Here is a 144,179-nt window from a genome sequence, read left to right as displayed (position 1 = left end):
ATCATTTCTAGCCCTTCACAATTCAGAAAGTCATTGCTCACCGCCCCCGAATCAGACCACACAGGTTTACAGAAGAGATGCCATGCGGGACACTCTTGCCCCGCCCTGTCGCCCAGATTCCATTCTCTCGTTCTGTGCCCCTCAGGCCATCCCTGAAACTCAGGAGGCAGGCGGGGGCTCCAGCTGCCAGCTCTGACTCGGAGAGCTAGAGTTGGCTCAGGCCTGACTGGGAGCCCAGAAACCCAGCTTCCCCAGCCAAGCAGGGCCTGACTTCTTTGCTGAGAGCTTCTGCGGCACAGCCAAAGCCACTGAACAGGTTCTGGATGGTTGTCTCCATAACTTGTGTCTCCATAACAGTCTCCATAACTGTCAGACGGCTGAGCTGGGAACCCCTCCCAGAGGACCAAAAGCATATTCCACCCGGCTTCTATGCTTCTTTCTGCGTTTATTTTAGCATTCAAAAAACCAGGAATTCCTAAGCATGTCTTATTTGCTTATGTATAGCCCTAATGCAGAGTCTGCAATACAATAAGCACTCACACAATGTTTATTTGAATGAATGAATGAATGAATGAATGGTAGAAGCAATCAAAAAAGCACACATAATTATGTAAAAATACATTTAATTTAAAAATAGCTTTTCTTCAACCTGCCATCACTGTCCAGCTGCCAAGGAATGATGCCCAGTGCTTCCCAAACTTCAATCTACCTAAGAATCACCTAGAGATCTTATTATAATACAGGTTTGATTCACTAGGTCTGTGACCGTGCCTGAGTTTCTGCGTGCCTAAAAAATATCCCAAGTGATTCTCTTGGCTTAGATCACATTTTGAGTAGCAATATACTAATCAGCATCAACTGATTGATTATACCATTATTAAAATATTATTGAATGTCTCAGGTAAGACTTACTTAACCTATGATTAATAAAATAACCTATGTGTCTGGGTACACAATAGCAATCAATAAAAAAAAATTAAATCATAATTTCATCAGGGGGCGCCTGGGTGGCTCGGTTGGTTGAGCATCCGACCTCAGCTCAGATCACGATCTCATGGTTCACGGGTTCGAGCCCCACATCGGGCTCTGTGCAGACAGACAGCTCAGAGCCTGGAGCCTGCTTCGGATTCTGTGTCTCCCTCTCTCTGCCCCTTCCCCAGTGCTCTCTCTCTCTCTCTCTCAAAAATAAATAAGCATTTAAAAAAATCCTTTAAGGGGCGCCTGGGTGGCGCAGTCGGTTAAGCGTCCGACTTCAGCCAGGTCACGATCTCGCGGTCTGCGAGTTCGAGCCCCGCGTCGGGCTCTGGGCTGATGGCTCGGAGCCTGGAGCCTGTTTCCGATTCTGTGTCTCCCTCTCTCTCTGCCCCTCCCCCGTTCATGCTCTGTCTCTCTCTGTCCCAAAAATAAATAAATAAACGTTCAAAAAAAATTTTTTTTTTAAATCCTTTAAAAAATAATAATAATAATTTCATCAGGAAGAGAGTAAATTTAGTTTATAAATGGGACAAGGAAATGGACCCAGTAATTCAAGAAGAGAGTTTACATGGAAAGTCTTCTCATTACTATGATACCTGTCAAATCTTCACTTTTAAAATGTCTTCAGACTAAGGTATAATTCTTTCAAACTTCTTTGCAAACTTCAGTTTTAGGAAAATGGAAAAAATAGTGAAAACCTGATCTTTATCCCAGAAGAGTTTTTAAATGTTAACATTTGTCATTGATAAAGACAATATATTCCCATCAATAATTTAAAAGCGTGACTCTGGAGGAAGATACCCATTTGTTTACAGTGGCCTTAGAACACTCTAGAACATAGTATGGTACATACTTGCTTCTAGAAATTAAATAATCACAGGAAAGCCTCTGCTTAAACTTTATATCCTGGCAACAAATATGTAAAATCACGGCCATGTACCTGATTAAGAGCTAGCATGTAAGTGAGAACTTTCATATGACTTAGCTAATAAACATATCATCTAAAACACAGATAACGGAGTTGGTGGTATTCCCAAGTTCCTAACACAACCATCATCAACCATCCATGCAAGGCCTTCATCTTGTTTTACTTTATTTTTCCTTATTCTCAATCTCCACTCCCAATCCACCCCTCCATCTGTAGGAAAGCACTATAATGTGTTTAACATTTTTCTTGGATGACTTAGGTATATTTGAAATACAGTGCTGTTTTGTTGTGTGTTTGTTTTAAATTTGCCTAAGTAAACTATGTTATAGGTCCTGTTACCTCACATTTTCCTCTCAACACCATGTTTGAAAGATTTCTTTCTCTGGAAAGAGTTCCTAATACTATTTCTGATTTGTTACCTCTGTCAGTATCCACAACATTTCAGCCATTTATTTCCCTAAAGATAGACACCTAGGTTGTCAGCCACACACTGCATTACAAATAATGCTTTCTCGAACATTCTTATACATGCCTCAGGGACCAGAACACAAGTTCCACATGAGTGGAATGAATGTATCATGAGACCTACACGTACTAAGTTAAACTAAGCATCTCCAGATCGTTCACCAGATTAGCTCTTTGAGCCTATTGTCTCTGCTTTATCCATTGTTCTGGGTTTCCTCTTTCCCGTAACAGTTTTAAAATTATAGATATTGTTCCTTGCCGGTTTTTGACTTCTCAGATAATGTTTCCTAGCCAATTCCCTATAAACTGACTTTATTGATGGTGCCCTTCATGAAATAGAAACTTACGATTTTTAACGTAGTACAAATTTATCATTTTTTAAAAATCTTATATGCTTTGTAATTTTTGAGGTTTAACGAATAATTCTTCCACCACTCAGAATTACGGAGATAGTTTCTGATATACTCTTTATTCACTTTATAGTTTTACCTTTTATTCTTAAGCCTATAATTAATCTAAACTGTATTTTTGAGAACTAATTCTATTTTGCTCTAATAGTGCTCTGTTTGCTCACTTTCATCTAATAAAGAAACCACCCTTTTCTATTAGGTTCCCCTCCTACACACATCGGATTCTAAAGCAAACATGGACTTTTTTGGAGCACTTATTCTAGTCCACAGATCTATTTACATGTTTCTGCACCATCCCGTGTCATTTCTACGGCTTTGTAGTCATCTTACCTTTCAAGATTTACTTACATTTTTCTGAAATAAACTCAACCACATTATGACATTTTTTAGTCACTAGATTCAATTTACTAGCACTTGGTAAGAATTTTTGCACCTCTTTTCATATGTGAGAGCCACGGAAAATTATTCTTCCTTGAACTATTCATAGCGGATATGACTCCCCTCTTTTCCCTGGCTAACAAAAGAGAGACTATAACCGAGATAGAGCCCTCGATGTCCAGGGAAAATAAGTATCTCTCTGACCCTAGAAGTTGAATTACAATTGATTTCATCCAGTCAAAGGAATTCAGCCCACCGCCACCAGTGATGTCTCTGGGTATCAGTGTAGGACCCGTTTCTGGTGAAGAGACATAAAAGGACATGTGCGTGGGACCTTCCCTTCTTCTTGGACAAGTAGCTACGCGTGGGGAAAGCCTCACCCTGCCTCTTCCTTTCCTCGTGAAGTGTGAGGTTGTGAGGCTCCAAGATACAGTATGAAGTAACAACCATGAAGATAAAAAGGCAATAATGAAGATAGTAGAGAAGGCAGCAAGAAAGAAACCAGGCATCGACGGCATCAGCAAGTAAGTGAATCCATTCTGTCAACCATAAGCACTATCGTTTTTGTTACATAAGAAAAATAAACCACTATTTATTTAAGGATGGCTATCTTTTGTGACTTGAAACTGAATCCTAAATGATACACTTTGTCTTATTGTAGGTTTTCCCAGAGGCAGACCCTAAGATAAGGATTCAAGATGTAAAAACCCTATATAAAATATGTATTAACAAAGTACAAAGGTATACAAAAAGGACAATATATCAAGATGAAATCTGGTTTATTCTAGTAAGATGGGCTGCTGATTGAACATTTGAAAATCAATGTAATTCACGACATCAAAAGATTGAATTAGAAGATCACATGATCATCTCAGTAGATGCAGGAAAATGATTTTATTAAATCAAACATCTATTCATGACTTTAGAAATGCTACTATACTAGAAATGGACAGGGAGAGCTTACTGTATAAAAAAAATCTGTGAATCCTACTGCAAAATTATACTGAATGGCAAAATTCTGGAAGCTTTACCTCTGAGAATGAAGACAAGATATGAATGTCTACTGCCATTCTTTTTTTTTCATATAGATTTTTTTCAGTTTATTTATTTATTTTGAGAGAGAGGGAGAGAGGGTGCACATGAGTGGGGAAGGGGCAGAGAGAGAGGGAGGGAGAGAATCCCAAGCAGCCTCCACACTGTCAGCACAGAGCTCAGTGTGGGCTCAAACCTACAAACCGTGAGATTATGAATTGAGTCGAAACCAAGAATCAGACACTTAACCGATTGAGCCGCCCAGGCACCCCTTCTGCCACCACTTAATCTCCACTGTCCTAGCTACAACCATAGGGCACAGCAAGAAAAACATGATAAAAAAGACTGGAAGAAGAAAACCAAAACATAATAAGTACATTAAAAAATCAAGGGGCGCCTGGGTGGCGCAGTCGGTTAAGCATCCAACTTCAGCCAGGTCACGATCTCGCAGTCTGTGAGTTCGAGCCCCGCGTCAGGCTCTGGGCTGATGGCTCGGAGCCTGGAGCCTGTTTCCGATTCTGTGTCTCCCTCTCTCTCTCTGCCCCTCCTCCGTTCATGATCTGTCTCTCTCTGTCCCAAAAATAAAAAAATAAAAAAAGTTCAAAAAAGACTCTGCAGGTAAACTTCTAGAATGAATACAAGAATACAAGAAGTCAGAGCAATCACCATATTCAAAATCTGTTTCAGGTCTAAAAACTAGTAACAAACAGAATTTAAATTCTTAAAACTGAAAGGACATTTATAGTAAGATGTTTGAGTCACCCAACGGCTTGGAGTAAATCTAATGAGAACGACGCAAAATCCTACAAAATACTACTGAGTGAAATTAAAGAAGACTTAACTAAGTAAGTAGTAAGATGTGGTATGTTCATGGCTGGTGAACGAATGCTGGAAAGCTAGCCATTTCCCTGGCTGGCCTATAGATTCAATGAAATTCCAAACAAAATCCCAACAGGGGTGTGTGTGGAAACGGGCTAGCTTAAATGTTATATGGAAACTAAAAAAAAAAAAAAAAAAAAAGATTAATAATAGCCAGGACTTCTTGAAACAAACAAACTGGATAACTTCTATGACTGGATATAAAGCTGTTTTAATGAAAACAGCTATGTATTCGTGCAAAAGTAGACAAAGAAACCAGTGTAAGAACAGAGAGTACCAGAGTAAGGCAGCAAAGCAGGAAGCCCCAGACCGTTTTCCCCCACAGAAATGGCTCAACAACAGTACATGCACCGATTGTCTTTTGTGAGAAACCTAGAAACCAATTAAGAAAACACTGTACCCCACAAAAGCACAAAACCAGCCACCCTGGAGCCAGTAGGAAAATTCATGACACTCGCTCACCTCGATTCTTCCCCCTACTCAACATGGCACCATCAGGAGAAAACTCCCAGCTCCCAGCTTCCTTCTGGGGAGTAAAAGAGAAGACCAACACATATTAGTGTCTAACATTCGACTTTTGGAGGAGTTGCCTGAGGGACCGGTTTCCACAATTTGAGCACTGACAGGAAAGAGCACCAAATCTGGGACCAAGGGAAAAAGCGTTCACGGCACTCACTTACCATATTCCCTTCCCCAGCGCAGTGTGGAATGCGGGAGAAAATCACCCAATTCCCAGCTTCTCCTGGGAAGTGAAAGAGTAAAACATAGGTCCAACATACTGTCCTTTCTGGGGGCTTCCAGCAGGACCTGTATTGGTCTCCTGTGTCAGAGAGCTGATAGGACAAAACGTACTCTAGATACCCGGGCGATGCTGAATGACAAAAAGAGCTGGCCAGCCCAACGATGTTCCTGAGGACCTGTGGTAGAGTTGTCAAGATGATCCAGCTCCATGGCCACTCCCTGAGGAAACAGAAGAGCAGAGCATGTGTCCCAAATTCTGACTCAAGGCTGAAAGGAAAAAAAAAAAAAAACGACCAACCAAAAATACCATATCTAGCAAAACTTCACTTCAGAAATGAAGGAAAATAAAGGTGAGGGAGTTCATCATCACTAAACTTGCCTTAGAAGAAATGCAGTTTGGGGGCACCTGGGTGGCTCAGTGGGTTAAGTATCTGACTGCAGCTCAGGTCATGATCTCGTGGTTGGTGAGTTCGAGCCCCACATCAGGCTCTCTGCTATAAGTATGGAGCCCACTTCAGATCCTCTGTCTTCCTCTCTCTCTGCCCTTCCCCCACTCATTCTCTCTACCCCCTTTCTCTCTCTCTCTCAAAAATACATAAACAGTAACAAAATTTGTTCTAAAGAAATGCAATTTCATCTTCATTGATTCACCCAAGAAAAATGTGTACCTATGCGCACCAAAAGTCACAGAAAAAAAATAATTTTTGTGGCAACATTATTTAGAATGGTTGACATCTGTGGGAAAAAAATCAAACGTCTATAAAGAGTAAAATGAATAAACTATAGTTTATATAACAGGATAATACACAGCAATAAAAATGGACAAATTATTGCTACACACAGCATCACAGATGAACCTCGTAAATGTTAACATTAGGTTTCAATAGCCAGACACAAAAGAGTAATTTATGATTCCATTTTCATAAAATTTGAAAACAGCTGAAACTATGCTATGGTACTTAAACTCAGTGGTTACATTTGTAAGTAAGGGTGACAGGAAGAAATTATAACACAAGGAGAATTTCTGGAGTTTGGTTATATCCTAGTTCTCAGTCTGAGTGGTAGTTACAGGGGTGGGTCAATTTTGTCATAAGTCATCAAGATACAAACTTAGGATTTGTGCATTTTCTTCTAAGTGTGTTAAGAAAGAGGCATGTACTAAAAAGTATCTCTGTTTCTACTGAGAGGAGTCAGTCTGCTTGGTGATCATATCTGCCGTCTGACCCAGGATAACCACTTTTTTCTTTTTATTGGACCCACTCTGTGTTTTGATGCTTTATGCTTTTTAATTAAGTTTTTTTTATTTTGATATACAGTTGACACTTGCATAACATGGGAATTAGGGTGCTGCTCCAAAGTAGTCAAAATTCCACATATAACTTTCAACGTTTATTTATTTTTGGGACAGAGAGAGACAGAGCATGAACGGGGGAGGGGCAGAGAGAGAGGGAGACACAGAATCAGACACAGGCTCCGAGCCATCAGCCCAGAGCCCGACGTGGGGCTCGAACTCACAGACCGCGAGATCGTGACCTGGCCGAAGTCGGACACTTAACCGACTGCGCCACCCAGGCGCCCCCACATATAACTTTCGACTCCCTCAAAACTTAACTACTAATAGCCTACTGTTAGCCAGAAGCCTTACCAATAAACAGTTGATTCACGTGTATTTTGTATTTTACGTGTCTTAAATACTGTATTTTTTTATAATAAAGTAAGCTAGAGAATAGGAAATGTTATTTAGAGAATTGGAAGAGAAAATATATTTACAGCACTGCACTTACAAAAACAAAAACAAAACATGTGGAAGTGGGCCAGTGTAGTTAAAACCCATGTTGCTCAAGCATCAGCTGTAATTTTGATTAGCATGCAGTTATAAGAAATAATATAGCAACGTCTCATGATCCCTTTACCTACCTTCCTCCAACGGTAATATTTCGCAAAACTATAGTACAACATCACAACCAGGAGCGTGATGGTAATATCACCAAGATAAAGAACACTCCATCACCACAAGGATCTCTCCCATTGACTTTTATAAATACATCTCCTTCCCTCCCATCTCAACCTCTAGCGCCACCAACCTCTTCTTCATTTCTATAGTTTTGTCATTTCAATAACGTTAGATAAATGGAATCATACATTATGGAACCTGTTGGGATTAGCTTTATTCACTCAGCGTAAGTCTCTGGAGATTCATCCGGGTCATTGTCTACCAATAGTTCTTTCCCTTTTACTGTAGCGGAGCATTCCACAGTGTGGATATCCCACAGTTTATGAACCATGTACCTGTTGTTTCCAGGTTGGGACTGTTATAGAGAAAATTGCAATACACATGTGTACACAGGTGAACATAAGTCTTCATTTATCTGGTTCCAAGGGACAAGAGTGCAATGGCTGTGTCATACGCTAGGTGCATGAGTAGTTTTCTAAAGAAACTGCCAAACTATTTCCCAGAGTGGTTGGAACACGTCACGTTACCATCAGCAATGTACAAGTAACCCAGTTTCTCCCGCCTCTCATCAGGCTATGATGTTGTCACTAGTTTTTATCTGAGCCATTCCGATAGGTGTGTAGTGATATTATCCTAGTGGTTCTGGTTTGAATTCCCCTGTTGTCTACTGATGTTGAATATCTTTTCATGTGCTTCATTTGCCATCTGTGTATCTTCAGTGAAACGTCTAGACCTTTTGCCCGTGTGATAATTGGACTGCTTGCTTTTATACCGTTGAGTTTGGAGACGCCTTTATAGACCCTGGGAACCAACCTTTTGTCTGATGTGCGGTTCACCGGTCCTTTGTCACATACATGGGTTTTCTTCCCCTCGGTACCTTCTTTTAATCTTTCTAACAGTCTTTTACAGGGCAAACATTTCAATTTTCATAAAGACCGATTTATCAGTTTTTCCTTTTATAGACTGTGTCTTAGAGTCAAATCTAAAACCGTTGGCCCGGCCCTGGATCTTGAAATCTTTCTCTTATATTTTCTCCTAAAACTTGTTTCAGTTTTCTGGTTTACGTCTAAGTCTGTAATTCATTTTAACTTTTTCTTCAAGTGTAAGGTCTAGGTTCAAGGTTTATTTTTTTTTTAACTTAACGGATGTGCAATTGATCCAGCACAATTTGGTGAAAATTCTGTTTTAGGTCTATGAACTTGCTCTGGCATGTTTGTAAAGACTCGGTCAGGCATATTTGTGTGCATGTCTGGGTACTCTATGCTGTTCCAGTGATCTGTATGCCTATCCTACCCCTAACACACATAATAATGATTATCATAGCTACACAGTAACACTTGAGATTGGGGCGATGGATTCCTGCCACTCTCTTCTTTTTCAAAAGCATTCTAGATACTCTAGTTCCTTTTTCTTTCCATAAAAGTGTTATAGACTCTTGGCCCAACCTACAAAAATATATATATATCATTGGCATTTAGACAGGATTTCTATTAAAGCTGCTTATCAATCTGGGGAGACCTTACATCATCATTTGGTTGAGCCTTCCAATACCGAAACACAGATTTTTTTCTCCGCTTTGGTAGATCTGTAACTTCTTTCACCAGTATTGTGCACTTTTCAGCACACCAATCCTGTACAAGTTTTGTTTGATCTCCGCTAAAGCATTTGATCCTGGTGAGCAATTGTAGATGGTATTTTAATTTCAGTGTCTCTATGTGTTCTTTGCTAGTATATAGACATATAATTGATTTCATATGTTTATCTTGTATCCTGCCACGATGCTGAACTTAGCTTTTAGGTCTTCTATTTTACTTATTTATTCCCATTCTTTTTCTCACTTTTTGAATGCTGAAGTCCTTAAGAATATAAAATGTGCTGCTTTTGTAATATAAGTATCATAAAAAACTATCTGTGAACTTCTTGGAAGTCTAATTTCACTGGCCACTGACTGATTATTTCCAGGTATGTTTTATTTTGTGGAGGATGGGATCTCCACTTTAATGACACATTACCGGCAGAAACTCAGTGTAACCTGATTTATGCTGTTTGCATGATTTTACATTTTCTCCTAAAGCACTCCAGGGGTAGTACTGTCTTAGGACTGATTTTTATGTCAATTAAGAATGTACAGGTACATTATAGTGTACTCATAATTAAGCATTCTTTGAGAAGTATTTTTCTTCTATGAAAAGAATTTTTTTCCTTCTATGCTGGTGAGTTAACAAAAGACTAGAAAAATGCCATAAGTTTTCTAGTCCATTTTGCACTCAGGGTATAGATCCCTGAAGGCGTAAACTTTAAGCACCTCCGAATTCAAAATTCCTACTTCATTTGACATGTTTGGCTTCATCATTTACACCAAGTCCTTTGGTTAATAAGACTAGTATCCCATCTCTAAGGTAACTACAACATCAACTCATATTTGTTTCTCTGGTTTTCAGCATCACCACCTACCTCCGTTTTGGATTCCTAATGATTACCTTTACTTTCTTAGAGCTCAGTTACATATTTAGAATGATTTGTTATACTCTTCCGGACGATTCAGCATTTTTTTTTGTAATATGAACATCTTAATTCTATTAAGATAGATGGAAAGTGAAATATTATTGTTTTGATTACACTATTAAATTCTTGTAATTAACATTTTACTTAGAATTTATCATCTAGGCTCCTAACTGAAATAGGCTTATAATTTTATTTGGCTTTGTAACCAAGATTACAGGAGCTTCTAAATGAGTTGGATGGCTTAACTTTTTCTATTTTCTGGAACAATCTGCATAATATGGAGACTCTACCGCTCAATTTCTTGGTAAAAGTCTCTTACTAAGTATTTTGGATATGAAACTTTAATAGCAGGAGGTCTTAAATCTCCAATGCAGTCGGTGTTTTTTAATGATTATCAGTCTATTCATATTCTCCTTCCTCATATCAGCTTTGCCATTTTCAAAAATCATTCATTTCCCCTTTTTGAACAGTATGCATATGTTTCTTCATAATATTCTCAATTATTTTAATTCTGTGCTCTCTGTAATTATGTGAGTTTCTCCTGTACTTCGTCTTCTCTCTCTTCTCATCTAGTTTAGATCACTCTTGATGGAGGTTTGTCTCTTATAGATCTTTTCCAACCAGCTCTTGATTTTGCTCTTTACTAAAGAACTTTAGACACAGAATCATAAAGTTAATATCTTCCAGACATTTTTGTTATAAAAATGTTTTGCACAGCTATAAATTCAAAATATCAAGCAAGTCAAGAACTTATTTAAATCTAGGTAGCGCTTGAGATCAATGGGGTCTCTTCGCTATTAAGGCCAGTATTTTCACTGGGCTAGCCCTCTCTCATGCCTACTAATCACCTCAATCATGCCATATGTCTTACCCATTGTTATGATAAAGAAACCACTAGAACACTCCGAGCATGTGAATTGTTCATACAACAGCTTTATTCCAGCAGTTACCACATCATGATGAATAGCATTTTCCATAATATAAATCATGTTCCCTCAAAAAACAAAAAACATCATTTCTCTTCCCATTGATAAAAATGAAGGCTGGGCGAGACCTCCCTGTACTTACTTTCCAAGAAAAGAAGAAAGAAAGAAAGAAAGAAAGAAAGAAAGAAAGAAAGAAAGAAAGAAAGAAAGAAAGAAGAAAGAGAGAAGAAAGAAAGGGAGAAAGAGGGAGAGAGAGGGAGGGAGGGAGAAAGAAAGAAAGAAAGAAAGAAAGAAAGAAAGAAAGAAAGAAAGGAAGGGAGGAAGGAAGGGAGGAAGGGAGGGAAGAAGGGAGGGAGGAAGGAAGAAAAGGCTGGAAGAGACCTCCCTGTACTTACTTTCCAAAAAAGAAAGAAAGAAAGAAAGAAAGAAAGAAAGCAAGCGAGCAAAGTGAACCCTTTGATAGGGAAAGGAAACTCAGACCCACAGGATTTTTAAATTAAAAGTAGCCAAAGACATCAAATAGCTCAGTACCCTCATTGTGCAGTCGAAGAAGTGTTGGCCGGGACAGTGGCCGTGCACCAGATGATATCCGCGAACCAGAACTCACTAGATCACTGATTACAGACAGATACGGAACTGAATTGGTTTTTTTCCTTACTGGAACATGCTAGAAAAAGAACACAATTCCTAGACACTATGGACTTGGAAGTGTGAAAGAAAGAATGGAGAACGGGGAGTGCAAGAGGGGAAATAGAACCTAGGAAGATTTCTACAGAGCACTTTAACAGCGACGCGGAGTCTGAGAACACTACTTAAATTACCATATGATAATAAATGAGCACCGACCTTTCTCTTCCTGTCACTTCCATAAATCAGAGCCAAAGGTCCCATTTGTTTTTTACGACTCAAGTTGGTATTACTGCTCTCATTGCTCAAACAATGATATCTTTACCTGCAAGTTATCTTTGCGATTGTGGAGGGTGGGACGCGAGAAAGAAGGCAAACAGAAAAGAGGCATCCCATTTCTTTCACTAGAAAATGCTAATGAGTGCCAGTGTTTCCCATCTGTCACATTTGCAATCGAGGAGGGAAAGGAAAATATGTAATGCAACGTAATTTAAACTCAGAGCCTAATCATGGGTGACCTTTCAACTCTGAAATCAGTGCTGCTGCCCACACGGTAAATGCAATTATGAGATTTGATTTCCTATATGTTGCAGGCACTGAAACTCTTTTAATTGACACTGATAGATATTTGTAATAACTTCTGTATAAATTAAAAATCAATGCCAATTTCAACTCTCTGGGTAATTTCTTACCGAACAGACACACATTTCACAGGTGCTGAACAATCTGCAAATGCCAACACAACAAAACAAAACAAAACAGAAAGCTGACACAGACCTCAGTTGTTCTAAACCGAGAAAAGAGCTTTCGGCCACGGGGCGGTCGAAACCCACTGAGCAACCGCGTCAGAGGGAAGCCAGCTTCAGCCTTTAGGGAGATTTCCCGAATGTTACGACAGGCGGGCGCCCCTGCATCACTCCTCCCCTCAGACTAAACCACCAGCACGGTTTCGGCCTCATTCTCTTGCCCGAGACCCTTTTGTTCTGCTTCAGCTGAGACACAGCTGAGCACAGTGGAGCAGGCCTCACTCTAGCCCGACCTGGTTCCCGGGTTCAGAGACGGCACACGGTTTGCGGTGGTGACCCCGTCAACAGTGACTCGGGTGCCAGCAGCCAGGCTTTGGGGGAACCACGCTAACGGGAAAACTCAGCATACGTGCGGAGGTACCCACACACCCCTAGGAACTTGGTGACAGGCTTGGGGTGGTGGTTCTGACTCCCACCGGGGATCTATGGGCACGTAGCTCACAACACCTGTCCTCGCCACGCAGGGACACAGGACTGTGCGGGGGGCACTCGGGATTCCAGAGCAGAGGCAAGCTGAAAAGCAGCCTCGGCGGAAGAAACTACCACCGGCTCTCCAGTGCGTCCACGTAAGCTTGCCCTTCCCTTCTAAACTGCCGGCTAGAAATTTACACGCTTTCCATACAGCAAAGGCCGCAGATCCCGGAAGCTGTCGGGGCTATTATTTCCTTTTTCTTTTCCACATTGACTTCATCTGAGACTGAACCTATCAGCAGTTATGCCTGTCAGATCCAGACTTACACTTCCCATACACTTCTGAAAGTATCCCCTGTTGACATCAGGCCATCTGGAGTTGCGTCTTCTTTATGAATCCCCACGTGTACACGAGCAGACCTGGTGGTTGACGACAGCCGAACCAGTTAAGAGCTCCTTGTCCACGGGTGCAAGCCAGGTGACGTGTCTCATAATGACAAATACGAAAACAGGAATTTGCGTGCTCGTGTGAAAAAGGAAAGAATTCAAAGGTAAACCAGGTAGCCGTAGAAGTTGTATTCAGCTGGGCTGTGAACACTCTTACAAAGCTACTGGCTGATCCGATTTTCATGCTGTTTCTGTATGTATTATATATATGTCATTAGAAGACCACGAAACTCAAAAGCAGGGTAAGAGATACGTTTTTGCGTACTTTTCACATGCCTCTATTTCCTAAGGTTTCTATAGCAATCTTGCACTGCTTTTGTTATAAAATAATAGGAAAAATTTTACACTAACGTGAGATGGGCTACAGGAAGAGTGGGCAAGGAACGGAAGTCTCCTTACTGACCCAGAATGGCCAAGTGTATATAAACAGAAGGAAATGTGCAATTGTATGCAAATAAACACACACAGAGCTCAGGAAAATCGAGCTGAGCTTGTGAAAATAGCAGAACTGGAATCACCCCCAGAATAGTTTTATGTACACCCACGACAATATTTATATAAGCTCATCATCCGAGACTTCTCATGTTACTGTCTTGCCACTTACACAGCCTCGACACTCCAGCAGAACCTTCTTTACAACACTCTATTGAGCAGTGCTCGCTTCGGCAGCACATATACAACACTCTATTGAGCACCTTAACCTTACCCTGGCATCTAAATTCAAATGGCAGTAAATTATAATACGGGGAGTCTTCTCTGGTAACAGCTAAAAAAAAACAAAACAAAACCCTCACCAAACGTTTTCAAATGCCATGATGTGTTTTTTGTTTGTTTGTTTGTTTGCTTGTTTCAGAGAAATAAGGGATCAAGGGAAAAGAGGAGATTGCTTCAAACAAAAATAAACAAAAATACTATTCCCTTCTTTCCAGCCAATAACCCTAAATCGTAACTGCCTTGTAAATCTCTACCAATTTGTGCTCCATGTAAATCTCAAACAGGAGTTCTCTTAGCAAACCCTCCCCTGGAAAGTGCTTGCCAGGATGTTTATATAGAATCATTACTGGTAGGTTTTTCTCTGCAAGAGAAAAAAAGTCATGGCTGCAACTCCATTCTTTAGGGGGTGCGAAAATGTATTTCAGGAGTCAGCATGCCTTTTCATAAAAAAAAAAAAAAAAAGACTTTAGTTCCAACCATAATTATAGTCTCACAAAGAAATTGAGAAATGGGATTTTCTTTTTTTGGTAGATCAATGGCTTTATCCAAGCAACAGCTCATGAATAAATCTCTTTTTAAAGATCTAAAAATGTGACACAAGCTCATTATTAGAAAATATTCAAATAACTAAGTATATAGCTTTAAGGGGGAAAAATTGTGGTACAGCGTTCTGAACAGCAGCTGCATTCTCAATGATGTATCCTTTTTTTTTTTTAATTATTGGGAAAGTACGTTTTTGGTTAGATTAAAGTGTATCTTCTCTGAGATCACTTTTCCTACATATTTCAACTGTAACAAAATAATGCAACACTAATCTCTAAGACTTTTTTCGGTAATAGATGTTTTTCCTCAGTAAATCAATGCAAAGGCTAATTGGGGTGGAAGGTGACTATCTCTTGTGGTTATAAATACATTTGCATTGCTATCAATCTTTTCCACTACCAATGTTAAACGAGGCTGAACAACCAGAGGAAGAAAAAAAAAAAACAAAAACAGCCTTCCATGTTAGCACATAGTAAATGCTGCCATCAAGTGGCCAAATAGAGAGTTGCCCTAACAAAAAAATAAAGTTGTCAACTAAATTACTAACACAATGTTTAAAACCTGGAATCAATCTGGCTCAGCCTTTGACGAGCATTTTTATCATAAACAGGGGCTTTAAAACTAGGATCTTTGTGGAAAATGTGTCCCCTGGCCTGTTTCTGAACGGCCCTCAAGCTAAAAACGTGGTCCACAAAGCCAAAACAAAAAAACCCTACAATCGTGCTCTACAAGTGAATATTCTTTACCATTGTAGTAGCTTATTAGTAAATCATATGCCAAAACCTCAAAACCAGTCTGTGGCAGTGTTGTATGTTGGTGGCACTGAACTTAACCTATTTCATGTTAAATGGCATTGAATTCTGTTTTCTGATGTCAATAAAGAAATTGTTTCAAAAATCTTAGTACCTAATATGGACACACTGTTTTAATAACTTTCATTGTCCATTGCTTATAATTAACTTGGAAGCAGAGAGGATATCTGACTGATGAGAACCAGCTTCCCAGAGACTCAGCCTGATATGTTCCCATAGTAGGCAGCGGGAAGTACAGATTTTTAACTTACTAAAGACCGGCTCCCATATCTCTATGATTAATTGTAACGTTAACTTACTTTCATTTTGCATGGCAGGGAAGAAAACTGTGAAAGAGAAGTGAGAATGGCAAAACCGTGCTTTTTTTTTTTTTTAATCGACAGATTTTAATGATGTTCGTGAGACACTAATTTTTCTTTTGTTTACATAATGCTATGTGTGAAAGCAGTGAGCCCCACTGGGGATGTTTATTCTCACAGACCTTCTAAATGATGTAGGCAATTACATAGCTCATCACTGCTTAGTGAACAAATACATTTTAAACTTACATCTCATAATTAACAGAATGTTGGAAGCAAGAGCTGGTCCTGGGGTTTTCAAAGTTCTATAAAACCTATGGCGTAAAGCATTTCTCAAGATGTGGTCAACAGACCACCTGCAAAAGAATCATATAAAATGCTTATTCACAATGGGATTCTTAGACCTTATCTGGAACGTACTGAGTCAGAATTCCAAGGGAGAAAAGGGTGGAATTTGAATTTTTAACAAACTCCGTAGGTTACTTTCATGTTCTTGAGGTTTCAGAAGTAAACCTTCAGAAGTAAAACCTTCATTTTACTATATGAGGGACAAAAATGAACTGATTTCCTTAAGATCACAAAGGTAGGATTCGAATCAGAAAGAAAAAACCAGCCTTCCTGCCCTCCAGTGTAAAATTCATCATCCTATACTATCAAAACTGGGAAATACTTTCCTCCCATCTCAGGTCTCGGAATCTCCGCACTATGATTGGGAGCTATTAGCTGCTTCTGTAAGTGCATACAGAAGAGACACTTCTTGGGACACCTGGGTGGCTCAGTCGGTGGAGCCACCGGCTCAGGATTTCGGCTCAGGTCATGATCTCGTGGTTCATGGGATTGAGCCCCGCATCGGGCTCTGTGCTGAAAACTCAGAGCCTGCTTAGGATTCTCTCTCTCTCTCTCTCTCCCTCTCTCTCTGCCCCTCTCTGCTCGCTTGCTCTCTCTCTCAATAAATAAATAAATAAACATTAAATAAAGAGAGACGCTTCTTAAGCTATACCTTATGGTCTTTCATAAGTAAAAACTGAAAGATGCCACATTCTTAATAAGAAGGCCCAGCAGCTGTGAGTTTTCCTTTCTCATTATTCACCACCATTAAGACTATTAACAAGTGACTGTAAAGGGAACAGTGGAAAACGGTCCCTGCTCCTTTGGTTACTGTGAAACCAAACAAAAACAAGGTCGAGAAACGTAAATCGAAAAATGAGCCTCAGCATGTTAGACTGTTGGCCCAGGGAGAGAAACAATAATTCCGCCCACAACCTGAAGTCAGTCACAGCGGGACTTCGCCAGCCCTTGACACTGGGCTGGTCGTCTGACTTGCTTTGGCCGCTGTAATGCAACCGAAGTGTTGCTCTGAGACTTCCTAGGCTCAGCATGAGGCACCTTGAATCCTCAGCTCATCCTCTCGGAACACGCAGGTCACCCTGCTAGGAAGATAGCCAGAACGGAAACCGTGTGGAGAGGCCCAGACATCCCAGCTATCCAGGCCATCACAACCGAGTCCCCGGGTCACTGCAGCCACATGAATGAATGCAGGTGACAACAAGCAGTATCGCCGCGGCCACCAACAGAAATCAGGAGATGCCATCAGTTACGGTTGATTTAACTCACTAAGTCTTAGGGTAGTTATTACGTAACAAGAGATCATTAATAACACTAAGAAACAACCAGAGCCCTAAACCACAACCTATGAAGAAACCACAACTGTTGCCAAGTGCAGTGAAAATAGTACAAAAACGGGGGAGAGCTCCGTGAGAGCCACAAGCCACTGCGGGCCCTAAGGAGAGTGAGATGTTTGTCACGCTAGCTGGGTGGGCTGTACCAAGACAAAAAAGAATCACTCTTCATCGGAATGGCCCATGGGTTTATGAAGAAGTGGTGGGACCTCAGTAAACTTTACTTTATATGACAGGGTAGCAGATCTTATCATGTGGAAAAAGAGAGCACACAGACGTGCCGACTTTTCAAGAGCTAGGTTAAACAGGGTGATAGAGAAATTATCAGGGGCAAGTAGCCTTGCAGAGATGCAGGGAAAATTACTATGTAAAAAAGAAAGAGAGAGAGAGAACGAAAGGGAGGGAGGGAGGAAGGAAGGAAACAAGCAAGAAAGGGAGAGGGAGGGAGGGAAGGTAGGAAGGGAGGGAGGGAGGGGGAGGAAGGAAGAGAAAGGAAGGAAGGAAGGAAGGGAAGAAGGGAGGAAGGAAGGGAGGGAGGGAGGAGGAAAGAAGAGAAAGGAAGGAAGGAAGGAAGGAAGGAAGGAAGGAAGGAAGGAAGAAAGAAGAGAAAGGAAGGAAGGAAGGGAGGGAGGGAGGGAGGGAGGGAGGGAGGAGGAAAGAAGAGAAAGGAAGGAAGGAAGGGAGGGAGGAAGGAAGGAAGGAAGGAAGGAAGGAAGGAAGGAAGGAAAGAAGGAAGGAAGGAGGGAAGGAAGGAAGGAAGGAGAAGGGAAGAAAGAAAACATTTGTGGCTTCACTATGTGCCAAGAGACTTGTGGCTAACTCAGAGTTGATTTAAATACCTAGGGCAGAATATTAGTGAGAATATGTTCAAAAGCCATGGTCTATTTAAACTTCAAATGTCATGCCACACTCTACCTAAGCCTCCTCTATACTATCCATCATCAAATAGCAGATTCAGGTGTGCTGATGAATAGAAAAAAAAAAGTCAGATGAATTACAGATGAATAATAGAAAAAAAAATCAGCTGGAGCTTAAACAAAGGTACTACCAAAAGCCTGAGAAAAAGAATATGGCAAGCAGAAGGCAGATAAAAATTTGCAAGACAATAACACAAAAGGCCAAAAACGAAAAACATAGTACTCCTTAAATAACCTATTTTTAAAATCACGACCCTTCTGAAATAAGAATTCAGACAAGACAAGGGTGCTTGGAGGGCTCGGTCAATGGAGCATGTGACTCCTGATCTCAGGGTTGTGAGTTCAAGCACCATGTTGGGTGAAGTGATAACTTAAAAATACAATCTTAAAAACAAACAAACAAACAAAAATTCAGACAGGTATTGTAGAACTCAAGGAAAAAGATCATAAAATAAATGTGATGAAAAGTGATGTGTCAGAGTCAAAAAAAAAAGAAGAAGAGAAAAATGAAACAATTACCTACATGAAGGTCACAGTGAAGGCATCAAAAGGAAAAAAAAGCCATTTCTAAAAGCACAGAAACACAAAAGGGCATAGATTTTTAGAGAATTTGAAAGTAAATTAGTGTTCTGAAGCCAAAGGAGACCTGACATGTGTAAGTGACAATCCTAAATAAGAAACATAATGACAAATATTCAAAGCTATGATAAAAGAAAAATTTATGAAATAAAGGAAGAATCAAACATAAAGCTAGAACGCTGTGCACCAGAAAAACAGTAGCTATAGAATCATCAGCACATAACCAGAGAAACTTACTGGAGTTTAACGCTAGAGCATTCTGTAGGGGACAAGAAAGAATCCATTTTTTCTGTAAGAAAGAATGAAATTTGGCTGACCTCAGACTTAAAAAGGTCACTGTAGAAGGGAACAGAGCGGTATCTACCAAGTTCTCAGGGAAGGAAAATAGAGACCAAGAATGTTCAATCTCAACAAGTTATCAGTCAAGTACAAAGTCATTGACAGCTAACGGGAAACAGGCAAGGGATCGGGAACGTATCTCCTTTGAGCTCCTCTTTACAACCGCACCTGTAGTGTGATTTCCCATAAATTGAGAGATGAATAGAGAAATCGGTGTCAGGACTGTGAGAATTAAAAGTAGGATAGAACATAAAGGTAATAGACCATAGCAATTTAGAAATACAATCTACCTGTGGTGATGCAAGGGAAGGGGAAGTAGGAGGGAACGTTGGCATAAAGAGAAAGCACACTCAACTCTACATCTCTTAGGAGACTCTGAGCGAAGTCGGACGCTTAACCAACTAAGCCACCCAGGCGCCCCCCCACTAAATAATTTTTAAATGTTCCAAGGGGCCCGAAACCATGGGCAGTGTCTGATCAGCTCTGCTTCACAGAAAGCCAGATCTCTTAGCCCAGGTTTCTGACCCAATTAAACTTCCAAGGACTTGTTCAAGGCCAGGGTGGGGGGAAAGGCCTTCCCCTCATGACTGACGGTGGATACCTTGCCGGCCTTTGTAAGCAGGGGATCAGATTTAATTTGGCTTCAGAAAGATAAAGCAATATGACATGTGATTATCTTCTACTTAATATAATTTTCACAAAACTTTATACATTTTAGGATCTTGCACTTGAGTATTATGGAGGAAAAACAGCTCTGCCTCAATTGTTTGCTTTTCTCAGTCATACACAGTCAGCACAAACTCTCCCTCAGCAAAATTGTATCATGCTCAAACAATATCACTGCATTTATTTATTTGTTTGTTTGTTTATATATGTTTTTAGAAAAAGACAGCATGAGCAGGGAGGAGGGGCAGAAGGAGACAGAGAGAGAGAGACAGAGAGAGAGAGAGAGAGAGAGAGAGAGAGAGACTCCTAAGCAGGCTCCATGATGAGCATGGAGCCTGATGCAGGGCTCGATCCCATGACCCTGGGATCATGTCCTGAGCCAAAATCAAGAGTTGGACACTCAACCAACTGAGCCACCCACGTGCCCCTACATCGCTGCATTTAATTTAACTGTTACCCGACGGTTCTGGTGCCCCATCATTCTCTTCAGACACTTCCCCCCGACGTGGCTGTTGAACAAATTTAAATGTTGAGAAATACCGTGATCTAACGGCAGTGAAATGAGACGTATGTAGGAATGGGACAGAATTCTAAATTCAAGGAGAATCACCATGACTGCTATGGACTTGCTAAAATTGAGTATCAGTATGGTGGATGTTCACAGCTCAATGGCTCTGGTAGACACCTCCTATCTAGGTACAATGGCCCACACACATACGTTGGGGGCAGAGTTACAACGTGTCCGGGACAAAACACAGTAGCTCTCCAAGCAAGCATGGTCTCTTCTGATCTTTTTATCGTGTGGCAGGCTGAAGACAGCCCTCCAGAACCTGTCAATGCTATCTTGTGTCACAAAAGGGACTTGATGGATAATCATCGGTTATCCTGGCTTATCCAGGTGGGCCTTATGTAATCATAAATGTCCTAATGAAAGGGAGTTAGGAAGTCAATATGAAGAGACCTTACCGTGTCTACAGAAGCAAAGATTGGAGAGATGTGGCCACCAGCCAAGGGATACGGGGCAGCCTGGGGAAGCCAGAAAGAGTAAGGAACAGATTCTCTCCTGAAGCTTCCAGAAGAAGCCAACAACCTGATTTTACCAGTGAGATTGAGTCTAGAATTCTGTCCTCCAGAAAAACAAGGCAATAAATTTGTGTCATTTTCAGTCACCAAGTTTATAGTAATGTATTACAAGTGCAATAAGAAACTAACAGATAGCTCTTCTTTTCCACATTCAGAGTAATAAATCATGAGTTTACAGTGCCTGGTAATTTACATTGTGCTTTTCCATGGCTGGCCTAAGAGTGAAATTGCTCTAATGATGAGTTTAATTTTCCTTTGGGATTCAAGCGTTTCAGGACTAGAGAGAGACAGCAGAAATCCAGCCACAGTGCTCGTAACGGAAACACAGAGTTTCCACACACGCCAGGCTTTTTCACACAAACCGTCTTACGTCATGCTCACCAGACCCCTGAAAGATAGGTGCTAGCTTCTCAATATTTTGCAGAAGAGGAAACAGGTCAGAGATCGAGTAACGTCTACATCCCCCTCAAATCTCACCCCTGACAAGCTTTTCCTGAACGCCCTCTCCTCCCTCTGAGGATTGGGTGGAACCAGCTGGGCTCTGCACAACCCTCACCTGAGCCTTCCCTGGGCACTCTGCATTGTAACAGGTGTACCTGCTCGTTCACCACACCACCCCCAGCTCTCTACGCAGCCTTGAAGACAGTGACTGTGCTTTATTTATTTCTACATCCCTAGAAGAGTGGCTGGTATTTGGTCGGGGCTTAATAAATGCCTGACAAAATTAAGGATTAAATACGTAACTACAAAATTCCCCAAAGGATGACCACCTTTCAAGACTCATCCACCTTTCCAGATAAGACGTTAGAGATCTTCTCCTCCTCCTCCAAGTTCTTCTTGTTACTTAGGAACAAGTCTAGACAAGACACTTCAAACTCAAAAATCAGGCGGGAGATAAAAAGGCAAATCAGTAAAACAAGCACCTCTGTTCCTTATCTCCAGTTGTTTTCAACTAATAACTATGGCTAACGTCAACATTACCTAAACTGGTCCTCCTAAGTGATCCCCTAAAATCCCCCCGCGTTTATCTACGGGAAAATAGATCTTTATATATTTACAAAGGGCTTATGCTATTTTTTTGACAACCTACCTGGTTGGTAATATTTCTAGTCATTAATCTCAGATTTGGGAAGAGGGAATTCAGCCATTTTTCACAGCCCGCAGAAGTCATGCACATTTCTGCTGAATCAAGCACGAGATAATGCTACAAGATCCACTCGACTGAAACACATCACCTCATCCACCATACGCCGCTAACTATTAAAACAAAATGGGAATCGGTTTTTCACCCCATAGTTTACCTAAAAGTCTCTCTTAGGCAGGTTTGACCTTTACATTATGAATTTCATTCTGCTGTAAGCTCTTACATTTATATTACTGCTTAACAGGCACTCTTCATAGAAACCTGCCCTAACAATTCCTAACTGTATTTATTCACGCTGAGCAGTCTGCTTAACTACTTGCCTACAATGCAGTACAGCTAGCAGAAAAATAATATTTCCTGTTATTTCAGAACTGTGAAGGTCAGACCAGCTTCATGCAAAGGGAAATGAAATGTTTTGTGTCTTCAGGCTGTGCAGCACAATTTCAACTCTTTTCTTGCTGTTTACGGAAACACCCTAACCTGATCTTCATTTTACTCATTGTTCCCCCCTGCCCTCTCGCCCATGCCTGTTTAACTCAACAAGGTTGCTTCTAATGCCCTACCATCTACGGAAATGACGTAATGTGCTCAGCGTCAAAAATCTAAGTTGAGAACAGCCTTTGTTATCAGAAAGCAAGAACTGCATTCATGAAACGGTTGTGCAAAGTTCCTTAATCAAGTAATTAATCCCTTGGATAAAATAATTTCTTTCATTCTCAATTTTGAGGAGTCCACTGATCTCACAGATTGCCTCCTGTTGGTTTCCAATTAAACTTGCACACAGTGGAGGTGAAGCCCAACGCCCGTTTAAGTGGCTGCTCTCCAATGGAGCCTTACAGCAGAATGGCTAAATGCTGGGGTTCCGAAAGACCTGGATTCGAAACTTAGTTCTAGTCAGTTATTTGCTGGGTGAACCCAGGTGGGCTGCCTAACCTCCTAGATGCTGAATTCAACAAAAGGAATGCCCATTGTTTTATCATTATTACCCCCTTGCTTAGGGAACTGTGGCAAAATAAAACCTTGATACAATTGCAGAATTTGCAAATATTTTTGCAAATATGCACTTGGCAATGAAATCAGATCAGGACCCTCAGAATATGAGAAGTTCTACAGGACCAGGCAGTGTGTCACGTTTTGTGCTCACACACAGGACTGGCAACATAAAGTGCAAAAAGAACATAGCAAGCTTAGATGGGGTTGGGGCAAGGATCAATGTCAGGGGCCTCCGAGTTTGTATGTGAGGCACAGAAACATGTAAGATCCTGGCAATCTACAAAGACAAGTATTTAAGTGGCCTTAGAATCTTCCACTGGCTTCCAACCACCACTGTAACAATTCAGTTATATTGGAAATCCGAGTCCAAGAAGGAGGCGGGGTTACCGCTCACACAAGAATTCCACATACATCCAGCGTACAACTTTCCTATATATCATCTTATTACATATGTACATGAGAATGTTCCCCAATATGTGTTTTCCAAGCGCAGTGGGTTGAATAGTGGTCCCTAAAATACGTATCCGCCTAAACCTTGTGGATGTGACCTTATCTGAAATTAAGAGTCTTTGCAGATGTAGTTAAAGGTCTCAAGATGGAATCATGCTGATCAAACAGGTGGGCCCGAAATCCAGTGACAGTGGTGTTGTCACAGACAGAAAAGAAGACATAAACATGGTGTGGGAGGCCACGTAACAAGAGGCACAGTCACAGGGCCCCAGAAGATCAGTCGGGTTTGAAGCATGACTCAAGTCCTAGAAGGGAATCAAAGTGCTCCTTCATTCAGCAGCTATTTTATGGAGGGGCACATTTGATGGGCATGGTCCAATAATTTAAGATAAGCTGGGGAACAGAGAGGTGTTTCTGGGATTTGCCAACCACCTGAATACCTGGGACTTACCTTAATCTGTGGACAGCCCTCCTAACTCCAGGTCTTACCAACCAATTGATCTGGAACTGTTGACATCTCACCTTGTTCAGGACGGTGTCAGGAACCACAGAAGCACAGAGTCATTAGGAGAACACCAGGGTCTTTGACTGGGAGAGTCCAGGCCCGGAGCAACCAGGCAATACTTCTTCCCTCTTGAGTTTCTTCCCCTGTAGACAGGTGCCTCTCATGCTTCCCTGGCACTTTTCCATGGCCTACGACACGCAATAAAAATAAAGTCGGATTCTAGTGTTTCTGACTTAAAGGGTCATCATGTCATTAACTCAGTAGCTCCCTTCTAGAAGGTGACAAGGGCAGGGAGGGCCTGCCCTCTGTGACAGAGAAAGCTGGGAGCAGCCACAGGATTCTGCAGATCTCCAGCATTACAGAGAGGTCAACAGATGAGGAAGTGACATCAACAACTCCTTACTTGCAAAGGTGAGGTGTAGGGGCGTGACGGAACACGTGAGGATGCCTATAGCCCTCTGACCACCAACTGTGGTGAGGGAGATGGAGGTAAGTAAGGAAAACGTGACATACTGGACGAAAAATCTACCTGATGGAGGACCGTCACCAGTTCCTGGTGAGACGAGACGTACCCACGAAATCAGGACACAAGACATCCGTGGCACGGGAATTTTCAGTATGACCCCTAGAGAAGGTCTACCAGATAACGGCAGAATCCAACCCACAAGGGGTAACGATCTTTCATCTGTAAGATCTACAGTGACAATTAGTTAAGCCAGCTTACTCCAGGGGCCCTTCCACTACACTTTATCTTCAAAGAAATAGATGGCCCACTAAAAAAATGGAGTTCCCAGCCTTTTCTATTCATCACTGACTGTATTTTGCGGCTGTCTGCTCTATTCTTTGCAACGTCTAATGTTGTCTTGATTTCTCTTAGGGTTTTATTTTCCTCTCCCACTTCTTTTTGAGCTCTCCCAGCTCTTTCTGCCGTTTCATCATTTCGCCTTTAGGCTTTTTCATCACTTCTCAGTGCTCCTTTTTCAAAGGGCCATAGCTTCTTTTATTTTGCCAAGCCACTCAGTTTTCCCCTCTCTTTTTTTTTCAAAAGCCTTAATTCTAAGATAATTACTACACAGAAGCCAACATGAACTATGTAAAGAGATATGCCAAGAAAAAATGCTAAAATATATTTTAAAACATTTCAAGGAGAAAATTTAAAAGACAGCCAGGGGCTATACCAGAAACACTATATCGCAAAGCATATATACGCCATGATACCAAATATATCACACACACACACACACACACAAAACAAACAGTTGAAGGTGGTAGGGAGCTTTTATATATAATGAATGAAATAGGGGCCCCTGGGTGGCTCATTCAGTTGTGCACCCAACTCTTGAGTTTGGCTCAGGTCATGGGATCGAGCCCCACATTGGGCTGCATGTTGGGTGTGGAACATGCTTAAGACTCTCTCTCCCTCTCCCTCTGCCCCTTTCCCCCACTTGCATCTCTCTCTCTCTCTATTATAATATAATATAATATGATATAATATAATATAATATAATATAATATATAATATAAATTTTAAAAATTAATGCAATAAATAGGAAAATAAAACTAATTTAAATGTATGAAACACAAGAAGCATCAATAAAGAGCACTGACACTAATGAAAAGGCACGAACAAGACGAATCATGCTGATAACACTGAACGAAATCAAACGAGGGGCACCAGGGTGGCTCAGTCGTGACCTCACGGTTCGTGGGCTCGAGCCCCACGTTGGCCTCTGTGCTGCCAGCTCAGAGCCTGGAGCCTGCTTCGGACTCTGTGTCTCCCTCTCTCTCTGGCCCTCCCCTGCTTGCGCTCTGTCTCTCTCTGGCTCTTGAAGATAAATAGACATTAAAAAAATAAAAAAACTAAAAAAAAAGAAAGAAAAAGAAAAAGGAGAAGATAACAATAGGGGGTAAAAAACTTTCCTGAAATATAAAGTTTGAAAAGGTGTATTTTGTTCCTCCAAAGCTGATAAAAAAACAATCAACCCCAAGGTTTTAATTTTTTTTTAATGTTTATTTTTAAGAGAGAGAAAGAGACAGAGCATGAGTGGGGGAGGGGCAGGGAGAGAGGGAGACACAGAATCCAAAGCAGGCTCCAGGCTCTGAGCTGGCAGCATAGCGCCCAACGGAGGGCTTGAACTCTTGAACTATGAGATCATGACCTGAGCAGAAGTCAGGCGCCCAACCAAATGAGCCTCCCAGGTGCCCCTCAACCCCAAGATTTTAAAGAGGAACTCAAAAGATACCATGAGCACCAGGTTAAAAAAAAATCCCCCAAGTTATCTCAGAGAGAAGTGAGTTCACTTTCCATGGAGCTCCCACTGACAGAAGACAGTGAGGCAGGGCCATAAGGCCCAAGGGCAAAAGGCTGATGGAGAAATGGTCCTCCCCACCAAGCTATTTTGCACAAATAAAGGCAAATAACATAAATTTGGGACTTGAGAATAATCGGGAAAATGACAGCTGGAAGACTGGCTGTCTGCAGGTGGTTAAACATCTGATTCTCGGTTTTGGCTCAGGTCATGATCACACAGTTCCTGAGTTCAAGCCCCGCATCAGATCAGGCTCTGCACTGACAGTGTGGAGCCTGCTTGGGATTCTGTCTCCCTCTCTTTCTGCCCCTCCTGTGTGCTCGCTCTCTCTCTCACTCTCACTCTCTCTCTCTCTCCCTCTCAAAAAACAATAAATAAAAAATAATAATACAACCAAGTAAATTAATATAATATGCATACTCTGTTATTACATAAGACGACTCTTCATTGATTTTAAATCCCCATAAAGCAATCCATAGATTAAGTGTGAGTCCAAAAAAATACTTCATAAAGGAGTATTTTTTTACCCTAAAAAAAAAATGAATTTTAAGGTCAAAAGGTAAACACGCAAGGGTGAATAGCATGGCGATGAATGGTAATTAGACTTCTTGCATTAATCACATTGTAGTGTATACAAATATTGAATTATTTAAACATTTTTTAACACGTATTTATTTTTGAGAGAGAGAGAGACAGAGCGCAAGCAGGGGAGGGGCAGAGAGAGAGGGAGACACAGAACCCAAAACTGAGAACCCAAAACTGAGCTGTCAGCACAGAGCCCGATGTGGCACCCAAACTCACCAACCGCGAGATCAGGACCTGGGCCAAATTGAGACCCTGAACCAACTGAGCCACCCAGGTGACCCATACAAATATTGAATTATTATGTTGAACACCCAAAACTAGCACACTGTTATACACCTCAATAAATTTTACCTCAATAAAAACTACTCAGTCATTAAAAAAAATAAGCATGAAAATGTGGGTAACTTACCTAATTTGACATTAAAATATATTACAGGGGTGCCTGGGTGGCTCAGCTGGTTAAACGTTCAATTCTTGATTTCAGCTCAGGTCATGATCTCGAGGTTCGTAAGCTCAAGCCCCGTGTCAGGTTCTGTGCTGACAGCTCAGAGCCTGGAGCCTGCTTCGGATTCTGTGTCTCCCTCTCTCTCTGCCCCTCCCCAACTCATACGCTTGCTCTCTCACTCTCTCTCTCGCTCTCTCTCTCTCTCTCTCAAAAATAAGTACACGTTAAAAAAATTTTTAACGAGATTTTAATTTCCAAGGCACAATTTAAGATGGCTTAGAGTGTTATCTCATGAGATGCTGGGAGGAGCATATTTGACTTGTGAAAGCAAGTTTTAAACTGAACGAGGACAAAGGCCAAAAGAGCAGCTGAAAACCACGCAAGGGGCTGTTATGTACATTACCAGGCTCGAGATGGCCCAGTAATTCACTCAAGCGGAGCATTCAGCAGTAACTCTGACAACAGTAACCACAGACAGGAGCTACGAACAGAAAGACTCAGGTAGAAGCAGAACGCGATGAATATGACCGAGAGGTCACTGCCAGTGAGTGCAAGGCTTCCGAATGGAACACTCGCATAAGAAGGGAGATGGCTGGGGAAGGTTCTCGGATGATAGACACCGGCACTGAAGTTGAGGACACCCAAGATAAAAGGCACTGTGGAAAATATCCAGGCCAAGAAGAGAGGGAAAACAGGGATACGGTTAGGAACATTCATTGCAGAGTGCCAGGACAGAGAAAGGAAATCAGACAAGGTGCTAAGTGTGAAAAAAAAAAAAAAAAAAAAGATTGCATACATAAACTTTAATTAAAAGAACACGAAATAGGGAGGGGGGCCTGGGTGGCTCAGTCGGTTAAGCGTCTGACTCTCGGTCTCTGCTCAGATCACGATCTCGCAGTTGGTGAGTTCAAGTCCTGCATCCGGCTTCACAATGACAGCACACAGCCTGCTTGGGATTCTCTGACTCTCCCTGTCTCTCTGGCCCCCTCTCCCACTCACGCTGTCTCTGCCTCTCTCAAAAGTAAATAAATAAACTTTAAACAATAAAAGAACAGAGAATAGGGACACATAACCTTTAGCCGTGACAGAGATACCAAAAGTCCAAACAATTATCTTTTTTGTCCCCTAAAACCAGAGCATCTGACCACTTTCTTATATGCCGAAAACCTAATCTCCCAGCAAGGAGAGAGAGCAAAAATCGAAGCAACTACTCTAGGCCCCAAAAATGACCAGCAAGAAGGAACTGAATGATAAAGTAGAAGTGTCGAGCACCTGGAGAGAATGTGAGCATCTCAGGTTAAGATGTGTGATACCTCGTGAAGGGAGCTCAAGACTATGATTCCAGTTCTGCTATTAAAAATGGTCCTGATGGGGCACCTGGGTGGCGCAGTCGGTTAAGCGTCCGACTTCAGCCAGGTCACGATCTCGCGGTCCGGGAGTTCGAGCCCCCGCGTCGAGCTCTGGGCTGATGGCTCGGAGCCTGGAGCCTGTTTCCGATTCTGTGTCTCCCTCTCTCTCTGCCCCTCCCCCGTTCATGCTCTGTCTCTCTCTGTCCCAAAAATAAATAAACGTTGAAAAAAAAAATTAAAAAAAAAAATGGTCCTGATAAGGAAAGAAAAGGAATAAGCTCGCCAAAAAAAAAAAAAAAAAAAAAAAAGTGTCTCTTCTGACAAGCTCAGCCTTTAGAAGAATCCGTACCAGTGATGCAATAGCGTGCATAGCAAATGAATATGAGAAAAGGTAACGTCTCAGTTGGGGTTTTCGAAATTAGTTGAGGATTTGTAAAGAAACAAAAAATAAAGACTAAAGCCAACAACAAAAAGGGGTTTTGGAAACCGTGTGTCGAGCTGGATGAAGAAAAAAGACCACAGGAGGACGACAAAGAGAATGTAAGCCTCGCTTATTACATTTTTTTCTACAACCCTTACATTTGTTGTTGTTTTTAAGCGTCAAGAATAACCTTCAGCCAGGAAAGTTAAGGGGGCAGATATGGCAAGAAGGAAACGAAGGCCATCACAGGTACAGATGTTTAAAAAGGAGAACTAAGTCTTCAGACCTGGAGAGAGTTCATGTCGAGAGACCGTGCAGGTGGTAAACAGAGCAAGACAGAATAGAGACGGGAAATGAAATTTTTATTAAAAAAAAAAAAAAAGAAAAAGGTGCATTATACAGCTACAGACTGATAGTGTTGATCCTAAATAAGATTCAGAGTGTATTATTTAAAAAGGCAATTTATAATATTAGAAATAGAGGGGCGCTTGGGTGGCTCAGTCGGTTAAGCGTCTGACTTTGACTCAGGTCATGATCTCGTGTTTCGTGGGATGGAGCCCCACATCGGGCTCTGTGCTGACAGCTCAGAGCCCGGAGCCCGCTCCGGATTCTGGGTCTCCCTCCCTCTCTGCCCCTCTCCTGCTCACACTCTGTCTCTCTCTCTCAAAAATAAGCATTAAAAGAAATTATAACAGTAGAAACAGAAATGGTGATTGGCAGTACATGTGGATTGACCAGGACAAGTCCTAACAGAGTAAATGCAGTTCCTATTTTTTTTTTGATGGGACAAAAGAAATAAACTAAACTCTTCCCGTGGATTTTTGCAAAGCATGGGTAAGAAGCTGGTGGAGGAGTATCATACATTGGCATGCTGAGAGATTGTGTTATTGGTTCAGTGAACGGATACTGACCTTAAGCGATGATGACAGTCACGTGACACGGCTTTGTGTCCTGGCTCTCTGCAGCCTGACATTTTTATCAACAAAGGCACAGCGTAGACGGTTTTGAATTTATCAATGCCATTAAGCGAGGCAAGAGAGCCAACTGTGTGATGTGACAGGATGAGGTGGCAAGTCTTTTTAAGGAGATAGGAATGATGGCTTCCATCCAAGACAAAATTTGATAAACACCAGACCTTACTCCCGTCTCAAAGACCAGAAGCACATTCCCTGCATGAGAAATCAAGGTGTTGCTCAGTTTTAAACTGTTATAAGGGGGATGGTGAAAGGTACCTTGCGTTAAGAGCTATTATAAATATTACCGCTGAGCCTCAGAGCCGTGCGGGAAGAAGGCATTATCTCCAGTTGGAGGTGAGGACACCGAAGCAAAGAATTCAAATAACTCGCCACCGTTCTGAGGAGTTCAGTGAAGAAGTGAGAATCCTATTAAATGTGTCTGATCTCAAAATTCATGCTCCTTCCTGCTTCAACATCTAACTTCATATGGGAGCCAGATATGTCACTGGCATTGTTTCCAACTCCCATATGCACTGGGGTGCCTCTTAGCATCACCGTAATCCTTGAGGCTATTTCCAAATGGCCCTTCCTTTTAACAAGGGAAGATAGGTTCTCTTTTGGTAAGTAGGGGCATTCAATTAGGTAACAAGATAAGGGGCCAAATCTGTCCAACGTGGACTAGAACAGAGGTTGGCAAACTATGGTCTGCAAGTCAAATCCAGCCCACCTCCTACTTGGATTTGGTCCACGAGCTAACGGTGGTATTTAGTTTTACACGAGGTTGAAGAAAATCCAAAGAATATTTCGTGACACGTAAGAATTATATGAAATTCAAATTTCAGTGCCCACAAATAAAGTTTTATTGGAACACAGCCATGCTCATTCATTTACATATTGTCTATGGCTGCTTTCATGTTACAAAGGCAGAGGTGAACAGTCGTGACAGAGACCATATGTGGTATTCTCATGGTTTCACACTGCTGTTCAACACACTACAAATCTCAAAGATGCAGTTATTAATTCAACAGCAGTTCAAGTGCCACACATATTGTCACATAGACATTGTCCTATTTTTTATTACTAATGCATATTAATCATGTAAAAAAAAAAGTAGAGTGAACTTTTAAGTGTAGCACTTGTAAGGCACAGTGAAATGTGGATTACCTGTTATACAATTATATGGCAAAGCATCGTGTTTATTATGCAATGACACTTTAGCTGTGCAAAAGGAATACAATTTAGCGTGACATTATCAGACCGAGCACTCATCGCAATATCCCCCGGCTCACAGGAGAGCCACGGTCAGAAAAGTTAGAAGACTTAAAACAGAATAGCTCATCACAGTAGAATTCCTTCACAGACACAAAAAATGCGGACAAGGGGTGCAGCCAAGCGAAGTTACTTCCCAGGGGCTCACTGTTAGCCAAACAGAGCTGTTTATTGATGGTGGGCTAAACTTTGTTTGATTGCAGGAGCCGGAAAGTATGTCCAGAGAAAATAAATTTGTTCAACGCTAGCTTTCCAGCAAGAACAGGTGCTCAGAAGCCTCGAAGTCACCGACAGTCAACCAGAAACCAAGGCCAATGATTTCAAGCAGTTGTCCTTAGCTTTGATGAGTCAACAGACATTCTCAACACTGCCCAGTTTTTGTTTACTAGAGAAGTCAATGCTAAGCGTGCAGTGACTTAAGAACTAGCCTTTATGAACATCCTCTGTGAAGCAACTGTATCAACGAATATTTTTAAGGAACTTGAGAAAACACCCATTCGGTGCAAAATGAAACGGAATCTGCTAAGATGTGTGGCCGCAAACACTTGGCGGTAAAAACGTGTGGAGTGGAAAAGGTATCCTGCACACATTTACAAAGCTTGTAAAACTGTAAAATGTTTAAGGTCCATGTATATGTTTTATATTACTCGTGAGCAGGTGGTCTGTGGAAAATATGTGCGTTTGTCGTGTCATTGAACTAGTATAGACAAGAGTGAATTCAGCCCTGTGGTCTAAGCCATCATCACTTCCATTAAGTTCTGTCAGAAATACAAACGGAGTATCCTGACTTGCCCAGCGACGCAGCACTGTGATGGCCGTGGTCAAGTTTTACAGTGATGTTTTCCACTCAAGACCAGGACAAAATTTTCTGAGCGAGTGCCACCTTTGCCTATTAGACACGAACCCTGAATTTTGCTTGTGCTGCAGATGTGATCATGTTTCTCAATAAACTCAACTGAAAGTGACAAGGCAGAATAGCACTTCCATGACACGGACACCGCACGCAGCCAAGTCAATGTGGGGACGGCTAACGTGTAAATGACAAGTGGTCTCAACCTGCTTGACCCAACTTCCCACACGCTGTCACAAGTTCAAGTGGAGCCAAAGGTCCATTCCCACACAAATCTGCAGTGTATCTATTTTCCAAACTCAGCTACAGTTCCAGCCGGACTTTTGGGTCTCAGTGTGAGTTCAAAGGATATTCCCAGCTTCAAAAGCCATCTAATTGTAGCACTGAAGAACATTTACTTAGCCTTTAACAGGAGGCGATTATACGTGCAAAGGAATGATACACCAAAAGGTCAAAAGTGGAATCTCATGGAATTCTACAGATACCTTCCAAATGATAAACCCGCTCAATTAAAATCATACATGTGAGGACTGATAACATTACTTGGTGCTATCTACCTGCGTGAAGCCATTTTCAAAGAGGAAATAGGTAAAATCCCATTACGAATCGGTGTCACAGATGAACATTTGCCACGACTTCAAACCCCAATTAAGTGAACTATTATCCCCTCAAAATAACCCAGCTCTTATCATTAGTAAACTTGTCTTACAAAGAAAAAAAGTGTTCTCAGGTATTAATATATAGTTCGGATTTCATCAATAGAAAAATTCGTGGAAATTTGTTTTCTTTCCAGTTACAGGAGTATAGGAGATCCTTTTTTGTCTCTTGGCCCACAAAGCGTGAACTTGACAAAAATGTGCCAACCCTCAGTCTAGAGCAGTGCGGGGGGTGTTTTTACATTTAAATACAATTGTGATATGGTGAACATACCTGTGAACAACTGCTCTTTGTAGCAAAAGCAGTTTAATATCCCAGCAACACTCCTGGATAATACTTCTACATGTAACAAAGTATATATGTGGTTACCACCCATGTATTCTCACGAAGTAAATTTCCTAAGAAAGTAACAGGCGGCTCTGCCTGAGACGCAGGCAGAGAAGAAACTAGTTCTCCTGAATGTCCGCAGAACTTTATAATTCCCCTTATTTGTACTCTTCGTAGAAAAATCAGCTTTTTACTCTATGAATCCAGCTCTAGCACAAACCCTCAAACACGAGGCAAGAACAGAAACACCCCACTTAAAGTACTTATGACCTCCGTTTTTACCTGAGTCTAGAACGTTTTTCAAATGCACTCACTCACTATGTGTAATTTCTAGGAACACATTCAGAGTAATAAAAATGTTTTTCTAACTTAAAATCACGAGGGGTGCCTTCCGGCTGCAGTTTCCTTTTTCTCACCAAAACGGTGACGATCTGTGGGTTTCGCCTGCGCGGCTTCCGATCACCCTAAATTTCTGGCGACAATGCCCTCAATTCCCTTCGGGTAACACCTCCTTGGACCTCACTTCTCAGTCCGAAGTGTCCTCTGACGGTGGGAAAACAGCATTCCCTTGGCCATAGGACTTGGCTCAGGGGTGGGCCTGCGAACCAATCAAGCAATAAAGGTCAGTCTTAGGATCCTGTCGCAACCGCACAGAGAAGTTGCCCTTTGTGTTGGCTGAGGTTACCAAGAAAGCGCGAGTCCGAAGCTGCTGGGGGGTCGCTTTACTATCACTCATGGAGAGTCTCCCCGGCGATGAAAACAGCAGAGCAGAGAGCAAACCAAAGAGAGCCGGAGAGGGACCGATTTCTGACTCTCCGCCGGGATCAAGTACCTCTGAAGCCAGGGCTCGCACTGGTCTTTTCAGTTACGTGTGAGAACGTCCACCCCCCTGCGTAAGCCACGGGCAATTCACAGGTGCTGGCAGATTCAGCTCGCGGGATCGTTCAGACTGAACCCCCCATCTGAAACCGGGTTTTTCTACATAGCGCCTTCTGACCACTGGCTCTCTTCCCCAGCTCCTTCTACTGCCTCCGAATGCTGGTGCTTCGTGTGTGCTGCTCTGCCTTATCTTACCTGCAGCATCTTTCGGTCAGCCCGGCACCATGAATACCGTTCGGGGAGACTCCTTAAAGCACCAGGCACAAGACAAAACTGTGAGACACTGTCACAGGTCTGTGCTTTCCCTCTGCAGTGACAAAGTCATCCACTTAAAATTGGACGGATGATGTTTCATTTCTGTGAACACCCGAGTATGACTTCATTTTTAAAAGGGAATAAAACGATTCTGTGTCTTTTCCTTGGTTTATTAGCGGCATTAGTTTTAATTAAGTGCTCTATCAAGTGGCTCAGGGAAGTGCAGAAGGATTTTTCTTGAACTCTCATTAAACAAAGCTCAGATACTCCCCGGTATGTACTTCTTACGATGGGGCTCCAACAAGGCAAAATCCTAACAGAGACGCAAACCCCTAGAGCCCGTCCCTCCCTTCGGCTCTGCATCTCACACAGGCGAAACTAAGTGGAAATCGGGAGATTTTCAATCCCTACCTTACATTCGTAGGAGGAGCATCACTATACCCACGATTAGAGGAAGGGGGGAAAAAGCAAGTTTAAAAAAACTACCTTTATTTTTATTTCTTTTTCAGTTACATACTTTTAAACAGGGATGTGTTTCATTATTCAGACATTCAGGCAATGTTGACTTCATTAGTGTTGACAGAAAAGAAGCATAAAAATGCAAAACATTGTTGGCTTAACCTGAACATACCTGCATCACCTATTACCGACCAGTTTGTGTCACCAGAAGACTCTCTCCTTGGCGTTAAAATGGAGCACTTAAAAATATTGCTAGAAAGCAAATGTCTGCACACTGGTCTTTGCAGCAAATAAGGGTATTTATACTTTTAAAATATTTTAAGTCCATAATTGGATTAATATACACACCTTCTTATGTATAAGGAGTTCAGATCATATAAACACTGTACAGTCCAAAAACCCTACTGAGAATAAAACTAAATAGGCTTATGATAAGAAATACAGGTATCGCATGTATTTACAAATATCATAGACACACAAATTTGGTCAAATACTGTAAAGAAAGAAGTGGTTTCACATTATAACGGCCAAAACATCCATCTAGGTTGCTCAAGGCAAAAACGAAAAGAAAACCTCAGTATGGAACTCCTGTCGTTTGAGGCATCGTGACAGTATACAGACAGACAGAATGGAAAACTGTTGACCAAACTATACAGCAAATGCCTTCTAGGCTGAGCGTGGGCCTTTCAAATCAAGAACTTGAAACGATCGCAGGATTCAGAGCGACGATGATAAACAATGTCCCGATTTGCGGTATCTGTGTGGGCACCTAATTCAGCAAAAACGATACACGGACCTTGTGGCTACTAAGAAAAATAAATTACGGATACAATCAAATCCCTGTAAATGCAATAAGGAAGTCAAAAATGTAATTTATTTACTTTCATTACACATTTTAAGTGTTACCTTGCGACAAGAAAAATAAATAAGCACGCCTGAAGGCATGCTGCCCGAAGACAAAGGAAGGGCTGCGTGGGAAGAGTAAGTAACAATTTCATAAATGAAAGGTGAGTGTGCGATCTGAAAAACATGATTCTTTTTCTGGCCAGTCGTTTTGTTTTAACTCTGCTTGAAACTTCTGGCTGGCAGACTGTGACCAAATACACCTGTATCTTTATGGCTTCAAACAAAGCACACTTAAAAGAGCAGACTGGGCTTCCTGTTTGTGCAGAACGATTAACTTTGTTCATATGCAGGCACTTCAACAGACTGTGGAGGCAAAGCACCTGACCCATCCTTTCCAAAATAGTTCTCACTCATCAAAATTATACTAAAAGGTAGGAAAATTCCAGAGAACCGGCAAAGTTGAATACAAGAGGCTAATGTGCACAGAGAGCAAGAGAGTGACCCAGTCTTTATTGCTGGGGGTCCTTTTTTTTTTTTTTTTTTTTTTTAATCAAAGAGCAAATAATTAACAAACAGACATCACTGCATGGCACATCGAAGTTTTCTGCTTAAGGGAGAGTGTAATCATTCAGCAGGAGGCTTCAGTGGCATCTCCTCAGACTTCAACCTTACACATCGCGATGAGATTCACATTTATTTCTTCTCCTTAGTGTATTTAAAAAAACGAAAACAAAACCAAAACTCCAACATATTTCATTTCTCAAAGTATTCGCTTCTTGCTGTCTAACATACATTATTATCTGGAAGCATAAGGTTACATTATACAAATATTTTTTGCTTTTTTTTTTTTCTTTTAAAAAAAAAGCGCTTTTGCCACTTCCGCAACACTGAACTTCACAAAGTGGTGCAACAAAAGCAGAGCTCGTATTTACCACGCGACTCGTGATTCCATTTTACCACCTACCATCGGCCGCACCCCGAGAGCGTTTTTCCTCAGTACCTCTGGGCAGTGACTGTACCATGATTTCACAGAGAGAATGTTAATACGACTCACGCACAGCCGTACCGTCAGTAATACTGAAATCGATGCAGATGCCACACAAGAAAGGAACGTCCCGTAAAATAACTTCTTTTACATTTGGGGGCAACGGTGTCTTCTCTGTTGCACTATCCACCGGGCGGGGGGGGGGGGGGGGGGGGGGGGGGGGGGGGGGGGGGGGGAGGAGGGACATTCCTGTTTGATTATGCTCTTACAGAAGTTATCAAAAACCAGATCAGGTATATAACTGGCCGACACTGAAGATACTGTACTGCTTTTTCTACAACAGGGGGAGAGCTTCTGAAAAATGTCCTTAGAACGGTATTCATCGACACCACCTCATTGGTCCATTCCGTTCATCGACGGGCAAAGCACTCGTGTTTCGACAAAACTTTAAAGCTTCCGTAAAAGTTAAATTAGAAAAAAATATGAATGTAAGACAACCACAAAATGAAGTATGAAAGTATGTATGACATTTTTGTTTCTACGAGTGAGTCCTCGAAAATGTATGTGGTCACTACGGAGATGATTTTTAATCACAAGACAGCAGATGAACACGTAAGTAACTCCCCATGATCTGTCTGTGTCCAGAGTCATTTGTGGCGCTGTATGGTTTTCCTTTTCCTTCGTTTGAAAAAACAGCAGCACCTGTGGGCGGAGGGAAACACTTCTTTTATTATGAAAGTACTAAAAGGTCGCCAAGGAAAGGCAGAATTTAGCCTATTAATTTCAATGGTCATAGAAAGCAACACGCTAATGCAAGATACACGGTGAACATGCCAAGGAAGCAAACAGATTAGTGAGACTACGGCAGAGTGATCACTAGTTTGTCATCAACGTGCCTTTTAGGAACATAGCAAGACGTTCTATGCAACATCAAAAGGAGCCACTAAATTGAAAAGGCTTTGCACCAAGCCTGAGAAGCCACGGGACTGTGAATCCTCACTGATCCCGCCGCATTCTATTCTGAATACTCATTAACCTCTCGCAATGGCGTGCTTTTATAAAATTCACCTTATGCACTCTCTCCCTTTCTTCCTGATATTTATATCTGATTGTTAAGACCAGGAAGAAAGAGACGGAATGCATAAGGTGAGTCAGAACTAGAGTTAGAATTAGAAAAGGAATAAGGGGTTGCCAGGCATTGAGGAGGGCACTTGTGGGGACGAGCACTGGGGGTCATATGTGAGCGATGAATCACAGGAATCTACCCCCAAAACCAGGAGCACACGGTATGCACTGTAGCTAATCTGGCAATAAATTATATTAAATAAATAAATAAATAAATAAATAAATAAATAAATAATGAATAAACAGAAAAGGAAAAAAAAAAAAAAAAAAAAAAAAAACCAATAATGATCCTAAGAGTGAGGATTTTATTTCCAGCCAAGAATTAGTTTAGATTCCAAAAGGAAGAAGAGGAATCCCAAATACACTCTTCAACAAACATTTTCCACCACACTTACAAACTGGAAGTGAGAAAATAAAATATGTCAAGACTTGCCTCCTTTAATTCTGTAAGGGTTAAGGTCAAGCTCATCGTAAGTAAATTAAGGTAAAAATTACGCTGAACATTTAAAATAGCACAATTGAGGTGACTCAGTTTCGTAGACTACGAGGGAACAGCATGCTGATTTTTATTCCTAGGTAAAAAACAACTCTAGAGATGACCCCTCACAGGCCTAGTTTTTCCCACAGTAAGTTCTCCTCGTCATGAGAAGACAGCACATGTAACACGTGAAGAACAATGGTGAGGGTGGTACAAAGTCAAAGTTAAACGAGAAACACCGAGTAGCAACTAACAACAACAAAATACACGCATATGTGTACTCGAAAAGCCTGGCATTCCTTCAAATAAAGGTCTGGCTGTTTTCCTCTGCCACACGGAACACAAAGTCCACCTATCAGAATACCAAGGGGACAGGCAACGCATATAGAGGCTTCCACTTTTCCCCTGAAGTCCAATGTGTGTGCGTAGACAAATATGTCAGTCCTATTTTGTAATTAAAGAAATATTTATATGCGTGGTGATTCAATTAACACAATACTGCCAATTCAAAGCCGGAACACAACGTGACCTTATAAAGATGTTCCTGTAATCCTTAGCAGCCCGCCTGCATAAAAGGATATTCCATGAATGGCTTCAAGCTAAGCATAATGGAGACCATATAACTTCAAGTGTCCTATCCAGCAAAATATGGTGGAAGATGAAATAATTCCCGGATATCTTTTCTATCTTTCTGCGAAAGAAATGTAAACAGGAACCCATACTGTCTGGCTAAATTACATAATTGCTCCACCCACATTATCGTTGGTCAAAAATAATTTCAGACCATTTATCGTGATTTACAGCATGACTATGAAATCACTATGGGGCATTCAAAACCAAATTACACGATTGTGTTTTTTTAACCCCACTCAAACCGCACATAATGATTAGACCGTGGAGCGTGAATAATTCAAAACTGTATATATCAGTGGGTAAAGATCCAACTAGAAATATGTGCAGCTATCAATCTTTATGAATTTTACTCTGAGGTGACCACCAGAGAAACCAGAGATAAATTACCCCATCAAGGGTCTTGAAAAGAGCTACCTCTAGAAAAGAAGGCTCTAGGTACAATCGATTTTTCCTGGATTTATAAAAATGTCTTGTAACTATCAGCTACCTAAATACTTTCTCAAATGGGTGTTATACATATACATTTTCTCAAATAAAAAAGTGAAAAAAAAAGTTATTTAAGTCAAAGTGTTAGAGATGAAAACCATTAGTCAAAAAAAAAAAAAGATATTTTAATAAAGGACTCAGAAAAGAGTCACAAAATGTTCCTCTTGTAAAAAAAATTTTTTTTAATTGATAGTGAGAAATGACCAAAGACTTAGAATATTAAATTTAAGAACATGATCACATTTCAACAGACATTTATTTAGTATAAAGTTCTGATAATGTTCACTGTTCTCAAATACTGTCATTTGTCTTTTCAAATGCCAAACTACAATCTTTTAAAAGTTTTCTGCTGAAAAGGTGTTCTAAGAAGTGTTTAAAAAATGTTTTAAACGAGCCTTTTGGTGCAGGGAATTTAAAGCAATACATATTTTGGTCAACAAGTTTCATATTTCTCACACTTCTGTTATTAGCAATTCACCATGTCTGACTTGTTTTCCTAGTGACATTTAATCTTCTTTCTAATTCACCAGACAGCTAAGTTCTTCCTATTTCTTAGGTAATCTTTCCTTCAATTATGTATTATTTAACACAGAAAACCAGCCCAAGCATTCACTTGAGCCTAAATAAAATTTTCAAATGAATCATAACTGTAGAGACCTTTTAAATTAAAAAGCAATCTTAAAAAGACATCTATTTTTTAAAAATAAATCCCACCAGGAAAGAGTACACCGTTGAAACAAGACTTGCCAGGGAAGCTGGCATGCTATTTAACTCACTACCACCAGAGGGCAGCATTGCTGCATGCACTATGAATGCATCCACATAGACCAGATGATCTAGAAGTAGAATTACAGTGGTAGAAGTTGAGAAGAAAACTGATGTTTAACCTGTGGCTGGTTTCTTAAAGCTCATTACCAAAACGGATGATTTACAGTCTTAGCGATTAAGAAAGTGAGTCTCGTGTCAATTCCCTTCAATCTAAAACAGCGCTGCTCCCACGTGGCCACTCTGTCACGTGACCATTTTACGTTGTCCCCCTCCCCCGCCCTCAGGACTCATCTGAATTTATCTTATTTATTTTCTTATTATCTTACATTGAACGTAAGCTTCTTAAGGGGTTACTCACAGTTACGCCCCACAAATGGGCACAAAAATCCCACCAAAATCTTTGTAGAATAAAAAGTGGAGGACTTGCCTCAGAGACGCAACTCCTAGCCTAAGAACCGAGTCAAAATTCCAAAGCATGTTCTAAAGCGAGAGTTCTTACCTGGGGCCCACAAGCCCTAGTGAAATCTCACTGAATGCAGACTTTGGTGCCTGTGGAAGCTTTTCTGGGGAAAAGCGGTTTGCACCGGATTCTTCAAGGAGACTAATCCCAAGTGGCACCGCTCTGTCTACATGGTACCTGCCAGGTCCCCCCTCCAGCTCCTCCACCTCCAGTGAGTCCTTGGACCAGAATCTATGAGCTGAGGGCTGGAGACACTGAGTGGCCACCAAGGCATCAATTTATATGAGTGCAGGCAAATGTGTAAAAAGAGGCCATGTGATTTTAACCCTTGGTACAGCTGAAAGAGGAAAAAAGTTATTGCTAACAGTAACTGCAAACAACAGCCAACACGGCAGGAATGTGCACATACACAAGCTCTCACAGATGCGGGGAGCGAGCTCTTTTGGTCACTAAATTCAACTAGCTGGCCTTAGAAAATTAGCCACACCCTTACATTTTTTAAGCCCATTTTTTGTCCAGGCTGCTCAGGGGCTCTATTTTCTTATGTTATTAGTCTACACCTCATTTGCAGTCTCTTCAGATCTCCACTCTTGACAACCCTGGGGAAATGGATTAAGCTTACCAGACATTTAAATCATGTTCTTGTCAATGTTTCTTTTTTTCTTGGCTCTTTCTTGGCTATGCCTATGCGGTTCCAGCAAGCTAATATGCTCTCCCAGGTCAGGCTCATGCTTCTCACATGATTCCATAGCTAGCCTAAAAGCGTTGAAGCCACACCTCTACTCTTAAATTCTTTGGAAATAAATGGTAAATGCTGCTTCCGATGAACTTGAGGGCTGTCGCTGTAAATACTGTTTAGGTAGTAAACAGGAAATCATAACGGATCAAAGTCCTCAACTATGAGGAAAACACAAGGGACAAGGCATTGCTTGGGACATTATACCGCCAATTCCCCTTCATTCAGTGCCTCTTTGCTTCCTCTAGGATGTGACTGTCTTCCGAGATCCACATCATATCCTTTCTTCTCACATCTACCCAGAAAATGACCCATGTTGCTCTGTCTGGATCTGAAGTTCCTACCTGTCCCTTCAGCAGTAACTCACTGTCTCCACCTTCGGTTGTAAGACTGTGTTGTACCTGCTGGACCCGTCCCACTTAGGACTCTGGAGCCTAGGCTCTCCTTATCGGGGTCGATGAGTATACACGTATCTTTAATTCCTTGACAAAGGATTTTCTCCCTTCAGATCTATAAATGAAACGTACTTTCATATATCTGGATCCCTTATGGAAAACATGCGAACTGACCAGTTAAGCAAAAAGAGTTTAGACAGAAGCCCAAGTCCATCCACAAAACCACGCTAACTGGGAACCACAGATCTACCCTCAGTTTCAACTTCTTCCTCTCCATCCGCGGGCAATCGGTCCCTCAAGTCTGAAATGACTTTCAAAGTTGGGCCATCCTCTCGTGCCAGCTTACTCCAGGACCTGTGGCCTCCAACACTGCTAAGAGCCTCTTAACACACGTCCAGGCTAAGTCTCTTCTTCTCCCCAGTGTATCATCCAAACTTGTCTCCTAGAGATGCCCTTGCCCTTTGCCTTTAATATCTCACCCATGGTTCTCCACGGTCTAGATGTTAAGCCCACACGGCTCTTACAATGGAGTTCCAATCTATTTCCACTCCCCTCTTGGTCTCATCTTGCATCAAGCTTCCTGTCCAGGCAGCCCATATGACACAAGGGAGGGAAGGAGAGAGGGCGGACGGATTTTATAGAATGTAATGAGCCCCAGGAAATGACATAAGCCTCAAAAGTGCTGCCCAACTAAATGCCTCAAGGCTCGATCTGATGGTACCATTTCTTGGCTTAAAACCCACAGCTTGCTCTTCTGCTCTTCTGTCTTGAGAACCAATCACATCTATTTTTTTTTTTTTTTTTTTTTTTTTTACTTGCCTACAAAAGTCCCTTGCGATGAGGCACTTAGACGACTTCCCACTGTGATGCGTTCACACACTCTGTACGTGCCTGGGTTACTCCTCTCACCTGCCTCATTCTTTCCTCGCTCCCATGCTGCTCGGCCACTTCTCCCTGTCTCCTGCATCCAACTCCTTTGCCAAACCTACTCATCTTCGAGAACCGGGACCCATGTGCCCTTACCTAGGAAGAGGTCTCTGATCTCTCAGCTGGAAGCGCACACTCCAGTCTCTTCAATCCAGTAACACCATATCCTAGAGGCCAATCCTGGAATACCTGGTATTAGGCCAATGATTCTCAATCCTGGTTGCTCCTTAGAATCAGCTTCCAAGCATTTTAAAAGTACTGCCAGCCGGACCTCCACCACAGACCAATGAAATCGGAAACTGATAGCGCAGCCTGAGGGCTGGCCTATTCTGCAAACTCCCCAGACGCTTGTGATTCGAAGCCAGGACTGAGGACTACCACCTGACAGTTACTGGGTACTTGCTATCTTTTCTAAGGGAACAGCAGGGCCTTGACTTCTCCTCCTCATCGTGACATTACCAAATATGCAGTAACTGTTCGGCAAATGTTGCAAAAGGGAAAGACAGCAAAGGAGATGAAAAAAGACAATGGCATAATACTTAAAAAGTCAGTAACTAAACCAGAAGAAGCCTTGTGTTCCTAAATTCCTGGAGGGAAAGATAAGGGTGCTACCATTTGTATCACCGAACTTGAACAAGAAACAAAAAACTCTCTGATACAGTGAAGAAAGTGAAATCTCATCACTAACGAAGGAGCCATTTAATGTGCTGGACAACAGTGTAATTTCCATCATTGGGAAATCACGTATCGAACCTTGAGGCGCGAAAATGTCCAGAGGCACCGGGTGGCTCAGTCGGTTGAGTGTCCGACTCCTGATTTCGGCTCAGGTCATGATCTCACCGTTCGTGAGTTCGAGCCCCAAGTTGGCTTCCACACTAACAGTGCAGAGCCCGCTTGAGATTCTCTCTCTCTCTGCCCCTCCCCTGTTCTCTCTTTCTCTCTCTCTCTCTCAAAATAAATACTCAAAAATAAATAAAATGCCCAATGTAAAATAAATTATAATCAATAGGGTGGGGTGAGGGCGATCTCTGTCAGTCACAGAGAAGAAGAAAGAGGGGAAGCTGGAAACGCAGTGTGGAAGAGCATTCTTGACAGGTGATGCAATTTAGGAAAAAACACACTCTCGTGTCTTCACTACAGACTAAGAAGGTATGAGTGTAACAGTCACCCTGATTAAAGGGAAACCAATGCGAGGTGTTGAAAGAGCTTTCAGCCAGTGAAGAGGCAGGGAAGTTCAGAGGATTTCTGTAGCCCATCTGCAGGAAGGCTTTACTGAAATCATGGGTTGCTATCCATTTTTTTTTTTTAATAACTGCTTTATTAAGATACAACTCAAATCTCATACAGCTCACCCTTTTAAAGCGTACAATTCAGTGGTTTCTAATATATTCAAAGAGCCCTGCGTCCGTCACCACAATCAAACCTGAAAACATTTTCACTGCCCCCAAAAGAAACCACATAGCCTCACCTATCAGCAGTCACTCCCGCCCCCTCTCCCCTGCCCTGGGCAATGACTAGATTCCTCTCTTGATTGACCTATCTGGACATTTCACAAAAATGGAATCCTGGGGTATTTTTTGTGCCTGGCTTCTTTCACTTAGCATCACGTGCCTGATTTCGGTGTTGTACGTGGCCAGCAAACAATGGTCAGTCCATTGTATGGATACGCCACATTATGTAATTGCAATTATCTAGTAATAACTCATCATCCTGTTTTAGGCACTGGGGATCTGAAGATGAAAAAGGTCTTGCTTTCAAGAAATTCAAGAAGTTTCAAGAAGCTGGAGAGAGGTCAAGAGAACAATATACCGACAGCAGACTGAAAGAACCCACAGAATAGTGTTCAAAATGGAGAATGGGGCTGGCCAGGATAAGCAGAGGCCAGACTAGGAGGGGGATGAAGGGCCTGGGGCCAACCGTGCCAAGGAACCTGGACTCAAATCTCCAGGCAACGGAAGACCCTTCCTTCAGGAAGAACCTTCCCACCACACTTGCTTTTTTTCTCATCTTCTAACACCTACAGATAGAAACGCAAACCTACAACATATACACCCACACCCATCCCAGCGAAATAAATCACCATGCCATTCTTCCAAGCTACCTCCAGAAAGCGTGCTCTGATCACCCTGGCAGTAAGTAAGGCTTTTCTTTGTAAGCCCTTACAGGTTTTTTTATACCTTTTCATGGTAGTTATCATGTACAAATTACGTATGCATGCGGATACACTGCAATCCTCCCTGCCGGTGTGCAATCGACTTAAGGGCAAGGGCAGTTTCAGATATTCTAAAATCCAAGCAGTGTAACTGGTGATTAAATAAACTGGCAAAAGGTCACCGGTTTGGCTAAAAGCAGGTGTCTGGCACGACATGTGCACAGAATGGCCAGTCTCGGCGAAGAGGGTGGGTATGGAAGTGAAAATATGAGACACTGATGGAAGAAGCACACAGCTGAGAACACAGAGATGGGGAAGGTCACCGGCAGCCGGAAGCGGAGGAATAAATAGGGTGGGGATAGTTACGGAGCCCCCTCCACGCACCAGACAAACAAGCGGTGCTTTATCCCCATTCGTTTCCTCAACAGCCTAGGAAGGAGGTATTCATAGGCTCGTTCTGCAGAACGAGAAGTACGCTTCAAGAAGGTAACTGTAAGTGACATAAGCAGGGTTCTACAGCCTGTGCTTGCCTGCACAGGACACGTGCTCCCCACCGTGACACATTGCCACCCTACTTTTGTAAGTGAGCTTACGTCTGCACAAACATCAACTGCGGTTTTTATTCTTGATGTAAAAGTGCCCAAGTATGTAGCTAATTATACCCTCAAATCCACTAAAATAAGTCAGACTGTCAATAAGGGCCGTAGTCACAAGTGATAAAAATGGATACTTGATCACTACGGCTCTTGAAAAAGAAATATTCACAAAAGAAGTTTCCTGATCTTGCAGCCAGCAAATAAGCATTGTTCTAAAATTTATGTAAGGTTCCTCTCGGATATGAAAAGAATGTTCCAAAATTTACTAATCTAAGGAACTTTCTTTATGTACCCCCAGGTGGACTCAAAATTTGTCCTGAAAACTAAGAGGAACATATTTAAAAATTTCTTTTTAATGTTTAATATTTATGTGTGAGGAAGAGACAGCACGCACACACGTAAGCAATGGAGGGGCAGAAAGAGAGGGAGACAGAGAACCTGAAGCAGGCTCCAGGCTCCGAGCTGTCAGCACAGAGCCCAAGGCGAGGTTCAAACTCACAAAACTTGAGATCATGATCTGAGCCAAAGTCGGACACTTAACCGACTGAGCCACTCAGGTGCCCCAAGATCTTTTTTTTTTTTTTTTCAACTTATTTATCTATTTTGAGAGAGACAGACACGGCGTGAGTGGGGGGAGGGACAGAGAGAGGGGGAGAGAGAGAGAATCCCAAGCAGTCTCCCCGCTGCCAGCGCAGAGTCTGACATGGGGCTTGAACCCATAAAGCCATGATATCTTGACCTGGGCAGAAACCAAGAGTCAAAGAGTTAACCGAATAAGCCACCCAGGTGCCCTAAGAGGAGCATTCTATTTACTTTAAAAAAAATTTTTTTAATGCTTATTTATTTTTGAGAGAGGGAGAGAGGGAGAGAGAGTGAGTACAAGCAGGGGAGGGGCAGAGAGGGAGGGAGGCAGAGAATCCAAAGCAGGCTCCAGGCTCTGAGCTGTCAGCACAGAGCCCGACACGGGGCTCGAACCCATGAACCATGAGACTATGACCTGAGCCAAAACCAAGAGTCGGATGCTTAACGGACTGAGCCACACAGGTGCCCTGACTAAGAGGAACATTTTAAACATGGCATTAGGACTAGAAAAAAGAAAAAAGCAGACGATAGTTTAAATTCAACATTAATTCAACTAACAGAATTTTTTTTTCATAATATCTGCATGTAGCAGGAAGTATTTAGACGAGGACTTCCCTAACACTCTCTCTCTAGAGTTAATCATGAAATGTATCAGTGTATTCCATGTATATTCAATGGCAACACAATTAGTAAATGACATATGGTTTTAGTGACACTACAGGGGTGAGGGTGGGGGATCTGCTACGGGAATTAAAAATTACAAACAGGAAAAGAGAGAGCTTAAAACTCAAACTTCCTTCTGTTTAAACAGCAAATAAAGCCTCTGTGTTACAAAACAAATGCACAAGCACAAGCAGAGTGGGTGTTATCAACTACTCAATTAAAAAGTGCCCCCAAGTCTATGTCACTTAAAGCAAAAAAAGCAAAAAAAAAAAAAAAAAAAAAAAAAGTTGCAGCAGGCAAAAGAGCTCCTCAAACAATTATTTCTTGCTTTTCAGACCTCAAATAAATGACACCAAATGTTTTTGAACAACTTTTACCAATTATAATTTCTATGTTGAAAGGTATGTTTTTTTTAAAAAAGCAAAAATCTTTGACATGACAGTCAAGGGAGCTATTTCTGCCTGCCTACACTTGCAAACTCACCACATGTTCAACACTTTCTGGCAGCTATACACAAAAAAAAAAAAGAAAGAAAGAAAGAAAGAAAGAAAGAAAGAAAGAAAGAAAGAGAAAAAGAAAAAAAATACAAGGAAAAAAGAGAGAGAAAGGGAGGGAGAGGGAATGGGGGGGAGGGAGGGAGGGAGGGAGGGAGAGAGAGAGAGAGAGAGAGAGAGAAAGAGATCATCAGAAGTAGCCCACATTGAAAACATCACATTGTTTTTCATGCTTAATTTTTTTCCAAGCAGCTTTATCATTTACATTCATAGAAGAACTATTGTGAAACTAATATGAACACATGCAGCATACTATAAAATTAATATTCTTACGCTTACAGAAAAAAACGAGCATCTATCCTATGGAAATAATTTTCATGCATCAATGCGCCTAAAAATAAAATGCTAAAAACAGGCTGTTAATTCTAAGTAAGAAATTGAGCACAGTTCCTAAATAATTATTTTTGTATTGTAAAACTTATTTACTGAAATAGCACTAGTTTCAACTTAGTGGTTAAAATAACTATAAATATCACTTGTTTTGCATGCACCTATTCCCTTAAAAAAAGTCTCCAGGAATACTTGTAAATGACTATAATTCTCAAACATGCATAGTTTAAGAACAAAGAAGGAAAACAAATCCGTACTTGGTTTCATCCATCACTTCTACTTCCGTAGGGGCTGTGATGGGTGCATTTGAACGTCCTGCGGTGGGGTCATCTGTGTTTAACTCTCCATTTGTCGAACTTACAACCTGCCGAAAAGAAAAAAAAAAAAAAATTACATATACACAAAGTAACAGATTATACAATGATAAAAATTAAGATTAAAGTATGCAAATTAGAAAGTTAATACAAAGAACACAAAATAATTAGTATGTAGTTGAGTTGTTCATAACTGAATAAAGTAACAGGTCTAATATTGTATGAAAAATCAAGGCTATCCAATATTGGCTTTCCAACTAACTCCCTTTTCATCTTGAAATTTCTGTCTTGTCTCTTTGCCTCTATTTTTAAGGCTAATTCCTGTGCTCCAGTCCCATCAGTTCTCCCAGGTGTGCGCATCTCCCTAGGCACCTGGCTACGGCATTAACTGGTCCCTTTGTGAACATCCATACAGCTCCCTCCGACAGACCTTGTGCTTCTCTGTCTGCACCCCCCTGCTTGGGTCTCCCTCGCCTCCTGCCGACTCCTTCACCTGGCTGGTCAGGCCCCTGATCCAGGAGTCACTGTGATTTCACTCTCAGACTGAAACCCTACATTTCATCCATCAGCGAGGCCTGTTAAATCCTCCCCCAAAACATAGCCCCAGACGAATCAGTTCTGGCCACCTCTCTTACCACCAGGGCTGTGGTTCAGGCCACCTCAATGATCTCTTGTGGATATGAGAGCAACAACCTATTAACTAGTCCTGCTTTCACCTGTCCCTACCTTCCATTAACGGACGGGCCACATGACAACCGGAGCGCTCATTTTAAGATGGAAATCAGATCACGTATAATTATCTGCTTGAATCTTTTCAAGGGTCAACCTCCCGTTTCACTTAAAATAAAGATCCATATTCTTTACCCCAATTTACAAAGCACCACGTCTGAACCCTGCCTACCCCTTGACCTCCTATTACCTTTTCCTTTGTTCACGAGCCTCCATCCAGTATGTCAAACTTATTCCTGCCTTAAGGCTTTGGTATCATCTCAATGCCTGAACTCTCTTCCTGCTGAATGGCCATTTTCCTATCTTTCAGATTCTCAGAGAACATTTCTAAAGCAGGCCTTTTCTGTCACACAATCTAAGACTTCCATTCAGACACACTATGTCACGTTATACTCTACTGCTAACTCTTTGTATAGCATTTACTCAGAGGTGATCCTCTGATTATGTGGACTGACACCCACACCCACCTCCTCCTGCTCCATGACAGCAAGAATTTCGTACTGCTCCCTTCTATATCTACCCGCTATACCTGGCACAGAACAAGAAGTCAATACATATTTGTTGAAATAAATGAATGAATGAATGCATGCAAGGATGAGCGAAATCCTGAAACAAAATAAAAATCATGGCAAAACACCCACATTCTCCCCAATCCTCTTGGTCATACAAAGTCATCTTACTATCCTATTTCTTGCTTTCCCCTAAACTTCTTCAAAACAACAGTCTTAACACTTTCATCTGCCATTCGCTCATTCCTTAACTTCCTACAATCTGTACTCTGTCCCTACATCAGATTTCTATTAAGATTGCTCTTCAAAGGTTACCGATTCCTAGAAAATAGATTCAGTTGCTCTTTGCTCGGTCCGCATTTTCCTGTACATTTCTGTATCACTTAGCACCAGTTGGTACTTTAGAGTAAGATGGGTCTAGAAACAAAAGTTAGCTCTAACAGCTGTGCAACCCAGGAAAGATATGTCATCGTGCTGAACTTCAGTGTGCTCAACTATGAAATGGGAAACAGGAATATCTATTTAACAAGACTGATACGGGGATGAAACGGAATCGCTATGTAAACCGCAGTGACAGGCATGTGATACGAGCTCCATGAATGGCGGCCACCACTACTCTGCCAGTGTTGCCTGCATTCGTGGCTTCAGCCACAACCCCTACGTAAAGCACCTGCTGAGCCAACCACTGACCCACACACTCACTCAGACCAAGTTCGGTACCTCAAACTCAGTACTTCCAAAATCGAACCTCTCACACTCCCTCTTAAATGTGCTTCTCTTCCCGTATCTATGGTTCCAATTTCCAGTAACCCCTACCATCTTCCCAGACTGGACTCCCGGCTCAAAAGCGAAGAATCAGGCTGCTGCTTCCCCCACCTGACCTTGTCATAAGAAAAATAATGTTAACGTATCATGGGGCCTGGACACCACATTGACAGCTGGCTACTGGGTCCATTTACAGAGCCCCCACTTTACTGAAACTTCACTAGTTCACATGTTCTTAATAAGAGGTCACGACATGCCAGGAAAAGCAACTATGCGTCAACCTACAAATCTAGATTAATGCAGGAATCATGGAGGCTGAGGTTCCTATATCCTATGTGGATCTACTACCTACAAATGAACACTACATTTGTGGCCACGGCTGAAAAACACACAAAAACCACCCAGGTCATCTTCAGAGACAACCAACCCCAGGAGAGGAACACTCCCATTTGTTTCTAAGTCTGCCCCCCTGTTGAGACACCAGCTTCCTCCTTCCTGGCATTCTACTGAGTTCCAAGGCAATTTTTTCTCTTTATTTCTCCCTCTTTCTGAAAACACGTTAACAGTCGCTATTTGCTCTAATTATCAAACGTAATTAAGCTCTTTATTCTTAATTTTTACAACGTCAGAGTTCCTACACTGAATTACAAAGGAGAGCAGGATTCTTATCTTGTACTCTTGTACTCGCCACTATCTGTAATTTTCAGGATGCTTTGCATACAGAAGATAAACAGTTCACTGAACAATTTCCACTGCTCTTCTCTCCACGTAATAGTCACAGGTTTCTCTTCCTTCTCTGTGTTCCACAGCCCTAGACACTTGGACGGATCCCGTCTCAACCTATAGGCAGCTCCTCGAACATGTCTTCCCTTACTGTAAGTGGCATAATTGAAAATTTACACCTCACGTATTCTAAATTTCCAGCAAGAGCACCTGTAAGAGCATGCTGACTATACAATCCGACTTACTTCAGTTCACACAAAGTCACACCTGACTCTAATAAGCTTTATTCTACTGAAATGTTTCCAATCTCATTCCACGTGGTCAACCAGAACCAGACCAGAAGGAAATAACATCCTCCATTATGTCCTTCTTTAATGTAATTTTTCTTTGCTTTCCCAGATTCCCTAACTCTCTAAGTAGAGGCTAACATCCCAGGCTAAGAAGAGAAGCAACACGGTAACAGAGTTCTCCTATAAAAGCAGCCTACTTAATACCGGTGACATAAGAGTATGTCAGGGCAGTAAAATTGCTTTCACTTAAGAAAACTAAGGTCTTTATGCAAAGGGGGATTTTACAAAAAAACAAAACACCACAAAAAAAACCCCAAAGACATAGTATTCTAAATACTATGTCATTATATTCCTGGAGACCTAAATCGATCACATATACACAAATGATTTTTATCAACCAAATTCTAAAGAATGATTTCATTTATGTGACATTTCTAGAATCATAACTTGAACTAGAACCTGCAAGTCCACGAAATATTAGCGTCCAATGGCTGATTTTTTGTAACAAAAGTGTATCTAAGATGACAGCTGCTTTCAAGTCTGCCATTTGAAAAAATAACTCAGGTGTTTTACAGGGTGTTTTGTTCTTGCTGTTCTTAAAGGAATGTTCTCTGATAGTCTCACGGTGATAAGAAACTCAGTCTAATTTTTATTTTAAGAGGTTACGGAAAAATAAAAGAAATAAGAAGGCAACCAGATGAAGCAGAGTTTAAGGGGAGAGAATGTGGAAACGGCCTGCAGCTAAGTGTGGGAGATAAGTGACGGTTCACTTAAGGGCTGCCCACTATACCTGATTCCAAAAGAAGTCCTTCTCATAGACTTTTGAGTACAAAGACAACACACGCTACCTTTGTCATCAATGACTTTAGAAGGCCAATTAATTTACTTTCCAAATCCAGCGACTTCATACAAACCAGTTATACTATCACCTTCCTAATTTCTATCTGAGTTACGGTAAGCATGCTGCCAGGTGCATAGTACAGGCTCTCTGTCTTCATTAACCAGATCTCCATCCGGCCGGTAAATATACTAGAAATATTGAAATGTTATATATCTCACTTACACCCTAAGCTTTTTCTAAAAGTCATCTGTAAGAAAGCACACTAAGAAATGAAGACATAGTTTAGAACAATTTCCAAAGAGATCACTGGACCCTGGTCAGGGTACACACCTACCACATGAACCAACATTCTTACATATTCTAACACCTAGAGCGACAGTTCTAACTGATGCTCTTGATATTTCCAACTGACATCCTGAAGGCACAGGGACATCCTCACGGACTGTCGGCAAAGATGCACCAAAACGGATTTCAATCTCACTTCCGCTGATGCAAGTCCTAAGCAGAGCCCTCTACTCTTTGAGTACTCGAGGCTCTAGAGCTGTTACTGGAAATGTTACGGTAGCAGAATCTGAAAGCAAACCTGTAATGCGGATTTACCCCAGTGGCACCGGGACAAAGAGTCTCCTGAGATAAACGGAAGGAGCTGAGCTGGAAATGACTTATCTCCTGAAGGCACACGACTCTCCCTGCACAACCTCCCCCTAGCAGATTTCAGTGCCCTGGAAAACAGGACAGAAAGATAGGACTGTACCGGTCACTCATTCCTCCCCCTTGTCAGTACCTCCGTATTTTCAAAGATTTGATGAAGAAAGCTGACACTGGTTATTTGCAGTGTTTTAGACAGATCAGTATTCACGACAGGCACAACGGAGGACTGACCGCGATGTGGTACTGACTCCTGAGACTTGTAACCATACATGTTACCTTGTCAAAAGACGCTTGTCTCTTTCCTGCTATCATCACCTACATTTGTGTTTTTCGAGTCACGCTGACTACAACATCACAGCGCCCGGTACGACAACTGTCACGCTTTCGTGGCCATCCCCGCGACCTGGCTGCACAACACAGCAGCACTGTTTGCGGTTCTGGCCTTCCCCCCCGGTCGGGGGGTGGAGGGGGACGGAGCCACGGAGTTCCTTAACTGCAACCCAAGGCTGTACAACTAGAGGAGATTTCCAAACCATCAGGAGCTGCGCCATCTCACATACTTTGCCAGGAGCCCCCCTTACCGTTTGTCTTCCTCCCTCTGGCAGAAACCACCTGTCTACTCTCCAGACCAGGCTCTCAGGTGGCCTGGTGTCCAGGGAGTCATGCTACGGCCACTGGCATGGCTCCCAGGGGATGCGATATGAGCACTGCCTGCTGCCAGTGGTACATTTTAAAACCTCATTTTGGAGGCGCCTGGGTGGCTCAGGGGGGTAGGCATCCGACTCTTGATTTCTGCTCAGGTCATGATCTCACGGTTGGTGAGATCGAGTTCTGCATCGGGGTCTGTGTTGACAGTGAAGATTAGGATTTCTCTCTCTCTCTCTCTCTCTCTGCCCCTCCCCTGCTTGCGCATTCTCTCTATAAATAAAATTTTTAAAAATAAATAAAAAATAAATAAAAGCTCATTTTGGAGATCCTGGTTCGCCAGGCAGAAAGGGATCGAAAAGGGCTAAATGACATTACCTCCTCCCTCAGCCCCCAACACCAAACTAGATTCTACCTGCTAAGTATCTCTCCAGACCTCTCCCGTCTTTTCATCTCCGCTGCCCATCACTTCCCTCGGCCAGACCTGCCTTAGACTTCTCCTCCCTCCAGTTTAGTCTCCAGCAAAGTCTCCTTTAGAAAAAACACTAATCGGGTTATCCTGCTTATCTCTTCACGGCCACCCAACATTCTCAAATAAAGTACAAATTTAATAACAGGACCTGTTAGGTCCTTCATGATTTTTCTCCTGCTGACCTCTCAGTCTCATTTCTCAACACACACACCAGCTTGAATGGACGGTAGTCATTCGCTTAGTGTAAAGCCTCTCTCTCCTGCACAACCTTACATGTGTTGTTTTCTTGCCTGGGACCGTCTTCCCTTGACCCTTCTCCCTTCTTCAACCGGTAACCCCTACTGATTCTGCACGTTAAAAACAGGTGAAAACACAGATTCAGGTAAAAAAGAGATTGCTTTTTCCAGGAAATCTAAACCTACAAAATCCAAGTTAGGTCCTTCCCTATACATTCTTAGAGCACCCTGTACTTTCTCCATTTATCACACCGCCTGTTTAATTAACCCTCCCCATCGACTGAAAGGTCCATGGGAACAGGCACCTTGTATCTGTTACTCCTCCTTTTTATTCAAAGACTCCAGCAGGGTGCCTAGCACCTCCTAGTAGACATTTACATAAATTTGCAGAATAATGTAATGGCCAAGAAACTGGAAGTAATGGGTCTAAGTTTCTCAGCCATATTTATTACCAAGGATTCTAAAGGAAGCGGAAAGGGGCGCAAGCTGACTGCCCCGGGAACTTTCCCAAAACACATATAAGCCAAGAACAGATGCAAAATAAAGTCCTCAGATACTTAAATGTTATTTTTAATCTCTCAAGTGGGAAAAGTTTATCCAATGTATAGCTGGAGCCTTCTGGTCAGCGAATTAATATGGTTACACTAAAGATATTGAATAAAATTAGATAAATCCCACTTTGACAATGCGTTCTTTGGGCTGTACCACTAGACTTCACTTGCCAGATACTAATCAAGTTTCTTAATCTGAAAAAGCAACAGATTATTCTAGTATATAGTACTTCATAAGCCCCACCTTCTATGCTAAATACTTTTTAAGTTCTCATGACAAAACAATGAGATAGAGGCATTACTAATGTTTCCATTTTACTGATGAATAATGTAAGGCATAGAATGTGAACTCGAATTTGACTCCAGGGCTTGCGCTCTTAAACACAGTGAAATCACCTTGGCAACCTATCTGTTTGATCTGTAATGCGTATAGTAATTCTGGAAAAACAAGGCATTCATATTTGGACTCCACTATTCAGCTCCTATTAAAAGCGCATGCGAAATAATGAGTAAGTGAGGATCCTTCTGTAGGTCAAAATGGCAAGAGGTTTCGTCTTGCATGTCAACCGGAAGCAGCCTGGAATGCTTTGAGGTGCCGTGCTGAGAGCAGTTCGGAGTTCCAGGAAAAGGGTGCAGTGATCGGTGCAGAATGGATGCCATGGGCCCCAAATCGCTCACTTGGGGTAACTCTTGATTCTGCTTCCAAATATCCTAAATGGGTACTGTATTTACTTATCACCAGAGAGCTCTTTACTTATTATGGTAACGTCTTTCCTAAGAAACTACTGGATAACATGTCCTTAATATTTGTTGAAGGCAATTTTTTACTTGCCATAAGAAGTCAACACTGGAAACTTTTGTCCAATGGGTCATGTAACGATCATCACACAAAGAATCTCAAGGCAAATTATCCTCACACGTATGTATTAACAAAAAGGTTTTTCTCTTTATCTCTTCCCTTTATCAGACAAGATTCCTTTGTTCAGAAACAAACGTAGTATTCATTTATTATAATTATCACATTACCTCGGATTTTAGGCACCTTTCTTTCCTCTGATTACTAGTTTTAAATTACAATTTTATTAGTCCAATTACACAAGTGTCCTGTTGTAACTTTTTCAACTTTTTAAGTGGGGAGGACACAGAGCATAAATGAAGTCAATATTTTAGGATAGAACAAGATTCAGGCATGAGCCTACTCACTCTGCCAGTAAATTTTTCACAGGAGTCAAATTGGCTTAGTGTCCCATCATGTCAGCTTACACAGTGTTGTAAAATAAATTCAGGAAGTCAATGAAAATAGTGAAAATTTTTTTGTTTTACTTATGAATACAGAATTCTAGGAAGTAAAACTGATCACTTATTACATATTAGGATAAAGCCAGATGTAGTCTCTGTAGGAAGAGAAGCTTTAAGAAGAGGGGATGAGAAAGAACCAGAGTTGAAACGACTCTTTGGGAACATATGAAAAAAGAGAACATAAAATACCAGAGTCATGAGCCCACAATCAAACTCATTCACCCTTTGATTGTCCAGAGATCCCATGAGCTACCTCTGGGAATCCCACAGAGTAAAAAGAAACTAAGAAAATACAAGAGTGGTAATGGCACAGAAGTGGTAGGAAAGCTTTCTAATAGTGTCTTAACTGTTGTGACATCCCTGAACACTGAGCAAGACACCTGCTATTGTAACAAAGAACATTTTAGAAACGTGTAAACATATACAGACACGTACACAATCCAGTTTGTGTTATGAAACTAAATGTAATTTGCTCCATTAACTTTTCCAAGGATATGAATTGGAGTCATAATAAAGTTTTACAATTCAGGCACCCTTGTCTCTGAGTCCCTCAGTCTAAATTTTTATCAACTCTTCAAATATCTCTGTTATGCAGGACTGAAAGTTCCACATACTCCAAAGTTCCATAAAAATATTGGGTTACGTAATTTAAATTGCCTCTAAGATTTAATTTGAGAAAAACATGAGAACTTGGGAGATTTAATCAAGAATGGATTTTTAGAATTCAAAGCAAGAAAGACAAAATCCAGAGCAGAGCTCCAATAAACTAAATATATATAGATACACATTAAGAAAAATGCAAATTTGGTAAAGCATAATGGAAAATTATTCAAGTGGAAATACGTGGAGGAAAAAAGTCAGAACTTTTAAAGAAAATTCTAAATTGAAATGGACTGAGATAACATTTATTATCTCAATTACTTTAAACCAGCATTTAAATTACCTTAAGCTGGCATTTTAAAAGAAATAAAAGACTTGGCAACCTTTCTCTTTCTACAATACACATAAAAGATGGAAATTGAGGGTGCATGAGAGGGCAAGATATAAGTATCTCTAAGTGCACAGAAAACGGGTCCGGGAACGAACACATCAAAAATAAATAAATAAATGAAGGACTGTTTTAAATTTTTATAAAGAAAGTTGAAGGGAGCATTCAATAAGTACTTGCCCTTGAAATTATTTTCTCCATCTGCTATTTTCTACAAATACAAACAAAATAAACCTTTATAAAAATTAAGGTCATGTTTATTTGACCAGTTAATCAGAAAGTACATTCTGAGTATGAAGGATGGAAAAGTTTCGTATCTATTTAGCTGACTTAAGTTTGAAGAAGGCAAAATCAACAAAAGGGAAAAAAGATATGAAAGTGTTCTATTACATTAAAAAAGACTGAGCTTATTATTGGAAAATCAAGCTTAACACATGTTTCACACAATACAGTCTGTCTTTCTAACCTGTTGTGAGTATGACTTACCTAACTATTGTTGATTATACTTGCAAAAATGAACAAAGGTAAAATCGTAGTATCTCTTGCTGGTGGTCTTTCTAGGCCATGTCAATTTCACTTTTTTGGTTAAATACAAAGGAATAGGATTATGGAGAGTTCAGCAACAAGTTTTTCATTAGGATATGAAGTCATGCCATGAGTTTCAAAAAAGGGTTAGTTGTATAAATTTGGGAAATAATCACTCATGCAAAAATCAGAAAATACCTGTACCGAGCCACCATGTCTGTCTGCTGCAAGGTGAGCTCTCAAATGGTGGGGATTTGCCTGCTGGGAGTCCCAAGCTGCCCTGTGGTCTGCCGACTGCCATTTATTTAATGCATGTGGCATGCATGGAAGAAGAAAAACCCAATATGTTAAACATCTCATCCTTATAATAGAGAAAACAAATGTATAAAAGGAAATTTAAAATACCCTCACTATTCTGAATCACAGCTGCAGTTACCTTTGCGTACTGGATGTGGAGAGGTTCTTAGTTAAATGGCTACTATTAGGTATTGATCAACCACAAGAAGTAAAACAGAACCATAGAATTTAGAAGTGAAAGGACTTGAGATACCATGGGCTCCACCCTTAAATTTTATAAGTGAAGTTAACAAAGAACCAGGGAGGTAAAAAAATGATGTGCCCCAGAAAGCATTCCAAATAAATCACAGAAGTACTACGATGCCATCCAGTACTATTTTCTTACAGTAGAGGTCCCCCTTGGTTTTCTGATGAGGGACTACTTCTGGCAATGTTAAAAAAGATAGTCCTTAAATAGCTGCACTTAGATCCTAAAAAATCTTTCTCTCTTGCTTAGTACCATGTTTCTGATTGTGAGGTTAATATGAGAAAACAGACAAAGCTCTCTGAAAAGGGAACAGTGTTATAGAGAACACTAAATGTATATGACGAGCAATTTGTTGTTGTTGTTCACTGACACTCCTACTTATTCAATGAATTCCTTTGCTTCCTTCACCTCTTTTTATCTGGTTCAAATTAAGGAACCCATTCCCAGGACAGGCTGATAATTCTTGATGCTTTTACATGACTCGGCAAATGTGCATGGCAATAACCACAAACTAATAATCTACCAGCAGAATCAGGAGTTGCTTAAGAGGGGTCAATGTGTACGTTTCAGGAAAATGTGGATGACACTAATAAAAAGAAGGGCAAGGGATAAAATATTTAAAATTCTTTTACAACTTGGTTCTGCATTAGCTTCTTTGTAGGTGTTATCTCATCTTGAGATACAGAGTATTATCCTCATTTTAATGATGAAGAGATTGAGACATTAAATACTTGCCTAAGATCACAGAAATTGCAAAATGCAGCAGGGATTCAAACTCAAGAGCCAACTGCTCTGCTCTGCCCATAGTACTACCTAGCTCCTTAATACAATTACACAGGTTCTCAAGTCTTCAGTCCTCCTTTCTTCCTCTCTTTTTCAACCTAAGTCAAGAAAAACTTGCCACAAAAAAGAACAACGTGCCACAATCCACCGAGTATACTAGGCTGTCGGGAGCCTGAGCCTATCAGTAGCCAGAGCAACCCTGGGCAGGAAGAGATGTTAAGTGCAAAGAGCACAATGAATAAATGTTCCACCACTAAGCTTCCCAAACAAACTGTACAAGGCCAAGTTATGTACGAAGTGTGAGATGGCATGAAGTATGTCTATCAAAACAATTACAAGAGTTCTCGGCCTTTTCATTAAACCCTCCATGTTCATGACCCAAATCTGGCAGGTGTGTAGCTTAAATTGAGATAAATTAGGTAAGAATGAATCTGAAGAAGAAAGAAGGAAAATGCTGCTGAAATAGAGACAAATACCTCCATGCTGCCCAGAACAACAGGTGACATGAGAGGGTCATGGACTGCATTCAGAAGACAGTAAAAGCTCTATCGACAGCCTCGACTCAGAATCCACTGTCACGTGCGCGTGACACTGTGTCTAAAATTTCAGGAAACCCGCAACTTCAACCATCGACTTCAGGTTACAAACTGTGCATCTGGGGACATTACAACATTTCAGCCGTTCAATTTCACGTTCTTTTGCGACTGTCAACTTTGGGTTTCTCATAGGACTGAAATATTTGTCTACTGCTTCAGGTATTTAGGAAACGTTTTTGAGTTTTCCATTATGAGGACAGTCTGCATAGCCAGGTTTCAAGTTTAATATATAAGCTACCCTAACGGGTTTCCTGAAAAAACACAAAACAAAAAACAAAACTCAACTCCCTACATTTAGTGCAACAAGGACTCCACACACACAAAATATGGTTCCTACCTCCAGTAAGCTCACAATCTAGCTAGGAAGACAAGTCTAAACCATAGAGAACTTAAACTTGAAAATACTTACAATCTAACTGTACTCGACAATAAGAACTTCACTTACTGTGATACCTAATAGCTCAAGTAGTGATTTCCAGAGAACACGAATTACTGCTCTTCATCCCAATGAGAAATTAATTGTGATTTAGAAAACACCAACCCTAAGTTTGGACTTTGGAGCCATTTCTTTCTATAGGCAGCACCTTACCAGAGTATTCAAGCTATCAACGAGTAGTAATTTATATACGAAGTAACTTCTATAGAAGACCGTTTCTTGTCCCAATTTTTCTAAGGCAAAATTGTAAAACTACTCTTTTTAACGTGGCTGTATGTTAAAGCATAATGGTTTTAAATATCCCCTAAATGGAGCACTTTATTTTGCTATGATTTTTAATAATTTGTGTTCTTTCGTTTGATTTTCATCTCTTGTTTAACTCAATGGAACTCCAGTGGGATAAAAGACAGAAGAGGAAGAAAGGCTAAGGATCATGTGTTAACATGATCCTTCCCCAGAAAGGATTATAACTGAAAATTCTAAAGACCCAAATTAGCAAAATATTTCAGGTCAAAGATGGGTTAAATAAAGCTTCGTTTCACAAAAATTTCAACAGCTTTCAATTACCCTGCCCAGGAAACACACACTCTTCGCTGCCCGTTTATCTTCTACGCTTTGCCTCAAACCTACTCTGGGCTCCAAGCAAACTGCAAAGCTCACTATTCCTCAAACTCTACATTTTTCAACTTCTGCTTCATATCTTATCCTGTTTACTCTCCCCCAAAATGGCCTTGTGCCTCATCTGCCTTTAAAAATTCCCTTCATTCTTCAGGCTCATCTCAAAAGCCACCTTTTCCATGAAATTTCTATAAATGCCACATACTCAGTGATCCTTCATGGTACTATATTAGTATGTTTCATGTGATCGAGCTTACACTGCTTGGCAACATAGTTATTTATGAGTTTATTATAATAATCATAACAGCCTTGAGAAAGGAGGTTTACTGAATGCTTACTATTATGCTAGGAATTAACAATCACTATTTCTGTTTCACAGAAGAGAGAACTGAGGCTTTGAAAGACAGAGTAATTTCTCCAGGATCAAGTCATATCCAGGTCTACCCAATTCCAGAGACTGAGTGAGCTCTTAACCGCTCATTACACAACAACTTCTTACAGGTCACACTGTTTTCCTTACTTTCCTTACTTTCCACTAAATCAGACTATAGTTAGAAATACCAACCGCTATTACTATTTATTCCAACAGCATATCCAAATACTTTCATTCTAATCGAATATCAAATATTCTCAAAGTTTATACCAACTTATACCGCTAATTAGAAATTTATGATTACACATTTTCATGTGACTTTTAAACTAGTGAACAGGGAAACTAGTAAACAGTAAAGAGTAGGTTTATTTGTTGCAAATCTATGTATCTCCAATCCTTAATATGGGTGTGTATATAATCTGTTTTTTGTCTATTGAAGAAAAAATAGGTATTTCAATCCTTCGGTATCTATCTGCATGTGTGTATACGCTCACACACACACACATATACACACACATATAAAGCTATCATCTGGGCATGGTAAACCACCAAATATGTTCAAGCTCTCAGAAGGTAGTACAGAAGGAAATCTACACATTTCAAATCTGAAAGGGCAGCAAACCTGATTTTTGGATTGTTGCATCTTGTCTCTGTGTTGATGTGCTTCTCTGTTTGAGGACAGAGCAGGATCCTGCTGAACGGCGCCCACTGGAGTAGGCTACAATACAATAGTTAACATCAATACCCTCTATTTCAGAAGTCTCACTTAAAATCGTTTAGCTGCTTAAGGGAATCAAGGAAAAACTAAAAACACTTAAAGCCTGAAGAAAAGATACCATCCTTGAACTGTGTCATTAAAAATAACAAGCTAACACAAGGGAAACGCAGCTACTCTTTAGAGGGTTTTCAAAATATTTAGATATTTTATCAAGTATTCACTTTTTTACATCAATACAAGACTTTCTAATGCTGTCTTTACTTTTAGGTTACTTTATCATATCAAAAAAAAAATGAAAGTGTATGTGTGCATGTCTCTCAATTTCAAAGCTAATGTATAAACACAATAAATTATTTTAAGAAAATTGAGGAAAAGATTTTTTTAAATAAGGTCATGAACTGGCTTACTGTCAATATTCTGGCACAGGAGAGACTTATAAAAATTTTTATTTTTCAAATATATTTCAAAACTTAACATAAATACTTTAAGCACAGTTTATTCAGGCTGACATCATAGATACCACATACAATCAAATCACTGTGGATTAAACAAAAATATAGATTAAACACTTAAATAAGCCATTGTTCAAAAACATGTGAATCTGAGAGTTTGGTACTTCCAAATACGGATAAAAATTCACTAACAGTGAGCCACAAGTAAAGAAAATCTTGTACGACACTCATACTTATTAAAAAAAAAAAAAAAAACTGGTGAGAATAAGTATTTTAAAAGATGCCTCTTCAAAGAAAACATTTAGGGGGACCTGGGTGCCTCATTCAGTTGAGCGGCCAATTCTGGATTTGGGCCCAGGGTTGTAGGATCGAGCCCTGCCTCAGGCTCCACACTGAGCATGGAGCCTGCTTGAGACCCGCTCTCTCTCTCCCCCTCCATCTGCCCCTCTCCCCATTCGTGCACTCTCTCTTCAAAATAAAAAATAATAATAAAATAAAGACAAATAAGTAAAATAAAGAATTTAATGACAAGTCCCTTTATAAGTGATCACCAATCCTAGTTATAACCAAGATAAACTTTCTTAAGTTATAAAAACTTAGAACAGTTTTAAAAACACAAAACACACTCCAATTTTTAAGTATCTATTTCAAGACATAGCCTAAAACTGCTAGTATAGCTAGAACTTACAAATTTAAATTACAAATGTTTTGAGAAATGGCTGAAATAAGCAAAATGTATAACAGATCTTTTAAAATAATGGGACATTATGCAAAAAAATATATATTTCATATTAAGAACTAAATCAGGAATGACAGGGTGCCTGGGTGGCCCAGGGTTAAGCGTCCGACTTCTCTTCAGGTCGTGAACTCGCAGTTTGTGAGTTCAAGCCCCGCGTCAGGCTCTGTGCTGACAGCTTGGAGGCTGGAGCCTGTTTCGGATTCTGTGTCTCCCCCTCCCTCCCTCTCTCTCTCTCTCTCTCTCTCTCTCTGCCCCTCCCCCACTCATGCTCTGTCTCTCAAAAATAAATAAACATTAAAAAAAAATTTAAAGAACAAATCAGGAATGAAAAGTGCAAAGTAACTCATTACTTTAAAAAGCAAGGAGTCCAGGGGCTCATGGGTGGCTCAGTCGGTTATGCGTACAGCTCTTGGTTTGGCCTCAAATGGTCATTCTACACTTTGTGGGTTCAAGCCCCTCACTGGGCTCTGCACTGACAGCCAGATGCTGCTTGGGATTCTCTCTCTCTCCTCTCTCTGCCCCTCCCCGGCTTGTGCTCTCTCTCTCTCTCTCTCTCTCTCTCTCTCTCTCTCAGAAAATAAATACATAAACTTTGAAAAAATAAGTAAATAAAAATAAAAAGTAAGGAGTCCTAATGTGGGATTTTTGTAGAATTCAAGGAATAATTTTAGTATGGGGCTACTTAAAATGTCCATTAAAATGAATCTTTTAAAAAAAAGGTATTTGTCTCCACTCTTTTCACTGAAGAAGCTGTACTGTGGAAAATGAAGTACTACAAATAATCTTTCACTATACAGGAATAAAGTACTCACCAACTGTTTACCAATCCAGTCATATTCATAATCAAACATATATCCTTTTCGATCAAATAAGTCAGTAAAAAGTTTTCTTAGGTAGTCATAATCTGGTTTTTCAAAAAAATCTAGCCTTCTTACATAACGAAGATACGTTGCCATTTCTTCTGGAAAGGAATAAAAATTATTCTGATCACACCTGTCTATGTACTTATTGATAATAAAATATCGTATCTAAAAGCACAGTGTTATAAAAACACAAAAACAGTAACAACATTCTAACGCAATTTCAAATTTTAGGCATTTAATCAAAATGAAGTTAAAAAGGAGAAGAGAAGGCAAGAAAAACATACGGTCAAAAGAAAAACGAGAGGTTTCATTTAACAAATACATTTGCTTCATTTCATTAGGAAGGGCTAAAACTTTTATTTTACATTGTTAGTTTGAAGAGAAACCTTGTACTAAAGGTTGAATTAAAAATAACGTATCATTATTTAAACACAAGCACATTACTCAGCTAATTTATTTAAAATACTGGTAGGAAAAAAATATTATGGAAACATGTACGTTCTGAGAAACTGAACATTTAACTTGTCAACTGGATGAAGGGATTCAAAGCAAAGAAAGCCTTGGGCACTTCAGTCATTCAGTTCAAACAATTATATTAAGTAAGCTGAAGAGAAGAGAAGAGAAGAGAAGAGAAGAGAAGAGAAGAGAAGAAGAAAAGAAAAAAGAAAAGAAAAAAGAAAAGGGAAAGGAAGGGAAAGGAAAGGAAAGGAAAGGAAAGGAAAGGAAAGGAAAGGAAAGGAAAGGAAAGGAAAGGAAAAGGAAAGAAAGCAAAAGAAAAGAAACAAAACAAAATGAAAAGAAAAAAGAAAATAGTGGTAGGAATTGGTTTATATATGAAAGTATCTGCACTACCTTGCTGGATTTCTTTTAGTCACATACACTAAACGACCCAGAGAGGATTCAAATTCTGAACTTGGGCTATGTACAGAATTCTAACCAACTGACCTAGCAAAATAAAGCTAAGAGATCTCAGAAATAGAACACAGAAACACAGTTTAATTCTTCTTTGGATTTCTGGTCATCTAACAATTATTTTGGTAATACATAAATCTCTCCATGCCGTTGTAATTCCCAAATGTTTTCGAGACATGTATTTTTAAGCCATGAAAGTGAAGAGGTAAAATGGTGAGCAATTAGTAAAACAGGGTTTCACCATCAGGATACAGAAATTCACTGTAGTAACAGATGGAAAGTTACTTCTGGGTGCTTTTCTGATCCAGTGCAGATCCAGTAAGAACAGGATGACGCCCAGCCCAATGGGTGGTGAGAGCGGAACCCAGCAAGGACCGTCCTCACAGGGTGACTCTCACCATTCCACCTTCCAGCTAATTACACCAGGTTAACTTACTCTGACACCCCATTTTTTCCTGCAGAAGCCTGTACAGAAATTCCTAATAACACACGGCCAATCTGCTTACACCTATACTGCTAGGGTCAACCCATATTTTTGTTTTTAACCTACTAGTTCTAGATGTTACAGCAAAGGAGAAAAACACGAAATTAAAGTTTGCTGTCTGAGAACGATATAAGCAAGCTTGAGGAAGGGCTACCTGAGGTTATGTGGCTGCTACGACTACCACCAGAAGGCCAGCCCTGTGCAGGAGAGCCTGTGAATATGGAAGCGAGCTGTGAACTCAGTCTTTTATCTTCACGTTTGGGTCACATTTTGCTTAATTCATTAGTAACACATTATTCTTATTCCTTAATTGATTTAGGAATCTCAAGTGAATTTCGGTTGGCTTAATCGGAACTGTCAAGAATCTACATGAAAATAAAACTATTTTCATAACCCCATCCCCCCCAGGTAACATTAGCCTAAGAGTAGAAAGGTTGGTAAGATTTTAATGTACTTCGAAAACTAAATCACACCCCCCTTTTGAGCATGGCACGGAGACTCAAGTGACTATCAAAGTACGCCAAAACTTTACAGTTGGCATTTCTCAGCAAATATTTTAACTTAGTAAAAGTATGTCAGTGATATTTTGGCTGATACCGGTCAACACTATTAAAAGTTGGGACTTTCTTCTATTATTAATACCATCTTAATAAAGCAATTTAAAAATTGACCCTGTGGTCTATGCATCAAATGGTGACATCTTTTAAGTCCTACTGTGAACTCATCTAAGTATGAAGAAAAAGTATTTATAAACTTGAGCAATAAAATTAACCGCTCTGGTTTTCTGCATAGAAGCACATGTATCAGTGTGGCGTCATTCATTACCTGGAAAATTTTCACACAGCACTTCTATTGGTGTGGCTCGTTTTGTATCTCCAATTTTCTGATACCTCTCTTTTAATGTGTCAGCCTAAAACACAAAGAAAAAAAAAATCTTGGCAAGGTGGTAATTTTAAAATTAACCACTTGCAGGACAGAAGCTTAACATGGCACCAATTTATTAAATTCAAAAGGAAACACAAAAACAATTACCTTTAAACCTTGCCAAGGAAGACTGCCCCTCAGAAAATACATGAACATATGACCTAAAGCTTCTAAGTCATCTCTTCTACTTTGTTCTGAAATGTAAGAGAAACATCAATTTCACTTTCTATTCCCAGTTAAGGATGTAAGAATGGAGAACTGATTCTTTTGTTACATACAAATTAACTCCCATAGTTCAGTATATAAATATAAGATATCTAGTGCTTTTAAGCAACAAATCACATCCGGTTAAACAATGTTTTTAACATTACAATTCCTGTGCATCTTTAAAACATGGCCCTACAATTCTCTTTTTCTAAAGACTCTACTGGGCATTCATTTCTCTCCTTAGATATCTATCCCAAGAAGTATATAGCAAGGCAGAAAGGGTTCCATGGTCAAATACAGGGTCACTGTGTATTGTAGCTCTATCCTAAAGACCCAGGATGTAACATATTAAAAGGTCTGGAAAAACCTAAAGATAAAATGTAGCCCTGCACTTCCTGAACTTATAGGAGCATAAAACACCCATCCTATACACTCTCCCATTAATATTAAGTGCAATTAGGATTTTGTGTAATATACTTTTTAAAGCACCCATGTTTGACACATATCAACATTAATAACCCCTCTGCCACCACCAAAAATGTGCTGCTTTGAACAAACTGCCATTTGCAAATTGCTACTGTTGTTTTAGCAACAAAATGTTGTACAGCACATAAGTGAGTGACAATTACAGATGAAGATTCAGAACGGTACTTATGAATATTTGCTGAGTGAAATTTTTTGTCACTGAAGTTACATTATGAAGATTTCTTACTATTTTAAAAAAACACAGGAGTGCCTGGGTGGCTCAGTCGGTTAAGCATCCGACTGTGGATTTGGGCTCAGGTCATGGATGATCTCCGTTTATGAGTTTGAGCCCTGAGTCTAGCTCTGTGCTCAAAGTTCGGTGCCTGCTTGAGATAATCTCTCCCCCTCTCTCTGCCCCTCCCCTGTTCATGGTTGCTCTCTCTCTCTTCTTCAAAATAAATAAGCTTTAAAAAAATAATATAAAAACTCTAACAGTAAGAGGCAAAAACAGTAGTTTAATTCTAAAAGGATGTTCATGGGTAAGATGTTTTATCCAAATGAGTAATCATCATACTATCTAAGCAGCGGTTTTGAAAAACAAAACTTTTCAAAGCATGACTCTGAACAGGTTATCATTTCTACTATGCAATCCCATTCTATAACTGTCTTCTGTAACACTTCCTACAGTTTGCGTATATATGTTGTGTCATTTTTTAGTCAATATCTATCCTCCCACCAAACGGGACATTATAGGATGGCAGATGTCTTTTGGCTCACTGTCCTCAGGACTCTGTATAATGGCTGCCACAGAGCATACTATTTAAATATAAACAAATGAAAAGGGGCGCCTGGATGGCTCAGTCGGTTAAGCATATGACTTCAGCTCAGGTCATGATCTCGCGGTTCGTGGTTTTGAGCCCCGCGTGGGGCTCTGTGCTGACAGCTCAGAGCCTGGAGCCTGCTTCGGATTCTGTGTCTCCCTCTCTCTCTCTACCCCTCCCCCTCCGCCACCTCTCTCTCTCAAAAATAAACCTTAAAAAATTTTAAATATAAAAATGAACATTTGAAAAGACATAATACTAGTTATGTGTCCCTCTCCTAGAAGTAAAGGAAGATATCTAGAAGAATATGCATCAAATCGTTAGTAATCAGGGTTATAAGATTGGAGGATGACACAGGACATTTCACCTTCCATTTTATATACTCAAATTTTGGTATAATGGCTAGTTTTTCTTTTTTGCTGGTATTTTCTATTGTAACAATGTAAGCATAAGCTATTAAAAATAGAAAACTTTCAAAATAAGTAAAAGAGACTTAAGGTCTCTTTGTAGCCTTTAATAAAAGTGGGGATGTGAATAACATGGGAAAAAAAACCAGAAATATATTTTTTATATACAATTTCACCTTATTAGATCCTGGGAACCTTAAGAATAAAGAGTCATGCAAAGGAAAATGTTTACTTCTAAAGTCCCAATGAGAATCAGAATCACCTCTGAAACTTTTAAAAACCTCAAGTGAGCAAGGCCTCTCGATGGAGTCTGATTCCTGGGCTAAGACAGGAGCTAGAAGAATATGTGCATTTTGAAAGGACTTAGCAGGTGATTCTGAAATACAGCCAGATTTGGTAAGCATTAAAAATGAAACTTCTTTGATTGAAGCATAATCTCCATATAATAAAATGCACCCATTATAAGGATCCATTTAAAAAATGTTAACCACACACACACACACACACACACACACACATACGAGCCACCACAATCAAGAAGTATTTCCAGCACTCTAAGAAGTTCCCTTATGCCCCCTTGCCTGTTACTCTCCCCTTCCCGTCTCCAAACCACCACTAACCCGCTTCTGGGGGCCTACACTAAATGTGATTTCTTTATAGAACTTCATATGAACAGCATCATATAGTATGGACCCTTGGGCCCAAATTCTTTCACTCAACATCATGTTTTTATGTTTTGCACGCACTGGTGGTTCATTACTTTTTACTGCTGAGTAATATATCACAATATATGTATATAGTCACCTACCGATGGACCATGAATAACTTCCAGGTGGGGGTTTTGTGAATAAAGCTTTTATGAAGCTTTTATTGCTTCATATGGAAAAGTGTAAATTTCACGTTATGAGACACAAATATACCGTTTCCAAAGGGGTTGTGCCATTTTCTGTTTCCACCAACAACCTAAGAGAATTCCAGTCGTGTAAGTGCCCATCCCACACTTAGCATGGCCACTCTTTTATATTTTAGCCATGCTAGTGGCTGTGAGGGGTTAGCGCTCTGTGATTTAATTTGAATTTCACTGGTGACTAATGTTTTTGAACACTGTTTCATGTGTTACTGCTTATTCATACATCTTTTTCTGTGAAGTGAATATTTAAATATTTTACTCACTTTTTTAATTGTACTGTTTGTCTTGTCAGAAAGTTAAGAGTTGTTTGTGTATTCTGGATACAAGTTGTTCTCATACAACAAGTTTTGCAAACATTTTCTCCCAAATTATAGCTTGCTTTCAAGTTCACACTTTGACAAAGCCCAATTTATCAGGGCTTTTGTTGTTGTGTTTGTTTATGCTTTAAAAAAATTTTTTTTAAATATTCCTTTATTTTTGAGAGAGACAGACAGTGGGGCTTGAATTCATGAACTGTGAGATCATGACCTGAGCCAAAGTTGGCCACTTAACCGACTGAGCCACACAGGTGCCTCTTGTTGGAGCTTTTTGTATCCTGAGAGTCTCTGACTAGTCTAAGGTCACGAAGATTTTCTCCTATTTTTTCTTAAAGAAATTTTACAGTTTTGGATCTAAATCTGTGATTCATTTGAAGTCATTTTTCTTCTTTTTGTTCACTGTGGGGTAAAAGGGGTTAAATTCATTTTTTTTGTCAATAGTGATATCTAGTTATTATCATACAATTTCTTTACAATACTATCCTTTCCCCTTGAATTACTTTTGCACCTTCTCAAATATCAATTGACCTCTATGTAGGGGTCCATTTCAGGACTCTGTATTCTGACTCATTTACCTATGTCTGGGCCAATAACACCAAAAAAAAAAAAAAAAAAAAAAAAAAGGAAAAAATAATGATAAATGAGGAAACCAGTGATGACAAAACAGACCATCAATTGAGAAAACCATCCAAATCAAAAGCTGATTATCTGAAACGTTCAATAAAACTGATCCTATCACTAACCTAAAAGAAAATACAAATTACTAGTATCAGGAGGAACAAAGGGTCATCAGGCCAGACCCTACACACACTAAACAAATGATGAAAGAATATTATGAGCTAACATTATGCCAATAAATTCAACAACTTAGAAGAAATGGACAAGTATCTTAAAAGCTACAAGTGACACAGAAGATGTGAACAGCTCCATACAACTTAGAAGAAATGGACAAGTATCGTAAAAGCTACAAGTTACAAAGAAGATGTGAACGGCGCTATGCCAATTAAAGAAATTTAATTTATAATTTCAAATCTTCCCAAAATATAACCAAAGGTCCAGATGGTATCACTGGTGAATTATATTAAGCAGTTAAGGAATAATACCAACTCTACACAAACTCTTATTTCCTTCATGATATTACCAGTCAAAGGTAATACAAGCAAAGGAAAATACAAGAAATGTTCCTCAACACAGACACAAAATCCTTAAGAAGATAATACATCATGACTAAGTAGGGTTCATCCTATGAAGTTAAGGTTGGTTTAACATTCAAAAACCAACTGATATAATTCACCTTATTAATAAAAGATACAAATCATAAGATCACCTCAAAAGATAGAGAAAAACTACTTATTAAAACACAACATGCATTTATGATAAGAACACTTGTTCAACAAGAAATAGAAAAAAAACTTCATTCTGACAACGGACTTCCATGAAAAACCTACAACTAACATAATTCTTACATGGAAAAGGCAACCTTATAATTAGGAACAAAACAAGATGTTCACTCTCACATTATCTATTCAGTGTTGTACTGGAAGTTCTTGTTGGTACAGAAACGCTAGAAAAAAAATTAAAAGGTATTCAGATTGGATTGAATCTGGATTCAAATCAGATTGGAAATGAAGAAGTAAAACCAGTTTTCTCTGCAGACCATATAATTGTATATGTGGAAAATCCTAAATAATCTACCCCTAAAAAACTCTATTAGAACTAGTGCATGAGTTCTACCAAGGTTACAGGATACAAGGTCAATATATAAAAATCAAATGTATTTCTATGCATGCAACGAGCAACTGGAAAACAAATTTAAAAAGCAATAATACCCTTTTCAGCAGCATCAATAAATGTGAAACATGTAGGGGAAAATTTATCAATACATAGGCAAGACCTGCATATTATATAGCATGCAGTTTAAAAGACCAAATGATACATAAATACTGACCCCTACAGTAGTGTGTTCTTTGTTAAGGAGAAGAACTCACTATAAAAAGCACTTCCCTCTAAATTCCATCCAAAGTTGGAAGTTTTAGTTACCGGTGTCAACAAGCCGTGATGATTAGATCTTGCCTATATGACTGTCTCAAAGAACAGTATTAGTCTCAAAACCTACACAGTATTTAAAAACTCAAGCCATGAAAACAAGCTAGTAAAATTAACCACTACTGAAACTCAGTCTGAAATGTTCCTTCTCCTCCTAATTCTTTACTTGTGTTCTTTCATCCACTGACTAGTCAGGAAGTAAATTTCACCACATAGTGAGTGGTGAGTAATAAGTCATAGGGAAGGCTTTATCTTGGAAACACAGTAACTAAAGAACGAATACCTTTTCAGACCTTCAACAGTTCTGTTTCATGGGGGAAAAAAAAAACTCCCAAGGTAATTTGGCCCTTATTATATACACCCTGTTCACATTTTTTTAAGCAAGTAAAAAAAAGAAACAAGTAAAAGTTTCACTTTATATTTCCTCCTAAACAGTTAAAAATTACTTTTCCCCAGCACTCCACCAAAAAATAAATAAATAAATACTCTTCTTCCTTAAGATTCATGGAGCTCATTAATGTTTTTTCAAGATTACATAATTAAAATGGTTGTATTGTTAAATGAAAACACGAACCTATTCAGGAAAAGAAAAGACACAAATATATAAGACAATTTGCAGTAACAACTCACCAGTCCAGATACCTAATCTAGCAAAAAACAAAGTTTCCCGAGCAACAGGACCCAGCACATGCATGCAATTCCTGAAGAAGTCTTCTTCAAATCCAGTTCTCTTAATTGGATAAAATCCAGTAAGTTTGGCTATCAAATGAAGCAAATCAAAAGAAGGGAACAGCAAAGTACCACCAGCAATAGGTGCACTACACATGATAAAAAATACTAGGCTAAAAGACATCTGAATACCAAAAAAAAAAAAAAAAAAAAAAAAAACCCTATTAAAATATACACTACACTCAGACTAACTATAAAGCTACAGTCATCAACACAATGCAGTATTTGTGAACGAACAGATCAATGAAGAGAAAAGACAGTCCAAAGACAGACTCACGTAAATACTGTCAACTCATCTTTGACAGTTGAGCAAAGGCAACAGAAGGGAGGAAAGGTTGTTTTTTTTTTCCCAACAAACAGTACTAGAACAATTGGATATCAATATATAAAAAAAATGAATCTAGCCACAGATCTTACACCCTCCACAAAAGTAACACAACTGGATCAAAGACCTGTCAAATGAAAAGTTATAAAATTCCTAGAATATAATGTAGGAGAAAATCTAGATGACTGTGAGTTTGGAAATGACTCTTTAGATATGAAAGCACAGGCATGTTCATAAAAGAAATAACTGGTGAAGTGGACTTCATTAAAACTAAAACTTCTGCTCTGCTAAAGCCACTTTCAAGAGAATAAAAAGATAAGCTACAGACTGGGAGAAAATATTTGCAAAAGATACGTCTCATAAAGCACTGCTACCCAAAATATACAAAGAATTCTTAAAATCAAAAATAATAAAAACAAACAACCTGATTAAAAATGGGCCAAAGACCTTCAAAAACACCTCACCAAGGAAGATATATCGATGACAAATAAGCACATGAAAAGACGGTACATACGCATCATATGTCATCAGGAAACACGAATTAAAACAACAATGAGATAACACTACTTGAAATAATGATTTACAAGAAATATATATTTCATCACTCAGATAACCAAAATATATTTCTCAGGTATATGTGGTCTTCATCCATAGCTCCTGAAAACACTTCAGAACCAGAAAGGTGAAATGGGTGTCTTATTATTAATGAAGGTAAATTTTGGACCCACCCAAGGTCAGGGGCTGATTGCCAGGAAGGCCATACATATGATTATTGAGGTTTGGAACTTTTAGTTGTACCCTCCAACCACCAGGGAGTGAGGAGAGGCTGGAGATTGAATCAACCAATGGCCATGGACTTAGTGAATCCTGACTATGTAATGAAGCCCCCATAAAAACCCAGGAGGGCAGCTTTTTGGTCCTTTTGGGAGCGCTTCCACACTTGGGGAAACAGAACACTCCCATGTGCCACCAAGCCACGCCCCAAGCCCCTTAGGGACAGAAGCTCCTTTGTTTGGGATTTCACTGTCCATAGCTCTTCATCTGACTGTTCATTTGTATCCTTTATCATATCCTATAATAAACTGATAAATGTGAATCTATGAAACCATTCTAGCAAATAAATTGAACTTAAGGAGGAGGTAGCTAGAACCTCTAATCTGTAGCTGATCAGTCAGAAGCACCAGTAATAGCCCAGAGCTTGAAACTGGAGTCCAGAAGAGGGGGAGGGGAGCAGTCTTACAGGACAGAATCTTTAACCTTGGGATCTGATGCTTTCTCCACATAGATAGTGCCAGTATTAAGTTGAATTCTCAGACATGCTACTGGTGGCTGAGAACTGCTTGGTATTGTGGAGGGGAAAAGCCCTTTTCCACATAGGAGCTTGTCCCAGGAACCCGTTAGGATGGTGGAAATGTGTAACACTAACAATACCAAGCGCTGGCAAGAATGTGGACCCACAGGAACTCCCATTCATCGGTGGTAGGAGCGCAGAACAGTATGGCCAGTTCGGAAGACAGTTTGGGGGTGCCTTACAACATATTCTCGACATATGATGCAGGATTGAGCTCCTTGGGGTTTATCCAGAGAGTTGAAAGCTTAGGTCCCACAAAAACCTGCACATGGATGTTTACAGCACCTTTACTCATAAATGCCAAACTTACAGGCAACCAAGATATCCTTCAGTATATGAGTGGATAAACTATGGAGGATCCAGACAATGGAATATTACTCAGCACTAAAAGGAAATGAGCTATCAAGCCAGGGAAAAACATGCAGAACCCTTAAAAGCATAGCATATTACTAAGTAAAAGAAGCCAGTCTGAAATGGCTACATATTGCTTAACTCCAACTATATGGTATCTGGAAAAGGTAAAACCATGGAGACAATAAATAAAAAGACCAGTGGTTGCCAGGGGTTTGGAGGGAGGAAGGGGTTGGTGGGGAAGGAAGGATGATTAGGTATAGAGGATGCCTAGGGAAGTGGAACTCTTCTGTATAATACTATAATGGTAGACACATGTCATAAATTTATCCAGGGACGCTTGGGTGGCTTAGTCAGTTGAGCGTCCGACTTCAGCTCAGGTCATGATCTCGCGGTTCACGGGTTCAAGCCCTGTGTCGGGCTCTGTGCTGACAGCTCAGAGCCTGGAGCCTGCTTCGGATTCTGTGTCTCCCTCTCTCTCTGCCTCTCCCCTGCTCAGGCTCTGTCTCTGTCTCAAAAATAAATACAAACATTAAAAAAAATTGTAATTTATCCAAACTCATAGAATGTACAATACCAAGAGGAAATCCCAAAGTAAACTATGGACTCTCGATGATAAGGATGTGTCAATGCAGGTTCAACAATTATAACAAATGTACCACTCTAGTGGGGAATGTTGATAGTGGGGACAGCGCTGCATGTGTGTGGGCAGGAAATATAAGGAATACCTGTGTACCTTCTGCCTAATTTTGGTATGAATCAAAAACTGCTCTTAAAAAAAAATAACTGTTCAAAAAAAGTAACATCTGTTTAAAAAAAAAAAAACACTACTATTTAAACGCGTTTTCTCTACACTTATTTAGTTCAAGGTATACGTCCTCAACTAAACTTGAGGTCATCACTATATAATAGTAATCATCCAAAAATTATGATGCTGAATCACCCAGAGAATGTAAATTATGCTCATCATGCTTCAGAAAGCAAGGGATTGTGCAATACATTTTTAAACTGTTAAAACATAATTATAAAACGTAAATACATGTTTCTAAACTGCGAAAAAGCTGTTTGGGAGGCTAAAAGAGCTGTCCTCAGGAATTTGGGCAATTAACCTAGAAATTAAATGAATCACATCCTAAGATGACAACACAGAAAGAAGGCATTTTTGTAAAACCATAAATTCTGTGATCCCTTCGCTCTTATTCAGAGCTTACCACGTAGTGGCTTGAAATGTTAATTCTTCTACAGAACACGGATTAACACTTGCAAAGCAACTGAAGTTTATTCCTCAAAGCCTAGTCTCTTTATTAATGAATACTCCATAATAATTTTGAAAACAAGACAATTCTAATGCTACCTACTAAAGAGAAATGCAGGGTATTTACTTAATTTCAAATGACTTCCACAAAAGCTGCCTTTTCATGAAGGGAAAAGAGTGATCCAAAGGAAGATTATGAAATGAGGTTCAAAGCATTTGACCAAAAAAAAAAAAAAAAAAAAAAAAAGGTATTTGGAAAGATATTAAAAAGGAGACCGTGAGCAGACACAATTTAAAATAACAATTCGACATGAAAATAGTAAAGAAGGCTTCCACAAGAGGCGACCAAAGAAAGTCAGGTCACACACAGCTTTAGTGAGATTGCATCCAAAACAAGGACTTAAGAAGGTATGAGAAGGTACACCAGAGAATCACTACATCTGTTCCTTCCGAATATTAATCACCCAGTTAAGATCAAAAGATCTATACCACAGGAATAAAGAGGCTAAAATTCCACAATGTGATGTTACACTCTTCTTCCGCCTTTTTCCTTTTTAAACCTGGAACAGTGCACTGATCTCCACAAAGGAAAAGTACTTATAAATCTGCGCAAATGTTCGTCTGACCAAATTCTCTATTTCGAAATGCTCCTGTGTGTACAAAGTCCTTAAATACACAAGAATAAAGCAATGAATAAGAAGGCTTTAAATGTAATCACCAAAGTCCAGGCAGAGTAGGAAAGACAGCAATTATATATACACAAATTAAAAACCGCCACTAAAAGGTCACATTTTCACCACTTTTTCTTTTTTATCTACTCATGACTCCTCACAAAGCCAAGTGCTCTAAACGCCCCAACACAACTAAGTCCGTGTTCACTGCCATCTCACTTATAAAATGCTTTAACTCTTCAGCATTTAAACTCACATGACTTTAGCTTACTCTTAATTTCTTAAAAACAGGAACTCACATAACCTGGCAAACAAATCTTCTCACTATTAACATTGCCCATCTACTTCCGAGTTCTACATGGAGACTGGAAGCAGGGCTTCTACAAATGGGATAAAGTAAGGATTAAAGCTTTTGTTCTTTGCAGTACCTGCCCGAGAAATATTTTGTTTATGTTTTCTTCCTGAAAAAGGAGGAAAAAGAGATGACTACAATAGTTAAATGCCATTTCCCAAGCTCTGAAGGCTTTTCCTAACAAGGACAAACATATCAGATTCACTTGGCCATTTCTACAAATAGAAGGCTGTTACATTTACCATTGTTCAGATAAAAAAACATCGGGCCATAAGGAAGTTGTGACTTCATGTCTCACAATAAAATGGTGGTGAACCTTTGTTAGTTGTTATAAAATAGGCTGTTAGCAACTACCACAAAATGAAAATCTCTCACAGACACAGCTCATATACATACAGGTGTGCCTGACTGTAACATCAAACACAATCCTGAAAGTTGTGTATCTCCTCAATCTTATTTTAAATCTATCGTGAAAGTTTGCTATTGAAACGCAACCCCTCCCCCAAATACCACGTGAATGCAACGTGTGCTTTATAATTTTAGATCCATGAAACTTTTCTTAAAGAAAGACAAATTTACATTTTTCAGGCATTTCAGACACCTGAAGACAAAAAAATACCATGGCTCTCCTATCAGGAGGCTGTCAGGGAAAATTCCAAGTGCCACTTGTTCTGACTGAGAGGAAGAAGCAGGGACATGCAGTAAAGAGCAGATAAGTCTGGGAAGAATGGATAGAGAAGAAGCTACGACCACGAGTTGAAGGCTGGGTCAGATGACTCCTAAGGTCTTGTACAAAAAGTATGTCTTTAGGGTACATGTGGGCACTGATGCCAGGTAAGTACTGACTGGTTTATGTTTGTCTGTTCTTCCTTGTGAGATGTCAGCAATGCAATCTAAAAGCAGAGAATTGGGGCACCTGGGTGGCTCAGTCGGTTGAGCGACTGACCGGCTCAGGTCATGATCTCATGGTTTGTGAGTTCAAGCCCCTTGTTGGGCTCTGTACTGACAGTTCAAGCCTGGAGACTGCTTTGAATTCTGGGTCTCCCACTCTCTCTGCCCCTCCCCCACTCATGCTCTGTCTCTCTCTGTCTCAGAAATAAATAAACATTTAAAAATAAATAAATAAGTAAAATAAAAGCAGAGAATTAAGTCTTTCTCTGATATGAAAACTGACCATGGTTTGCAAGACTTAAAAATAAACCACCAAAAACATAACCCAGAACTGATTTTTTTAGAAAGGCAAAGAAGTAACTCAATGGGAAAGAATATGACATCAGAAAAAGAACCTCAGCCTCTAACTCACATCATACAAAAATATATTCTCAATGGTAGAAGAAAACATAAATGTCTGCATCTCACGGGGACAAAGATTTCTTAGGATTCAAACAGTAGCAATCCTAAAACAAAAAACTGGTAAATAACTGACCACACAAATATTCACAACTTGTGCACATCTACTGACACCATTAAGAAAACGAGCAGGCAAGCCACAGACCAGAAGAATCTATTCACAGTCCATATATTTGGGAAAGAATGAATATCCAGAATATATACAGAATTCCTACAAATCAACAATAAAATGGCACACATCACAAAAGAAGATAAGCAAATGGCCAATAAGCAAGCACAAGAAACAGTGCTCAGAATCATAAGTCAAGCAAAACAAAATGCCACCACATATCTACTCCAATGGCTAGAAGGAAAAAGAAGGCTAACACCAAAAGCTGTCAATACTATGAAACAAACAGAACTCTCATTTACTGCTGGTGGAAACAGAAAATGGCATGAATGCTTTGGGGTACTGACTGGCAGTTTCCTATGAAGTTAAACAATACCCACCACATGACACGGTAATTCCAACCTTAGTATCTGCCCAAAAGAACTGAAAACATATGTCCACTGAAAGATTTAAAAATTCATAATAGTAAACACCTGTTAATAATCAAAATGTGTATCAACATTAGAATAATTTATGGTATATTAATGCAACGGAATACTACTTAGCCTTAAAATGAACCAAATTACTGATACTTGAAAAACAAACCCTAGGGGCGCCTGGGTGGCGCAGTCGGTTGAGCGTCCGACTTCAGCCAGGTCACGATCTTGCGGTCCGTGAGTTCGAGCCCCGCGTCGGGCTCTGGGCTGATGGCTCAGAGCCTGGAGCCTGTTTCCGATTCTGTGTCTCCCTCTCTCTCTGCCCCTCCCCCGTTCATGCTCTGTCTCTCTCTGTCCCAAAATTAAATAAACGTTGAAAAAAAAAATTAATTAAAAAAAAAAAAAAAACAAACCCTAACCTTATACTGAGCAAAAGAAGCCAGATAATTCCATTTATATGAAGCAATAGAATCAGCAAAATTAATCGATGAACGGGGCGCATAGTCAGTTGCTCAGTCAGTGACTCTTGATTTCGGCTCAGGTCATGATCTCACAGTTTTGTGAGTTTGAAACCTACATAAGGCGCTGCACTGTCAGTGGGGAGCCTAGTTGGGATTCTCTCCCTCTCACTCTGCCCTTCCCTCACTTGTGCTCTGTCTCTCTCAAAATAAATAAATAAAATAAAAAACTAAAAACTAAAAACACCAAAAAACTACAACTTAAAAAAAAAAACAAAACCATGCTAGATTAATGATAGAAATCACAGCAATGGCTCCTTTGGGAGACGGTGGGGGAAGAGCAAGAATGAAGTGTATGAGATGATGACATGTTCTAAATCTTGACAGAGTTGGGGCTTATGTAGGTGTATACGTATGTCAAAAACTACAAATCATACACTCAAATGTTATAAACTTAATTCAATGTAAATTCTATTTCAATTTAAAAAATGAACTTTTGGGGGCACTTGGGTGGCTCATAAGTGTCCCACTTCGGCTCAGGTCACGGTCTCACAGTTTGTGGGTTTGAGCCCCATGTCAGGCTCTGTGCTGACAGCTCAGCGCCTGGAGCCTGCTCCAGATTCTATGTCTCCCTCTCTCCCTCTTCCCCTCCCCAACTCGTGCTCTCTTGCTTGCTCTCTCTGTGCCTCTCAAAAATAAATAAGTGTTAAAAAAAATTTTTTTTAATGAACTTTTCAGTAAATTAAGTACAAATACTGTTAATTTTGGTAAGCTTGCTTGACATACTGTTATCAGTTACCAATTCTGAAACTAGATTCTGAGGATCGTAGTAGGCTTCTAAAAATGAGTAAAGAGAGAAGTGGTAGCCAGATTTCTCCCTGTCGGCCCAGAAGACAGAAAAATACAGACAAGAGAAGGGAATAACAAATGTGGAAAAGGGGGACACTACTTTGTGGTGTTGGAATGAAATTACAACTATCAATATAAACTCAAGATTCTTATTAGATAGGCATTAATACATGCATAGATGCACATACGTGTGCAGGCATATGTGCATGTGTGTATCTGTGCGTACATGTGATTCATAGACACACGCGCATTTCTCAGTTCCGCCACCAACGGGGCCAGCAATAACACAGCAGTAGCAATGAGTATACCCAGTGCCCAAATCTTGGTTTCTACCTAACATTACCCAATAAAAGGAGCTCCAGAGCTACTCGGAAGAAATGTCTGCTTCTGGGCTAGAGCACAGAAACTACAAGGTAAATCTACAATAACTCATTGCACCAGAAAGTAAAGAAGTTCTCGAAGAGTCGTGAGAACAAGCCACAAAGACAGAGCAGTCAGCCAGATGGAACAACCAGTGGCCAAATGTGGGACAGTATGAGTATCAAAATAAATACTGACAGTAAGGTACTATACTGCTGTCAGTACACTAGGAGTCCAGAGTCCACACTGATATAAGTGAATAAACGGGAAAAGAAGTAAAAGCTTTTGGTTACATTAGATTATCAACCAATGAACACACAAGGAATGATAAATTAGAAAATCATTGACGGATGCTAAAACCAGTGGGTAGAATTTAATGGGAACAACATACTTATATTTACATAATCTCAAAAATCTGCTTCCAAATTATTTTTAATTACAAAGGGAAAATAGGAAACTGGTAGGTAGAAGAACTTAGCAGACAGTACCCTAAGCAAGTGACCAAAACTACTTGCAACCAAGTGACATCACATGCCTCCTGACATGATGCACTGACAACCCAGCACTTGTGTATTTGTGCAACAAATGCATATCCAAATATGGTCATGAAGAAATGATCAAACTCAAATTGAGGACAGCCTATAAAATACCCTGTATGTACTCCACAGAAATATGAAGGCCGTGAAACATAAAGAAAAGCAAGGGAGTGTTCTAGATAAAAACAGACTAGAGAGATGTGACAAGTAGATGAAATGCGTGGTCCTGAACTGGATTCTGGACAGGGGGGAAAAAAAAAAAAAGCCTTTAAGAACTCTGTGAGATTGATCTTAGTTTATCCTTTCTATTAATAAGGAACCCCGTTCAAAAAAGTTAAATAATTTGCTCGAAGTCATATAGTTTCTACAGTGAAGAAAACCACTAAGGTATGTACTTTTAGCATTAAATGTACTGGGCAGGATGCCATGTCTCCCTGGCTAGCTGTTATCAGAGAGCCACAGTCTCAATCAAGAATCTTCACACACTAAATTCAGCCACAATTAAGGATTCTCTCATATTCTTTAATAAAAATTATCAAATGCATCAACCTAAATGTATCAAAGTTGAACATTTCGAGTTGTCATATAAAAAACAGACACAGTAAAATAAGAAATTTACCGTTCATTTACTCTAGGGCACCTTACTTTAAAAGAGTTTTATTAAATATAAACTCTAGCTAGACGGGATAAATAAAAATAACAACAGAAGCAAGCGTAAGCCCCCCAAAACTGAACCATAATAACAAATAAAAACTCGCGCTGTTTGCACAGGCACTGAATTCAAATTCCATACTTACAAAAGGTACACATACCTTTTCCTAAATGTGTGTTTATGCTCATATATCTAGCTGTTCCTGTAAGGCTCTTGTGTTCTCTGTATGGTATGTGTTTCTTTGTCTCTGGATCGATATATTCCTTTGCCAAACCAAAATCTATAATATGAATAACTTGCTGGGTTTTGTTTCCTGGTCGTCCTATTAAGAAGTTCTCAGGTTTTACATCTCTGTATATCAAGTTCTTTGAATGGACATACTCCATGCGAGAAATCTTGATTCACAAAAACAACAACAGAAAGAAAGAATGTTTTATTTTAGGCTTTGACTAGCATAAAAAAGCATGATAGACACAAGATGAAATTCTTACAATGAAAACAACATAAAAATCAGAAACTGTCTCAACCCTTTAAAAATAACATGGTATCAGTCTACAGTTTCTCAAATATATATACAGTTATGCCTAAAAGTCTTTGCTTTCAGTATTACTATGATCACTTATAAATCAAGTATTTGAATTTCATGAATGCCTTTCATATTGGTAAGCCTGATTCAGTCAGCACTTACAGATGATGCCACCTCAGACAATCAAAAAGGTTTACTAACTCTTGAACTGAGACGTATAAACAGACATATTCATAAAGTTGCAACTTGTTCTTATCAATTATTCCAATCACCAAGCAACTTTTATAGTTATATTAAAGAAACCTAGAGTCTAAACTGTTAAATGAAAACAACACAGTACCCTTTGGGGTATCTTTCTTTTTCTTTTTTTATAACTTACTCATGTCTTTCCTTAGGTATTAAACATTTTAAAAGATCTTGAAACCAGAAAACTTTGGGATACCACTCTAATGATTATACAGTACACGTTCACATAATATAGTATATATTATATACGATATATAGTATATAGTTAATGTATACATACTATATGTTATATTCACACAATATAGTAATATAGTACACACTGTCACAAAATAGGACATTATAAATAAGAAAATAAAATTGCTTCATTTAGTGATAATAATGGACAACAACACAATGTAAACATATAGCCACTTAGGCCATTTTAGATTGTTAACAAATTCTGGATCACGGTATACAATATTCTATGACCTACACTTTTCATTAATGATATATTACGAGCATTTTCCGGGTTATAAGACATTCTTTTAATACACACTTTTTAATGGCTGGGTACTATTTTATGGCTATGAATAATTTACTCAACTAACCCTATTATTTCTCTCCATTTCGGTTGTTTCCCATTTTATGACAAACATCGTTGCATAAATAGCTTTAAGTACATATGTGAACAGTTCCATAGGATAAATTAATGAGTCAATGGAGAAAAACCATTTTGAGATTTCTGGAACATACTACTGGAGTTGATTTCAAAACTACCTTAAATCATCCTCTTAAGCTGTTTTCCCATAGGCTCCCTGAGATTTCAATAATTTATAAGACTTTCCATTGTTTCTTCTTTTTCTAGGCCATTAGAATTTATGACTAACATTATAAACCCTGTTTCCGAGGGCTCTCTTTCCTAAGCACTCATCAGTGACATGCAAAGAGGGCTGGAAACCATTCTCAAGCTCAGCATTCTGATCTGAAAGCAGTTAACATATTAATTCTTCCACCCAAATAAAATACACTTGGCTCAGTTATTTTAAGTTATTTGCATCCTAAAAAGACAATGGGAGGAAAAGCAGAAACTTCATGAGGTCACGCGTTCTGTAAAGAGAACAGACTTTAACCTTTCAACATAAACGTGGGACCAAACGAACCGCACGGCGGTTCGATCAGCCTCAGAGCCGCCTGCTTGCCTTACCAGCTGGATAGCGATCATGAGAACAGTCTTCAGAGAAAACGTCCTGTCACACAGGTCAAACAAATCTTCCAAACTAGGTCCGAGCAGTTCGAGCACCATGGCGTTGTATTTACCACACGGGCCAAAATAGTAAACTTGAGGTATACCATCTGGGGGGAAAGAAGAAGGATTTTAATTGTTTCCTCATCCTGAATCCCAAACTGCCCTTCCTGGAAAATCAACAAGCAGTTTTAAGCATTTTCTGTGTCTTCAAGAACTGCAGCAATGTGTTCATTTTTTCCATTCGCACACTTAACTCTTCCCGAGCCAATGTTCTCCCTCACTGCACCTTCTCCTGGACGTTCACTGTGTAGCCTGGTTACACCTCTACTGCAGCTCATTACATTATACACAGTGCTCCACTGTGGGTCTCCAACACCGCACCAGACACGGGGGCTGCGCGTCTTAGCCTCATGTTTCCGGGGCCTAGAGAAATGCCTGTCACATAGGAAAGATTCAATTTTTATTTTAACACAGAAGAGACTGCTCTCTTTAATAACCCTGAGGCAAGCATCACGCTGGGCTCACCCGCCAGGATTCTCAACCTCGGGTGCACCCACCCCATCTAATTCCCTCCTTGTGAGTGGGGGTGAGACCCCGGGTTTCACTCTCATGATCAGGTTATGTTATGTGACAAAGGTGAGGTGATGAAGGTCCCACTAGGGGGACGCACACACACACCCACCCAACTTACAAATTTCCCTTTGCCACTGGGAATCACTATTTTGGCGGAAGCCACTCTTGCCAGAGCCAGTCCCGGATGCATGTGTCAGATCTACCCCTCACATGTTGTAAAAGCAGAAAGCAAGTTCAGAAATAGTCAATGAGAAGCTCACTGAAGTGTATTCCAACTCAAAAATGCTACTTTTATTGTGCTCTACGCTGCTTTTATTATGCTGTTAAGAGCCTGGAACCACAATTAAGACATGAAGAGTTCCCAGCTACTAAGCTTTTAAAATTATTCCTACAATGCCTTTTTTCCCCTCTCTGCCACTGACAGTTGTTAATCTTTATACTCTTAATTTAGCAATCTCTAGTATCTCCTACGCTCTGGCTTGTTGCTTCTGATCTGTAGGAGGCAAGAGAACCAGATCATCAAGCTTGTTAGGACTATATACGGAATGTAAAAATAAACACGTTCTGAAGCTCTTCAATGAAAGGACTGTCAAAGAGCTTTTCGACTTCCTTCTGAGTCATCACCTACACTCCTACTAATTGAAGTGGTTGTGAAATGATCGCTCAATAAGGTAGCAATATATTTTGGTTTATTAAATGACTGATTTATTCAAATGTGTTCAAAGGTTTCCAAGAATAGAAAATCATGTAAGAAATCTCACTGTCTTAATTCAACAAGTGCTTACTGAATATCCAATACATCCTTGCGGGACTAGGAGGAACATTAGGGATTAAGAGTGGACAAGACACCACAATCAAGGATAATTTAGCCCAGGGACGCAAGTTCAGGTTAACATTCTAAAATCCACCAACGTAACTCATCAGAGTAACAGAATAAATACGAAAAACCAGTCATCATCTTAATAGAGATGGAGAAAGCATCTGCGAATCTGGAACAGAAGGTAACTTCCTCCACCTGGTAAAGGACATCTAAGAGAACTCTCAGCTACCATCATATTTAATGGTGAAAGACTGAATGCTTTCCATTTGTGACTGAGAGTAAGACAAAGATGTTCACTTTTACCTCTTGCATTTAACAGTGCAATGAAGTTAAAAAAAAAAAAGAGGAAAGAAAGAAAGAAAGAAAGAAAGAAAGAAAGAAAGAAAGAAAGAAAGACAGACATTCTAGGAAACAGAGTCTCTCCTATTTTAAGAAAAAGTGAAATAGGGGCGCCTGGGTGGCTCAGTCAGTTGAGCATGGGACTTCAGCTCAGGTCATGATCTCACAGTCCGTGGGTTTGAGCCCCGCATCGGGCTCTGTGCTGACAGCTCAGAGCCTGGAGACTGCTTCGGATTCCACGTCTCCCTCTCTCTCCCATGTCTCCCCTGCTTGTGCTCGTGCTCTGACTCTCTCTCTCAAAAATAAACATTAAAAAAATTTTTTTTTTAAAGAAAGAAAAAGTGAAATAATTACTCATTCCTATTTGTTACCAATAATAAAATTCAAGCTTTCACGTAAAAAACGTATTTTGGCTAAATTCATTTCTGCCAGGATGACCTTTGAAAGCTTCCCAATACTAAAAAGAGAAAAACACACGGGGTGCCCAGGTGACTCAGTCAGTTAAGCATTGACTCTTGATTTCTGCTCAAGTCACGATCTCAAGGTTCATGCACTCACAATGCTGTGGAGCCTGCTTGAGACTGTCTCTTTCCTTCGATAGATAGATAGATAGATAGATAGATAGATAGAGATAGGTATAGATAGATAAAAATTTTATATTAATTAAAAAAATAAAAAGAGAAAAACACAGTACCTTTTTTCTGATGAAACTGTAGTGACAGTAATTATTATGACCTAATTGTTAGGTAATAAATATGGCGATATTTGAAAATCTGTTTCAGTAAACCAGTTATGTTCCCAGTCACCAATGCATGTATTTACAAAATCATGCACAGGTAAATGATCTTGTTAAAGTACAAGGGATTTTAATGTAAGAAAGAGTAGGAAAAGTTGTTTTGTTTTGTTTTGTTTTGATGTCTACTAACTCTACACTGCAACTTTAAGAAACTATCACTGGTCAAGTTTTAGTATAGTATCAGAAGAGTATTTATAATTTAAAAGCTAATTAACCGAGATTTACAAAGTTGTGAGTTAAAAACTTGATTGGGGAGAACATGAATTGGGATGTTTTTGGAGGAAAAGTGCCCTAACGTTTTCAAAATAAGCAAATGTATGCATACAACTATGTTCAAGCTGCATGGTTGTTAACAGTGTAAAAAAAAAAAAAAAAAAGCAACTGGGAACCACCTACACATTCATCAACCCCCCCGACGAATTAAACCAATTATGTCATACCCATACTGTGGAACATAACACAACCTTTAACTACCTTTAGAGAAAACTGTGAAGGGCAAACTTCTGCTACTGTTATGATTCTAAAGTGATCAATTAATTTTGTTGTTTACAACAGCCATACATTACTTTTAAAATAAAATGTCTTTAATGACTCATTAAACACACATATGCAAACATACTAGAAGGAAAAACCACAAAGCTAACCGTGATTACTGGAAGCACAGTTGATGTCTCCCTCCATTTTTATATTTTTTTGAACTTTTCCAAACTGTTAAGAAGAACACATGCTATTTTTTGCAACCAGGAATAAAATGCTCATGATTTGGATTCTTCTGGGACCGTGAAGAAAAACTTGAATTGTTAAAAGATTTAGGCTACGTTTATTTAATCCGCGAACTGTCACTGAGCGAGAAGTAGTTCTCAAAATGGTCTCCCCAACGCTGAAAGTTACATAGGTTTACCCCTACTCTTATCAACCATTAGCTTCATTCTGGAGCTCCTAGAAACAAAGCAAGGGATACCCGTTGGGACTCTGTGGCCCTATAATCTAAGTTTGACTTCCCCTGCCTTCCCACCACACCTCACTAACAAAAAGAACAGTTTCGAAGGCTCAGATTTACTCTGCCTCATTTTGAACTCCTCTAAGGCTGCATCTCAAAAATTTCTACTCTAGTTCTGCCATCCAAGCTGCCAACTTCTCTTCTGATCCAACCTTCCAATCTCCTCTTACCAAACTATCTCTATTAAGCATGATGCGAAATTTATAATTATTCACACACAATTTCTCCTAGATGGGGAAAGGCATGCATAAGTAAATCTGCTCTGCTCTGCTTCAGATAAGCCAACTCGGCCGTGGGGAGGAGAATTACTGCATACCAACCATGTACATTCAATCAAGCTATTTACATAAAACACCTTTGTATTTCTATAGTAATACCATGACAAAGATCAGTAAAGGGACAAAAATTGCTTCAGGTTTCTCCAAAATTTCCTTTCTTTAATAGTTTCAAAGCGTTTCAAAAGAATGTATCTCTAACTTACCCAAGATGGCTAAATTCCATACACAGTATTACATTTCACTGAGTAAATTGAACAGACACTGAGTCTTCAATTTGAATGAAAATACCTCAGCTTTATCACATAACATAATTTTACCTTCAAATATGAGTCAGCACAGATGGCGAATAATAAAAGATAATCAACTCTAAATGACTCCTTAAGATACATAAGGTTCTATAAACCAATGAGTGTAGAAACTTCTCAGGTAAGTATTAATAACGTATTTCAACATGAATCTCATGTCACTGAAGGACAAAATCAAAAGCTGTATTTTTTTTTTTTTGTAAATCAACAACATAAAGCAAACACTGTAAAGGTCAAACTAGAATTTCATTTCCCAGGACAAGTCTGGGCAGTTTTCTAACACTGAGCAAACAAATTAAATTGCTAGGAGTTAGGAAACATTGCAAATAACAAACAGGGGCTGGGGAGTACCCTAAGCAAAAATAAAACACCACCACCACAGCCAATATGAGTATGGAAAGCAAGACCACAGGAAAGAGGGTTTCTGGAAGAAAGACAGGTGAAGGAAAAGAGGGCGCAGAAGGAGAGGACACAGGGCAGAAAGAAGGCTTAGCAGGAATAGTAAGAAAGGGGTTAAGTTACTAACCCCTTTATCAAAGTATCAAAGTATCTTGATCAAAGTATCTGGGGACTGAATCGCATGAATGCAATCCAACCGAAGGGCAAGAGCAAGCATGGTCTTACAACCAGTGAATTTTCAAGTATAAACGTATATGTCACACAATTCTAAAATTACTTCTGAGACTACCATAAAGAGCCACCTATAAAGGGCCATCCACTGTGAATTTACGAATGTCAGTTCTGATAACTTCCAATATCACTCATGCTTACTGGCAGCCCTCATTTACAAGACAAGTATACTTTTTTTTTCTCCAAGAGAATTTGAAGAATGGGCAAGAATACAAAATTCACGTATTATTTGAAAATACAATCTCACCCACAGTTTCCCAAAATTAATTTCATTAAACACTTCATTATTTTATAGTTCAGCTATTTCCATGACAAAACAATATTAATTAATTCAAGTCACAACATTAGGAGGTCTAACAAACACTCTTAAAGACTGCGTAGTACTTTGTGCCACGTGGTCAAGTACTTCAGTTCCCTCTAGTTGGGTGACAGTGTAGCCTGTCATTAAAAGAAGGAATATCATGACGTTTCTTTCCATTTTCCATTTTCATATTGTTCATCTAGGAAGGATCAGAACAAAAGCATTCAGGCTCTGACTGGGAAATTTCAACCCCACAGAGGTGACTAAGAAAACCTAAAATCTGATTAGAAATACTATAGAGAATTATCACATAGAAAACTTCCTTTTCCAAAGAAGTTTTACTTTAAGGCATTCTTAACCTTGAAGATAAAGGCTTATATCTCAAGTCGGTAGCTCTCAACATGTGGTTTGGAGATACGTAGGGGAATGGATGGGTGGTCCATGAAACCCTTTCAGGTCACTGACATCAAAATTATTTTTATAATAATACTAAGATGTCATTTACCTTTTTCACTCTTATTCTCTCACAAGCGAACAGGCTAATTTTGTAGAGACTATATGACATGCGATATGGCAACAGACTGAATAACGAAGATGACAGGAGAATCTAGGTGTGTTCTCATAAGCCAGATATTAAAGAAGTGTGCAAATTTGTAAAACAAGGGCACTTTTCTCACAGTTTTTTGATTTGGAAAATATGGTTGGTTGGGATTTTAAAACATTAGTGCCATTTTAAAATGAATTAATATACCAGTGTTTTTATATTTGTTTTAATTTCTCATGGGGTAAATAATAGCTCTACCTCACAACAACTAAAGTTCTCTGGGATCTTCAAGAAGTTTCAATTGTAAAAAAGGATCCTGAGACCCAGAAGTTTGAGAATCGCTGACCCAACTGAACACCAAGCTCTGATCTGAACGGCAGGTGCAATGAGTTCCAGACTTGGCAAAGAGTGGTTCCGTTAAATACTACAGCACCCAGCACCCACATTTAGTAATAAAATTCTAGTAATAAACCCCAAATGAAATAAAGCCACCGCACTGTAAAGAGAAAAAAAAAAAAATAGTCCTTCCTGTGACAATTCTATTTAAAAATTCTGACATTATTCAAAATGTTAAAGAACAATAAAAAAAAAATACCACCTGGGGCGCCTGGGTGGCGCAGTCGGTTAAGCGTCCGACTTCAGCCAGGTCACGATCTCGCGGTCCGGGAGTTCGAGCCCCGCGTCAGGCTCTGGGCTGATGGCTCAGAGCCTGGAGCCTGTTTCCGATTCTGTGTCTCCCTCTCTCTCTGCCCCTCCCCCGTTCATGCTCTGTCTCTCTCTGTCCCAAAAATAAAAATAAAACGTTGAAAAAAAAAAAAAATAACACCTACAAACAAGTAGTTATTTTTCATTATATTGAATATTGAATGTTATATGAATAATGAATAAAATCACATTCATTATGTTATATTTTATTATTCATTATTCACTTATTATCCTCTGGGCCTAAATAATTAAGGAAAAAATAAGATTTCTGTATCATTTTCACCTCCAACCTTCCAGTTTACAAACTTTTTTCTCACCATGTGCTACTTTATATTTAAATCAAAAATAAAAATGAAGGGGCACCTGGGTGGCTCAGTCGGTTAAGCATCCGATGTTGGCTCAGGTCACAATCTCAAGGTTTGTGGGTTTGAGCCCCGTGCAGGCTCTGTGCTGACAGCTCAGAGCCTGGAGCCTGCTTCGAATTCTGTGTCTCCCTCTCTCTGCCCCTCCCCCTCTCACACTCTGTCTCTCTCTCAAACATAAGCAAACATTTAAAACAAGGAAATAAAAAAATCATCCTATTGTTTTTTGTTTTTTGTTTTCTTTTAAATTTTTTTTTCAACGTTTTTTATTTATTTTTGGGACAGAGAGAGACAGAGCATGAACGGGGGAGGGGCAGAGAGAGAGGGAGACACAGAATCGGAAACAGGCTCCAGGCTCTGAGCCATCAGCCCAGAGCCCGACCCGGGGCTCGAACTCACGGACCGCGAGATCGTGACCTGGCTGAAGTCGGACGCTTAACCGACTGCGCCACCCAGGCGCCCCCATCCTATTGTTTTTAATGGCTTTGCATTTTCAATCTTTTACTCTTACGTAGAGAAATTTAAAAATGAGGCTGTATCGTAGAAAATTAAACCCATCACCATTTAGTCCTACCCTATTCCAAGGTACGGATTTATTTAAAATTCTTATGTCACTAAAAATGCTCTAATTACCACACACCATACAACCACCCTAATACCTGCACCAGGTAAACCAAACTGAAACCACTATCAGTTAACCCTTCTTTCTTACACTGATAGTACATAGCATTCTTTACAAACAGACCTTCTCCATCAACTATAATGACTTTAACACAAAAACTGTGTACGCTTCTATGCAAAGTAGCAATGTACATATGCAGTCACGTACAAATCGGTAAAAGTTCAGCAATGCGTAACTTACAGAAATTCCCATACAAAGAAGCCTCTACAGGGAACAGAAGTATTACGTGCACTTAAGATGTCTTCTGAAATCAAGCAAGCAGAGACAGAGAAGGGAACTCTCAGAAGCTGCTACGTCGACTGTCCCCTACGTGAGCTGAGATGACGTCTACTCTAACCACTGACCCACCGCTAGAGTGTTCTTCACGATTTTCATTAATACCAAAATACAACAGGCGATGTTCTCATTAGTTTATTCACTTAACTGCCATGGTCTTTTACAATGTTCTCTTTGTTTTCTCAGACACGAGATTACACAGAAAGAGGAAAATTTCTTAAATTTCTTGAAAACAGACAAACTCTAAGAATCAGGCTTTTAAAGAATTAAAGGAATTTTAGATATTAGCCAATGTATATAGCCAGGTTTCAAGGTTTGACCCTAATACAACCTTTCTTAAAAGTACTATGATCAAATGTCCATACATTATGGAATCACCAACAGTCTTTTAGCTAGCAGACAGACCCTATAAATAGTTTGGAAAAGGATGTGCAAATGGAGGCATCTATACACCAGAGCAAAACACAGAGGGCACATCTAAATCCTGACTTAACAAGGCACAAACAGAGAAGGCACAGGGGTCAGTATAAGGCAGGAAAACAAGCCTTTTAAAGTAACAGCTCTCAGAAGGCGGTATTATGAAGCGGTATAATTTTGAAACAGCCACCGATGCCATTATCAAATTACTGTTTAGAACTACACAGTTCAGGGCACATCAAAAGTCAAGACACTAACTTAGAAACGATGATTTAACATAAGCATAGTCTCAAATAGTATATTTAATATCATCTCTATACTTACAGAGTTGCCAACAACAGTAATTTATAACAGAAAAAAAGATTATTCTACTTCTTTTGGGAAGTAACAGTTTATGACAAAATAAGGTTATTTTACCATTATAAAGGTATCAGTTAATAGAGAAATTCTGAGGAACAAATAATTGCAACGTTTCCCCCAACATAGCTCATTAAAACCAACTGACGGAAGGAAATAACATAAAGAAGGAATACTCAGAATCACTGTTCATCAAAGGAAATCTCTCCATCAATTTCAAAATATACTCCAGGCATTCTCATGAAGTATCAACAATTCAACTGAACTTTTTCTCAAATAAATAAAAAAATAAATTATTCAAATGATTAAAAACCTATGCTTCTCTGGAAAGTGATTATTTTTAGATGGCTGAATGGTACAGTTCAGTTAATTAGATAACGATCTGCATATCTCCTTGGTTTACCATTTCCATTCATTTAAAGAATACTTATCATTGATTTTTTTCCTTCTGTTTCTAGATCCCTAAAATGAGGAATTAAAATTACCTAGAGAAAAATTCAAATGAAATAAACTTAAAAAAAATTTTTTGAAACTGTATGGCTATGTTTCTATATCAGAAATGAAACTCAAAATTTAATAACATAACAATCTTTCATAATATTGGAATATCAAACTTTCAACATCAATCATACAAGTTTAAAAAAGCTACAGGAAATTTTGGACGTTACATATCATAACTTCACATCTTATAAGAAAAAACAGTCTTTCTCATTTAAGAATTTATCATTTCAACCATTTACCAAGGACCTACAATTGTCAAGCATTTTGCTCAGTTTCAAGGATAAAAAAGCAAATATAGCATTTCACTGCCCTCAAAGAGTTCATAGGTCAGTGGAAGAGACAGACACAAGCAAATAATCACATCACATAATACGATACAAAACTAAAGATATGTTCAAAATAATTTCAGGTCAAAACATAAGCATTTCTGGAGAGAAACCGAGGTCAGAAAATGCATTGCAAAAGAGGTGACATTTAGCGAGGGCCTGAAGAAAGAAGGAATTCATTGAGAAAGAAAGACATTCCACGAAGGAGAATACAGGCAGATGAAAATAATAAGATCTATTCAAGGAAGAGTACGTTCAGTGCAACCAAAAAGTGGATTAGTAGAAAAGAGAAAAAAGTTCGGACTTTACACTAAATGATAGGACAGAATTCTGTGATCATCCCAAAAGGCTTAAATCAAAGACAACCAACATTCTCACTTGGAATGGGTGTGCCACTAACGGAACAAGATAATCCAGAAGAGCAAACAGTTCTCTGGAAAGAGAGAAAAATCACTGGAAAAGGAGAAAAGAAGGGAGGGACTGAAAATCTACGTATAAAAAATATCTGATTCCACTATGGATATACAGGTGTGAGTAGATTTTAAGAATGGAAGCAGGAGATAAAGAATTAGAAGTTATCCTTATTTAGAAAGCAATTTCATCCTTTTCTCCCTCCCTCCTGTTACAAAAACTTCCAGGACCGTAAGGATGAAAGCCACATACGAAACACAGGAGCAGGAAGCTAACGAGAGTAGATTCCTCACTTTTGGGAAGCTGTATCAACGTCAGAATCGTCTACCTCCAACTCTTTGTTTATTTTCCCTCACAGAACATCCCCTGACTTGTTTAAACTACTGTCGTCATGATTTTTGTTATCGACTGTCAAATTCATTCGTGCCCAATGCAGGGGTCAGCATGGTTTCCTCCCCGTTCCTCTTCTCACGTGACACTCTACCCGAGCGGGAGACCTCATCCATTCCCTTGGCTTTAGAAACCGCCTATGTGCTGATTACTGCTAAATCTCAACCCTCATTTTACCCAATAAATGCTGAGCATCTGTGACAAAATAAGGCTATTCGATACATTACATTTTCGCTACCGCAGAAAGTGATAATGGTATAAAACAATATTCTAATCCCATGGAAAGCTGAGTAGTAACCTGTCAGCCGTACACACTGCAGTCAAGTGGTACAGTCCCACTGTATGTACAGAACAGATTCAGTGAACAAATAATAGAGAAAAGAGGGATGTTTTCAGGGAAACTAGAGAAAGAGAAAGACTTACCGGAGGCTCAAAATCCAGACAGGCAGAACTAGATACGCTATAGATGTTTTCACATCTCACTAAGTGATTCTGAGTAAATCCACCTTTTGACTTCTGCTTTTACTGTGGTAAGGCATACATAATATAAAATTTGTTCTTTTTAGCCATTTTTTAAGTATACGGTTCAGGGCCGTGAGGTAAATATTCACAAGTACTGTGGAACCACCATCACTGTCCATCTCCAGAACTTTCTCATCACCTCACACTGAAACTCCATACCCATTAAATAATATTTTCCCATTCCCCCATCCCTCAGCCCCTGGCAACCACCATTCTGCTGTCTGTCTCTATGAACCTGACTCTCTAGGTACTTCAAATACGCGAAGTCATACGGTATTTGTCCTTTGACGAGCTTACTTTGTTTAGCCTAATGTCCTCAAGGCTCATCTATCTCGTAGCATGTGTCCAAACACACCACATTTCATTCATCCAGTGATGGACACTTAGGCTGTTTCCCCACTTTGGCTATCGCGAATAATGCTATGAATGTAGGGGTACAAACCTCTGTTAGCATGCAATCTTTGGCATATATAACAAGAAGGGGAATTGCTGCATCAGATGGGAATTCCATCCTTAATTTTTTTTGAGGACCAGTCATACTATTTTCCATATCGTCTGCAGCTGTACCATTTTACATTCCCACCGGCAACGCATGAAGATTTCATGTTTCCACATTCACACCAACACTTGTTTACCGGTCTTTGTTTGTTTCTCATTTGTTTGATAAGAGCCATTCTATGGGTGTGGAGTGGTCTATCTTTGTAGTTTTGATTTACGTTTCCCTAATGATTAGTGACACTGAGCATCTTTTCAGCTGTTTATTGGCCATCTGTGTATCTTTGGAGAAATGTCTACTCAAGCCCTGTGCCCACTTTTGAACTGGATTGTTTGTATTCCTGTGCTCAAGTTTTAGGAGTTCTTTAAACAGTCTGGATATTGAGTTAATAACCTATTTTTAAAGAGAACACTAACAAGCAAGCTACTACTCAAATAAAATACCAGGAGGGAGTTAAATTACTTTGAATGATTCATTTTTGATTAAGAGGAGTCTGAAAAGATAATCAAGTATCAATCCCAAAATCAAACTATTTTAAAATCATGGGTCTCTCCCCAAACAATTAAACTTTAGTTTTTCTACAGAGCTCACATGTGTACTCAAAGATGTTTTTAAAATTCGTGGCTGATAAAATACTACCTAGGAACCAAAACTCACATGATTCACATAAATCGCTCAAGAATATTCCTATTTGTCAGCTTCATGCAATACCACTCAGATTTCAACCTATGTAAATGCTACGCCATGGAGCACAGGGGACACCCTGATAAATACAGACTGTCCGCAACATGGTAGCCCCTGCTCACTGTGGAACACTGCAGTCCTTTGGCATTCAAGTGGTAGAGACATAGGTTTCATTTTTATTACTACTCTGACATAATTTCTAAAGGTAAAAAAGGCAAAGAATATAATAATAAAAGGGTGCCTTTGGTATTCAATTCAATGACTCCCTGCACTCTAAAGTGACTTATTCATTCTTACCTAATTAAAGTGTTCAATCCTATTTTTCCAAATGATAGTTTTACTACTTAAGTAATGATAGATCTATTGTCTTTATTGGCCCAGCATCCAATCTTCCTTCTGATTAACACCTCAGCTTTGCATTCGGCAACCACCTCACCCCATTCTCAGTCCCTGAGTTTCAGGTAGCTCCTGAAATGAGCATAAGATCTAAGTCTGGGAAATCAAATTCATAGTGATTAGAATGAAGAAAGGCACAGGACACAAAATAAGACAGATTCAGTCCTAAATCTTCTGCTAGAATTCTTAGGAAAGGAATGCTATTATAATTGCTAAGTTAGGCTAATGGTAATCACCTCTGCTATCTCATAAAAAGAGCCAAGGAGAAAATGAAGCTTCCACACACACAAAAAGGCAGAGCACAGACACAAACTCAAGAATGTCCCTGATCAAAGTATTTGAAGTCCTGGACACAATAATGTCTTAATATATTGGTCCCTTCCCTGAATTTCCAAGATATGAGCCAATAAAGCCTTTTTTTTTCCCCCACTTCGCTTCTGAGAGCTTTCTATCACGCTTGCTAGTCCTAACTAATATGTACAGATTCACTTAGAATTAGTTTTATCTTCCTATTCTTTAAATCCCTCAGTCATCAGTGAAAATTTTGATAACTCCTGGAGGACTATTTGTATCAGACTTAAAAATGCATTACAAGAAGTCAATAGTGATAAAAACATTAATACAAAATGTGAACTCATCGTCCCCATAATGACTACTCATTTGAAAAGTATGCTCTTAGAAAAAAAGAATGTGCAACATGAATAATGTGTTAAGAAGTGCTCAACTCTATCAACTAAAATGTAAACACGTGCGTATAAAAAGACACATGGGGAAAAAAAACCACATTCTACTAAATCCAGGGCAACAAAATATCCCTACCTGGTAAGAAACCACACATACAAGAATCATTATAGTTAGCAGAATAGATGTGAACAGAGAAAGTATAGCTGTGAGAAGCTTCTCCATAAAGGAAATGCAACATACTATGGGAAAATTTCTCATTACTTTTTGCAACCGCAAAAAATAATCTATTCTCACTAATTTTAGACTTTCTATAAAAATACACCTGTATTAATTTCCTACAGCCAATATAATTATTGCATGCTTGTGGCTTAAAAGAGCAATTTATTTGGTCACAGATCTGGAGGCCAGAAATCCGAAATCAGTCTCGCCAGGTTGAGTCCAGGTGTTAACAGGGGCGCATCCCCGCTGGAGGTTCAAGGGAGAATCCTAGAAGGCTGTTCCAGGTTTTCGTGGCTGCCAGCATTCCCTGTTTATGGCTCTATCACTCTAATCTCTGCCTCTGTAGCCACTTAGCCTTTTCCTCTTCTATGTATGTAAAATGTCCCTCTGCCTCTGGTTCACAAGGACATTTATGACTGTGTTCAGGGCCATGGAGATAATCCAGAATAATCTACCCATCGCAAGATCCTTAACTTCATCATTCCTGCAGAGGTGAACTTACAGGTTCCAAGGATTATGATATGGATCTCTTCTCTGGGACCATTTTTCAGCCTACCACTATGTGCTAAGCCATTTTAATAAGTGTGATGTCACCAAAAAGGCTAAGGATATTAGCTATACGCAGCTTGTATTCTCAAATTAAATTTTTTTCACAATGTTCTCTATTCATATTAGCACCAACACAGTCAGCTCCAAAAATGTCGTAAGTAAAATAACAAGAGAACATTAACAGTCTAGTAAGGAAGTGTCTCGTAAGCATAGCCTTAAGAAGTGATTCATTTTCACCAAATTTAAAATACTATTCTTTGAAACCAAAGAGTTATTAATCATGACAACTCATTTTATTACAAATTTAAAAATTAATGTAAGACTTTACCTCCAGATCCTAGCTGCTTGTAGAATCTGTATTCCAAATGTAGTTGCGGTGCTCTGGATTTCATGGGCTCCTAATTAAAAAATCAACAAAAATAACAAAAAAATATTTAAGTTACTAAAAGATCACTAAGTCCCTATTCGAAATGTTCCAAATCTTGGTACCAACTCTTACATACTTGAACATTCTACTAGGCAGCTTTTTCTAAAGTTAGAACCAAATAAAAATGAACTTTGCATTCAATTAAAATCAATTGATGCCATACATGTACATAAGGTTAAGCGGCTATTAGATGAGGCAGTAAGGAAATCTATGTTTGACTCTTTGACCCTAAAGGAAAATAGACTCTGAACATTCACGACTAGGGAAATGGTAGCCCTTACTCTTTCTCCTGTTCCCGGGAATTCACCTCTGAACTGTGTATTTCTCACGTAATGCTTCTAGGGTTAAAGGGAACTATAGACAAGTAGGAAAGAACAAGGGTGAAAATATCAAACTTTCCACAGGAGCGATAATATATTTTTAAATTTTTTTAGCTACGGTATAGCTTATAATAAAACACACCATTTGGGAGCATTAGGTCCGAGAGCTTAGTTAACTATACATACTCCTGCAACCACCACCTCAAAAAACCTCTAGAACATTCCCATCATCCCTCCCTCAGACGTAATCACTTTTGGACTTCTGTCACCTTTGGATGAGTTTTGTCTGTTGTTGGATTTGATATAAATGACATTATGTTTTATATGTGTCTGGTTTTTTTCACTCAACATAATGTTTTTGAGACTTTACACACAGAGAAACAACGTAAGCAGAAGCAACAGAAATTTTAGACATAAGAAATAAATAATAAAGGTAGGAAAACATCTGGAGGACACTACAAAGCAGAGTAACAGGAAATCTGTACCAGACCCAATAGTAAAGTATAACAAAGTAACAAGATTTGAAGAAAATCAACAGAATCTCAAAAATATTTTTAAAGCTTCCATAACCAAAATAATAAACTCAGTCTGCCAGCAGATTAATACAACAGAAGAGAGAAGTAGGAAACTCGAAGATACACGGAAAAACATCTACAGAACTAAAACATGATGTAGAATGCATCTATGTAAATCATATGGAATGCAATATGAAAGAAGAAAAATGGAAAATACACACACACACACACACACACACACCATGAGAGATCTGGACAATACAATGAAAAGGTCTAACAGACATTTGATAAGAGTCTCAGGAGGAAAGAAGAGAGACAAGGGAGCAGAGGCAGTTAAGTGAAGAAACAACTGCTGTGAATCTGCAAGAACTGATGAAACACAACAAACCACAGATTCAGGAGGAATATGGATCCCAAACAGAATAACTAAAAACAAGGCTATCTCAAAACATAGCGTCACGAAAACTATGACCCATGACAAACACTTCAGACCAGGAATGTTAAAATCCCAGGGGAAAAATTATAGTCCTAAAGATTGTGGTAAGAGAAAACCAACAGCTTAGCTGTTGAGAGGCAGGACAGACACGAAAAAGCACAGACACTAAAACTGAAGCGTCCAGAGTCAGAATCCTGAATCCACTAGTTACTAGCTGAGTAGACTTTGGCCAATTACCAACCTTATTGTACTTTTCAGTTTCCTCCTCTATAAAAGAGGAATAAAACTTTATCTTTTTTCATTATACATATATGCATATATTTATTCCTATTTTATATATATATATGTATACACATTTATATACATGACTGAAAACAGTACCCTCCACAAAGTGAGTGCTATCATAACTATAAATTCTTCAGTTAACTATACAGAAGTATGTAACTATAAGATGTAAAGAAAGATGCCCACGTATGCAATCACCAATGAAATTAAACACCATAACTTATTCATTCACTCAAACTCCCTTGGTAAAAACAGAAACTCAGATCTAATTTAGGTGAGTCAGTTCAGCTTGATTCCAGTACTTTACCAGCAGTAAAATTTTATTATACCACCATATAACAAAAGTCACCTCATCACACGTTGACATTTTCATGATTCATTAGCAACAGGTTATTACAGAAGTGCAAATAACAACATATAAGGGTGCCAGGTGAGGTCAAATTAACAACTTACCCTGAAACAAACTATCCATCTGAACTAGCATAACATTAAATGAACGTAAAAATCTTTCTCAGAGATAGCAGAGCTGAAGTCATCAGTGAAATATGCTCTCTCAACACCACCGTTATCAAAATGCCCCTATTTCTACCTAACTAGAGAAATCAGATAGCATTGAAAGCATCCAAACTTAACATTTTCAAGTGATTATTTTTAAAGCAGCTTCTGAAGAAAACTGGGATCTGTTTTAAAGATACAATATATACAAATAAAACATAGAAGGATATTTTATACATATTTTATATACATAAATATTTAACGAAGTAAGTACCAAACTATGGTCCAGTCGTTCATGTGAAACGTTTTCTGTTCTACCAAATAGATTTTTGGATCAAGTGGAGGCGAAGACGACGCTGTGTAGCATACTTCAACCTCAAAATACGAAAAAAAGAGCCCCCAAAATTGCCAGTTTTACAAAAAAACGCTATTATTATATGTAGTGCTGACCACTGTGCTTTAAAAGGGGGCACGTCACACCAGAGAATGACTGTCCACAAAAAAAGGAAGGAGGAAAGAAACGAGGGGAGAGTGACACAGCACGAAGATAAACTAAAGAGAGTTGTACACACGCGTGTATACATAAGAAGGCTGGAAGATGACAGACTGTTTACTAAGGCCCCAATGGTGCCAACAGCGTCAACAAGCCCCAAATCTGAACAGAACAGGACCCACGGGTCACCAATTAGTGACTGAAACAGACCAGGAAAGGACAGTCTAGAGCAGTGGCTCCTGCTTTGACACAATGGTTTCCGTGTCTCAGGGCATCAGGGAGCATCGTTCACAGGCCCCAGGGAGCAGAGCAGCTCACCACAGGCTGCTGCAGCAGTTATCTGGGCGTTGCTACATTCCTATCCTTGCGGGCCACCCCCACTCTCAACACCACACATTGTCTAGGTCCTAGACCGGTGGCCTAGAACATGGAACAAGGAAGAATTCCAAAGAAATGAAAGTCAGCAGTGCCCTTTCAAACACTGTCCAGCCCCTGCATCCTGGGCCTCCCTATTCTGATTCATACAGACTAACTCCCCTTGTTCTGATTTCATGCTCGGAAGGGAACCCTGTAATTTTAAGTTGCTTTCTCCGTAGATCAGCCTACAGAAAGCAAACATATCGTTTATCCTGAGTTGGGCATTGTGGACATTAATGGCAAGATACCTCGTTTGAAATTAGAAGTTAACGCTTCCAAGTATTTATATCTCTGAAAGCCTGACTGATTGTGTGAACTGAATGATTACTGGGGAATTGAATGATTACTGTGTGAACTGAATGATTACTGTGCATCTACCTTTAATTAACAGGGACAATCTGAAGAGAGACCCAACCAGATTTGCCATCATAAAACCAAGGGCCAGACCTTAAACCAAGGTGAACTCATCTAAGTCAAGGCCAGCCCCAAACTACATGTCAGTCAGCCAGCCAGTCTCTCCTGGGGCTCTAACAACCTACTGTGCATCTTCACTTCCCAGTGAAAATACACAGCACTCGTTACGGTGAAACTTGGTCTACACTCCCTGAGACACTTCACATTGAGTAGTACGGTTTTCTACCTCATCCCCAAAGTTTTTCTGTTTCTCTCTATAGCCTCTTCTTCTAATTCTCTCTCCTGATTTATTAATCTCACATTACCCCAGTAACGGTGGTTATTTTGGCAGAGGCAAGATTGACAATGGCAGGCAGAATGGAAAAACCAAGCCAGGCTTAGCCTCAGGGAAACCTGGCTGGCAAGACGGAGAGAAAAGTGGTGCCTGAACAAAGTTGTGTCTTCTAAAAGTTCCCAGATCTCCAGTCTTGCAGAACAGAGCTGCCTTACAGCTGTCAGAGATGGCACACTGAGGACTTGAGAGTGGTTCCATGGGAGTTTGTTTTCCCTGCTAGCTTCCTCACACATCAGTAATTTCTGAACCCCTGAAGGTCAGCTAATAGCCACTTTTACCATATTCAAAATATCAATGGAAAAAAAGATACTGGAAGCTACCTGGAAGGACATTGTCAAATTTTTTTTATGTTTATTTTTGAGGGGGGGGAAAGGCAGCAGGAGAGGGGGACAAGGGACCTGCTTCAGCAGAGAGGGACCTCTCTCTCAGCAGAGAGCCCAGTGCAGGGCTTGAACTCACGACCTGAGCCCAAGTTAGATGCTTAACCGACTGAAGCACCCAGGCAACCCAGGAAAGAGGATAATCCAGAATACTAAGGACACATTTGTCCAAATACTTGAATCATTAAGAGAAATTTTGCTTTCTAGTTTTTCTCTAATTAAAAACGCCAACGGGCCAGTTTCTTGAAATTACAAATTGTGCCAAAACTCAAAAATTAAATTCTATGATATCAAAGTAAAGGGATTGAGTTTTCACGGCATGGAAAATACAGACATTCACACATTATCATATACTTGAGAGGCATGTGGATGCTAGGAGCTTAATCACACACACAAAAAACCAGTTATGCATATCATTTTCCCAATAAACACTCAAGTTATAAATGATATGAAACCAAAAAAGTAATTAAAATGTAAACTAATCATCAAAGAAAAACAGGAAAATAATTAAGGGAAAAAAAAAGAAACACAAACTTACCAGTTTAATTGCCACATATTCATTTGTATATAAATTTTTCCCTTGAAAAAGAAAGAAGAAAGATCAGATTGTATCAATAATTGATTTTTAAAGGTACATTATGTAAAACTCTACTCTGGGTGAAAAAAAAGCACTAATACATTTAAATGAAGCAAAGGTTTTTGCTCCAGAGATCGAAGCAATGACAAGGAAATCTTAAATTGATCCACCCAAGGACATATTTAGCATTTCACCTGGATTCGGAGTAGAAAGTGATACTTAAATAAGGTAGCCCACTTACAAAAATAAGAAGATTCTTATTTTGATGCAATATTGCACACAACTCAGAAAGTAAATCAATAGTCAAACACATGCTGAAAATACATTTAAAAACCAGAACTCCTATATGAAAACAGGAATACAAAATTCCTTTCCCAATCACTGCCTCATTTTAAATCCTTCATTATTATGGTATGTAATCTCATTAGAGCTCATAGGTCATCTAGTAAATATATTATACACACAGGAAACTCTTGAATATATTAAAAATGAAATAAAGTAAGAAACATATTATTTAATAATTGGCTCTGACAAACTAGCTAATGACTTTGAGGGGGAAATGGGTTTATTAGCACCCTACCTTATACCCATATTAAATGCTGAACATTTAAAAACTTAGATATAAACTATAAAACAAGAAAAAATGCTTACCACCCAATATATGAAAGTCTTTATGGGCATTTTAACAGGTGGGAAAAGGTAAAAAGAAGATTTTATACAGACTGGAAACCATAAAATATATTAAACGTCTCTATCTGTATACTGAAAAACATTTACCATATACAAAGAACAGGTAACTGACAAACCAAAATAAAGACTCAGTATCTATAACATGTAAAGAATTCAAATGAATTACAGTAATCTTTGGCATTGCCAATGGAAAATAATCTAGAAAATTCCATTGGGTCAGTCAGCATCTGTAGCCCAAGTGAAGTAGTACAGAAAAATTTAGAAGCAATAAGTATACAAAGACAATCTAATACCTAAATTAAAGTGTTTCTTCACAAGCACAGGAAAAAGAACAAAAATAGCATGTGATTTCTGAATTTCCAGTATGTTTTCAATAGGCATTCATTATTTTTATAATGAGAAAAACAGAAAAACGTTAAGTGTTTTTGTTTTGTTTTTTTAACTGTGACAGTAACTGGCCCTGGTCACACTGGCTGAACACAGAATGAGCAACTTTGACACATGGGATTTTCTACCATAATAGCCCTAACTTCCTTTTCTACAGCAGCTAATGAACGGCAGTAAAACTTCTAGGCAAAATTTCAGTCTCTGATAGGTCGCCACCATTATACAGTAGTGTCTGTTCATCCAAATACCGTACTCCTTTCTTGAATCTCGTCCCTATTTTATAAAAATGAATGAGGAGAAAAGAGAGATTAAAAAAAAACAAGCATTCGTACTAACACTTAATAGATAGGTCTCATAACCCTTGACAGTTGGCACAGAGATGGAACTCAACAGGAGTGCCAAATGTGGTGAACGTTTAGCAATATAAATATATTACAAATACAAATATATTTGTATATATTGTATATATAAAAATGTATTGTAAGTTATAAATATATTTATTATATTATATATATTTGTAGGTATTATTTAAATATACATAAGATATTAAATAGCTCATGAATAGAAATTGCCGATCCCGTAAATATGAAACCAATCATACCAGAAACCTATCACGTTTTTAGTCAATTAGTTCAACATTTAGATGTGCCTTCATGTATACTTTCAAGAATATACTATACATGAAATTTCAGGCATCCACTAGTAGGCAGAGAGTGAATAATTTAATGATATGGTGAGGAACCTTATCTTGAGGAACTGTGTCTCACAAAGGAATAATTCCATTTTGAGTTCAAAGACAGAATTTGTATTTCCTCAAGACATTATTATCTTTTCCTAACTATATGATGTTTAGTCACAGGTACACAGGGAAAATTATTCACAGGACAAGAAGTTAAGTTATATATAGATTCCACAGAACCAAAATATACCAATTCATCTAAAAGTACTGCTTTTATTGGCATTTACACTCAAATGTCTTTTAGGTCATGGTACAAAGCACTTAATCCTTAAAGCATGATCCTTTTTTTGAACATTACAGATTTTGTTGAACTTCGAGGATTATATTTTTAGACATGAACAATGGTGAAACAATACATTTTTGTTACATCCCCATAACCTAACATAGGCATAGGCTCACACACTTGGCTTTTAATCAGTGTTTGTCGTTTCGGGCATGAACAAATGACCTGCTTGTAGGTATGTGTTTGTGTGTATTACATGTGTGACAGGGAGGGAATGTATGTATAAGGGGAATCCAGTTACGACAAGGCGCCAAGCAAAGTGGTTCCAATTAACTGATGTTTTAATCCAATTTCAAAGGTCATTTCCAGGAGAGCTTTCTGCTCTACTGAACTTGAAAAGATGGTTTTACCAATTTTGAGTATTTGGGTGGTAATTATCATGGAAAACCCTGTTCTACAAAAACTACGTATCTGTTTATAGCAGGAACTATTAGTTACCCACCAATATCCATGCCCTCCATTCTATAATAATAGAACCAGTCCATTTTAAAATGGCTGTCCAGCTAGAGATTACATTTCCAGCCTCTCTTTCAGCCATGTGATTAAGTTCTGGGTATGAGGGGACATAGGTCTGTCACTCCTCACTTCCAAAAATGAGTGTTTTTGACATTCTGATCCTTCTTCTTCTTCTTGCTAGCTGGCTGGCTGGCAGATGACAAAGACAGAAGCAATCACCTTGCACACAGAGACTGAATCCATATACTGAGGGCGCAGAGGCACCCTGACCACCATGATGCCGTTTCAGCTTCCAAATCTCTGATCAAGCAGACCCCACAAAGCCTGGGCCCTGGCCTGAATAAGGCTGGCAAGTTTCCTTCCTTGCTGACCCAGAGTGAGAACATGGTGGCCGAAGTGGATGAGGTGAAGTCCATGATCAAATTCCAGATGAAGTTGCTTTGTCTGGCAGTGGCCGTTGGCCCCGTGAACATGACAGGTGATGAGCTTGTACACACCATCCACTTAACTGTCAATTTCCTGGTGTCATTGCTCAAGAAGAATTGGCAGATTGTCCAGCTTTATATGTCAAGAGCACCATGGGCAAGCCCCAATGCCTGTACTAAGGTGCAGCTTAATAAACCCTAGTGCTACCATTAAAAAAAAAAAAAAAGCCCCAAGGGCTCTCCCTCTGGTGTTACGTGAAACAAAAACCAAAAGCAAAAAAACCTATTTTGCTTAACACCCTATATTCTAGGATCTCTTAGAGTATCACCGTCTGTTACTGATTAGTACATTTTTCAATTAAGTTTTATAATACACTACAGTTAGTAACAGTAAAAAAAAAAAAAACAGTAAGCATAAAAAAATGATGAATGCACTCAAATCTGCATATTTGATATAGAATGTAGGGCCTGCAAAATTTTCAAAACAACTCTTAAATAAAAACCAACAAGAACTGTGAGCTATACATAAAAAAGAAGACAAAAATAAGAAAAGTTATTGAAACTCCTGTCATATACCTAATGATGTCAAAAACTACAGCCACTTATTTCACATACACATGGTATCTCATCAAGCAGTTTATAGCACCCCTTTTTGTGTTCTTTTAGGTGACAGTCAGTCAGTTGCAACTTCAAGAGGGGACATAGCAGAGGCTCAGGAAAACAAAGTTTATTATGCTCACAGGTCCTAGAGGAGAAGGATCCTATTTTGGTCAAGTGGTGGAAGACAGAAACAAGGGAGAAGCAGCTCAGGCCAAAGCCTTTATTGGAGTTTCTACAGAAAGCCAAGGCAAGGCAGGGCAAACAGTTTAGGATTAAGTAGTTTGAGTAATTCTGGTGGTCTTTGGGCTATAGGAGGGGTCTCTTGTCTTGTACCTCGTCATGGGATGATTAATGAAGTAGAAGCCAGCCTGCTGGAATATACAGGCCAGGCAAAGGAGGTATGGCTCCAGATTGGTTACTCTGCAGATCAGAGGCATGCACCCAGCTGAATCCTTTGCTGTCTCTAAGAATTGGCTAGCCCCAGCGGGAGTAGTCTCTCTCCAGTCAGAAAGATTTTTTTTTTAAGAGGTCAAAATATAATACACAAAAAAACAAATAAATACAATAAAACACTATATTTTAGCTAGCTATGTTTGTTCTCATTCAGTACCTATCAAAAACATTTCCAGGGGCGCCTGGGTGGCTCAGTCAGTTGAGCATCCAACTTTGGCTCAGGTCATGGTCTCGCGGTTCGTGGGTTTGAGCCCTGCTTCGGGCTCTTTGCTGACAGCTCAGAGCCTGGAGCCTGCTTCGGATTCTGTGTCTCCCTCTCTCTCTGCCCCTCCCCTGCTCGCTCGCTCTCTCTTTCTCTCTCTCTCTCAAAAAAAAAAAAAAAAAAAAAGCCTTAAAAAAATTTTTAAAAAGAAACTTTCTAAGGGTTTTTGATGATTATCTAAGCTAGAAACAGATCAAAAACGCACAGAATGCAAGCCTTACCACCATACATATAAAGATAAAATAAAACAAAAATACACTGAACATTTCACTTACGAATAAAAATGTACTCTCAATTACTTAAATTTGATTTTAGATGATTTGCAAGGTTTACCTATTTTTTTTAAATCTCAAGGTCAAAGTTTTATGCCACCTTTTTTTTTTTTTAATCATTACTTGTATGAGTAGTTTCAACAGTGCTTAATACTGTCTCCTCCTGGGGCATTTAAAATGGCTGGGGGGGGGGGGGAGGGCGCGCCTGGGTGGCTCAGTCGGTTAAGCGGCCGACTTCGGCTCAGGTCATGATCTCACAGTCCGTGAGTTCGAGCCCCGTGTCGGGCTCTGTGCTGACAGCTCAGAGCCTGGAGCCTGTTTCAGATTCTGTGTCTCCCTCTCTCTGACCCTCCCCCATTCATGCTCTGTCTCTCTCTGTTTCAAAAATAAGTAAATGTTTTAAAAAAAAAAAAATTTTAAATGGCTGGGGGAAGGCATTTGGGGTTGTGCATGGAGTTACAACTTTTATTTAGTGCTGAAGAAGTCAGAAGTTGTAAACAACATGAATATCTGGAACAGTCCTCTCTGTAAAAAGAACTGCCTAGCCCAAAATGCCAACAGCATCTGTGTTGAAAATTCCTTATCTATAACACATATACCTTATATTCTTTCTCACCCAACACTAATCACAAAAATTTTAGTGCCAGGAATCAAATACACAAGATGTGTCTTTAATGTAGTTTTAAAGCAAGCACTTTAAGAATCCAAACCAGGTTTCAACATCAGCATGTTTATCCAGGTATACAAACCATGTTTCAACAACTGTTTTTATAGGAAGAAATTATTTGGGGCCTTTAAAAAGGGAGTAAAATGCCACTTTATTTAGTATCCTGTCAGTAAGAAGGAATAAAATTAATAAATTAGCTAAGTATAGGTATTATCTATTTTATAAATATGCATAAAACACAAAAATAGAGTATAGAGATCACATTTAAATAAATCAATTTATACAAATATACAACAAAGAACCCTAGACAGATACAGAGATTCAGATAGATAAGTAGATGACAAATGGATGGATGGATGGACAGACTAATAAATCATCTTATTCCTGTTTCCAATTATTCACACATCACAAAGGGGTATTTTACTGCTTTTTCACTATATGCAGCATATATAGTTTCAATATAAGGTACACATAGTTTCTCATATTACCCCAGTTAAAAGGGCCAGCTAGAATTGTTCTGTGTGTTTCTACACACACAGACGTGCATACATACACACAGATGTGTTCGTAAACATATACGTATTTATTTTGAAATAAATTATATGTAACCACTTCTAAATAAAAATGGCCAAAGCACTATAGTAATAACAGATCCACAAAGAGAGATAGGGTACACACATACATATAAAATAATGTGCACCTGTAAAACTACTTCATATATATAAATAAATACACTACCATAGGCCATATTTTTTATTTTAAAACAGAACAAGTATTTTAATATCTTTTAAGCATGCAGGTCAATGCTTTCCTAAAATATGCAGGTATACTGATGGGTCCTTTTACATGATCGTCTGAATTTTATCTTCACAATCAACTAAGAAGGAGCAGTAATTCCATTTTTTTAAGTTTCTTTACTTATTTTTGAGAGAGAGAGAGTACATGTATGTGCATGCTCGAGTGGGGGAGGGGCACAGAGAGAGGGAGAGAGAGACTGAGAATCCCAAGCAGGCTCCTTGCTGTCAGTATAAAGTCGGATGCAAGCTCGATCTTACAAACCATGAGATCATGACATGAGCAGAAATCAAGAGTGGCATGCTTAAGTGACTAAGCCACACAGGTGCCCCTTTTTGTTTAAGTTTATTTATTTATGTTTGGGGGGGTGGGCACAGAGAGGAGGAGAGAATCCCAAGCAGGAAGAATTCCATTTTCAAGTTGAGGAATTGAGGCCTCAAGTGGTTAAATGACTTATGTTTTCCATAATAGCAAGAACAATTTTTATATTTTTCCAGTATTATCAGTGCCTAGTCATGCTTCATACATGATGGACAGGCAACACGCTTTGAATAGACAGATAAATGGAGCTCAGAGTTAGTAAGTAAATAACCTAGATTTTCTAATTCCAAAATCAGAAACAGTCAAGAATTTTAAAATATCTAGCTTAATCTCCTAAAAAGTAAACTGTGAAACATTCACCCTTCCAAACATTTGAGTCCCTACTAAAATGCAAGAGTCTGCCAAACACGTCAATCACAGCTATTTACAAAGTATGTCATTGGCTTTTACTGGCTTGCTTCATTCAAAGATTTAATATGCCTTAACAACACAAAGTAGTATTAAAATGAAGGGTGACCTACAAATTCAGGTGTTTTACAAGATGAAGAGAACTAATCGAATAGATAAACATACAATTGGATTTATTTCTTTTAAGTGGAATTGCATCTAAGGAAAATTGTGAAGCCAAGTTTTTCCTTTTTCCTTCTCAAGTTTGCATTCTCAGTGGTCCACTGACCACAGCCTCAGGGTACCTCAATATTGACGCCCATATAACCATACTACCCTCCTCTTATTTCTCTTCACTCAAGGAAGCCACATCTCTACTGTTGCAGGAGTTAAAAACCTAGATTTTAGTCCCAACTATGTCATTAAATTACTGTGTAACATCTGGCAGATAACTTTCCCTCACCGAGTTTCAATTGCCTTTAATGTAGAGTTAGGAGATTTAATTAGACCAATGTTTACCAAACCTGCCTGATTAGAAAAAATAAACTGAATCAGCACCTTGTGTGCCTTATTAAGAATATAGATTTCTGCATGCCACTCTGGATGTATGTAAATTTCACTGTTTTGGGTTTTTTTGGCAGTTTCAGTATATTACCTTGACTTTAAGCCACACATATCCTCCTGAAGTGATCAGTTAACTAAATGTTTTCAGATCTGAAAAAGTAGCCTAAACATCATTCTTAAAAATACACAGCAAATGGCACCTTATGGGGTGTTTTTTATCAGCTTGTCGGGGCTTGAAATTTACTTTCTTTTTACTCATATTCCAGATGGGTGATCTCAAGTAAATACACATTCTTATAGTAGGGAATTCCTTACAAACAAAAATACAAGTACATAAGAAATTTCCAATATTTATGTTCTTTAAAATTACCACAGGTAAACAACTAAACAGTAACTAAACCATTTTCATTAGAAAGTACTTTTAGCTTTTAAAAAAACGCTTCAAACATAATGGAATAAACAAAATAGTCTTACCTAATCGTAATTCTCCAAAATTGCCACATCCAATTTTTTTTCCAACTCTAAAGTTAGGTCCAACCATTAAAACTCCAGAAGATGAAGACCCAGTTCCTCGAGTATTGTGTCCCGACCGACCACTAGGTCGTGCCATTCTATCATCTGATTTGTCCTTGTCTTTCTTTTTATTATCCATGTCAAGTTTGCGGTACTCCACTTTGAATTCTTTAATCAAGACAAGCACACTGAAATAGGGTATTGTGAGAATAGGTACATCACTAGGTTAACTGTACCAGGTGGGTAATTGTTAACATTCAAATTGCAGTAGGTAGTCTGTTAACTGGCGCGTGTTCATCCCATTCGTAAAATTTTTCTCAGTTGTCCTTTCAGCAAAACATGTCTTCCAAATTATCCTTTCAACGATGTAAGCTGATATTCATAGAGAGCTAAAATATTAAGAAAGGAAAATTGGTCAACTTAGAGAATTAAAAGAATGTGTTCTGGGGAAATTAATAACATTAAGTTTAGGCAATGGATTATTGCAATTTATGGATTCCCACTTAAATCAAACCACAGGAGACTTAAAGTGGCCATTACTATCTGTCCTATACTTTAATACCAAAGAGATCACAAAACCAAAGAAAAAGTATTAAAAATTAAAAATGTAATAAAAATGTACTATTTCATAAGCTAATATAATACATTCACTAACTTAAGACCTCCCAACTTAAAATCATTTCAATTCTTACCAGCAAGGCAATATAAGATTTTCCATTTAAAATCAGAAAAAGAGAATACATTTTGCAAATTAGTGAAAGACTTTACTTAAAATGCCCTTCCACATGTCCATACATAATTCTCAAGGTCGTTCTGAATATACATTCTCATTTGATCTTCATTATTTCAAATATTTATTACCCATTGCCTATATACAGAAATGTACTTCAGAAGTGGTAGTACAAAGAATATTCTTGCCACCCATCACAGGAAACAATTTTATTTTAAGATTTTATTTTTAAGTAATCTATACACCCAAAGTGGTGCTCGAACTCACAACCCGGAGATCAAGAGTCACAAGTCCACTCACTGCAGGAGCAATTGCTCACCCTCAGGAAACAATTAATTCTTTTTTTTTTTTATTTAATTTTTTTTTTTCAACGTTTATTTATTTTTGGCACAGAGAGAGACAGAGCATGAACGGGGGAGGGGCAGAGAGAGAGGGAGACACAGAATCCGAAACAGGCTCCAGGCTCTGAGCCATCGGCCCAGAGCCCGACGCGGGGCTCGAACTCACGGACCGCGAGATCGTGACCTGGCTGAAGTCGGACGCTTAACCGACTGCGCCACCCAGGCGCCCCTGGAAACAATTAATTCTTATGGAACATTTGAACTAGACTTTAAAATATAAATGTAATTTCACAAGATTAAGAAATACTGGCAGGAATCAACCTCATGAAGTAGAGAAGGGTGATATGTTTTCTAATTTTCTAATATATACATGAAAACAGTAAAGGTCAAAAAAAAAAAAAAGTTTTTGGAGGAGGCTTCCCCATTCATCTCCCCTAGGAATTTCACCCATCTAACATGCCTCAATTCTGCAAGCGTAAGCAATCCTCCTACTTTTGTTTGACCAATTTGAGTGGATTCCTACTCTGCAACTAAAGAAGCTTTGACGTCAAAACATAAGGAAACCAGGAGGAATACCATGTCTTATTCCTATTTCTGAAACTGAGTACATAATGCAATCATAACAGAAGTTGAAACAAACAGTATTTTCTGATCAATTTCCAACAATCCCTCAAATATGCAACTAGTTCTAACACCCAATGTGTTTATATATTTTCTTATTATATTTGCCATACTGACAGTTTGCAGATAAAACTGTAAGCCTTTGTTTGGTATATGTAAAACCAAATAAGTTCTACACATACCGTTTACTCTGTTTCCAAATATAATAGAATAACTGATACTGAAACTATGTCCTACTGTAAATAACTGTAAAAGTGGATAAAACTTAGGAAACATCTTTTTCAGGCACTGGATAATAGGCACTGTGGTCTGTGATATCTGAGAAAAAGGAAATGCATAACATCAGTCCCACCTTTACCCAAGCTCTCTAGCCAGAAATAATTTTGTGACTAGAGCACAAACAGGTGAAACACAGATAGTACAAAGCGATCACAGATCAGAGTCACTGCTGAAGCAAGTGAAATTTGCAGGACATGGTAAACAAGGTGAGGCAGTGGTACAGTGCTGGGGGGTAGGTAGTGGTAGGGCAAAAAACTAGACTACACATATGGGTGGCGATATTCTGGAATATCTAGTAGATCATGGCTACTATGGGGTTAAATGAATAATGGACATACTAAAGGCTGCACAGTGCTGGGAGAGCTTTAAGTTCCTATGTAGTCATGATAGAGAAATCTCAGTAATGTCCCAGGAACTGAGCTGACCCACCACAAAGGCCAGGTCTTAAGAGTAAGGTCCATACCTTAGAATCAAAACTACCCTAGACTGGTCCAACTAAAGCCTAAAACCAAGCCTAGATAGGATTAAGAATAATCCAATTAAATTAACTCCATTCCAGAAACTCAACAAACTTAAAGAGACAGAAGACCCGGACTCTTAACAAAGTTGAAATCAAATGTCTAGCACACAGTTAAAAATTACCAGAGATGCAAATAAACAGATTTCCTGCACAGTCAGGAAACCAAGCTGTCAAAGGCATGAGACTCCAAGATGACTGATACTGAAATTAGAAAAGAGATCTTCAAAACTACTAAATAGCCATTAAAGTTCTATTACATTAAAAAAAAAAAAAAAAAAAAGAGAGAATGGGGCAGAAAAAAAAAAACATTTTAATAAATAATGGTTGAAATTGTCCCAAGTTCCATGAAAAACATTAACCTACAAATTGAGGAAATGTGGAAATTTCAAAAGGTATCAAGAGCACTAGAAATCAGAAATGCATGGTATTCATTTCCTTAAAAAATACTGTTTGAAGCACAAATAATTTCTCAGGGTCATTTATAACAAAAATGGAAGTAAAATATATAGAAACACACATAGGGGGTGGTATATGAAATTACATTATTTTCAGATTGTTATATTGGTGAAGAATAATGTGGTTCAATATTAAGTGGCTACATATATATATATATATGTATAAAGAACACATATACATATAACATATATATATGTATTTTAACACTTAGACCACATATAAAAATAAATTACAATATTGGTGAGGAATAATGTGATTCAATATTAAGTAGATATGTATTCTAGCGCTTAGACCACATATAAAAATAAATTACAATAGGAATATCCAAAAAGCTAAGACAAAATATAAAAATAGTAAATAACATTTCATTAAAACAAAAGAGAAACAAGATAGAGGAGAAATTAACAGCAAGACACTAGACTTAAAAATAAACATAAAATGAAAATGGACCATTTTCTCAAAAGTCAAAAATAGTCAGACAATATAAAAAAGCAACAGCCAACTATATGCATCTCTAAAAACAACTTCAAATACAAAGACACAAAGACACTGAAAGTAAAAGAAGAGAGAAAGATATACTATGCAAACAGCAAGTATAAGAAAGCTTGAGAGGCTATATAATATTATCATACAAAGTAAATATCAAAACAAAAGAATATCTCCAAAGACGTAGAAGTCCATTTCATAATACAAAAATATTAAATAGAATGACATAAAAGTCATAAATATGTATGAGCAAATTAAACTAAAAACTAAAATTAACAAAACTAAAACTAAAAAAACTAAAGGGAAAAGACAATGATAGTTGAAAATGTTAACAATGTAGTTTCGGTAAATGATGAAGCAGAAGACAAAAATATTAGGATGTATACTGATAGAGTAGATCAAAATATTACCATCAATGACCCTGTACTATTTACAAAATACAACATCCAAAAACTACAGAATACTATTTCCTTTAAACATTCACCAAGAAAGATCATATGCAGTACCATAATTTAAGTGTCATATAACTAAAATATTATAGAGCATATTCTCTCATCAAAACAGAATTAGGGCACCTGGGTGGCTCAGGCAGTTGAACATCCAACTCTTGGTTTTGGCTCAGGTCGTGATCTCACAGTTTGTGGGATCAAGCCCCAGGTCAAGCTCTGCGCTGACAGTGCAGGCTCTGACAGAGCAGAGCCTGTTTGGGATATTCATTTTCATTCTCTCTCTCTCTCTCTCTCTCTCTCCCTGCCCCTCTCCCACTTGTGTTCTCTCTCTCTCTCTCTCTCAAAATAAATAAATAAACATTTAAAAAAAAAACAGAAGTAAATAAGGAGTCAAAAATTATATATCTAGAAAATCCACAAATATTTCAAAATTAAATACACTTAAATAATTCATAAAGTGAAAAACAAGTCACATGAGAAATCAGAAAAAAAACTAAATGTAATAATGAAACATTAAACTGTATAAGCTGCAAATAGATCAATGCTTAGAACAAAATTAGAAGCTTTAAATGCATACATTAGAAAAGAAGTTTTTAGGCAGTGATCTAGGTTTTCTTCTTAAAAAGCTAGAGAAGGGCAAAATAGAAATACTTGAAGTACTTTAATAGAGCCATTGTTAATATCCCATGGACGTGTACATAAATATAGTTTCAATGAATGAACACAGGAATTCTCAGCAGATAAATGACAAAATATCAAACAAAAAAATGCAAACTCAAAGACTCATATCTGAAATGAAAAACTAACTTCAATGGATGCACTTAAGAGTAAATTGCATAAAGCAGAACCAAGTGTCGATGAACCTGAAAGGAGATCCAAAGAAATTATCCAGGGAGCAAAATCAATAAAATAGAAAATAAATAATAGAGAAAGTAAATAAAGCCAAAAAATTCATTCTCTGAAAATGGTCAATAAAAGTGACCTAGAAAATTTCCTCCTAGAAAAAAGGACCAAAAATAAAAGAGAAAATCCACAAAAAACAAAAAACCAGAATGAAAGAAGGAATATCACTGAAGAACTTATAGATTTTAAAAAGATAAAGGATAATTATGAGCAACCTTATGCCAATTAATTTGGTAAGTCAAATAAAATGGACAAATTTCTTGAAAAATCCAACATATGGTTACAAGATGAAACAGAAAATATCAACAGCTCTGTGTGTGTATGTATATATATATATATGTATATATATATATATATATACATACACACACATATATACATATATATTTTTTTAATGTTTATTTATTTTTGACAGAGAGAGAGAGAGAGAGAGAGAGAGAGAGAGACAGAGCATGAGTGGGGGAGGGGCAGAGAGAGAGGGAGACACAGACTCCTAAGCAGGCTCCAAGCTCTGAGCTGTCAGCACAGAGCCAGACGCGGGGCTCGAACTCACAGACCACGAGATCATGGCCTGAGCCGAAGTCGGATGCTCAACTGCCTGAGCCACCCAGGTGCCCCAAGCTCTGCATATATTTTAAATTTTTAATTTTTTTAGAAAAATTTCTCAGATATTCGAGTGATGATTCTAGTTATATGAAGTTCTAGAATCGGCAAAAATGAGTTGTGGTGACAGAAATCACATCAGTGTTGCCTGGGGTGTTCGGAAGTCTGGTTGAAAAGTAACATGAGGGAACTTTTTGGGGAAAGGAAATGTACACCGTAACTGAGAGGATTACAAAGGTGAATACATTTGTCTAAACTCATCAAACTATACTTAAAACCTCTGCATCATATTATATGTCAGGAACACTTCAAAGTATGACTTTTATTTATTTTTTAAATGTGACTTTGAGAAATAACCCACATCCAAAACAATTAATGCTTTAGCTCAAAGTATGTTTTCTCCCTACTATAACATTATCATAAAAGTTATCTTAAAATGTTTTTTTTAAAGCTAAGGAACATATCAGTATTTTATTTTAGAAGTTTTAAAGGGCTCTTCTATACTTCTATTACTTCTAGAAGTAATTTTCCTCTTATAATTTTTCATGTTATTTTCAATATGTAGCTTTTTGTTTATATTTAATCAAACACCCAAAACACATTCAATGTATAACAGGAATTCAAATAATAAAGTAAAAATATCCCTTGGGATACCCATACCCCTTGTCCTTCGTCTCCCTTACCTACCCAGAAGTAATAACCATTAATTACCTTCAGTTTGGTGTGTATGCTTTTTTTGTAATGCCTTTTTTATAATACATGCATAGCCTCACAAAATGCGCTATTTCTAGGTCTGCTGTTTGTTTTACAGAAGTCCTTGTGAAACCTCTAAAGTACCAAACCTGCCTGCATTTGAAAGTGTTTCATACATTAAAGGGCTATTATTGCCCTTTCTCCTTCGTACCCCTCTACCAGACATGGACCAGGGAGGACCAAACCAGCATAACAAATGGGGGGAACAAAGAGTCACGAGACAAACCCAAATCCCTTCCCCAAAGTTCTGGAGCCAAGAGCCAAACCTGAAAGAGGGACGTGGGGAGACAGTGGTAGAAATAAGCAATCAATCAGCTTAAAATTGAACTTCAAAATTGCAACAGGTACTTTTAATACCTGAAAATAAGTCCACTGCTAAACGTGAACTTATTCTTATAAACATGTGACAAGGAAGCAATAGAAACTCACTGAGACGCCATCTAGGAGTGGCAAAGGGGGAATAATCGAAGTAGATATATGATAATACTGGTTAGTGAGAAATGAAGCTGTTTCCTGTTTTACTCCATCCAGGTCACCACATTCAAGAAACTTCATAACCCTGTAATAATAGATTTCTTAGCCTTTAAAATATTTTTAACAAATTAGATTTTTTGTTAGAATATTCTCTTACTAAGGATCTCAAACAATACTAGTACTCTCCCCTATTATAGCAACTGTCTAACAGTGTTAGAATTGCCTACAAGTGTGGCTATTCGCTAGAGCCACAAATTCCAGCCTGCGGACTAAATGTAGCCTGCTGCTTGTTTTGAACAGCCTGCAGACTCAGAATGGTCTTTACATTTTTCCATGGCTGGCGGAAAAAATTAAAAGAATGATCATATTTTGTGACACATGAAAATTACATGACATTCAAACTGTATTGTTCACAAATAAATTGTGTTACGGATGAATCCATGTTTATTTGTTTACATATCTCCACGGCTGCTTCATGCTACAACAGCTGAGTAGTTACGAGAGACCATATGTGGCACTCTTACCCTTTCCCACTGCTGCACAACGCAGCACAAACCACAAACTGCTGGGACTGTCACGCTTCTAAAGCACAGTAGAGTGAGGACTGGTGTATTTCAAATGAGACGGCAAAGCAATGTGTTTATTTTAGCACTTTACTGGAGAATACGGTACACTTGGACGTGATCAAAACTACTAGCTTTCTACTGCACTATAACAAATTACAAAAATTCAATGGCTTACAGCAATACACACTTATTAGTTCACAGTTTCTGTGGATCACAAGTCTGGGCACAGCTCAACCGAGTCATTTGCTCAGGGTTTCACAGACTTCATTCAAGGTATCAACTAGGCTGCATTTGTATCTGGAGGCTGACGTAGGAAAGATTTCTCTTCCAAACCCCTACAGATTACAGGCAGAATTCACATCCTTGCCATGGATAAGTAAGGGCCCGTGCTTTTTGCTGGCTCCCAGATGGAGGATACCCTCAGGTCCTACACAGTATACCTACAGTTCCCAGAAGCTATCTACAGTTCATTGCCACACGGGTTTCTCCAACATAGCCACTTACTTCTTTGGGTCCCCAAAAAGAATCTCGAGCTCCAATTTTCTATGTAAGGTCAAATAACCTTCCCTCATACCTAAGTCCCAATCTTTGTACCCTACTCCAATATGCCAGTTCTCCCAGGTCTTGGGAATCCTTGCTATATCCTTCTAGACCTCTTTGATGCTACCTGCCTACGGAGGATTAGAAAAAAGAAGTCTTGGAACACCGACTAGTTGTGAAGGCTTGGGCAAGGCTTCATCTATGCTTCTCTTATTAACTATAAACTTGAATTACACCAGGAGACTTCTAAGGATACTCTTACATTATGTGCAATATTTTAACTGCCTGTTGAATTTGATGACAAGTACTCTTATATGTAACTTTGTGATCTCTGAACCTAGCACACCACTGGGCATGTAGGACAGTCAAGAGATAGTGCAGATTAATAAATGAGTTCTTCCTGTCTCTAAACATTTCCAGGTTTCAGTTGCACGATTCCAATTTAGAGCCCTCCCAGGTACATATCAGCAGACTCCCTAACATCAGGCTCTTCGTTCATCTGAAACACCTCAGTGAACCTCATTCTCGTATGCCAGTCAGTGCGCTACCAGAGCTCCCAAGGATCTCCTGGATGAGAGGGCACTCCCTCGCCTGAAGTACTCTGTTAATACTGTCTGCGTTTCTGCTTTCCATACTGACTCATCCTAGCACCAGAGACAAATCGGTTCTGAAAAGTGAAGATATTTTTTCGGCTATAACACCAGTAGACCATGAGTCACAAATCCAAATGTCCAAATGAGTAAGGCAGATAATATACATGGGTGAATCAAGCAGAGAATAAGACAAGAAGAAATACTGGGGACTAGAGCAAACTGGAAAGCGAATCCCCATTCCAAAGGGGCAGCTATTACTCAGCTGTAAACAACTGCTGCCATTCGGGAAGCTAGATGTTCCAATTGTTCCAGAAAACCCAGAAGCCAATATTTTTATGTAAAATTTCTATCGTTGCTATTTGCTGAGCACTTACTATGCTAAGTACTTTAAATAGATGAGCCCATCAATTCTCAAAACTGTAAGGAGGATTACAACGAACCCCTACTTTTATCAAGAAGGAAACAAACATGTAAAGAAATCGCACCACCATGACCAGCATCAACAAGTCTGTATGTGCGTGGTATAGCTAGAACATGATGAACAAAAAGCAGAATTCCTGAGTTCATGTTATTATCCACTTTACCTCCTAGTGTATAGCCGCTACCTTTCTATCTGGATCGGCAGCATGGGACTGCTCCCTTTTGCCAGCCTATATTCTCAGTATCTACAGCACCTCAATGTTGCCAGATCATAACCTGAACCAACCTGGGGTAGAGGAGGGAACTCACCATTCAACAAGCCCCACAAAACTCACCATTCAACAAGCCACAGAAGACAACAGGTGAGGGAGCCTGGGTGGCTCAGTCTATGACCCTGATTAAACAACCCTGTACAAAGGAATTTTCTTTTCCCCTTTTATAAATTACTGACAGGTTGGTTTTTTTTTTTTAATGTTTATTCATTTATTTTGAGAGAGAGCACACGTGAGCAAGGGAAGGGCACAGGGAAGGGCAGAGAGAGAGAGAGAGAGAGAGAGAGAGAGAGAAAGAAAGAGAATCCCCAGCAGGCTCCGCACTTGCCAGTGCAAAGCCTAACTCAGGGCTCGATCCCATGAACCGTAAGATCACGACTTCAGCCAAAATCAAGAGTCAGACGCTTAACCGACTGAGCCACCGCGGCACCTCGATTGACAGGCTTTTAATTTTTCCTCAAGAAAAAAAAGTGGTATTGAAAAATTCAAATATTAGAATATGAGGCAAGAGACTAATACATCTTTGCTTTTAGCAAATATAGTCATTAACTTAATAGAAATGTTAATTCTACCGTGAATAAATACATAGCTCATCCTAAAATAACTAAAAAATATTGTCAAAACTTGATAAGAATATTTCAAGTTATTGAAAAGTAAAGTATTAAGTGCTTCTACAAATCACAGTTTTTGTTTTGTTTTGGTTTGGTTTACTTTGAATGACAACAGAGTCCACCAATACTGGAAACAGTTGTAGAATTCCTAACCTGGACTCCAGGGACCTCCTGAGCATTTGAAGACAGAATCCACAGTTTGCAACAGATCGTCAGAACATTATATGATCCTAAAAAAGTTAAGAACCACTGAAAAGTATATTGTTATTTTCTCACTAAATTACTTTATAGGTACATTTTTAGGAACAATCTATCCTAAAAACCAGATAACACCTGTAATTTATTAAAAAGCCAACCTTGTTATCGAATGGAGGGCAGTTTTCAATAAACACACCACAAAGCAACTGAGAAAAATTTCAAGTGAGGAAATCAAGCGAAAAGTTAAGTCACGTTAGAAACAGAACTATGTGAGGTGCCTGGGTGGCTCAGTCAGTTGAGTGTCCAACTCTTGACTGCAGCTCAGGTCAAGATTCTGGGGTCGTGGGATAGAGCCCTGCATCAGGTTCTGTACTGAATGTGGAAACCGCTTAAGATTCTCTCTCTCTCTCTCTCTCTCTCTCTCTCTCTCTCTCTCTCTCTCTCTCCCCCCCCCAGCCCCTCTCCCCTGCTCATGCTCTCTCTAAAATTTAAAAAAATAATAATAAAGAAAGAAATTTAAAGCAAAAGAAACAGAACTATGTAATACTAAATACAAAACGGATGCCATGCAGTTCACTACCCATACTTAGCAAATTTATTTTTTTGATTTCTGATCTCTAATTGTCACGCAAAAACAAATATAAGCAGATACAAGATTCAGAGCGTCCATTAAAGCTACCCCAGTTGCTAAAAGCCCACACATAATCCTGGTAGAGTATTATACCTATAGATGCGGTCGATAGCAATAAGAGAACATTCCTCTCCGAAGTTTTAAAAGTTCAAAAACTACAAGGAAGAGAATGGAAAAATACAGCGTGAAAACTTCAAAATGAGGCATCCAGAGATAACAAAACTACTGAGAGAAGAAAGTTTCATACAAATATGGCTGGCATACGCTTCCTTTTAACACAAATTAAATAATGATCTATATGGCTTAAGGATGTTTTAACTTTTATAAGAGATACTACCCCTTTAACTGAAACCCTAAACCTTCTACAACCAAAATGAATAGACCCGGATTTAGTTAATGTGCTTAAAACTACATGAATGTGTACAAATACTAACAAAATATTTCCAAATTATGTTTGACTCTATCATTATTCTGGGCATACTGACTTCAATATCTATATTTAAAAGACAGAATTTATTAAAGTGATGTATCTTTAAATTATCCTCAAGAGGAGATAAATAAGCTTCATCAAATGCCTTGCTTTTCATAAGCAATTACAATTTTGATGTAGTAACATCCACTAATAAAGATAAAAAAGAGCTGCTAAATACAAAAAACATTAGACAAAATCTGATTAGATGAACAGAAATGTAGGCCACTGGCATACTTCTCATTTGATGATTGCTGATGAATCTTCAAAACAGAAAACAGAAAATCAGATTCTCTCATCTTCATGGCCCAATAATTTAATATGTTATGGAGCCAACTGACCTTCTCTTAGATTGCAACTAGATGAAACTGGGTAGTCTGAGAACTTATCAGTATAGTATCTTCTACCTCATAAAAAACCTCCCAGAGCCAGCTAAGGCCTTCAAATATTAATGAGCAACTCTAAATCTTTTTAAATGCTGATTAATACTCCACCTACTTTCCCAAATATTGCTGCAGTACATGCAGACTGTTTCGTGAACCTGTAATATCAAGCATGAACATTTCCTACGGTTATCTTTTCATGCTGAACACGTTAATCAATGTCTTTTGCAAACACAAAATTAGACGTGACAGAAATTTTAAGATTAACTTTTTGGGGTGCCTGGGTGGCTCAGTCGGTTAAGCATCTGACTTTGGCTCAGGTCATGATCTCAAGGTTTGTGGGCTCGAGCCCACGTCGGGCTGTGTGCTGACAGCGCAGAGCCTGGAACCTGCTTCGGATTCTGTGTCTCCCTACCTCTCTCTGCTTCTCCCCTGCCTGTGCACGGTCTCCCTGTCTCTCAAAAATAAACAAACATTTTTAAAAATTGAATAAATAAATAAAAAACAAAACTAAAATTAACTTTTTTTCACATGTTGCTTGCCAGAGCATCGATTTCTCACTGCTTTGTTATCTGAAATGAAAAAGTCCACGTTTAGTATATGAAATAACCCATTCAGTGTTTCAAATGCGTTATTCAGTCTCTAAAAATTACATTACAATACATGTCTCCAGGCTTGTCCGAAATTTAAATGAAGGAAGATATCTGTGATATGACGGCTCGCTGTTATATCACATGCTGCTATTAGCAGCAAATGTCCCAGTTACTGGTTTCTGGCATGAGCTCAACTGTGGTTGTCTAAGAAGAGACTAAACACTTATTTTTAAAAGCTAAATCATTAACTGTAATGTCAAAAATGGAGATTAATTTCTCTAATTACATACTACGGAAACTTATTTTGTCTCACAGATATTTAGTAACTTTCATCTACAACACTTAACATTTTTTAAACCTGATTTCAGTGATGCCCCCTGTATAGGCCTATCAAGATCCAGGATATTCTAGTCTTTAAAAACAGCCATCAGTTCCATTAGAGCAGTGTTCTCCAAACTGCAGATCATGACCCTAAATTAGCAGGTTGTTAAACTAATATAATAAGTCTCAAGCAGCACTTGTTTAAATGAAATAGTATTAATTAGAAAAGAAAATGGAGTACACATATGTCATAAAGAATAGTTTAGTTCAATGAGATTTTGTTTCTGTTCTTTATATCAATGCATATGTATCACTGGGTCACAATGTAAAATATATTTTTACATGTTGTGACAAATATATTTCTATGAGTTGTGGTCAAAAAGTATTCCTAAGTTTGAAAGATATAGCCTAGGAGTATCAAAACATACTATATTATAACCAGTTATAACTGAGTCAATTTTTTTTTAAATGTTTATTTCTGAGACAGAGAAAGACAGAGCATGAATGGGGGAGGGGCAGAGAGAGAGGGAGACACAGAATCCGAAGCAGGCTCCAGGCTCTGAGCTGTCAGCACAGAGCCCGATGCACAAACTGTGAGATCATGACCCTAGCCGAAGTTGGTCGCTTAACCGACTTAGCCACCCAGGGGCCCCTACCTGAGTCAATTTTTAAAGAGAAAAATTTATTGAAGTCTCAATTTTCTTAATGTACATAAATATTACCAAATATCTAATTAAGTTAATTTTTTTTATTTTTTTTTTAATGTTTATTCATTCTTTAGAGAGAGAGACACACACACAGACAGGGGTGAGTCGGAGGGACTGAGACACAGGGAGACACAGAATCCAAAGCAGGCTCCAGGCTCTGAGCTGTCAGCACAGAGCCCAACGCAGGACTGGAATTCACAAACAGTGCGATCACGACCTGAGCCGAAGTTGGACGTTTAACTGACTAAGACACGTAGGCGCCCCTAATTAAGTTAATTTTCTAACTATCCAGGTCTGACCACTTTCTAGTAACTAGGATATGACTATTTCATAGGTCCTCAAAGTATCTTTTATTCCTCCTCTTTGCAATTTCACAGGTGAATTTATACTCTCACTGGTAATACCCCTTATCACAGCTAGATTCTCAATAGCTGGAACAGGAGGGAATGTTTCATTTGAGAACGTCCAGCACCCCAAACATTTATTATATACACAGCCAGAGAAGCATACATCACCCTCATCTCCTGATCCTTTAAGCATGATGGGAATGAAAAATCAAGTAGAGGTCTTATCAAATTTGTATTAATGGAATATTCACCATATCAATGTCGATGAGGAGGTCATCTCATCGCCTATAAACGTAAACATGGCTGAAAACCCCAAACACAGGAATGGTATTAAACTCCAAGCCATCGGGGCACCTGGGTGGCTCAGTCGGTTAAGCGTCCGACTTCAGCTCAGGTCACGATCACACGGTCCGTGGGTTCGAGCCCCGTGTCGGGCTCTGGGCTGATGGCTCAGAGCCTGGAGCCTGCTTCTGATTCTGTGTCTCCCTCTCTCTCTGCCCCTCCCCTGTTCATGCTCTGTCTCTCTCTGTCTCAAAAATAAATAAATGTAAAAAAAAAAAAAAATTTAAAAAAAATTAATTAAAAAAACAAACAAACAACTCCAAGCCATCAAGGAAAGTCTTGTTCTGCTTTGGAGCACTTACTCTCATTCAACAAATACTTACTGAATATGTACTCTGTACCAGGCACAGTGCAAGGGTCTCAGGATACAGCAGTGAACCTATCCCAGAGAAAGTCTCACCATGCCTCTTCAAGACTACCGACTTCCATGCCTCCCTTAACTGCATTTTTTATTCTGATTAAAAAGAATATTCTCCTGTACCTGAGCAAAACTGAAAACAGTTGGTCCCAGGAGTTATGTTCTATACAGTTGCAGCAAACCCTGCAATGGGGAACACTGGACCACTGCTCCTAGGGAAGGTCAGTTCCTGCAAGACGGTGGTCACATTTTCATCCAATGATTAATATACAACCTGTTTCACAGAAGTTTCTCTTTAAAGATGCCTTATTTAACACATGTTATTAAGTCATTAACATTGAACTCAGAGCCAACAGCACTAAAACTCATACCTCCATGAAGCCCATGTAACATACTTTTCTCCATAAAGCATATGACAACCTTTAGGAGTTCAGGAACACCAGAGAGTACTTCGGTACTACACTGGGGGCCATTTTAAGCAGCAAAATCAAAAGGCCTCAAAAATGCACCAAAAAGCAAAAGAAGGTAGAACATCACCTTGTTCGATTTTAGGTGGGAACATGCACATCAGGTACTTTGAATTTTTTGCCACTCCGCGCATGTGAATATCCGTGAATGCCTGGAAAAGCACCAAGAATGTGGATTTGAGGGTTACAAATAAACGTTAGCAAGGAGAGAAAACTGCAAATATAGAATCTGTTAATCATGAGGATCAGCCCTAACTGATGAGAATATTCTCTTTAAATACATTCCCATCTAAAGAGTAAGAAATGACAGAATTCAAATACCATCATTATGCAACTCCTAATGAACTAATGGAAGTAGGAAAGTACCAATTGCTACTAACTTCACAAAAAGAAAGACAACCTTTGAGCTTCCTGATGGAAGAAGCGAACTGATGAAACCTCTACATCTTACAACCAATTTAAAGGAAAGACAAGATGCAATGTTTTTACTATTCAACTTTGAGACAACCCGTTTTTTTTAATCTGATGTCCTCAACGGAAGGAGATTTTATACAACTCAGTCTCCCCATTGTCTAATATAACACATAATACAGAGCAGACATTTGTTAAAGGCCTACTGCAGAAATGAGTGAGTGAATGAATGAATGAATGAACGAACGAACAGAGAAACTACCTCTTGCAAGGTCACGAATGTTAATTTCTAAGATCATGTCTTTTTCACGGAGAGAAGGAAAGAAAAAGGTATGGACAGGCAGGCAATTTATAGCTCTAGGAGGTACTATAAGGAGAGTAACACCTCACAAATCAAAGGTCATTTATACTGTGATTTCAACTCTCCAAAACAGAGCTATGAACCAGAGGAAAAAAATTTACTTAAAGGAGGTCACAAAATGTGTACTCTGCTCATTAAACAAAAAGAGCCCCTAAACTATATTTTACCTTAATTTTAAAATAATCCTGATCAGTTTATTATTAGAAATCAAACATAAAAGGAAAAATTGAAGTGACTAGTCAAAACATGACAGAGAACCAAGAAGACAACTTTATACACCTCAATAAATTCACAGTCTATGCATAACAGCACACTAAATGATGTGCAAAATGAGAACCCTGACTCAGCAAGATCTGAGTATGTTTAGAAAACACTGAGAAGTGTACTTGAAAAGGTTACCGCTTGAAAAAATACTAAAAGAAAACATTTTAGTATAAATTCAACCTTCTAAATGGTCTAAAAGGCCAGTGACTAATAATGCCAGATAAATGAGAAAGTACTTCAGAAAAGTCAGTAGCTGTTTCATATGTAGTTCTCATAATGAAATTATATTTTTCTTCCTGACTATAGCGCCAATTTCCTAATTTAGAAAAATATAATTACAAGTAACAGCCTCATGTAGGCAAAGGTCACAAAATTAAAAGGTTCATTCAAGGGAATCAACGTTTGAGAATTTTATTTCGGAAGCTAATAGTGTCAATTTTCATCATAGCAAGAACTTAACGTTGTAACTGACAGTAAATCATGAACAACCAAGTCAACTTCTACACAATTCTAGAATGAAACATGCAACAAGTGATAGAAAATCTTAAACTACCACTTCTCCAGACTAAGGATTTGTTTCGGCCCAGACCCAACCAAGAGAATCCTTCTCAAAATTAAGGGCAAAAGCCTGAAGAGAGAGACACAGAATTTAAAGACAGTTAGGCCCCAATAGGAACACCAGGGTTAAGGTCTAGTGTTTCTTACGGAGATCGGGGCTCTCTTACCTGAGCAAGAAAGAAAAGTTCCAAAACATAATGAAGCCTGCATTCCCTAGAAACTGAACGCCCCACCCCAATCACTATCTATCTGATAGGTTTACAGCAATAAAAATATCACGTTCAAAACTATGTTATTGTCATGATGTTCTGGTATGCAACCGAATTCACAAGCTAATTACTAAAAAATAATTCAATATGGCAATTTTTAATTTTAGGAATTGCTTATTACTAGACCTCGTCTATAATCCGGTGGGAATGCAAAATGGCATACAGCTGCTTAGGAAAATTGTGGCAGTTTCTAATACAGTTACACACACACACACTTCACTTATGACCCAACAATTCCAACCCTAGAAATTTACCAAATGAAATGAAAACTTAAATTCACCAAAACGAAAAAAAAAAAAAAAAAAAAAAAACCTGCACACGGGTATTTGGGGCAGCTTTATTCCTAACTGCCAAAATCAGGAAACTTAACGCTTTGCACAGTGAATGGATAAACATGCTGAGGTACATCCACATGAGGGAATACTGACCAGCAGCAAAAAGAAATGACACAGGCTTCACCACGGATGAATCTCAAATACACCATACGAAGTGGAAGAAGCTAGCTTCAAAAGGCTACGTACCACAAGCCATTCTGACAAAGTCAAAATTAAAGACACCAAGAAGAGACCAGGGATTGCTAGTGGCTGGGAGTGGGGAAAGGAGTTGACTACAAGTGGGGCAGCAGGAGGGAATATTTTGGGCTAATGGAATTGTTTTGTGCATCAATTATAGGGGCAGTGAATTTTAGCGTGCAAGAATTTAAGAACAGAAGAAACAGGGGTGCCTGGGTGGTTCAGTTGGTTAAATGGCCGATTCTAGATTTGGGCTCAGATAATGAGCTCAAGGTTTGTAAGATGGAGCCCCAAGTTAGGCTCTGCACTGACAGCGAGGAACCTGCTTGAAAGTCTCTTTCCTGGTCTTGCTACCCCTCCCCCCAACACGCACACTAGCTCTCTCTCTCAATAATAAACATTTTATTTATCAATTTTTTTAATGTGTATTTATTTTTGAGAGAGAGAGACAGAGTGCAAGAGGGGGAGGGGCAGAGAGAGAGACGGAGACACAGAATCTGAAGCAGGCTCCCGGCTCTCAGCTGTCACCACAGAGCCCGACGCAGGGCTCGAACCCATGAACCATGAGACCATGACCTGAGCCGAAGTTGGACATTCAATGGACTGAGCCACCGAGGAGCCCCAATAAATAAACATTTTTAAAAAGAGAAAGAAAAAACTGTATCTAATATAAAAAATACCTTAGGAAAAAATCAGAATTAAGTGAAATGCTCAAAAAATTGAATATTTCCTTTAGCTTTTCCAAGTAGCCCATAAATGCATTTAATGTCAACTTCCACCATTTAAAAAAAAAAAAGAAAAAGAAAAACCTTTCTATAAAGTATTTCTCTACTTTTAAGCCTGAGTAACAAAGTCAGACGCTTGTGTTTGTTGCTTTACTTAAAGGAGAACCAATGTATTTGTTAGAGATATCTCATACAACTCTGATGATTCAGACTAAAGTGGTTTGGAGTGAGCACGGTGCCTCTGGAGGCATTTAATCAAGGTTCTTCCATGTTACATCTCCCTAATAAAAAAGATAAAATGATCAATCCATTCATTCAACAAAAGAGCAATCACAAGAGGCCTATCATGTGCCAAAACAGGAAGTCAAATGGCACCCAAGACAATCACAATCCCTGCCGCATCACACAGCTTAAACAAATAATAATATAAAGTATGATATGAACATGAGAATTATAGTGCTTTCAGAGCACACAGCAAGGGTACATAAGTTCTGTAAGTTCTGTATCTCCCATTAGGATCTGCACCTTAAAATGCCTACTATCTTGGTGAACTCAGAAACACAGCTAAAAGCGCATGCACCAGAGTGGTCACTACCCAATCACCCCTCGATGTTTAGCGAGGGAAAGCAGGCAAAGACCATGTCCACAGAATACCATCCAGCAGTGCAGTCATCACTCCCCTACAGTAAGGTCCTCTCTAGGGAACTACCAGATATGCACAGCTGTCACCTTCCCACCAGCAGGGAACTTTCCCTAATTCACAATACCACAATCATGAACTTCTCTTGTTGAGAAGTATTCTTTTCAAGGGTGCAGGGAGAGTGAAATAATAAAGAAAAGGAGAGAAAAGAAAAAAAACTAGTAAAGATGCTGGGGGGCAAAAAGCCCGAGTTAAGTATACAGATTTTTGCAGTGAGGTCTTAAAAACAAATTAAGGAAGTTTAAGGAAACTAAAACAGAAGCATTACAACCACACCCCTGCTTCTTTCTGTTATGAAAAAGGAAGCCAAGATATGTAAAAAGAGGGCTGCCTGCAGGTGCTTTGGCATGAAGTTACCAGGCAGAGGTAAAATTACATAACCCCAAGGACTAAAAAGAGTGTGTGATGAATACTCAGCTATGCCAGTTACCAGAAACATTTTCCATCCCAAGCATCCTAATTACACAATGCTTCTGGGACCACACTGGGGCCCACAGGACCAGGGTTAATAACTCAGTGCCAAAAAAACAGAAAAGCTTCCAACAACTGTTAAACAAACATGAATTAAAATAAAGTGCCTCTTGGTATGTATAGATTTATAAGAGGAGAAGAGCGAGAGAAATTTACTAGCAACTTACTGAAAGTCCATTTCAGAGGAATGAGATACTGAGTAGGTTCTATCAAGAAGCAAGAAGTGGAAACAAATTAATGCAGTTCTACAGGCCCTTTTCCAAAGTTCTTGCAGTCAAACGTGATTGGGAATTCTGAATTCTAGGGGCGTCTGAAGGGTGATACATGTGTACGCACCATATATTCTGTGCAAAGGCCGGGATGATACAGGACAGAACATTATAATCAGACACTTAACTATTTCTGCACTGAAACCTACAAATTCATGAAAAAGAGACACAACAGTTCAAAACAAGTTTCATGGAAAAAAACACAATTTGTGCCAAACATACAAGAAAATATTTTTGGTTTTCAAAGCACTCTGGATGTTAGAATAGTTGATACGAAATTACGGTCCCCTAGAATGGTAGCCATTACTCAATTACTAACTGTATATACAAAATGTTACTGGTAGCCTCACTGTCATGTGCTGGTTTTCTTGTGGAATTTTGGTGAACACAAAATAATTCTACAAGTCTTCTTCAGGTTCACACAGAACATGTCCTATGTACTCTATCCACTCCTAATTTTTTTTTTTTTTTTGAAAGAGAAAAGGTGGGGAGGAGCAGAGAGAGATGATAAACAGAGGATCTGAAGTGGGCTCCATGTTGACAGCAGAAAGCCCGATGCAGGGCTCAAACTCACAAACTATGAGATTATGACCTGAGCTGAAGTCACATGCTTAAGCGACTGAGCCACCCAGGCACCCCCACTCTTAAATTTCTTTACCACAAATTCTCCTACTAGAGCAGTTTACAAAATATCTAACCCTTAAATTTACAGAGGAACTGCTAAATCCAATTTTGCCACCATGAAAGCCATGTTCTTTGAATGGAATTTAACATAATGAATTCATTATAAAACGGCTTGTTCTCATTTTGCCACAAAAGGCTATAACTGGTAAAGGGGTCTGTGACCTAGGAAGCTGCAGCAAATGAGTCACAAAAAAGGACCCTGATATGTCATAAATGACAAGATACAATAACCAGAAAACCCTATTATCATAGTGCATTTATATGTACACAGTTACGGACTACATACAATACAGACAACATACTACATACACAATATACTGTTACTGAAGTAAACTGTTTCCACTTGGGGGAACACACATATTCCTCATCAACAAGGGTAAGAAAGAGAGTAAAGCAGTAGAAGTGCAGCGACACTGAACTATTAAGACCTCTTCCATCCTGATGCCCCAGGAAAAATACAACTCAATGATATTATAAATATATGCTAAAACTAACACATCTTTGATGAGCAACAGTTCTTGCCTTCTTATACTTTACATAACTTTAAAAATTAGACTGTTTTTATCACTTAGGTTTCTTAACATTTTCAGGGGCATCTGAGATGATGCCTTAAATTATTCTTGATAAATCTCCCTTTAACAAATTTTCCAAACTTTAAAAATCCTCTAATTTTGCTGCTGGACTTAGCAACAATTGCTAGTAAGCAATGAATACAATGGCATCCCTAAGGATTCTGGGTATGAAACTATAAAGAGAAGTTGCTATTAACCTGGTCCTCTTGCAAATGTTGTCTGTGCATTTCTTGTCTCACTTTCACACCCCTATCCCAATTAAAAAGGGAACTTGAAATTTAAGAGCTAAGAGATATGTATAAAGACAAAGAGAAATCAGTCATTTTCAAACCCTGCAGCACATTGGAATCACCTGTAGTAACCTAAAATGTAACAATGTCCTGGCCCCACTCCCCAGACTCAGATATCAATTAGCAGGGATAAAAGCCCAGTATCTACCATTTTAAGGTTCCCAGAAAATGTTAATGTGAAGTCAGGGCTGAGAGCCACTGGTATACACTGCCTTTTCCACAAATGCTTTCTCTTATTTTTTAAAAAAATTTTTATGTTTATTTTTGAGAGAGAGAGAGACAGCATAGGTGGGGGAGGGGCAGAGAGCGAGGGAGACACAGAATCCGAAGCAGGGTCCAGGCTCTGAGCTGTCAGCCCAGAGCCCAAAATGGGGCTCAGGAGCTGTGAGATCATGACCTGAGCAGAAATCGGACGCTTAACCAACTTGAGCCACCCAGGCTCGCCCCTCGTATTTTTAACTCAGTGGTAATACTCCCTACAGCAAAGGCTGCAAGCATTATCTTTAAAGCTATCCATTTTTCTTCTCATTTCCTCGGTCACAGAAAAAAAAAAAATTACTGATTTTCAATCGGAAAATTTTAAACAAGTGCATATAGTAAAATTCACTTCGACTTATCTCATATTGTCATTCCCAACAATCAGGATTTTAGTTTTCAGTCAGTCCATTAGTAGCTGGTAACTGGAATGTGTATAAATAGCATAGCATACGATATACATACATACAGTACACATGTCAGTTACCAACCTTAACAGATTATCAGAAAATAAATCAAAATCAAAGGGATGATTTCGAAGAGCTGATTACATTTTGATATTTCATTAAGTACAAATATTTTCAGAACCCCAATGTATAATGGAATGAGCCACAATATGCCCTGACACTCACGTGAAAGAACCCAGGAAATAATCTACCATTTTTAAATGAATATTGCTATTACAAGATTCCACATCTGTAAGGTGTATATTTTCGATTCATATTGTTTTCATATCTCTCGAATAAAAGCACATAAAATAATATTAAAATCGTATTAAAAAAATCTTATAAAAATCTGCATCTACAAACACCAGTATTTAAAAATGTCGCCAACAACTGACATGTACTACTTCCACCTCCAAAACAATACTAATTAACGTCTGCTCTTCAAATGAGGATTTTGCTAAAAGCTCTTGTAGGCATGTATTTGCACACCATAAAACTAGTGGAATACCAGGAATTTTCTCTCTTCTCAGCCTATGACATTACCTGCTACATTTGCCTACCATTTGAAAATATTCATTGCTAGACTATAATATAAGTATTTCACAAAAATAGAAAACAAACATGACATAGACTGGCTATATGGGGAAAAAAACATTTTCACTTCCCTTTTTACCAAAGGAAACTGTGACTTCGACTCTGACTCTAATACAATATACTCTAAATCAATGCCAAGTATACCACCTGAAATTTAAACAAGCTAAAAAAATAGGTAACACAATTAATAACTACAAAATATTCAGAAGTCTGCTTTTATACTATTCACTTGCATCACAAAAGGTATTCCGTGGCCAAATTCAACTTATAATTTTAAGGTAAAAAATTTGAATAAGTACAATTCTAAAAGCAAAGTATCAGTACATTCCAGGCACACTTCATTCAAGATAATATACAATAAAAGCAAAATCATATGTTAAAATCTAAGTTGGTGGAAAACATCCTACCCCAAGATTCTATTTTTTTCCTCCTCCTCAAAAAAAAAAAAATTACTATTTTTCCTGATGGCAAAAATAATGCCATCTGCTATAATATATAGCAGAAATATCCAAAAATATATATAGCAGAAAATCCAAACAATACAGAGACATAGAAAGAGTATAAAAATTAAAATCACCCTAAATGTAACTATTCATAAATAACTGCCATTAACATAAATATCCTTGCAGAGAATGGATGGATTTACTCTGTATATTCACAACTGCAACAATTACAATGACCATAATTACAACGGTCAAAATCCTTCATATATACATACACATATCTCAATATACATGTACAATACACACACACACACTCTATATATATTACAGAAACAGAAACCTTTAAGATAACAACTTTCTTGAACTTAAAAATATATAAGTTATTCTACTTCTGCATTTTTATTTAAGCAGGCCAGTTTGGAGGTTACCTGTGTGTGTGTGTGTGTGTGTGTGTGTGTGTGTGTGTCTGTGTGTGTGTGTGTCTGTGTGTGTCTGTGTGTGTCTGTGTGTGTCTGTGTGTGCCTGTGTGTGTGTGTCTGTGTTGCTGTGCTTCAGGGAAGATTTAAAAATCTCTGTTTGTTTTTATTTAAAAAAAATCCTCTAGCTAAAATTTTCCAAAGCCTGGAAACATATATCTGTACTAACAGCAGCTGGCTGACTGCTTTCCAGAACTAGCCCATGGTCCCAAACAAAACTGCAAGTCAGATAAATGTTTTCATGGCGTCCCACCTCTTGGGTCAGAAAGAACACCTCACCAGCAAGTAGCATAGAAGAGTCCACCCACCAGGCATGTGACTTAAGCATTTCACTCAAACCGTCCCAGGATTCATTACATTTCAATTCCAAAATTCTGTGATTTGCCCCTGCCTCCCCATCCTCCCCATGCCCCCAACATTTTTTTTTTTTTTTTGCTTTTCTCAAGATGGGTAAAAACTATCCTTTCCTCCTATCTTACTATGATTCCATGATTCAAGTCGACCCTTCCTCTGACTGATAAACTCCCATTTCCCCAAGGTACCTACTGTCCTCTAGGTGTGACTAAAGAAATGCGATGAGATCAAAAGCCTGGGCAATGTGCAATTTTTGGAGAGGAGAGAGGGCAGCGACTCAGAAAAAAAATTTCTAAATAAGTTCACAGGTACAAATTGTAATTTAAAGTTATAATAATTTTATGAGTTCCAGGGAAAAAAGGGACAATGTTACAACTTAGATAACTGATTTTATTGACTCAAAGTTAGTCAATATGAAAACTAACAGTGTTTTAGCTCCTAAAATATTCATACCTGAGCATATTTAAGATAGCAACATAGAAGCAGCTCTCTAATCTTTCATCCGTTACATTTGTACAACCCTTTAAAGTTCAAAGTGCATTTATATGCATTATTTATTTTCATTCTCAAAACAAGTAGATGCAGTGGTCACTATTGATTGCCTCTTTAACAGATCCATTTGCTTCCATGTTCTTCTTTCCCACAACTTTTAAAAATATCCACCCTTTGGAGCACCTGGGTGGCTTAGGCGGTTAAGCGTCCAACTTCAGCTCAGATCATGATCTCACAGTTTGTTAGTTTTGAGCCCCACGTTGAGCTCTGTGCTGACAGCTCAGAGCCTGGAGCCTGCTTCAGATTCTGTGTCTCTTTCTCTCTGCCCCTCCCCGGCCCGCTCGTGCGCGCTCTCTTTCTCTCTCTCTCTCAAAAATAAACATTAAAAGAAAATTAAAAAATATATAAACATCCGCCCCTCACCATGTAACTCAGGAAAATGTGACCCCATTCCCTATGGCAGGGGATATATCCTGATTAACAGAAGCCAGCCATGATAACCCCATTCCCTTTGTCATGACTGGCGAGGAAGTACACATGACCTAATTCTGGTCAATAAAACATGAAAGGAAAAGTATGCTGGTGAGCTTGTGCAAAACATTTCCTGGCCACTGCATGTCTAGATGTGATCTTGCTACCACCCTGAGGATGAATCCAACACAAAGAGAAGAGCAGAGCCAAAAAAATCACTGAGAGGCAGACCAAAGCTCTGAAAAACTAACCTAGCCTACCTCAGTATTTCAGTGTTCCATATCAGAAACTACCTACTGCAATTCAGGCAGTATAATGAGGCAACACCAAGATAAACAGTCTACCCCCATTTGTCTTTTCCTCCCCAACCTGGACCTCCTTTCTTATACCTAAAAGTTTTCCTTTTTACTTGAGCTGAGCTAGACAAGACAGGAGGACAGCTATTCTAAGCTGCTAGGCCAGCCAGCATGCTTTGTACCAAGCTCAAGGGCTCCTGCTACACCTCAAGGGTATGGCATTTCCTCTTCCAAGGGACAACTTCCTCTACCAATTCACTCCAGCGGTCCCTACACAGGCTGAGCAGATGTTGGGATTCTAAGAAGGCTCCTCTCTACATAAAAACTGAAAGGAAGAATACGAAATCAGATCAGGGACCATATAGGGAAATATGGGAGAACTGCAGCTTGATCACCTGACTACATAATTAAACAATTTACCCTGAGGTCTGAATGAATACAGCCAGGAATACGAGAACTTCTTTCTTTTTTATAAGAGGATGCTATTAAATCAATCTCTAAGAGAGAGCATAAGCTAGATGATATAATACAAGCAGATACCCTCAATATATTAACCAAGAGCTCCTAAGTTAAAAAGGGGATCATAAAAAATCTACATCTTAAACATTTTATGGCAAATAAAATATAAAAATGTACATTCCCAAGACAATCTTTTAATGTAAGGCCAAGGCCTTTCCTTCAAGTATGGATGGATGTACAGACTGCAGTTCTATTTTATCTTTCTTGAGAAAACCACACCTACTATAAATCACCTGTGATTTCCAGTTTCTGTTTCGTAAACATAGAAAGACATCTCACAAAGCTTAAAAGCAATCTTGTTATAGAATTTTTTTGAGATTTTTAGGGTTTTTTCCCTTAATTGTTTAAAAAGTTCTTACCCACACCTACATTCTCCTATAACTTTTGCCTCCAAAGTGCACTGAACAATGTTTCATCAAACTACGTAATTAAGACATCAAGTAAAACTGCCATCAACAACTTGTTGGGTGCAAACACAAATAATTCTTGGTAAGTATAAAATAACTAGTGGGATTAAAAGTTCAAAAACAGGGGTGCCTGGGTGGCTTAGTCAGTTAAGCATCCAACTTTGGCTCAGGTCATGATCTCATGGTTTGTAGGTTCAAGCCCTTTGTCGGACTCTGTGCTGACAGCAAGGAGCCTAGAGCTTGCTTTGAATTATGTGTCTCCTTCATTCTCTGCCCCTCCAACGCATGCACTCTGTCTGTCTCTCTCAAAAAATAAACATTAAAATTTAAAAAAAAAAAAAAAAGGAAAGGAAGCAAAGTTCATAAGCAAACTAAAGAGGGGCGCCTGGGTGGCTCAGTTGGTAGAGCATTCGGCTCTTGGTCTGGCTCAGGTCATGATCTCATGGTTCATGGGATCAAGCCCTGCATCAGGCCTCTGCACTGACAGCATGGAGCCTGCTTGGGATTCATTTTCTCTCTCTCTGTCTCTCTCTGGTCCTCCCCTTCTTGCACTCACACCCTCTCTCTGTCAAAATAATAAAACATTAAAAACATATTAAAAAAGGGGCACCTGGGTGGCTCAGTTGGTTAAGCGGCCGACTTCAGCTCAGGTCAGGATCTCACAGTTCATGAGTTCGAGCCCCGCATCCAGCTCTGTCCTGACAGCTCAGAGCCTGGAACCTGTTTCAAATTCTATGTCTCCCTCTCTCCACCCCTCCCCCACTCACACCCTGCCCCTCTCTCTCTCTTTCAACAATAAACATTAAGAAAAATGTTTTTAATATTAACAAAAAACACTAGAGCCTAGTGTACTGCCATTCGATGTAGCATGGGCATCAAGCAGTAAATGAATGAATTCTTCTGAGTGGGTTTGAACAGGTAGGGTTAAGAGAGTCTCCTGCAATAGTAGGCTGTTCCCAAGAGTCTCTGCCTATTCTAGCCACCAATCAACCTTCTAACAACTCATCTGTATCTTAAGAAAAAGGCTATTCTGAGATTTTACTTAATTCCAGGGAAAGCTGTAAAAACAAATGTGGATGTGATTTAGGCATATGTGGACATGACTTAGCTATGGATTTCCACGAAATTAAGTTATAACTGTATGATACATCATTAGTAAAGGAAATGACCAAAGTGTGTGTCTTTTCTACCAAATACACACCCACTTCAAGATCATTGTCAAGAATTCTTTTCTCATTAAAAAAAAAGATGGGCAGGGACTGGCAGGAGAGAATATAACCAGTCACTTACTATAGTTTAAGGACAAATCACCACACACCTTCTTGAGCTCCCCTTATAGGAGGAAACCCAAACATTTATGGTTTCTAAATCCCAGCTTTGAGCAAGGAGCTAGAAAAAACATGCCTAATAGCAGGCTCCAAAGTGTCTGCAAAACTTATCTGTCCTCACATCTCTCTCTCATTCCTTATTTTCTGAGTAATACAGAGCCTTTCCAAACTCACTTCACATTAATGGATAATACACACTTGATTCTACACATTAATAATCCCAAATACAGTTCTGTCCTAGAGACTGTCACTAAAGTATACTCTGAAGTAGCTTTTGTCGGCAGAACCATTCTGTCTGTTCCTATAGAATCTCTATAATTAGAGAACTACAGACACCTCAAAAACTGCCATTTCCAAAAAAGAAGTTACATTTTGAAGAAGTGACACCCAGAAATACACTAACACCAATCAATACCACTAAGCACCAACCACTCGAGAAAACACAAAGAGGATGGAAAATTGTAAAAACAACAGATCGGTGAGTTTAAGACTCTGAAGTCAGAAAAAGAAAATGATTTAAATATGCACTCTGCTAGATCTTAAAAAGGTTGCCTAAACTCTGGATGACCATTTCCTAATGTCAAAAGCAAGGGTTATACACCATCTAACAAATAGAGTTGTCTTAAAAGTATGATCTATATACTCCCTCTACAAAGTAGGCACTTAATGAATTTTAACAGGTATTAGTGTTGTCACTGGAACGTTCAAGACAATACAGATTCAGTTATAATGTTAATCCTTTTTGGAAACCTAGAGGGCAATAGTTAGTAAAACCCATCAAACAATTTTCCTTGTGAGTATACATAGACTTAAATAGTGTTACCGTGAGGGTAATATTTTTTGAAGCACTTCTTTGATAGGGATAAATTTAGGGGTTAAATTATTTTAGGGCCATTTAATATTTAAGATAACTAAAAACCTTATACATATTACCCAGAACTGTGGACATTTCCCATTTTATCATTCCACTGTTATGGTCAATTCTCTTTGTACACAGATTCCTTACATTTCAGTTTACTCATAAGGAATCTCACTACGAATGTATTAACAATAATCTAACTCTCCAATGACCTGTGTTTTGCTTTGTTGTTTGATATTTCAGCATTCCCTGGGTGGCTCAATCAGTCAGGCGCCCGACTTCAGCTCAGGTCATGATCTCATGGTTCACGGGTTCGAGTCCAGCAATGGGCTTTGAGCTGACAGCTCAGAGCCTGGAGCCTGCTTTGGATTCTGTCTCTCCCTCTCTCTCTGCCCTCCCACACTCACTCTTGCCCTCTCTCTCCCTCTTTCTCTCTCTCTCAAAAATAAAACAAAAAATTTAATACTTCAGCATTCCCTCTATAGTCTGATACATCCTTTTGGGAAACCCTCTGAAATTTAAACAACCACTTGTTCCATTCTGAAAATCTCTGAATCTATAAACTACACTAGAATAATAGTCTATTGCCAGTATGCAGGGGATTACAGAGGGGATAGAGAAATAAACAGAAAGCTTCCCATTTCTTCCAAAGGCACATTTTTCACAGCCTGGATTCATTTCATATAAAACCAATTACCAGATTACCAGACACACCCATATTCAAGTTCAAGTAAAGAAACAGGACAAAGCCAGGTATGAAGTGTTTTAGATTACATACTTTTCTGCTTTCCTCCCATCAGCAGGAATGGTAACAACTTGATTATTCTGTTATAGTTTGTTTCCTTCAACTTACCATCCTTATTTGCCGACCTACTTCCTCTAAGCATAAAATCTGTACATTTGGACCTTTATATCTCAAACTGACTCATTTTTAAATACAAGGCATTCTGGACTTCCATGGCCTGATATCCACCTATTTTCACAGCTTCCTCTCCCACACAGACCTCGTGGCACAGGAGCCTCATGTCCAGACCAACAGGCCCTATAATACCCAACCACACATACACGAAGCCCCCGTTTTGTCCCTTAACATATTTTAACACCCAAATGGAGTGTTAGCAGCTCTCAAGTCATTCATAATTCCTCACTCAAAAATTAGTATCTCTTTGTCTCTCATACACACACACACACACACACACACACACACACCATGCTTCCATGCACCTCTAATAAATCCCACAGGTGTCCTGTGTTGCAATTATCTCTGCATGTCCAAGTCTCCCTTTAAGACAGCTCCAGGGTCTGACTCATCTTCATAGTCTACCCACTCTTCCATTCTAACCACAGAGTAAAGGTCCTTTGTACATGGTTAAGGTCCAGGTTGAACTACACTATTCCTTGATTTTAATCCCAGGCATTTTAGTTGAAGGAATAAATGAACAGCCTGTGTTGAAGATTTTGTTAATGGTTACCGCTTGGAAATCTAACAATGAAAATGTCAATAATTACATAATACATTAATTTTTGCATTGATGAATAGCAGAGGAGGGCAAAGAGCACAATAAATCATCCCTGAAGACGATCATTTTCTAAGATCCCCTCCCCTCAAATGTCTCATATATATATCAACATTAAAATTAACCTTTCTGTCCCCATTCCAATAAAAACTAATACCTGATGCATTTCCAGAAATGCAAGCTCCCTGTAAGCAAATGAGTCTGTACACTTCAGAGAATCTATGCCAATGCAGTTTATTTGGTATCTTTCTTTCAATGCCCATAAATACAATTTTCACTTTATGTCCAACTATAAAAGCTAATATATACAAAATACAGAACACGGTTGGATCAAAGTTTGGGAATAGTTATGAAATACACTAAGCACATCAGTCCACCCCACCCCCCCCAAAAAAAGTTATTAAGAATGTCACAAACTGTAACTGATTTTTGGTGGAAAACGTTTTCTTAAACGGGCCTCATAATCTTTCTAATCCTGCCTTATTCTTACAATGTGCGTTTTCTTCCACTCTCTATTTACAGGGAAAGCAAATATTCCTCACAAATACATACAAGGCTTTAAAAAGTAGATATTTTCCATTTTAAAAAGTATCCTAAGTATTCCTTAGATGGAGCTCAACATCTTCTCCTCTCTGGGGGCAAATGTCATTCACAAGAAGCAACTGCACAGGAAATAAATACTGACTTATTTTCTTCACTTACTAAAAATCAGTAGGTTTCTACTTTTCCAATTAAAGTCGACGTTCTAAAACAAAAGGTTAAAAAGGGGTCACTTACTGGCCAGCCTGGGTCCTCATTACAACAGTTACAACTAATTCGCACAGTGTAGCAACAGTAGCCATCTCCCACGCAGACTCTCCCTGGCTCTCTCCCACCCATTAACTTTTCCTCCTTCCCTGGGGGAAGTGGAAGGATCCTAACACAGGCCTAACTGCCCTCACCCCACGAGCACACACACATCTCCATCACCACCACCGACCCCCCCCCCCCCCGCCCAGAAAAGAAATGTGGGAGCTGTGGACGCTTCCGTGTGTCACTTCCCCTGCATGTGGGATAAACAAACAAACCAGCACGGTAACAGCAGCCAGCAGAGAAATTTTGTTACCCCCCACATATGCCTCGGTTAAGTTTTGAGCTAAGTCGAAAGCTCTATGAAATAGGTAAACCCCGGACCCCCCCCCCCGGCCCCCAACAAACACGCCAGCGGGAAGTTTACCCCTGGAATGAATGCTGGCCCCTGACACCTCCTTCCAGCAGCCCGATGCCTCCCGCCCGGCCGCCCTCCCGAACCCCCCACTCCGAAGGTAATTGTCTTGGACACAATCGGGAGCGCTGGGGCTGCGCTCGCGACCTCAAAACCCCTCCCCGAGGAAGCCCCCGCCTCCTCCCGGCTCGCCCACCTCCCCCGCGTCCCCACTCGCGCCGCACCGCTCGGCAACTTCTGCACCCGCCCGGCCCGCCGCCCGCGGCCCCCTCCCCGCGCGCCCAGCCCTCCGCGCCCTCACCCCCGGCCGCGGCCCCTCCCGCCCACCCTCCGCCCGCCGGGATCCTCGCCCACCCCTGCTCCGCGGCCCCCGCCCGCGGCGCCGCCCCCGCCGCACCCCCAGCCCTCCCGGCCCGGGACCCCAGCCCACCCAGCCCCACCCGGGAAGGAGGGAGCCGCGGCCGCGCCGAGGCTGCCGCCGGGCCGGGGCCGGCCGGCCGCGCGCCACCGCGGAGGGGGCTTTACCTCAGAGGCGCGGCCGCGAGCTCGCGGGGTCGGTCCCGGGCGCGGGCGGCGCCCCCTGCTCCGTCAGTCAGCGGCGGCGGGGGCAGCGGCGGCGGCACATCACACCCGCCGGCGACCGGAGGAGGAAAGCGAGCCACGCAGGGAGGGAGCGAGCGAGGTAGGGGGGGAAGGAACGAGCGAGGGAGGGAACGCAGCTCGGCTCGGACTCGGTCCCCGCACTACTGCCGGTGCCTCCTACCGCCGCCTCTGGCCGGAGAGTCGCCGCCCGGGTCGCTGCTGTCGCCACCGATGCAGCCGGGAATGAATGCACAGCGGCGCCTCGCTTATCCGGAGGTCAAACATCCTTCTGCCTCGGGCATCCGGATCGGCGCCGGACCCGGAAGTGAACACATGGAAAAAAAATAAAAAAAGGAAAGCGTCTCTCTAGCGGCGGTGGCCCCCAAGCTCCCGCATCAGCGAAAAGAGCCGAGTAGAGCCGAAGATTACACCGGCCTGTTCGGATTGGCCGGCTCGCCGACCGGAAGAACGGCGGCACGTTCATTGGCTGGCAAGGCATATAAAAGCCAAGCCACTCCTCCATTCCCCCACCTCCGCACGAGCGGTGCGTGAGGGGGAATGTGGAGTAATAGTGGATACGGGTACGTTTCCCTGGGCGAGGCCAGGGGAGGCGAGGCTTGACGAGGTCTCTGGGGAGAACTGGGGGAAAAAGGCTCCCGTGATTAAGGAGAGCTGCTAAAAATTCCGCGGCTTGGGTGAGCAAAGAGCCTAAGGGCGCCATTGTGCCAAGTCGGGCTGGCGAGGCTTTGCGGGGCACAGCCCTCCAGGTGCAGAATTTGGGGGCCCTGGCCTAAAGGAGTGACCTCACTGGGTTGACATCCCCCCTCCGCAACATACACTTTGTTATAACCCCAGTGCTGTGGCAGAGATGCGGCGGCTTGGAGATGGGAATTGTGGCTCACGTTTGCATCCCAGCTGCTGCCTGTAGAGAACTCCGTTGGTGGGCTCAGGTCGTGTACAACGTGATCGTTACCATCTCAGTGTCTGAAGGGAACCTTCTGAAGTTTCGGGAGGCCAAACATCCCTCAGGTCGTCGAGTTGTCGAACACACACAGACTGGAACCGGTGTTTTCTAACTCCACTTCCCAGTCCAATGTGCCCACACGGAAAACGCAGAGGATGCCATTCTCTCTCTCTCTTACAGCTGGTTAAGTGGGATGAAGATAATGCCACTTTGAAAGACCGCTACGGAAATGGATTCGCCGTGAAGGCATTTGCAGAGGACTCTGAAAATACAGCTTTTTAATTGTTAGCGATTACCTAATACTACTTACGTTTCAAGTTCTTTCAAAAGACAAGCATTAAGGTGTGCATGAAGAAAACTCATAGCCTGGGCGCTGTTTAAAAATTCATGTATCAAACAGTTTTATGTTTTGATGCGCTCTGTGTCATGACGCTTGAGGCTCTGTCTCACACTCTCAGGAAAAACTTAAAAGTCTCCAGTGAAACCAATGCGCTTTAAAATAATGAAAATATTCTCCCTCCCTACCTTACCTGATGATAGCCTCCCTGCCTGATGATAAGGTTAATGTGTAAACTTCACAGGCGTAATTATACGGAAAGAGGCTGTTTTTGTTTTCTGTTACAATCGATTTTTATTGATTTATTACCACTCTCCTCACACTCTTTCCTAAACTGGAGGTGAAGAACTGGCTATCACTTGGTACTGATAAGAGCCCTGCTTCTGTGTTTACCAGACCACCATCATTTTATTAGAGACTCAGAAGCAACTAAGATTTTTGCATGATCAGACTTGAGAATAATTTGCCTCATCAGATTGAATATCCCAAGGTTTCTGATCTTTGCCAGGGTCCAGTACCAGACAGGAAACAAAGTTAACCTAACCCTATCTCAAATAAAGGAGGAAAAAAAGTGTCTGCAATACAGGGAACTCCAAACACTGTAATCGGCAACTAACCGTTTTCTACTCTGCCTCAAAAAGCTCAGTTTAGATCAAGAATACCTCCTACCCACCCCTCAAAGTTCTAAGAAATGCTTAAGAAACACATGTATATGGGGGCGCCTGGGTGGCTCAGTCCGTCGGGTGTGGACTTCAGCTAGGGTCATGATCTCACAGTCCGTGGGTTTGAGCCCCGTATCAGGCTCTGTGCTGACAGCTCAGAGCCTGGAGCCTGCTTCAGATTCTGTGTCTCCTCCTATCTGTGCCCCTCCCATGCTCATGCTCTGTCTCTCAATAATAAACCTAAAAAAAAAAAAAAAAAGAAGGAAAAGAAACACATGTATATGGGGGCACCTGGGTGGATCAGTGGGTTGAGCATCTAACTTCAGCTCTGATTTCAGCTCAGTGTCATGATCTCGTGGTTTGTGAGTCCAAACCCCACATCTGGCTTGCTGGCCTCGGCTCAGAGCTGGCTTTGGATCCTCTGTCCCCCTCTCCCTACCCCTCCCCCACTTGCACTCTCCCAAAAATAAATATTTTTTTAAAAAGGAAATACAGGTATATAAATATATGATCAAGTCACATGTCTAGATGTGAATAGGAATAAAGATTTACATTTTTTAACCCTTCAGTAAAGACTTTTTTGTTGAAGTTAGGCTTAGAAATTGCTATAGATTAAAATTGGCAAGTAACCTCGGTAGGAAGCCGATGAGATGGCCATATCATTCTTTTGTAACAAAATTTTGCTAGTGTGAAAATAGCTTATGTTTATGACAGAAAAAACCACAGGTATCTCTACCAGAACTTTGTTTTGCAGCATAATGTCTCAACGTAAACAGACATCACAGTTTTTCATCTGCTGTATGATACATCAACGACAATTAATTTTTATGTTCCCTAGCATTGCCACTCTTCAGATACTTATGTTCTATTAATATTTTACATGTTTCCAAAGCAGTGTCACATTTTTTCCCCAGAACTTTATTCTTTTGAATGTGTACCTCTGTTGATACAAGTAAATATTTGTTCCACTGTTTAGACATGTAACAACCATAAAGATTACTGTGAAAAACAGGATAAAAGAGCCAACAGAAGTTTTACCCATATATTTCTTAGGAATTTCTTAGGGGGGAAAAAGGGGGGATTTATCAAGTGGATGTTTGAGGAAAGGAGAAAAAGAAAGTGAAATTTTCTGGGGGCCTTTAATTTCACGTCTGAGACAGTGTGAATATTCCAGTGTCTCCCTTCCATGTTCTGATTCTTCTCTTTCTCCCCTTCTCACACCTGTGCATACCTAGTAGCCCCGCTGACACACACACACCCATGGAGAGTGTCGAAATAAGGTCTTCAATGAGAGTTTTAAGCAGGAAAACAATTCCATTTCCTTCTTGCTTCCACTTGAAGTCTTACTGCTTGCAAAAAATGGAAGTGGCCAGCTTTACTCTCCGCAAAATATACCTACATTCTCTCAGGCAACGCGTTTGTAGGACCTGGAAAGAAAGCATTTTGTCAAAAGAGAAACTTGATAATTCCAAGTTCCTAGCACACCGTTGAGGATCATGAGAGCATTAGCGTAGAGATTTGTACCATAATCATTTCCACCCTACACACCTTGTTCATGCTATTAAACTGCCCTCCTCAGCCAAACTTGTTTTGCAGAAATTCATCAAGAAATAACCCCCAAATACAAAAGAGCACCAGAGATGAACCTAGCCCTCTAGTCTGGTGCAGTGTATCAACTGTGTGGCCAATGTGGCTGAGTTAAATACAGGCAGATATTTCCCAGCTAACAATGTAACAGGAGACATTTGTACAAACTCCTTGTAATCATTCTGTCTGATTCTGACAACAACCCTGTCAAGTAATATAGCAGCTGCTCTTATTTTTTCCTGTTAATAGTGAGGAATGATGGTCGCAGAGAGGTTAATTAGCTTGCCCAAGATGATGTAATAAGTAAATATATTTAAATATAAAATCATGAGATTAAGATATTTACGAAAACTTTTGAAAATGAAAACAAGAAGCCTTCATTCTCTTCTTGCAAATATTGTATTTAACTGTAATGGTAAACCTAGAATGGTGATTTGCTGACTGACAGAGGCTAGGACTTGAGAAATTGCCAAACTATGTCTTTCCTTTTCATTTTTATCGTTAAGGTAAACTACCTGGAAGAGAGATGTAATCAAGAAAAAGTAAATGCTCAAGTAGAAACAAGAGGGATGCAAAATGAGACGTTGTCATAACAGTCAGAGCCCGGGAGCACAGCAACGTATTCTACTAAGACCAGGAAAATAACCTTTTCCCAGTCAAGCCTGCAGTCAAGGGGAGGGCAAGGAAAGATGCTGGGAGAAAGCCAGTCACAGACAACAACCAGGTACAGAATCACAAAACTTCTCTGAAAGGTTTTGTTGTGTTTTATAATAATAATCTTAAGTAATGTGTAATAAAA

At 39.4% G+C, this 144,179-nt stretch overlaps 1 protein-coding gene across 19 annotated transcripts; it reads right to left on the bottom strand.

Moving 5' to 3' along the window:
- Positions 1-34,981: 34,981 nt before the first annotated feature.
- Positions 34,982-140,117, bottom strand: CSNK1G3 (casein kinase 1 gamma 3). 19 transcript variants are annotated; one of them, XM_043586378.1, is made up of 14 exons: positions 140,012-140,117; positions 109,030-109,457; positions 101,216-101,256; positions 96,490-96,559; positions 82,557-82,705; positions 80,762-80,996; positions 65,773-65,858; positions 65,566-65,650; positions 63,294-63,442; positions 61,195-61,290; positions 57,421-57,516; positions 47,942-48,048; positions 47,284-47,307; positions 34,982-37,501 (listed from the first exon to the last, which is right to left on the bottom strand). In XM_043586378.1, the coding sequence occupies exons 2-14, from the start codon at positions 109,205-109,207 to the stop codon at positions 37,447-37,449; spliced, it is 1,371 nt and encodes a 456-aa protein (XP_043442313.1). In that variant the 5' UTR covers positions 109,208-109,457; positions 140,012-140,117; the 3' UTR covers positions 34,982-37,446. The 19 variants fall into 19 exon arrangements, with proteins under 19 accessions (XP_043442313.1, XP_043442323.1, XP_043442305.1 ...); XM_043586388.1 differs by having other exon boundaries at positions 63,294-63,439; XM_043586370.1 differs by lacking the exon at positions 140,012-140,117 and adding an exon at positions 139,774-139,881.
- Between the last annotated feature and the right edge of the window lie 4,062 nt (positions 140,118-144,179).

The sequence above is a fragment of the Prionailurus bengalensis genome, chromosome A1 (genome assembly GCF_016509475.1).
Source record: "Prionailurus bengalensis isolate Pbe53 chromosome A1, Fcat_Pben_1.1_paternal_pri, whole genome shotgun sequence".
NCBI lineage: Eukaryota > Metazoa > Chordata > Mammalia > Carnivora > Felidae > Prionailurus > Prionailurus bengalensis.
This window is presented reverse-complemented; position numbering and strand designations above follow the sequence as displayed.

Excerpts from the sequence above, each read along its gene's own strand:
- CSNK1G3 (XM_043586378.1), bottom strand. The coding sequence starts at position 109,207 with ATGGATAATAAAAAGAAAGACAAGGACAAATCAGATGATAGAATGGCA. Across the intron at positions 80,997-82,556 it reads TCATGATCGCTATCCAGCTG|ATTTCTCGCATGGAGTATGT; the intron begins GTAAGGCAAGCA and ends TTGTGAATCAAG. Across the intron at positions 37,502-47,283 it reads CAGAAAGTGTTGAACATGTG|GTGCTGCTGTTTTTTCAAAC; the intron begins GTGAGTTTGCAA and ends CTCCGCCCACAG.